General features: G+C 35.2%; 1 protein-coding gene across 3 annotated transcripts; it reads right to left on the bottom strand.

Moving 5' to 3' along the window:
* Nucleotides 1–52,235: 52,235 nt before the first annotated feature.
* On the bottom strand, nt 52,236–113,871 carry LOC122481729 (sperm-associated antigen 16 protein-like). 3 transcript variants are annotated; one of them, XR_006296929.1, is made up of 9 exons: nt 113,625–113,840; nt 103,964–104,010; nt 102,706–102,801; nt 99,433–99,551; nt 92,823–92,960; nt 72,910–73,018; nt 65,572–65,689; nt 58,151–58,220; nt 52,682–52,969 (listed from the first exon to the last, which is right to left on the bottom strand). XR_006296929.1 is itself a non-coding variant. In XM_043577729.1 (5 exons), exons 1-5 carry the CDS (start codon nt 113,749–113,751, stop codon nt 92,807–92,809), a joined length of 543 nt encoding a protein of 180 aa, XP_043433664.1. In that variant the 5' UTR covers nt 113,752–113,858; the 3' UTR covers nt 91,886–92,806. The 3 variants fall into 3 exon arrangements, 1 of the variants encoding a protein (XP_043433664.1); XR_006296930.1 differs by lacking the exon at nt 92,823–92,960 and having other exon boundaries at nt 52,236–52,969; nt 113,625–113,871; XM_043577729.1 differs by lacking the exons at nt 52,682–52,969; nt 58,151–58,220; nt 65,572–65,689; nt 72,910–73,018 and having other exon boundaries at nt 91,886–92,960; nt 113,625–113,858.
* Between the last annotated feature and the right edge of the window lie 30,308 nt (nt 113,872–144,179).

Below are 144,179 nucleotides of genomic sequence, written 5' to 3'. Positions count from 1 at the left end.
AACATGTTCAAAGTTAAAGATTGGCTATTAAACAAAAAATAGAGAGGTATACTTTAAAATAAGCTATAATATCTAAAAAAAAGATAACTCCTTCAGTAAATTAGCTATAAAGAGAAGACTGCTCATTTCATTAATTGAGGTTTTTTCAATAATGTATTTCAATATGACTCTGCTAATTCAAAGAACAGTTGTGTCCATCTTGTCATATTAAGTCATAAAGTCAGGTTTTAAAATGAGTATGATTAAATATAGATTGAAATTGTTGGGTCTATAATGGGTAAAATGACATATTCTTTCACAGAAACTATTTCATTTTTAAAAGACATTTCATCTTCTCTTGTGTCTGCTGATAATAATGACTTGGCCTAAAGTATCTTATGAAGCACCTAAGTGTTTTTGAGCCCTTCCTTTCCCATACTTCTTCCCACTTTTTGTTTTTTCCAATCTCTTTTCTCATGTTGCCCCTGCAAGGCTCAAAGCATTCACTATAATACTGAGTGGACTTACTTTCCTCTAAAATAACCCCTTGCTCCATCTCCTTTTCTCACTATCTCTAGAATAGGTATATAGGGAAATAAAGTTTTCCATGAGAAGTGCCCTTCAAGCTCCTTCTTCATATCTTAAAATTTAATAACCTTTAAGGCCAATTCTGAATACAGGAAATGTACACAGGTAAAATGCTCTGTAAACATAAGGTATCTTTGATAATACTAGTTTTCACTAAGGACCTTCATTATAATAAGGCAAATGTGGGAAAACTATAATGAGGAGAAAGCAAAGGCTTTCTTGAGGCAGTCTTGAATTTGAGCTTAGCTTTGCCCCATACTAATTGGATGATCTGGAAAAAATTAATAAAACTTCCTGGGCTTTAGTATCCTTATCTACAAAATGGAAATAACATCTCCTCTTTCAGGACTGTTGAAAGAACCAAAATTAAATAACATATTTAAAGTATCTGTATTGGCATTGCAATTTTAGTGATAACAGCTAACAACTGAGACAGAAACTGTTATAAAACAGTTTAAGCTTCACAACCACGATATGTGGTAGGTACAATTGTTAGCCCCTTTTTAGAGATGAAGATATGAAGTCACAGAGGATCTAGTTAATTGAACCAAGGCCACACAGCTATTATGTGAGCAAGCTAGCATCTGAGTACAAGTACTGTCACTCTCTCCAGAGTCTTTGATCTTCAAAGCACTGCTATACTGTCATTAATTTTACGGCAACCTTGCCTTGTATTGAAATATTTTAGTATAGTAAATACTAAATATTTTAGTATTTATTGGGCACGTCTAATATTGGGAGTTGAACATAAAAAGAGTAAAGCTAGGTTTGGTCTATGTATGGGAATTTCCTTCTGCATACTCATTTCTATCCTTGGAGAAATAGGAGCTAAGACATTCAAGTTTTAGGTAGCAAGAATGTATTAGCTCAAAATGAAGCACAAAATTAAAGTCAATTTTGTTCTGGTCAACCAAACCCAGAGAGAAGAATGATCTATTTCCACAAATAGATGCTAAACCAATGGTAACTAAACTGTGATTCTTCAGCCTGAGTCTTGTGAGGAAATAGGTCACTAAAAGACACACCTGTCATATTTGAAGCAACAGCCTGGAGAAAGAAGTACTAGTAAGAAGATATCCTTACTGTGATAGGTAAGAGCTGAGGCAGGGAGGAGAAGTACTTAGAAAGTGTGAGCTGTTATCATAGACTGAGGCTGCTATTGGTGATGTTATTTCCACTTCTGGAGGCTAAGGCTCTGAGATCAAATGCTAGCCCTCAGGTTTGCACCAAGATGAGAAAGATGGTACACAGAGGGCTAATCTTTGATCTAGAGAAAACATTAACTCCATGCCAGTCAAGGAGTAAAATACACAATCTACAGGAATCTTCTATATTGGGTCCGTAATTAGAAATGGCACACCAGGGTGTATGGGGGCAGTCATAGAAGAAAGTGGCACTGTGATATCTGGTACCATTTCATGTATTCCTATCCATGTACCAAATAAATAGCCAGGTGGTTCTCTGTGTATGTGAACACGTATGCTTAGGGCTATTATTTCCTTTTTTTTTTTTTCCTAAGTGCTTTTAGAAAAGCATGATTAAATTTTGAAAAAGAATTTTTAAAAATGAACCAAAAGTTACCAAAGTTAACCCAGAAGACATTCTATAGCAAATATTTAATGCTTCTAGAAGCTCTAAAAGGGTATTGGGTTATTTAAAGAACTATAAGAGCCTTATGTAACAGAATAATGCAATATATGGTTGCACAAAATAACCTTGGGAAACTTATTTAATTCTTTCAAGAGTATTAAGGCAACTCATATTCCTATATTCACTCCTTCATTGCTGCATAAATTCTAAAATCCCTTCTTGGCGTTTGTCTTTTAAAATAAAAATATGTATATATGTCTTCCAGTTTACAATAACAATCTTGTGAGTGATAATGCACTCGTTTTGCTTCATATAGCACACCATTTTCTTCTACTCTCTTTTTGTCATCTCAAAAATGGGCAATATCTGTCTCTGAAGAAAAATACAGCATATGAAGTATGAGCACACTCTCTAAGGATTATCTGACAATGTCTTGTGATAGATTATTCCAAACAATACATATAACTGCTCTTATCCTTCATCATCACATCAAATGCATCATTTATCTAGGGTTTATTTTTCCATGAAGAGTAAGTTCCAAAAGAAGGCAATAAACATCACTGCAATTTTGACATGCATTACAAATGTCAGCGGGAAATACGTCACGTGTTAGGCAACAATGGAACGAAGATATGGTGTAAATGAAAATTTTAACTAATATATATTGCTTTTACTATTGTTTCATATTTGATAAAGTGTATGTATAATTTAACTTTATCCTGTATCAACTGAGAAGGCAATAATATCCTTAGGGATTACTATAAATGCAATATCATTTGTTAATATGCTTTAGGAGCAGGAAGAAAACTACATATTAGTAGTTGCCCTACTCCATTCTTTTGAATGTGAAAATCTCACCTAGAGATCAAGTTACTGCAGTAGTTGAAATAAAATGTGTCCTTAATATGACTTGTTCACAGTGATCTCGTACATTATTAAATGATCATTTTGACGTTGAACATGTTTTAAATCACACTTTCAGTTCAAAACCTATAATCTAATGTACCAAACCACAAGGTAGTCCATATAACAATAAGCAGTAACAATTAGCATATACATAATGTAAATGGTTACTAGTGAACTAGGAATTTATCCAAAGGATACAGGAGTGCTGATTCAAAAGGGCACAAGTACCCCAATGATTATAGCAGTGCTTTCAACAATAGCCAAATCATGGAAAGAGCCTAAATGTCCATCAACTGATGAATGGATAGAGAAGACACAGTTTTATATACAATGGAATACTACTTGGCAATGAGAAAGAATGAAATCATGCCATTTGCAGCAACGTAGATGGAACTGGAAGGTATTGTGCTGAGTGAAATAAGTCAGAGAAAGACAGATATTCTGTTAAGTTTCTCAAGTTCCACATATATATTTTCACTCATATGTGGAACTTGAGAAACGTAACAGAAAACCATGGGTGAAGGAAAGGGGAAAAAATAGTTACAGAGAGGGAGGGAGGCAAACCATAAGAGACTTTTAAATACAGAGAACAAACTGAGGGTTAATTGGCAGGTGGGAAGAGGGGAAAATGGGTGATGGGCATTGAGGAGGGCACTTGCTGTGATGAGCACTGGATGTTGTATGTATGCAATGAACTATGGGAATCTACCCCCAAAACCAAAAGCACACTTTACACACTGTATGTTAGCCAATTGGACAATAAATTATATTAAAAAAAATAGCCATGAATGGCTTTAATGCACAATTATTTTAAAGGGAAAAACAATATTCATTCTAAAAAAATGTGCACCTTTTAAATGTTATAGGACCTCATTGTTTCTTGAAGACCCGCCAGGTCACAAGCGCCATACAAATATTATAAAATTCAGAATATGATCCTTTTTTATAAATACCTTCCTTCTTGCCCTTATTTTTATTTGACCTCAATTCATGCTACTAAAATAATCTTCTAAGTAAGAGCATATTAGGGAGAAAAATGGTGGTATAATGGGAAGGGCAGTGGATAAAATATTTAATATAAAGAAAAATAAAAGGTATAATTCCACAAAGATAAAGAAAACAAAATGGAGAATCGAGAACAAGAAAGACTGATTGAAAAATACTGAGACAGGAAGCAAAGAAAGGGAACTTCAGCCTAGAATTCTCACAGAGGGGGTACAGTTCAAAGAGAACTACCTTGATCTACATATCCACAGAGAGACTGGGACTAGGAAAAAAGCAAGCAATCTTTAGAATAGCAGTGAGAAAAGGGGCTAAAAATATAGAGCTCACTGCTCTACACAGAACAATTAGCTCCCCTTTACCCCCATTTCTCATCTCTATTCCTACCCCTACCATACTATTACTGCATCATAGAATGATCAGGAGCTAGGTAATTAGATCTTGAGGGGAAAAATGTTCTTTTCTAAAGAACTGATCAAAATGCTGGAAAAACTAAGAACTAAGTCAATCAATAATTAGTATAATTAATATAGATGTTGGTATCCCAAAGCAAAGCCCCCTGAATTCTGTCATTTAAAAGCCCTAGAGCAAATGATCAGCTGCTTACCCATGCATCCTATATCAAGTTTGCCAGTGGACAAACCCAACTAATCCACCAAGAGATCCGGCTGAGGTTTTATATTGAATCATTCTTAAAAGAAAACATACAATCAATAAACAGAAGCCACTTGAGAATCCTGCACCATTACAGAAGGCAAAACATATTTAAAAAATAATAGCAAGATTCCAGATAAAAGAGTAGTGCCAGGGTCAAAAGATATTACCAAAAAATCTAATTATTGCATTCATTAAGAATACATTGCATCCATTAAGATCAAGTAAGCAAGAATAAGAGGTCATGGAAAAAATTCCAAAATAAGAAAGAACTACCTGAAATAAAATGCCTCATTCTCAAAATAAAAATTTTCAGTAGAAACTAAGATGTGAAATACAAAAGAACATATAAGTGAAACAGAGGATTAATACACAGGAAGACTAAAAAACAACTAAGAGTTCCAACAAAAGACAACAGATAAAAATATAAAAAGTATTTGTCAGACAAATGAATCTACAAAGTCGAATTGCCCTCCTAAGTGATAAATAAGTTGACTTAAAAAGGGAAAACAAAAACCCCAGCATCTAGACTTATAGTAAAATTTCTGAAAACCACCAGTCACAGAAGAAAAGAGGATTAGACTGGTTTCAGACTCACTATTAGCATCATTGGATGGTAGAACACAGCAGATCCATTCATTCAAAATTCTTTGCCAAAATTTTTCAGTCTGGAATTTCATCTTTGGCCAAAATTTAGATTAGCAAAAATTGCATATTTTCTTACAAAGTTAAGAAAGTACATTAGCAAAATGCAAATGAACCCCAGTAAAAAGGAAACAAAATATCCACCCAAGAAAGCAGCAAATGGAAATACCAGGATGATATCTGAACAGTAGACCTAGGGAGTAACCACTCCTGACAGAACTGGAAGGAAGAAGATCTCCAGGAAAATGCTAAAGCCAGACAGTGTGAAGAGTAGATTTCATAAACAAATAATGATATGACTGAGAGTTTGCAAAAACTTTAGGACACAATAAAGGAACAGAATAAGAGGAAATACAAAGGCAAAGAGAAACTTTTAAAAAATGAAAATCTGCACTGGAAATTCAGCATCCAAATATAAATCAATCAATTGTTATTAGAACAGAAAATCAGTGGGCTTCAAAAGAAAAACGTAATATACTCCAGGTACTAGACATAAAAATTAGAAGTATGGAAAATAAGTATACATTTATTCTTTCCACAGGAAACTATAAAGGTAATTACAGCTTTAAGTTGAAAAATCTATACCAAAAAAAAAAGCATGCTACAAATATGAAGAAAACTAATATCTGGCTTAATTTTGAGTATTCACTGGGGTGTGAAAACAGGACACTATATACGTGGACATTCTATTTTGAGTATCCCCAAAGATCTAAAATGAAAGGAAAAAAATTTATTGTCAGAACTACTTGGCTCCATATATATATATATATATATATATATATATATATATATATAATGACAGCAATAGAAGAGGAGTTCGCTACTGTTCAATTTTTAGAAACAACCTAGAGACAGAGAACAAAAGATGTAAAAATTGGTTACAGATTAGAATGTAAATGTTATCAATCTTGAAAAAATAGAATATTGCTGCTAACAGATGTTAGGAAATGGAAGGGAGAATGAGAGGTAAAAGAATGGAGAGGAGCTGTAATAGTGTGATCTTACAAAGGAAAGACACAAGAAATACTATAGTTGCATGAATACAAAGATTTAAGTATGTCAGCTGTTATTAAGCATTTTATTCCATTTATAAGGAAAAATAGAGTGATATAACTATATCAAGAGAAGAACAAGAAGGTTAAAATAGTAAGTGATCTAAATTTTCAAACAACATAGTAGAAGTCAAGTAATTAATAATATCTGAAGTTGGTAAGTCAAAAAAAAACACTAAATTGGAAGGAAAGATCATTGATTTAAATAAGAATCAAGGATACACTTTTTCATATGAAAACACAATAAGTGAAAAAGGTGTTTCCAAATTAGGCATAATATGGTCCCATTTTTGCGAAACCAAAATAAGCAATGCATATGTTAACTGTGCATTAACAATCGTGTACTTTTAACACATATATTGCCACCTAAATAAAGAGTGAACTATTTGCTCAAATGATAATAATAACTACCTCAGAGTTTCATCACACAAAGATCTGCCCCTAATGCATTTTGAGAATCTGCGTAAATAGCAGTGTATGGCTCACAGACAATTCATGTGTGTGTGACAGAATCAGGCTATACTCAAAGTCTCCCCCTCTTCTACAGACTAGAATGTTGGAAATATAACTTATTTAGATTCCTTGGAGAACTTAAAATCTTTCCCATACTCCACCCCACCCCACCACCCTACTCCCCCACTGAGTAAGGGGCTTCTGGTGCTTCTGTTTTCTGGCAACTTCAGGCCAGTAAACTCACTACACATGGTGTCCTGCACATCCAGGTGACCATTTAAGATGTTTGACCCTTCTGGCTTTCTACTCTCTTGTCTCTTCATCTCATCTTCATGCTCTTACATGTTTGGTCAAACCTTTCCATTGCATGCTCAAGTCATTCATATTCTGTGGTTAACACACTCCTCTGTTCTCAACATGTTCACAAAGTACTATCTTTAGCTTAATGGGAACCAGTTTCCATCCCACAGGCCCTCGTCTCTCATTGCAGTGGAGGGTCTTCATTTACTCATACCACAAAAATTAAATTTCCAATGAGAGTAGATAAAATAATAAAGTAACTGCATGCAGTTTATAAACCTATTCTTCCGCTACAAAGTTTCCACTATCTGATTCATGAGAAGAAGTAAAAAAATAATTTTTGGAAGATAGAAAACTACTGAAAAATGTGAGAAAATGGCAGTAGGTAGGAACAGGGATACCAAGGAAGAGGAAGAATCTTGGTTTTGAGGATTTTACATGCTAGATCAAATGGTTTTTATACTCAGGAAGATAAATAATTTTATCTATTTGATTCTAAACTGCCAACTTTGGCATGTAAATACAAATATATATATACTAATATATACTAATATATATACTAATATATACTAGTATACAATATATACTAATACTACATTATATACAAAATAGACTAATCCACTATTCTTTTGCCATTAGTTGAAAGAAGTTGAACTTAAGGCAAGCTCCCTTTTGATGACCTATAATTTTATTTCACATTGTGCCTCTTCTTGTTATCTAAATCTAAAGTTCCTTTTTCATATTACTTCAACTCTTAGAGACTTTATACTAAGTAAATGTACTTCCCAAACTCATCTTTTTTTTTTCTCCACTTATCCTTTCTAGGATAACTCTAATTAAAAGCTAACATTATCCATGGGATATAAAATATTTTAGTTCCAAATAAAGCACTTAAATTTGTTATGATTTTCCTTCATAGATTAAAAATAGATAACCACTTACTTGTATTCTCTCAAAAGATATCAAATGGGAATCATAATTGCTAAATTAAATATTGGGCTTTTGACTGCAGCAATATATAACTAAATATTCTGAAGAATATTTCTACTAAAAAACTAAAAACTAAGTTAAAAAATACACACACACACACACAATACACACATGTTAAGATGGGTTGCTAGGATGACAAATACCAAAACCAGAACTGCAATCCTGAGACTAAGCTTGAGGTCCACCATACTATAGAGAATCAGAATCTTAGGGACATTTAAAGAAATAAAAGAAATACAAACAAGTACAAGCAACAACAAACTAGCAATAATTATCAAGAATAGTCTTTAAAAAACCAATGTAGCTTTTATAAGTAAAAGGCAAACTGTTTACATATAAAAACATAAGGATAGAATTTAAAAGAAATTCAACATATATAGAGAACTAGAAGAATGAAGAAATTTCTGAGAATGCAGCACAGGAAGACACAAATACAAAATGTGTAAAAAAGTAGTTAAGAAATATAGAAGATAGAGTGAGACAGTATAACCTATATCTAATTGTATCCCTAGATAGAATGAATTTTTTAAAATGGAGGAAAAGCAATATTTACTGCAATAATGAGTGGGATATTTAAGATATGACAAATGATATGTTACCCAAATACAGGAATCATAATATATTCCATGGAAAATGAAATAATATTATACCTATTATGAACAAAGAAGACAAAGATGAAATAAATATCTTAAATTTAAAGCAAAAATAAAATAAAATAAAAATACAGGTTTTTATCTCAAAGAGGTTGAGATCATACCATGCAAACTTTCTGACCATAATGCTATGAAACTTGAAGTCACACATGAAAAAAAAATTTGGAGAAACCACAAATATATGGAGGTTAAACAACAGGCTACTAAACAATGAATGGGTCAGCCAGGCAATCAATTAATTAAAAAAAAAATACATGGAAAGAAATTAAAATGAACGCACAATGGTCCAAAATCTTTGAAATACAGCAAAAGCAGTCCTAAGAGGGAAATTTATAGCAATACAGGCCTACCTTAAGAAACAAGAATAATCTCAAATAATCAACATAACCTCATACCTAAAAGAGCTAGAAAAAGAACAACAAACAAAGCCTAAAGCCAGCAGAAGAAGGGAGCTAATAAAGATTAAAGCAGAAATAAATGATACAGAAGCTAAAAAGATAAAATAAAATAAAACAGATGAATGAAGCCAGGAGCTGGTTCTTTTGAAAAATTAATAAAATTGATAAATCTTAGCCAGAATTATCAAAAAGAAAAGAGAAGGGGCCAAAACATATAAAGTCATAAAAGACAGAGGAGAAATATCAATTGACACCATAGAAATATAAACAATTATTGAGAATATTATGAAAAACTACCAACAAATTGGATAACTTGAAAGAAATGGATAAAGCCCTACAAACATAAAAACATACCAAAACTGAAACAAGAAGGAACAGAAAACTTGAACAGATAGATAACCAGCAATGAAATTGAATCAGTAATCAAAATTCTCCCAAGAAGTGAAAGTCCAGGGCCAGATGACTTCACAGAGAAATTCAAACATTTAAAGAAGAGTTAATACCTATTCTTTTCAAACTATTGCAAAAAATAATAATAATAATGGAAGGAAAACTTCCAAATTAATTATATAAGGCCAGCATTATCTCGATACCAAAACCAGATAAAGACCCCACTAAAAAAAAGGGAACAAGTCAATATTCCCAATAAACATAGACGCAAAAAAAATCCCAATAAAATACTAGCAAACCAAATCCAACAGCACATTAAAAGATTCATTCACCGGGACCAAGAGAGATTTATTCTTGAGCTATAGGGGTGGTTTAATATTCACAAATTAATGAACATGATACACCACATTAATAAATAAAGGATAAGAGCCATATGATCCTTTCAATATACACAGAAAAAGCATTTGACCAAGTACCACATCCATTCATGATAGAAACCCTCACAGAGTAGGTTTAGAAAGTACATACTTCAACATAATAAAGATCATATACGAAAAACTCACAGCTAATGTCTTCTTTAGTGGGGAAAAACTAAGAGCTTTTCCTCTATGGTCAGGAACAAGACAGGGATGTCCACTCTGACAGTTATTTAACATAGCTCTGTAAGTCCCAGCCACAAAAATCAGACAACAAAAAGAAATAAAATAGACATCCAAAAAAGCAAGGAAGAAGGAAAACTTTCACTATTTGCAGATGACATGATACTCTATATTAGAAAACCTGAAAGACTCCAGCAAAAACTGCTAGGACTGATAAACAAATTCAGTAAAGTCTCAGAATACAAAACCAACATACAGAAATCTGTTGCATTTCTATACACCATTAATGAAGAATCAGAAGGAGAAATCAAGGAATCAATTTCATTTACAATTGCACCAAAAAATATAAGATATCTAGGAATAAACCTAGCCAAAGAGGTAAAAGATCTGTACTCTGAAAACTATAAAACCCTGATGAAAGAAACTGAAGATGACTAAAGAAATGGAAAGATATTCCATCCTTACAGTTTGGAAGAACAAATATTGTTAAAGTATTTGTATTACACAAAGCAATCTACACATTTAATACAATTCTTATCAAAATACCAACTGCATTTTTCACAGAAGTATAACAGATAATCCTAAAATTTCATAGAACCACAAAAGGTCTCTAATAGCCAAAACAACCATGGAAAAGAAAAGCAAAGCTGGAGCTATCACAATTCTGGACTTCAAGTTATATTACAAAGCTATAGTGATCAAGACAGTATGGTACTGGCACAAAAATAGACATATAGATCAATGGAACAGAATAGAAAACCCAGAAATGAATCTCACAATTGTATTACTAGGTATTTACCCAAAGAATACAAAATATACAAGTTCAAAGGGATACACACACCCCAATGTATATAGCAGCGTTATCAACAACAGTCAAATTATAGAGAGTCCAAATGTCCGTTCACTGATGAATGGATAAGAAGATGTGGTATATTATATATATATATATATATATATATATATATATATATAATGGAATATTACTCATCCATAAAAAAGAATGAAATCTTGCCATTTGCAATGACATGGATGAAGCTAAAGAGTATTATCCTAAGCAAAGTAAGTCAGAGAAAGACAAATACTGTATGATTTCAGTCATATGTGAAATTTAAGAACAAATCAAATGATCATAGGGGAAAAAGAGACAGAGAGAAAAAAAACAAGAAACAGACTCTTAACTAATAGAGAACAAAATGATGGTTACCAGAGGGGAGGTGGCTGGGGAGATAGGTGAAATGAGTGATGGGGATTAAGGAATGCATTTGTGATGAGTACTGGGTGTTGTATAGAAGTGATGAATCACTAAATTCTACACCTGAAACTAATATTACACGAACTGGAATTTAAATTAAAAATAATAGTGATTAATTCTTTAATTAATAGAAAATATTCCCCAAATGATTTAATTATACTAAAATTATTATAAAAAACATTGAGTAAAAAGAGAAATTGAAGGCCAGTTTTATTCATAAAATAGAAGCATCTTTTAAAAGTAGTGAATTAAATCCAGTGATATATAAATCAGATAACAGATAATGAATAAATTTAGTTTTATCCCAAGAATGAAAGAGAATGTTAACATTAGAAAATCTATAATGTCACTTATCGCATTAAAGTATTAAGGGAGAAAATAATTTCAAAATCAGAAAATTCAATATTCATTCATGATAAAATTAAACACTTGAACATGATAAAAAAATTCACAATTCATTTATTTTTACCAAAATCAACACTAATGCATGTTAAAGCACAAATAAACAAGCTTAGCAAACATGAAAATAAAGGTAACTTTTTTATACTGACAAAGAATATCTACCAAAGACTTAAAATAACTATCATTGCTCACGTTAAAATATCAGATTTGTTCCCTTTAAAATCCAGAATAGAATAAGAATGCCCACTCCAACCACCTTTACTCAACAACTTTCTAGAGGTCCTAGAAAATGCACACAGATAATAAATGTAAATAAAATTTTCCAGGCTTGGAAAAGGAAAATCACAACTATCATTACTCATAGATGATATCATTATAAGCAATAATTTTTTTTAAAGAGAAACTTGAAAGGGAGAGTTTAGAAAGGTCACTATATTTAAGTTCAACTTAGAGTAATCAATTTTAGGTCTATAGCATGCCTAACAGCAACTAACATTGTTTTTCATTTTTACAAGTGAAATATTTACAGTATTTGTGAATGAAATGTTCATCATAATGAAATCAAATACAAATATTTATAGATATTATTGTCAATCATGATTTTATACTGGGAATATATCAGTAAATAAAACAGATAAATACCCCTGCTTGCATGGAGCTTACATTCTAGTGGGGAAGAGGTACAATTAACAAGTTAATAATAAGTAAAACACAGATATGTAAGAGAAAGATATGTAAGACATGTACAGGGAAGGGGGAAGCAGGAAAAGACCAAGAAAGGATAATGGAATGAGGAAGCGCAGCGTTAAAATTCAGATTGGTAACATTTAGATTGGGTGGGTATAGACAGTCTCTTTACAAGGATATATCTAATTAAAGCTCTAAAGGAAGTAAGAGGAAGAGCCACTTGGATTTCTGAAGGAAGACTGTGGGCAGAAGAAACCTCAAGTAAAAAGCTTAGAAACAGGGGCATGCCTAGAGTGTTCTCTAAATAGGTAGGTGGACAGTATGGCCACAATTGAGTAAAAAATAGGAAAGTAGCAGGAAATGAGGTCAGAGAGATAAAACAAGGCCACATCAAGTGACGCATCAAGTGCCATAACAACTTCACTTAAAATAGGAAGCCACTAGGGGCACTTGGGTGGCACAGTCGGTTATGTATCTGGCTCTTGGTTTCAGCTCAGGTCATGATCTCATGGTTTGTGAGTTGGAGCCCCACATCCGACTCTGTGCTGGCAGTGCAGAGCCTGCTTAAGATTCTCTCTTCCTCTTTCTCTGCCCCTCATTCATATTCTCTCTCTCTCAAAAATAAATAACTTAAAAAAATAGAAATTCACTAAAAAATTTTAAGCAGATAAATGTTATGGAAAGACTTATCTTCTGCTGTTGTTTCATTATTTTAAAAATATTTTATATGTATTAATTTTGAGAGAAACAGAGACAGAGTGCGAGCTGGGGAGGGGCAGAGAGAGAGGGAGACACAGAATCCGAAGCAGGCTCCAGGTTCTGAGCTGTCAGCACAGGGCCTGATGTGGGACTCGAACTCACTAATCGAGATCATGACCTGAGCGAAAGTTGAATACCCAACTGACTGAGCCACCCAGGTGCCCCAGAAAGACTTATGATTTAAGAAAATCACTTTGGCTTCTGTGTTCAAAGAAGACTGAAAGAAAACAAAGACAAAGCAGAGTGACCAGTTAGGACACTATTGTAATAGTTCAAACTAGAGGTGACGAAAACAAAAACAAAAACAAAATAACAGAGGGCAACAGTGTTAGTGGAAAGGAAAGATGGAACTTTCCTCCTAAGTAACTAGAAGAATGGAGTTCCTAGTAATTATGATGGAGGAAACTCCAAAAGATAGAGCTTGAGAGGGGAATTAATATCTAATTGCATGTGTCGAGTATGCAGTTGGACATATAAAACAAGAGTTCAGAAAGAGATCTCAGTGTAAGATGTGAATTAAGGAGTTGTTAACACATAGGTAATTTAAAACCATGAGACTGGATGAGATCACCTAGAGAGTCATGGCAATAAATGGAAGAGGCCCAGAACTGAAGTCTGGAACACCTCAACATGCAGGGATTGGGAAGATGAGGTGCAAACAGCAAAAGAAATTAAAAATTATGGCAGCTCTTGCCAATATCAAGGCCTAGGAAATAACCATAAAGTGAGTGACTGAGAACAGAATAGGATCCCTAAAGGAGAGGCTATCAAGGAACTGAAAGTCCAGAGTCATGAAGAATTCTAGCAGGTATCATTCTTAAGAAAGTAACAATGTCACAGGGATTTAATTTACAAAAAAAAAATACCTGAGAAGTGCCTTATTAAAAAGTTATAGTGAGCAGGACAATCTGATGATATGAGAGTTAAGACAGACTATTTTCATGAAGGAAGGAGAGGAAAGTGACTGAAAGCAGAAATGAGAAGCATAGAGGACACTTATCTTACCTCCAGGTCCAATGTTATAGTTGAGTGGAGAATAGAGAAAAGTTCCCCTTTAGAAGTGCTGCAGGCCAGGGTGAGCTGGAGCTGGCTCATATTAGCTCATGATTGTTGACTGTGGACATAACTTCCCAACTACACATTTGGTAAATTATGATGGTAGATGAATGGCTTTGATGTATTTATAGCACAGAAACTGGAAAACACTACAAATCAAGGTGTTTCTTCCAAAGAGCTGATTGTTATATTTACTAGTAACCACTGTCTGCAGGAAAATTATAACTAGGGAAAAGCTAAATTCCCATTAGCACAGAAGGGGAAAGTAACATTCACAGTAGAAGTTAAAAATACAGAGGATTTTGCTGACCAGTTATCTTGAGTTGCAAACAGTACAGAGAAAAAGTTTCAGAGTCAGGAAAAGTAAGGAGAGATTGGATCAGAGAAAGTGATATAAGGAACTTTAGGGAGAATTAGTATTCTGGAGTAAATGACCTGGGAGTCCTGAGCTCCTCATAAAGACTAAAAAGCACACCGTTACAGAAAGAGAGGATTAGATAAGAGCAGGACAGAAACATGTGTTGCTCAGAATCTCTCATTTGGCTCCTGCTGACAAAACCATGTCCTGTATATGTGTGGTCTTATTCTATGTGCTTGGGTACTCTGTTGTCTCCTGCCAATGGTGTCCAGCAGAGGTGTGGTCTTACTCCAAGTTTGAGTGTTCTCTCTCCACTCCCGCTGATGGAAGAGGTATGGAGTCTGACAGAGTGATGATCCTGCACTGAGCTCACAGGCTCCTTCTTGATTTCTGTTGAAGGAGGCCTCAAAGTCAACAAAGGGATAGGTTATTTATTTTAACTACTTGAAAATATTTATAATAGCATAAAATTATAAGGCATTAAGAATTACATTTAACAAAAACATGTACATGATCTGAATGAAGAAAGTCTAAAAATGTTATTGAAAGACATTAAAGAAAATATAAATATTTGGGCAGATAAACCACATTCATTCAGGCTTCAAAACACTCAGTATGGTAAAATTGGCAATTATCACTACGATGATCTATAAAACCTAAGCTATATCAATAAAAGTTCCTAGAAATTTTATTTCAGAAATTTAGGAAGATTATTTTAAAATGTATAGAGAATTATAGAATAAGTAAAACTCTTCTAAATAATATAAATAAGATTCAGAAAGCTTCCATAAGACATAACCAAACTTATTAAAAACTATAATAATTAATGGGGCACCTAGGTGACTCAGTCGGTTAAGTATCCAACTCTTGATTTTGGCTCAGGGCATGATCTCATGGTTTGTGAGACTGAGCCCTGTGTCAGGCTCTGTGCTGACAGCACAGAACCAGCTTGGGATTTTCTCTCTCTTGCTCTCTCTCTGCCCCTCACCCATGCATACTCTGTCTCTCAAAATAAATAAATTTCTATAATTATAATAATTAAAGTATGGTGCTGCCACAGGATAAACAAACTCACCAATGAAACATAATATAAAGCAAAGTCACATATTATCTAGAAATCCACAGAAACTAGTTAAATGGCAGAGCTGATACCACAACCCATTGTGGGGGAAAAAAAAATAATAAATTGTGCTAGAACAAACAAATATCTTAGTAAAACTAAGAAAAATTAGATTCCTATTACATTCCACATTTTTAAAAATCTGATTTCAAGGTAACTAAATATATTAAATTGGGAAGCAAAATTGTATGAAGAGATGTCCAGTCCAGATTAGACATGTAGATTCATCTCTTTTCTTGTTTTCCCTTGCTAAGTACAACTGTAAACCCTAAAATAATGCAAGACACAACCAAAGTAGCACTCTGAAGAGTGGAAATAAGAATATAAACTGCTTAGAGATGCCAGGATTGGAGAAATAGTGCAGCAGCAGAATATTTTACTATCTCCTGCACAAAGAAACAAGATGCCACAGATCTAACCCTAACCTATCGATAAAAGGTAATGTGTTCTCTGATCATAATCAAATCAAACTAGAAATCAATAGCAAAAAAATAAAAGGAAAATCTCTTAAACACATAGAAACTACAGAGCACACTTATAAATAATCCATGGGTCACAAAGGAAGTCTTAAAAGAAATAAAAAGAAAAATATATAGAATTGAATGAATATGAAAATAAAACATATCAAAATGCACGATGCAGCTAAGGCAGGCTGAGAGGGAAATTTATAGCACCATATGCTTACATTACAGAAAAAGAAATATCTTGACTCAATAATCTAAGTTTCTACCTCAAGAAAGTAGAAAAGGAAGAGCCTTAAGAAACTCAAAACTAGAAAAAGAATAAAGGAAATACTGAATATGATAGCAGAAATCAATGAAATTGACATAGGAAGATACTTCAGAAAATCATGAAATAAAAAGCTAGTTCCTTTTTTTAAAAATGGTAGTAAAACTGATAAAGCTCTATCGACCAAAATGACAAAAATAAAAAGGGAGAAGATACAAATAACAAATATCAAGAATGGAACAAAGAATATCACTACAGATCCTGCAGTCATTAAAAACAGAATAAGGGAATACTATAAACAACGTTATGCATAGTCATAAATTTAACAGTTTATAAAGGACCAACAATTAAATAAATGGAATAGCCCTAAACTATTAAAGAAATTGAATTTATAATTAAAAATCTCCCAAAAAAGAAATCCCCAGGCCCACAGTGTTTCACTAGAGAATTCTGCCAAATATTTTTGAAAGAATTAGCAACTACGCAGCAATAAAAGAAAGGGAAAACAATTGATCCATGCAACAGCTTGGATGAATCTCAAGGGAATTATGCTAAGTGTAAAAATCAACCCCCAAATGTTAAATGTCATAATACATTCAAATAACAACCTTGAAGTGACAAAGTTATAGTAATGGAGAACAAATTGTTGGTTGTCAAGAGTTGAGAACTGGGAGGGGGTAGGATGGAGGGAAATAGGAATGATTATAAAAGGGCAACACCAAGAAACTTTGTGGTGATGGAATTTTCCACACTTTGTTTGTATCAATGTGAATATCCAGATTGTGATATTGTACTTTGTTTTTTCAAGACGTTACCATTGGGAGAAAGCAGATAAAGAGTGAACAAGATCTCTTTATTATTTCTAACAAGTGTACACAAATCTATAACTATCTCAAAATAGAAAGGTTAGCCTAAAAAAATTACAGAGATATTAGTGGAACACAGTAAAATTTATTTTTTTAAAAAAATTTTTTTTTCAACGTTTATTTATTTTTGGGACAGAGAGAGACAGAGCATGAACGGGGGAGGGGCAGAGAGAGAGGGAGACACAGAATCAGAAACAGGCTCCAGGCTCTGAGCCATCAGCCCAGAGCCCGACGCGGGGCTCGAACTCACAGACCGCGAGATCGTGACCTGGCTGAAGTCGGACGCTTAACCGACTGCGCCACCCAGGCGCCCCAACACAGTAAAATTTAAACATATTCTGTAGATTAAATAATAGAATGGCATAAATTTTGATTTCTTGATTTAAATACTTATATCGCATTAATGTAAGAGAGTGTCTATGTCTAATGTCGTAGACTCTAAGCTAAAGTTCTCTTTTGGCCAGCAAAAGAGTGGATGCAGGATTAAAGCCAGAGCTGGCTAATATCCAGGAAAAGATAAGAGCCCAGAATAAGGGTCCTTGCCCCGTTTTTATTAGGATCAGAAGGCTTACAAACATGGCGATGGACGTGCACAAAAGGATAATGAATCTTTGAACATTAATTTGTGGACGTGAGGGAAAGGGAGTCTTGAAGATATTTGGGGTTAGGAGTTTGGGATAATACAAAACAAAATCCCGGCGCCGGCAGTCCCAAGGAAGGTTGTTTACAGCAGACAGGAGGCAGCACCTCCATTTACCTTAGCTAGCCTAGAGAATGAGACAGGGGAAATAACCTCACGGTTGACAAGGCACCTTTACTTTTGTTAATCTTCTCCATTCAGGCTGCATGGTCTGCAGCACAGAGGTCCATAGTCCAATTCACCAATTTACTTAACCTGGCCCTATTCTCCTATGAAAGCAGCTTTCTGCTATAGTATTAAATTTGGGTGCTTTCACCCTGAATATCTAATCTTGTTATTCCTATGTATTGGGCACCTTTGCGCCATTTCTATTCCAAGCCTTTGCCTCTCTCTATTTTGGGGGGCTCTGCACCCCCTCCCTATTTTGGGGTGCCTTTGCACCTCCCTACTCCTGCACCCCCTATTCTTGGTGTGCCAATGTGGTTTACCCAAACTCGGGTGTGAGCATTTTATGACTTTGTATTTCTTTACGCCTTGTCAACCCATCGGTATAAGCCCCGGGCGATTCCTAAGCTTATCCCCCACAGTCTAGAAATTATGCTATAAAATATTTGGTAAAGGGAAAAATAAATAATATACAAAAATATATAAGCAAAGCATTCTGACCTTGGAACAGGAAAGGATCAGCAACTGTCAATAAGTTTTCCATAAAAGAAAGTATTAATAAATTTGACTACATTAAAATAAAAAAACTTTTTGGCATCTTTTTAAAATAAAAATTGTACATATTTAAGGAATAAAGCATGACAAAACTGAAGAACTATTCACTAAAAGACACTATAAAGAAATAAATGTAAGTCATCATCTGGGACAAGATATCTTCATTGAGATGACTGATAAGGAATTATTATCTAAGACATATTGCAAATATACTTAAGATAAACAACCGAATTGAAGAGCAGACATAATTTATGAACTGACATTTCACAGAAGCTAGTGTATGGATCGCCCATAAACAAAAGAGAAGATATTCAATTTAATTATTAATTAGAATAATTAAGACCCAATAGGTAACATATTTTACTAATTAGATTGGGAAAAATTTAATAACATTGGCAATATCAAGTGCTGGAAAGAAAAGAGTAATAGAAACTCTGTGTTTGGGTTTGTAAACATATTCAAACTAATTTGAAAAAGAATATAACACTATCTAATAATATCCTCATGTCCAATGAAAAAAATCCCACTCCTATATTAGTATCTTACAGAAAATCTTTCACATGAGCACTTGGAAATATATAAGAATATTTGTGGAAACATTGATTATTAGACCAAGACTTTGGAAAAAATTGAATATGAGTTAATAATAGGACATAAAAGTAAATATTGTGAAATGAACTATTAGTCACATATGACAACAAACTCCAAAAGAAAAGTCCAGGTGCAGAAGACTAGTACATAGTGTGTAATTTGCATTTATGTTATTTATATATTTGAAGTATATATTTACATATTATATTCAAATATACACATAAAATATTTAAATATAGTAAATATTACTTGACAAGACTTATTTTTTTTTCAACGTTTATTTTATTTTTTTGGGGACAGAGAGAGACAGAGCATGAACGGGGGAGGGGCAGAGAGAGAGGGAGACACAGAATCAGAAACAGGCTACAGGCTCTGAGCCATCAGCCCAGAGCCTGACGCGGGGCTCGAACTCACGGACCGCGAGATCGTGACCTGGCTGAAGTCGGACGCTTAACCAACTGCGCCACCCAGGCGCCCCAGACAAGACTTATTTTTTAAATTGTGGTATGTTTAATCAACATATATGAATGGAAATTCACAATTTTTAATAAAATGTTTCTTTTAAATACAGATAATGTAGATATTGACTAAAGTTTTCAAAATGCTGTAAAATCCTGAGCATTTTTTCATTGCAATCTCATTTTTGTATTTTCTAAATGATCCATGCTTATGCATAATTCAAAATAAACAGTATAGTTTAAAACCCGAGAATAATTAGTATTTTTTAATTGCTTTTATTCTGATTCATATTTACTTTTTATATAAACAGCATATATTTAGTGTAATAAATGTACGTATATCCATTTATTTGATTTTCTACTCAGAACAGAATTATAAACAAGTTGTCTTAATCCTTATGTATTTAACATAGCACAATATTACGAATAAATATTTTGATTAATATGTTTCCTCGGGGATTTTTAATGAATTATTTCAACTGTTGAAGACATTCAACATTATTATCAAATTATAGGCATTAAAATTCCCATTTATTTGCACGTGGTTAATACCTTCCAATTTTCAAACTCTAAAGAAAATGCAAAACTAATTTTCTTTTTTAGCAACTTATGTCTGGTAAATAAACTGATTTAATATCCTAATGTAAGATTCACAATTACTGGCAAAACGTCAACCAGATCTTTGATTAATGCTAGAGTTATAATGATGCTTTAGGCAAAAAAATAATGACTATTGTGTAACAATATTCAAGAATACTATACAAAATGCAACTAAACTTGCTCCAATAAATTCAAAGTCTCCCTATGTAAGTACAACCAACTGCTCTTGAAATGCACCATTAGCATGCCCAGCGTGGCATAACACAAGATAATATACACTGTCATATCAGAGCTGAAGAAACCCTTTCTCTCCTTTTCACATTTTATCATTATATTTAAACTATAATCATTGGCAGATGTCATGACAAAGATATGAATTAAGATCATTTTTTGACTAAGTGAGTCAAAATATAGAATAGACCAGAAAGAAGTTGAAGTTGTGTAAAATTTTTATGGTCATACCAGCACTTTCAAATATGTAACAGGGAATATGCAAACAACAGAACATCAGAATTAGCCATCATTGTGCTCTAATTTCCATACCTCTGTTTGTATATAGTCTGAATTGGGGAAACCACACTGATAATCATAGAAAGTCACTGCAAAATTACTCAAGTTTTTATATGATGAAATAACAAAAAATGCTTAAAAGGAATGAATCTGGAAGCCTTTAACAGACTTCTATTCAGTGTTACCATTATCATATCTAACATAAGATAATAAAATAGTATTAATAATTATTATTTATCTCCTAGTAAATAACCTTTTCCAATGAAACACTATGTTTTTATAAATATCAATTCTGCAAAAGGTACAGTGCTAGATATATTACACATATTATTTAATTGAATCATCACAAAAACCCTTTGATGCACACATTATTCTTTCCAGTTTATAGAGTTGGAAGCATAGAAGTTAAGTAATTTGCCCAGGTTTGTACAAGTAATAAGGGGGAGACCTGAATTAGAAACACAGGTCAGGCTTTAAAATAATTCATACTCTGCCAAAGTACATTCTACAGTGTGTTAACAGATGCCATACTGAAGGAAAAAGGATTACAATAGTTAACTTATGCAAGTATAGTTATAAAAGTACTAAACTAAGGCTAAAAAATTAATTTTTTGCTCCCTTAACAAAAGATATATATATATAGATATATATATAGATATAGATATAGATATATCGATATCTATATCTGTATATATATATATAGATATATAATTTCTGAAGATGTAAAAGAAGTTAAGATAATTAGGAAAATATGAAAACTCAGCCATAGCTTATGAGAAAGTAGTTTAATAGCTATATTGGTAGTATAACCGAAGTTATGGAAAGCCATTCTTAGATAGCATATATTATTGGTTAATAAACTTATAAAATCAAACAATTAGCTAAACAAAACACATCAGAGAAAGACAATTACTATATGATTTAACTCATAAGTGGAATTTAAGAAACAAGCCAGATGAACATAAGGGAAAGGGGAAAAAAGAAAGAGGTAAACAAAACAAAGAGACTCTTTTTTTTTAATTTTGTTAATGTTTATTTATTTTTGAGACAATCTGAGAGACAGGAACAAGTTAGTAGTTTCTTACTTTCTTAATTTTCTCCCATTTTCTTGAAATACTTTCAATGGTATTGTTTTTGTTTTACTTTGTATTTCATTTTTCCTGCATGATCACTGAGTACATAGGTCAGGACACAAGATAAGTGATAGGTTTTTAATACATAGGAATTGTATATATAAAAACTTTAATTGCAAGCTTTAAATTTAACTCTTCAGGAAGTCATTAAAACAACAGATTTGAACTTTATTGGATGCCATATAATTCGTTTTCCCCTCCACAATGAAAAATAAATTCTACACATAAATATTACCTTTCAAAATTTTCAAATCTATATGGAATTGTTCCATTCTGCTTCTCTTTAATAAATATGTTGGCACACTGAAAGTTTCATATGTATAATGATCAAAGTTTCAATAAACCAGTAATTTTTTATCTTAAATGTGACTTATGTGTTTACAAAGTATCCAATTAATTGCAAAATGCCTCTTACTTCCTTTAGAGTAAAATATATTTCACAGATAGAAGGAAATTATGTTATAATGTATAGTTATCTTTACAAAAACTATCCCATGGACTATTTTAGTAACCCACTGATTACCTTAAAAACAGGAGAAAACTGTTTTTCCCAGTATTGACTCAATTTTTCCTTATTTCAAGAAAAATAGTTTAAACCATAAGAATTAGTTTCAAAATATAATCTCATATTAACTTTATAGAAGGGATTTTATAATGTTATAGAAATATATAATATAATTAATATGGCATATCAGGAAGTCACATACCTAACTAGTTTGAGAAGTAAACAAATACAATTGTCTAAGGAAGATCAGTATATAGTGGCTAGTTTCTGAAATACTTAATGCCACACAGAGTAGACTACTGGAAAACAATCTAGGAGGCTGCTAAGGTAGTCCACGAAGACCAGTTTTATAAGGGTGGGAATAAAAATTAAAAGGAAAAAGAAGCAATGAAATTTGTGGTTTGGGGGTGGTTTTAAAAGGAAGCGCCTCATAATCTCCACCAGATCCCCCAAATCCAACCAGCATTTAACTTAAGTAAATTTGTTCCACAAATGAAACTTCTAGATAAGTTCCTTAGGCCCTTTCCAACAAGATTTTAACCCCTACCTCTCTCACACCTCTCCCCACCATTTAGAAATTCAGCACTTGTAATGTAAAAAAGCCATAATGACAGCTTGAGAGACACCAGAAGGATCAAAGATGATGCCATAATTTTGAACTGAATGAATTGGTAGAATGGAGACGCTATTAAAAGCCATTTCAAAAATGAAGAAATTAGCCTATTTGGGAACTAAGCTGAGATTTGTAAATTGAGTCATGTTAATTTTGAGGTAATGGTAATAGTTCAAAATGGAAATTCCTGTAGATAGCTAAATTATTGCTGTAAAGCTACAATATGGTAATATGAGTGTTTGAAAATCATTGGCAAAGAAGTTATATTGAAAATAGATTATAAATTAGGAAAGTCATTTTAGGAAAACCAACTCTAATTATAAAACAGATTTTATGGAGAAAATTTATCCTGAGTTCCAAAAAGAGTTTCAGAATACGACCCAATTTCATTTGAAGCCATCTATAGTATTTGTGAAATAATTTTATTTTTTAAAGTTTTATTTTGATAGCAAAAGCACAATTTTGTTGAAAAGCGTGGGGAAAAACATTTATAATAGATAGACATACTATGGAGAAATCTGAGATTTGAAAATCTTGAGTCTTCGGATTTCCTTGAACTCTCTGGACCTGCAAACAAACAACAACAGCAACAAAACAAAAAACTGTTCCTCCCTGTTAAAGGCTAGCATGACTTCCTTGATCAAAGGCAATTCTATCCTCTACCTTGAAAGACAAGTCCTGCCCCTCTTACAATATATTCCCTACTTCTTCCCTGGCTAACTTAACAAATTCCATTTAAGTCACAATAAAACCTAGCCAGGGAAGTATTGACGTTGTTCCCAAAGGAACTGCAGGAACTAGCCAACATGTACCTGGGAGTGCCAGGAGAGTACATGTAGGCCTGTATCCTGAGGCTTTTGAAACAAGGAAGATAGAACATATAGATGGACAAGGGAGAGTTTATTAATATTTAAGCATTCTCCTATGAATTAGTATCCTGTCAAGGACCCCATGTTAATATGATGCTAGGATGGCTCTTACAAACTGAAAAAATGATGGCCTAAATGAAGAGACCTGCCGAAATTACCAAGACAAATAATGCAAGAAGGATCAAAAGAAAGAAGTGAGCATGCAGGAGTGGACATACCATGAAACCTGAAGAGCCCACAAGATAACCACCGAAGGAGCAGAGGACACACCAATTATGAAGGCCTTAAGGATTGTAACTGTAAGAGGAACAGCAACATCACTGAGTAGCTCAGTTGTGGCTCTCCTCTAGTGTGATGGTAGATATTATGAGAGAATGAGGCTCCTTAAAAGCAACTGGGATGATAGGAGCCCTGATAAAAGAGGAGCCAGTTGGGAGCACTTACATGTCAAAAGCATGGTAGCCACACTTATGGAAAAGAGCAGAGTAGCTGCCAGGAGAGCTGATCAACAAAGAGCTAGGGAGATATTTAATAGAACATAATACCATTCAAGGCCAGGAAGATGGGAAGCCAATTAAGGGTAATTCCAATCTTTACAACCAGATGAAATCAAGGATGAGAGGTCAGCCACTCCATAAAAAGTCACAATCTCTTTCCTGACCCAGTTTCCCAGACATTGAACCTACTGACTCAAGGAATGACCAGATCTCCAGTAAGAAGTACCCTGCAACACCATGGTGGCAGGTATATAATAATTTATTCAGGTAACTATATACTAAGACAGAAGGAACACCCAAACATTTGAGACCACTGACATAGGTTCTAGCATGGTATTGATACTCAGGGACTTTCAGTGTCATGATGCCCCCCATCAGTAGAATTGAGGAATATGGGCACCAAATAATAAGTGGAGTATTGGCCTAGGTCTGGCTCACAGTGAGATGGGATTCATTAATCCATCTGGTGGTCAAATAAGTAATTGAAACAGACATACTTGGTAGTTTGACAAACTCTCGCATTAGTTCTTGACCTGTGGGATAAGAGTTATTATAGTGGGAAATGCCTGGTAAAATCTTCTGAAACTGCTTCTTTCTCTAGTCAAGATAACCAAAAATAAGACTGCAAACTGGAAAGCAGGGAGGGGGCGTGTTATCAGAGATTAGCCAAAAGATGTAGATGTAGCAGTTTCTCATATTCCCATTTGATTCTCTAGTCTAGTCCCTATAAAAACAGTGATCATATATATTAGGTACCTAGATTGGCCAAATTCATAGAAACAGAAAGTAGAAAGGCGGGGTTTTCAGAAACTAGGAGGAGGGGATTATGGGGAGTTAGTGCTTAACGGGTACATAGTTTCAGTTTGGGAAGATGAAAAAGTTCAGGAGTTAAAAGATGTGATGGTTGCACAACAATGTGAATGTACTTAATGACACTAAACCGTACACTTAAATGTACACTTTTATGTTTTGTATATTTCATCACAATAAAAACAACAAGGTGCTGTTCCTAGTTAAACTTAAAAAAAAAACACAGAGATCTTAGAGGATGGCACTGAACAACTGCAAACTCAAGCAAATAGCAGCCTAAACTGCAAGTGCAGCTGTTTTGCCTTATGTGGTATTTTTGCAAAAGCAGATTAACATGTTCCCAGGCACACAGTGTATCCCTGTTTTGTACTATCAGAAAAGAAAGAAGGTTCAGAAAAGATCAGTAAAGATAAAAAACAAGTTGCCTTTACATGGCAAAGACAGCAGTACAACTTAACTCCTCTGCCTCAGGGTCATGAAAATTCTGCTTTCTATCAAAATATAGGAATACAGAAAATAATCCTAATCATCTTCACATTCCACTATACTACTGAAATCACCCTAAATGGGCCTGATAAGCAGAAAGTGGTAAGTATCCCAGATATCCTAATAAGACACATATGTGCCAGAGGAAAATAAACACTAAGAAAATTCTGATGTCTGGAGCATGTTAAGACAATAATTCTAAGTAAAAAGTTGCTACATATTATATCATCCATCATGAAGAAAGAACATTGTTTAAACAATGTTTGGATGAAGCTAAGTTTTGCAACAGGTCCAGAGCACAATGTAAGACATCATACCTGCCTTGGTCTTACAGCCTAACAGATCCAATAAGGATTCTGTAACCGATAATAAGCTACAATAGAAGAACTACAGTAGTGACCTCTACACTCCCACAGAATAGTCACGCCCATCTCTGTTGATAACTATTCCTAAATTCTCCTGTTAGGAGTCAGCTCTAGTATGCTCATGAGCTCTAGTAGAGAATAAGGACTTATAATACAAAGTGAATATATGACCTGTGCTGTTCACTATGAACCAGGAATGCTATCTGTCCTTAAAGCCATGATTCTGGACATGCAAAAAATATTTCATCTTTAAAAGAAATAATTATAGGGTGCCCTGGGTGGCTCAGTTGGTTAAGCATCCAACTCTTCATTTTGGCTCAGGTCATGATCTCAAAACTTGTGAGACTAGCCCTGTGTCAGACTCCATATGCTGACAGCATGGAGCCTGCTTGGGATTCTCTTTCTCCCTCTCTCTTTGCCTCTCCCCCACTCACACTGCTCACTTGCTCTCTCTCTCAAAATAAACTTTAAAAAATAAAATAATAGGAACGATTATAATTGAAACTGTGCTTGAATACATCAGTAAAACACAAGTAAATTGCATGAACAAGTAGCTTAGAATTCCAAACTTCTATTTATTATTAATTTTTTTAATTTCTAATTATTTTTATTTGAATGTATTTGACACACAATGTTACATTAGTTTCATGTACACAACACAGTGATCCAAACTCTTTTATGCTATGCTCACCACAAGTATAGCTAGTATCTGATACCATACAACACTATTACAGTACAATTGACTATATTCCTGTGCTGTACCTTTTATTTCCATGACTTACTCATTCTGTAAGTGGAAACTTGTATCTTCCACTCTTTTCACCCATTTTGTCCATCTACTTACCCCCTCCTTACATTTTAGAGTGGTTAGTGATTTGTTTTCACTGAACAAAATATATATTCATTATATCATGCAGGATTCACTCAGGAAAACCAAAACCTGACTGTAAATCTTTCTTCAAACCTTCCCCAAAAGGACAGCAAGAATATACAAAGGCAACTCTTTTACCTCAGACCTTTTAAAGATTAATTAAACATTAGCTGTGAATGTATGCCCTTTCCTTGGGATGCAAAAAACACATCCAACAGTTAAAATAGAGGCTAATGACAGCCTCATGATAAGTGATGTTTTCGTCCATGTCTGTTTCACAAGACCAGTGGGTTTATGGACCCATCCCCTGGTCATTTCCCTAGTCTCTACTGTATAATTGGACTAAAGGTACTAGTCAATTACTAAAATCTAGTCATTAGCTCCCTGATTTATAAAGACAATATTACTATGGTAGAAAGTATTGAGTGGTTGATCCTAGAAATTGACTGTTTAGCTATGAATATTTTTGTTACATATATATTAATTAACGATTTTTTGCTTATACTTCCCTAGGTATTATGTGATAGAAGTTCCTTCTCTCATACTCTATCTTCCTTCCCTTGTTTCAACTCCTAATAGGCAGCCTCCTACTTAATAGTCCTCCTATTAGATTCCGGATTCTAGTAACACTGTTCTCCCATGATGCCTCCAACATAAAAGATGGTGACACTGTCTTGTTGTTGACAATCTCTGAGTTGTCTCTCTGTCCCCTATTTGACATCTCAGTTCTTCTATCACCTATGTAACCAATTCCATGTATTAAAGTTATCTTGTTCAGAAGATCTAAAGTAGTTCTTTCCTACTTAAATCTAAATGTTTTCCTGACTTTTTCTGAATGAAGCAAAACATCAGAAAAATGCATTATATAACTGCTTTCAGAATTGCAAAGGTAAAGAAATCATTCTTCTGTCTATATTTCTTCCTCACTTTTATACAGAGGATACATGATAAGGCTTCTGCATGTAGACTAAAACCAAAGAACTGCTCCCAAAGTAGGCAAACAATCTTGGAAGATATATACATGTGTGTTAGAACTGAAGGGAAAATCAGGGGCGCCTGGGTGGCGCAGTCAGTTAAGCGTCCGACTTCAGCCAGGTCACGATCTCGCGGTCTGCGAGTTCGAGCCCCGCGTCAGGCTCTGGGCTGATGGCTCAGAGCCTGGAGCCTGTTTCCGATTTTGTGTCTCCCTCTCTCTCTGCCCCTCCCCCGTTCATGCTCTGTCTCTCTCTGTCCCAAAAATAAATAAACTTTGAAAAAAAAATTTAAAGAACTGAAGGGAAAATCAAAGCTTGGAATAACACTAGAATAACCTCCCCACCTCCTAACACATACACAAAGATCTGGCCACTTACCATGAAAAAGAGGGTGTTAGAATATGAGTGTAGGATGAGGGAGAGGAAATGCAGCCTCAGTAAAATATATTAATGTGTTTCAACCCCAACCCCCAAATTGCTCTATCAACTTTGGCCACTGTTGGTCCTGAACCCTGTCCAGCTTTCGTGCCTCCTCTACTCCAATGTCTCTGGCAGCTGACTCTGTCACCCATGTGCAGAGAGCCCACAATCAACCCTAACACTTCTATCAATCCAGAACAAACTCATGCAAGTTTGGAATTTTGATTACAACACAGAATTAAAATCTTTAATTACTGACCTGACCTGAGACAACTGTATAATTTAATCTAGTCCCTAATTAATAAGAATTTTAAACCAAGGATCCCTAGTCATTTGAATAAAAAATAGAAATAGTAAAATAAAACATAAGGAAGAAGACAGAATGTGGAAAAAATAAAGAAAAATATTCAAAGATCAGAAATCGTGTTTTAAAAAGTCTATTTTCTTTAAAGAGATGGAAATAAAATTATATCTATGGATGAATAATAGACTTCTATGAGAATGGACTAACTGTAGAATAAGAAATAATCCTGGAGGTGGAGAATAGAATTTTCAAAATAACAAATCCAGTGGATTGATGATGATAAATCAGATAAAGTCATTTCCTAAGCAGTTGAGAAGGCAAAGTTTAGAAGATGTGTCAGAATGCAAAACAGACAAAGAAATGGAAAATATGGATGGCAGAAAACTTAACATTTATGCAGTATTTAATAATAAGTCTAAACTTATCTATTAGGAATTTCAGAAAAGGCAAAAAGTAAACAATGGTTTAAACAAACAATAAAAAAGAAATTCCCATTCTGGAGAAGATAGTGGTGTAGGAGGACACTGGGCTCACCACGTCCTGATGATCACTTAGATTCCACCCACATCTGCCTAAATAAGCCAGAAAACCACCAGAAGACTAGAAGAATGGACTCTCTGGAGCTAAGCTAGGCTAAGAGGCCCACAGAAGAGTGTAGGAAGGGCAGAGAGGTGGTGTGTGCTACACAGACTAGCGGGAGAGAACCAGAGCAGTGGAGGGGCAGCCCGCCTGGCAAGGCAGAGCCCCCGAGTCTGGCTTGCAAAAGCGGAAGGGCCAGACTGTGTGAGTTCTGACAGCCAGAAGGACTAACATGTGGAATGTTATATGTCAACAGCTCTGCTCAGAGAGCTAGAGATTGAGAGGACACCTGAATGGAGAGTCTTGAGCCCTGGAAGACAGAGCTTAGCCCGGCGGGATACAAAGGCACTGTCCAGAGCCATCTCCTTCTCCCATCCCCCAGCTGAAACCCAAAGGGAACCATTTCCTGTCACCGAACTTGCTTGCACCGCACAAACACCCAACGCTGTGCTTCTGTGGATCCATCCCTCTGACGGGTCTGCCTGACTCCCTCCTGGTCCTGCAGGGCCCCTCCTGCAAGGGACCACAGAGGGCAAAGCGAGCTAAGCCTGCCCCTCCCACCCCTGTGCACCTTGCAGATTCACTCCAGCTAATACGCCAGATCCCATCAAAGCAGCACCACAAGCCTGGCACTGTGCAAGTAGCCCAGAAAGGGACCACACCACTGCACAGGAAGTCCTGCCCCTGGGAGAGGGGAAGATAAGGTATACACCAGTCTGACTGTGGCCCCAGCAGTGGGCTAGGGACAGACATCAGGTCTGACTGCAGCCCCGCCCACCAACACAAGTTACTCCAGATAGCACAGGAGAAGTGCCCTGCAGTTCCACACCATTCCAGGGACTATCGAAAATGACAAAACAGAAGAATTCTCCTCAAAAGAAACTCCAGGAAGTAGCGACAGCTAACGAATAGATAAAAAACAATTTAAGCAATATAATGGAACAAGAATTTAGAATAATAGTCATAAAATTAATCGCTGGGCTTGAAAAAAGTATAGAGGACAGCAGAGAATCTATTGCTACAGAGATCAAGGGACTAAGAAACGTCATGAGAAGCTAAAAAATGCTATAAATGAGGTGCAAAATAAAATGGAGGCGAAAACAGCTCGGATTGAAGAGGCAGAGGAGAGAATAGGTGAATTAGAAGATAAAATTATGGAAAATGAGGAAGCTGAGAAAAGCAGAGATTAAAAAAATCCAGGAGTATGAGTGGAGAATTAGAGAACTAAATGATGCAATGAAATGGAACAAAATCCATATAATAGGAATTCCAGAAGAGGAAGAGAGAAACAGGCTGAAGGTGTATTTGAACAAATCACAGCTGAGAACTTCCCTGATCTGCGGAAGGAAAAAGCCATTAAAATCCAAGAGGCACAGAGAACTCCCTTCAGCCATAACTTGAATCGATCTTCTCCATGACATATCATAGTCAGACTGACAAAATACAAGGATAAAGAGAAAATTCTGAAAGCAGCTAGGGATAAACACACTCTAACATATAAAGGGAGACCAATAAGACTAGTGGCAGACCTATCTACTGAAACTTGGCAGGCCAGAAAGGAATGGCAGGAAATCTTCAATGTGATGAACAGAAAAAATATGCACCCAAGAATCCTTTATCCAGCAAGTCTGTCATTCAGAATAGAAAGAGAGATAAAGGTATTCCCAAACAAACAAAAACAGAAGGAATTCATCACCACTAAACCAGCCCTACAACACATCCTAAGGGGGATTCTGTGAGTGAAATGTTGCAAGGACCACAAAGGACCAGAGACATCACTACAAGCAGGAAACCTACAGATATCACAATGTCTCTAAACCCATATCTTTCTATAATAACACTGAATGTAAATGGACTAAATGCTCCAACTGAAAGACATAGGGTATCATAATGGATAAAAAAACAAGACCCATCTATTTGCTGTCTATAAGAGACTCATTTTAGACCTGAGGACAACTTTAGATTGAAAGTGAGGGGATGGAGAACTATCTATCATGCTACTGGAAGTCAAAAGAAAGCTGGAGTAGCCATACTTATATCAGAAAAACTAGACTTTAAATTAAAGGCTGTAACAAGAGATGAAGAAGGGCATTATATAATAATTACGGAGTCTATCCATCAGGAAGAGCTAACAATTACAAATGTCTATGTGCCAAATACGGGAGCCCCCAAATATATAAAACAATTAATCACAAACATAAGCAACCTTATTGAAAAGAATGTGGTAATTGCAGGGAACTTTAATACTCCACTTACAACAATGGATAGATCATCTAGACACACGGTCAATAAAGAAACAAGGGCCCTGAATGATACATTGGATCAGATGTATTTGACAGATATATTTAGAACTCTGCATCCCAAAGCAGCAGAATATACATTCTTCTCCAGTGCACATGGAACATTCTCCAAGAGAGATCACAAAACAGCCCTTCATAAGTATAAAAGAACTGAGGTCATACCATGCATACTTTCAGACCACAATGCTATGAAGCTTGAAATCAACCACAGGAAAAAGCCTGGAAAACCTCCAAAAGCATGGAGGTTAGAGAACACCCTACTAAAGAATGAATGAGTCAACCAGGAAATTAGATAAGAAATTTAAAAAATATATGAAAACAAACGAAAATGAAAATACAACAATCCAAATGCTTTGGGATACAGTGAAGGCAGTCCTGAGAGGAAAATACATTGCAATCCAGGCCTATCTCAAGAAACAAGAAAAAGCCCAAATACAAAATCTAACAACACACCTAAAGGAAACAGAAGCAGAACAGCAAAGACACCCCAAACCCAGCAGAAGAAGAGAAATAATAAAGATCAGAGCAGAAATAAACAATATAGAATCTAAAAAACTGTAGAGCAGATCAATGAAACCAAGAGTTGGTTTTTTGAAAAAATAAACAAAATTGACAAACCTCTAGCCAGGCTTCTCAAAAAGAAAAGGTAGATGACCCAAGTAGATAAAAGCATGAATGAAAATGGAATTATTACAACCAATCCCTCAGAAATACAAGCAATTATCAGGGAATACTATGAAATATTATATACCAACAAACTGGACAACCTGGAGGAAATGGACAAATTCCTAAACACCCACACACTTCCAAAACTCAATCAGGAAGAAATAGAAAACTTGAACAGACCCATAACCAGTGAAGAAATTGAATCGTTTATCAAAAATCTCCCAACAAATAAGAGTCCAGGACCAGATGGCTTCCCAGGGGAATTCTACCAGACATTTAAAGTAGAGATAATACCCATCCTCTCAAGCTGTTCCAAAAGATGGAAAGGGAAGGAAAACTTGCAGACTCATTCTATGAAGCCAGCATTACTTTGATTCATAAACCAGACAGAGACCCAGCAAAAAAAGAGAACTACAGGCCAATATCTCTGATGAATATGGATGTAAAAATTCTCGATAAGATACTATCAAATCAAAATCAAAATCATATAGAAAGAATTATACACCATGATCAAGTGGGATTCATTCCTGGGATGCACGGCTGGTTCAAAATTCGCAAATTAATCAACGTGATACATCACATTAATAAAAGAAAAGATAAGAACCATATGATCCTGTCAATCGATGCAGAAAATGCATTTGACAAAATTCAGTATCCTTTCTTAATAAAAACCCTCAGGAAAGTCGGGATAGAAGGAACATACTTAAACATCATAAAAGCCATTTATGAAAAGCCCACAGCTAATATCATCCTCAATGGGGAAAAACAGCTTTCTCCCTGAGATCAGGAACACGACAGGGATGTCCACTCTCAATGCTGATGTTTAACGTAGTGTTGGAAGTGCTAGCATCAGCAATCAGACAACAAAAGGAAATCAAAGGCATCAAAATTGGCAGTTATGAAGTCAAGCTTTCACTTTTTGCAGATGACATGATATTATACATGGAAAACCCGACAGACTCCACCAAAAGTCTGCTAGAACTGATACATGAATTCAGCAAAGTTGCAGGATACAAAATCAATGTACAGAAATCAGTTGCATTCTTAAACACTAATAATGAAGCAACAAAAAGACAAATAAAGAAACTGATCCCATTCACAATTGCACAAAGAAGCATAAAATACCTAGGAATAAACCTAACCAAAGATATACAAGATCTGTATGCTGAAAACTATAGAAAGCTTATGAAGGAAATTGAAGAAGATATAAAGAAATGGAAAAACATTCCCTGCTCATGGATTGGAAGAATAAATATTGTTAAAATGTCAATACTACCCAAAGCTATCTACACATTCAATGCAATCCCAATCAAAATTGCACCAGCATTCCTCTCAAGGGTAGAACAAGCAATCCTAAAATTTGTATGGAACCGCAAAAGGCCCCGAATAGCCAAAGTAATATTGAAGGAGACGACCAAAGTGGGAGGCATCACAATCCCAGACTTTAGCCTCTACTACAAAGCTGTAATCATCAAGACAGCATGGTATTGGCACAAAAACAGACACATAGACCAATGGAATAGAATAGAATCCACAGAATTAAGACCCACAGAAGTATGGCAAATTAATCTTTGACAAGGCAGGAAAGAACATCCAGTGGAAAAAAGTCTCTTTAACAAATGGTGCTGGGAGAACTGGACAGCAACATGCAGAAGAATGAAACTAGACCACTTTCTCACACCATTCACAAAAATAAACTCAAAATGGATGAGAGACCTAAATGTGAGACAGGAAACCATCAAAACCCTAGAGGAGAAAGCAGGAAAAGACCTCTCTGACCTCAGCTGCAGTAATTTCTTACTTGACACATCCCCAAAGGCAAGGGAATTAAAAGCAAAAATGAACTATTGGGACCTCATGAAGATAAAAAGCTTCTTCACAGCAAAGGAAACAATCAACAAAACTAAAAGGCAACCAATGGAATGGGAAAAGATATTTGCAAATGACATATCAGACAAAGGGCTAGTATCCAAAATCTATAAAGAGCTCACCAAACTCCACACCCAAAAAAACAAATAATCCAGTGAAGAAGTGGGCAGAAAACATGAATAGACATTTCTCTAAAGAAGACATCCAGATGGCCAACAGGCACATGAAAAGATGCTCAACGTCACTCCTCATCAGGGAAATACAAATCAAAACCACACTCAGATATCACCTCATGCCAGTCAGAGTGGCTAAAATGAACAAATAAGGAGACTATAGGTGCTGGTGAGGTTGTGGAGAAACGGGAACCCTCTTGCACTGTTGGTGGGAATGCAAACTGGTGCAGCTGCTCTGGAAAACCCTGTGGAGTTTCCTCAAAAAATTAAAAATAGATCTACCCTATGACCCAGAAATAGTACTGCTAGGAATTGACCCAAGGGGTAAAGGAGTGCTGATGCATAGTGGCACTTTTACCTCAATGTTTATAGCAGCACTCTCAACAACAGCCAAATTATGGAAAGAGCCTAAATGTCCATCAACTGATGAATGGATAAAGAAATTGTGGTTTATATACACAACGTAATACTACATGGCAATGAGAAAGAATGAAATATGGCCTTTTGTAGCAACATGGATGGAAATGGAGAGTGTTGTGCTAAGTGTAATAAGTCATACAGAGAAAGACAGATGCCATATGGTTTCACTCTTATGTGGATCCTGAGAAACTTAACAGAAGACCATGGGGGGAGGGGAAGGAAAAAAAAGCAAAAGAGGTTAGAGAGGGAGGGAGCCAAACCATAAGAGACTCTTAAAACCTGACAACAAACTGAGGGTTGACAGGAGGGTGGGTGATGGGTATTGAGGAGGGCACCTGTTGGGATGAGCACTGGGTGTTGTATGGAAACCAATTTGACAATAAATTTCATATTAAAAAAAAAAGAAATTCCCTGAGCTAAAGGACAACACCACTCTTAGACTGAAAAATTCTTCTATGTTATATAAGATATGAAAAACAAACACAAATAAATAAAAGCTTCATCTATGTTCAGCTGAAATTTGACAACTCTTAAATAATAAAAATACTTAAAAGATTGTATGGAAAAGAATGATGAGATATTAAATTACAAGTTTCATAAAAGCACCATCATTCTATACTTTCTATCGTCTAATGGAAGTATTAGCCCATTTGCAAAAATTTTAAAAGATTTAACTAAAAACAGTTGACACTTTTCAACCTTTTACACACATTAAATATATAGGATGGTTAAAAGTATGGAGAGTATGTTTGAGGAGGATTTCCTTAGAGAAAGTCCTCATGTGTGTCCTACCTCTTCAAGAGGGATACAGGGCAGGAATATCATAGGGATCAGAATGTGATACTAGTAGAAATATTGACCTAAAATTGTTTTTTAAAATATCTAAAGGGCAGCCTGATAGGGAAAATAAACTCAAGTAGAAAGAAACTATAAAGTGTACCACTAGGGGGAATATGGAGGCTGGCCCAAGGAGAAGCACTGGCTCAAGAAAGGAAGTTCCTTAGAGGACTTGGGAGGGCAGCTGGAAGAATTCATGATAGTACCCATGAGAGCAACAGCTTTGCATAGATGCCAGATTCAAAGAACCTGAAGCCATCATAAAGTGGATTGAGTCAAATAATAACTTTTCTATTCCTCTACAGTTCCTCCCTTTTCCAACTTCAACCTTACAAGTTAACAAACTGGAAAATAAAAAGGAAAAGAAAATGGAAAGAAATAGGAAGGATCACATACAACTAATATCACATCTGTGCCCCTCTGAAAGTATCTAGACCAAAGCAGGGCCAGCTGGAAGATGATTTAACTTATATGTGGAGCTTTGATATTACACAAAGCTTTTAATGAGAGAGAGAGAAAGACAGAAAGAGAGAATCTTAAGCAGGTACCACGCTCAGTGCAGTGCCCGACCCAGGGCTTGATCACACAACCCTGGGATCATGACATGAGCTGAAATCAAGAGTTGGATGCCCAACCGAGGCACCCAGGTGCCCTGGAAAGCTGCATATCTTTAATTACTGATTTTAGGCTTATGTTTTGCAACCTAAAGTCAACACAGAATTAACTAATAATGCTAATGAAGACTACACTAAATTTTCATTCAGAGATAAGAGGAATTACCTCCACTAAGTAGTTTTAAAGGACTGCAGGTCACATAAATAAAGTTGCTTTTATGATTACACTCCAAAGGCCTCTTATTTTGAAATAATACAATAAAAAGTATCTTAACCTGAAGGCAGCTAGTAAAGACTGAAAGAGGTGATTGATACTTCAAATGTGAAAATAGCAATGCAAAACTTCAAGGAACATGAAGAATCAAGAAAACGTGACATCACCAAAAGAGCACTATACTCTTCAAGTAACAAAAACCAAAGATACTGAGATCTGCAATTCACCCTAAAGAATTCAAAATAGCTATTTTGAGAAAACTTAATGAGTTCACAAAACAAAGACAATTCAACAAAAATCAGAAAACCAATATATAAACATAAATGATAAATTTAACAAAGTGATAGAAACAAACAAACAATAGAAATTCTGGAGCTAAAGAATTAAATGAATGAATAAAATAAAAAAAAATCAACAGAGAACATCAACATCAGAATAAATCAAATAGAAGAAAAATAGACGAGTTAGAGAATAAGAATTTTTAAATAACCAAGTCAGAGAAGAACAAAGAGAAAAGAATGAGTAAGAGTGAAGAAAGTATACATGACTTATTGAATGCCATGAATAAAAGCACCAATATCATAATTATTGGAGTTCCAGAAGAAGAGAGGGAGAAGGGGACAGAAAGTTTATTTAAAGAAATAATAGCTGAGAACTTCCCAAACCTGGGGAAAAAAACATGCACATCAAAGTTCATGGAGCTAATAGACCCTCCCACTATTTCAATTCAAAATAGTCTTCTCTAAGTTACATTATAATGAAAATGTCAAAAATCAAAATCAGAGAATCCTAAAAGTAGCAAGAGAAAATAATATGACTACAAAGGCACCTCCATTAAGCTATATGTGGATTTCTCGGCAGAAATCTTACAGAACAATCAAAAGAGGAATTATTCAGTTAAAGTGCTACAAAAAAAAAACCTGCCAGCCAAAAACACTGTATCCAGCTATCTTTCAGAAAGGAAGAAGAAATACTTTTCCAAACAAGTAAAAGCTGAGAGAGTTCATCACCACATAACATGGTTCACAAGAAATCCTGAAAGGAGATCTTCAAGCTGAAGTAAAAAGACACTAATTAGTAACACAAAAACATCTCAAAAGAAACAACACACTGGTAAAGGCAAATATACAGTCAGATTTAGAATACTCTAATTCTGTAATATGATGATGTAGTAACCAGTTAACTGTATTAAAAAAGTTAAAGGAAAAGAGTATTAAAAGCAACTATGGCTACTATAATTTCTTAACAAATACACAACACAAAAAAGAAATAAACTGTGACATCAAAAACATAAAGGGGTGGGAGGTAAAAGGGTCAAGGTTTTGTATGCAACTGAAGTTAAGGTTCTATCAACATAAAATGGACTATTATACCTATATTACATTTTATGTCAGCCTCATGATAACCATAAAGCAAAAACTTATAGCAGATCCACAAGAGATAAAGACAAGGGAATCAGATAATACCCTCATAGGATAGCACCAATTCACAAACGTAGGTGGCAAGAAAAGGAAAAAAGGTATAAAACTACAAAACAGCCAAAAAGTAATTAATTAGGAGATATTAGTAAGTTCTTACATACCAATAATTACTCCAAATGTAAATGGAGTAAATGACTGAATTCTGCAATCAGAAAATACACAGTAGATTAATGATAAAGAAAAAAACTATACGCTGTCTATAAGAGGCTCACCTCAACTTTAAGTAAATACATAGGCTCAGAGTAAAAGGATGGGAAAAGATATCACATGCAAGTAGAAACCAAAAGAAAGCAAGAAGACACTTATATCAGACAAAATGGAATTTAAGCCAAAAATGGTAGAGATGGCCATTATATAGTGATAAAGATATCAGTTTATCAAGATTTAACAATTGCAAATATGTGCACAGCCATTATCAAATTACCTAAACATACTAAGTGAAAATCAACAGATGTGAAGAACAAACAGACCACATTAAAATAAGGGACTTCAATATCCTACTTTTAGCAATGGATAGATAATCCAGACAGAAAATAAAAAGGGAAACATTAGACTTGAATTATACTTTAGACCAAATGGACCTAAAACACATAAAGAGAACATTCCATCCAAAACACATTCTTCTCAAATGCACAAAGAACATTCTCCAGGATAGATCATAGAGTAAGACACAAAACAAGTCAGCAAATTTAAAAAGACTGAAATAATACCAACTATCTTTTCTGATCACAATATTATGAAATGGGAAATCAACAAAAGGAAAGCCAGAAAATTTAAAAACATGTAGAAACTAAACACACCCTTAAACAACCAATGGGTTGAAAAATAAATCAAAAGTGAAATAAAACAAAATCTTTAAACAAACAAAAATTGAAACACAATACACCCAAACCTAGAGGATGCTAATAAAAGCTGCTCTTAGGGGGAAGTTTATAGTGACAAATGCATTTATTAAGAAAAAAGAAATACCTCAAATTACCGAGCTAACTTTATACCTCAAAGAACTAGAAAAAGAAGAAAAATTAAGACCAAAATTAGGAGAAGGAAGAAAATAAAAGGATCAGAAAAGAAATAAATGAAACAGAAACCATAAAAACAATGGAAAAGATAAGAATTTACAGTGTTTTTTTCAAAATACAAACAAAATTGACCTTTAGTTAGACTAAGACAAAAAAAGAGATGATGAATATATAAAATCAGAATTAAAAGAAGAGATACAACTAAGCACAGAAATACATATAACCATAGAGACTGCAATGAACAATTACATGCAAAGTGTATACCCTAGAAGAAATAGATAAATTTCAAGAAACATACAATCTACCAAGATTAACTCATGAAATGAAAAATCTGAACAGACTAATAACAATTAAGGATACTGAATCAGTAACCAAAAACCTCCCAACACAGAAACGGCCAGGACCAAATGGCTTCATTGATGAATCCTACCAAATATTTAAAGAAAAATTAATGATAATCCTTCTCAAACTCTTCCAAAAAATTAAAGAGGATGGTGCACTTCTAAACTCATCTTTCAAGGCCAGCATTACCCTGCTACAAAAACCAGAATACAATACTACAAGAAAACTATAGATCAATATCCTTGATGAAGAAAGGTGCAAATATTTGCAACAAAACACTAGCAAACTGGCTTCGCAACAATGCATTAAAACAATCATACACCGTGATCAAGTGAAATTTATTCCTGAGATGCAAGGCTGGTTCAACATTAGCAAATCAACAAATACGATAACATTCAATTAAATAATGAAAGATAAGGGAGGGGGCAAGATGATGGAACAGCGTGGAAGATTTTTTTGCATCTCTCATCCCTGAAATACAGCCAGATCAACACTAAACCATCCAGTTGGCCCAGAAAACGGACTTGAGAATCAATACAACAATCTGCACAACCTGAACCAGCAACTCAGCAGGTACATGGCACAGAGAGGTGAACTGGGGGAGAAAGCCACAGAGGGCAAGGAGCTGTTTTTGCTGGCAGAGAAAGGACGGAGATTGGGGGAGAGTACAGAAAGCATCACCCTCGCCCAAAAGCAGCTAGAGAGAAAATAAAGAGCACATAAGGGACTGAACAAAAAAGGGAAAAAGGAGAAAGGAGAGGGTTTAAATTCCATCAAGACTCTATAAACAGGAGAAGCACAGAGTCCGAAACTCGACAGCTTGATACCTGGCGGTCTTCTGGTGGGAATGGTGAATCCCCAGGAGCAGAGAGTGAGGTCCTCGGGGTCCTCAGGCCACTTGGGAGAAGTGGTTCCCTTGCTGGGAGGACATTTTGTAGAAGCTGTGCAGCCCCCACAGGCAAAGGTCCCAGTAGACCCCAGAAAACAATCACATTCACTGGTGCTGGAACAAGGATGTTAAGGGAGAAGCTTGGCACCAGATTTGTGTTGTGATTTTCCACAATACCTGAAATGCTGCTGCTACACAGTTGCATGAACTTTTTCTGAGGTGGGCTGGCACCTAGCCACAGTCTCTGGACATCAGCAGCAGCATGGTCTTTTGAATGTTTCTGGGGGCGGGCCAGCACCTGGCAATTGCTCAGTGAGACCCTCCCCCAGAAGGTCTGAGTGAGTCAAAGTTGCAGTCGTTCAGAAGTGTGGGGTTGGGAAACACAGCTGCATATGAGATAAAACTCAGGAGGGAGGTACCACTTGGCAACCTGATGGGTTAGCCATGGATGATATAAAAGCAGGGAGTGTACAGAAGCTGGAGACAAAGGAGGGGTGCATGATTGCTGGTCAGGGAGAGCAAAGTTCTGATACTAGAGATGCGGTAGCTGGGTGATGCCATTTTCACCTCTCCTGTGCATGTGCAAAAACACCTACAGACACCACAATTCACCACAGTAAGCTAAACAGCACCATCTAGTGGAGAATGGAGCCATTACACTAAGCCCCATGCAAATGGGCCAACATTGCTCTTCAGGAACAACATAAGTCTCTCCACCTGCTTAGTTTACAGACTATAATGTGCTTCATAGTTCGACTTCTAGGGGAAACTGATATAATTTCAATCGTACTTCAGTCTGTTTGCTGGTTTTTTTTTTCTTTTCTTATTCTTGAATACAGAAAGAGAAAATGTTTATTTTTATTCCATTTCTATCAAAAATATTTTTATTTTTTTTCTACTCTATTTTTACCTTTTGGTAAATTTTTCAAATTCTGTTTTTTTACTTCCATCATTTAATTTTTTTCTATTTCATTGTAATCATTTTTTCAAATTTTCAAACATTTTCCTTTTTTTTTTTTTTTGCTTTTATCTTTCCCTTTTTTCTCTAATCTATCAAGCTCCTTTCAACAACCAGACCAGAACACACCTAGGATCTAGCATCCTTTATTTGATTTTTTGTGTTGTTTTTAGTTTTTTAATTTTTCTTTTACTGTATTAATTCCTTTTCTTCCTTTGAAGTGATGAAATGAAGGAATTCACCCCAAAAGAAAGAACAGGAAGAAATGACAGCCAGGGATTTAATCAACACAGATATAAGCAATACATCTGAACCAGAATTTAGAATCACGAGAATAAGAATACTAGCTGGGTTTGAAAACAGATTAGAATCCCTTTCTGTGGAGATAAAAGCTAGTCAGGATGAAATAAAAAATGCTATAACTGAGCTGCAATCTCGAACAGATACCACAGCGACAAGGATGGATGAGGCAGAGGAGTGAATCAGTGATATAGAAGACAAACTTATGGAGAACAATGAAGCAGAGAAAAAGAGGGAGATAGGGCAAAAGAGCACAATTTAAGAATTAGAGAAATCATTGACTTATTAAAAAGGAACAACATCAGAATCATAGGGATCCCAGAAGATGAAGAGACAGAAAAAGGGGTGGAAGAGTTATGTGAGCAAATCATAGCAGAAAACTTTCCTAACAGGGGAAAGACACGGACATCAAAATCCAGGAAGCACAGAGGACTCCTATTAGATTCAACAAAAACTGACAATCAACAAGGCATATCATAGTCAAATTCACAAAATACCCAAGAAAGGAAAGAATCATGAAAACAGCAAGGTAAAAAAAAGTCCTTAACCTACAAGGAAAGACAGATTAGGTCTGCAGCAGACCTATCCACAGAAACTTGGCAGGCCAGAAAGGAGTGTTCAGGATATATTCATTGTGCTGAATCAGAAAAATATGCAGCCAAGAATTCTTTATCCAGAGAGTCTGTCATTCAAAATAGAAGGAGAGATTAAAAGCTTCCCAGACAAACAAAAATTAAAGGAGTTCATGACCACTTTTAAGGGGGACTCTCTAAGGGGAGAAAAGATGGGGAAAAAAAAGACCAAAAGCAACAATAACTAGAAAGGACCAGAGAACACCACCAGAAACTTCAACTCTACAAGCAACATAATGGCGATAAATTCATATCCTTCACCACTCACTCTAAATGTCAATGGACTCAATGCTCCAATCAAAAGACACAGGGTAACAGAATGGATAAGAAAATAAGATCCATCTATATGCTATTTACAAGATACCCACTTTAGATCTAAAGACACCTTCAGATTGAAAGTAAGGGGATGGAGAACCATCTATCAAGCTTATGGTCACCAAAAGAAAGCCAGAGTAGCCACACTTCTATCAAACAATGTAGACTTTAAAAACTGTAACAAGAGATGGAGACTGGAATTATATCATAATTAAGGGGTCTATACACAAAGAAGATCTAACAATTGTAAACATTTATGCTCTAAATGTGAAAGCACACAAATGTATAAACAAATTAATCACAAACATAAAGAAACTCATTGATAATACCATATTAGTAGGGGACTTCAACACCCCACTTACAACAATGGACAGATCATCTAAACAGAAAATCAACAAGGAAACAATGGCTTAGAATGACACATTGGACCAGATGGACTTAAAAGATATATTCAGAACATTTCATCCTAAAGTAGTGGAATACACATTCTTCTCCAGTGCACATGAAATGCTCTCCAGAATAGATCACATACTGCGACAGAAATCAACCTTCAACAAGTACAAAAAGATTGAGATCATACCATGAATATTTTCAGACCACAATGCTATGAAACTTGAAATCAACCACAAGACAAAAATGTGGAAAGATAACAAATACTTGGAGACTAAACCATTCTACTAAAGAATGAAAAGGCTAACCAAAAAGTTAAGGAGGAAATTAAAAAGGACATAGAAGCTAATGAAAATAATAACACCACAACCCAAAACCTCTGGGATGGAGCAAAGGCGGTCATAAGAGGAAGTATATAGCAATCCAGGCCTTCCTTAAGAAGGAAGAAAGGTCACAGATATACAACCTGACTTTACACCTTAAATAGCTGGAAAAAGAACAGCAAATAAAACCCCAAACCAGCAGAAGATAGGAAATAATAAAGATTAGAGCAGAAATCAATGTTATCAAAACCAAAAAAAAAAAAAACCCACAAAACAACAACAACAACAACAACAACAACAACAACAACAAAAGTAGAATAGATCAATGAAACCAGAAGCTGGTTCTTTGAAAGAATTAGTAAAATTGATAAACCACTAGCCAGTTTGGTCAAAAACCAAAAGGAAAGGACTCAAACAAACAAATAAAATCAAGAATAAAAGAGGAGAGATCACAACCAACACAGAAAAAATACAAATAATAATAAGAGAATATTATGAACAATTAAACGCCAATAAAATGGGCAATCTGGAAGAAATGGACAAATTCCTAGAAACATATAAACTACCAAAACTGAAACAGGAAGAAATAGAAAATTTGAACAGATCCATAACCAGTAAAGAAATTGAGGTAGTAATCAAAAATCTCCCCAAAAACAAGAGTCCAGGACCAGATGGCTTTCCAGAGGAATTCTACCAAACATTTAAAGAAGATTTAACACCTATTCTCTTGAAGCTGTACCAAAACATAGAAATGGAAGGAAAACTTCCAAACTCTATGAAGCCAGCATTACCTTGATTCCAAAACCAGACAGAGATCCCACAAAAAGGAGAACTATAGACCAATTTCCCTGATGAACATGGACACAAAAATCCTCAACAAGATACTAGCCAACAAGATCCAGCAATACATTAAAAAAATTATTCACCATGACCAAGTGGGATTTATACTTGGGATACAGGTCTGGTTCAATATCTGCAAAATAATCAACGTGATACATTGCATCAATAAAAGAAAGGACAAGAACCACATGATCCTCTCAATAGATTCAGAGAAACTATTTTGACAAAATACAGCACTCTTTCTTGATAAATATCCCTCAAGAAAGTAGGGATAGAAGGATCATACTTCGAGATCATAAAAGCCATATATGAAAGACCCACTGCTAATATCATCCTCAATGGGGAAAAACTGAGAGATTTCCCCTTACGGTCAGGAACAAAACAGGGATGTCCACCCTCACCACTGTTATTCAACATAGTATTGGAAGTCTTAGCCTCAGCAATCAGACAACACAAAGAAATAAAAGGTATCCAAATCAGCCAAGAGGAGGTCAAACTTACACTCTTTGTAGATGACATGATACTCTATATGGAAAACCCAAAAGATTCCACCAAAAAACTGCTGGAACTGATCCATGAATTCAGCAAAGTTGCAGGATATAAAATCAATGCATAGAAATCGGTTGCATTCCTATACACAAGTAATGAAGCAACAGAAAGAGAAATCAAGAAATAGATCCCATTTATAATTGCACCAAAAACCATAAAATACCTAGGAATAAATCTAACCAAAGAGGTAAAAAACCTATACACTGAAAACTATAGAAAGCTTATGAAAGAAATTGAAGAAGACACAAAAAAATGGAAAAATTGTCCATGCTCCTGGATAGGAAGAAAAAATACTATTAAAATGTCAATACTACCCAAAGCAATCTACGTATACAATGCAATACCTACCAAAATAATACCAGCATTCTTCACAGAGCTAGAACAAATAATCCTAAAATTTGTATGAAACCAGAAAAGACCCTGAATAGCCATAGCAATCTTGCAAAAGAAAACCAAAGCTGGAAGCAACACAATCCCAGATTTCAAGATTTATTACAAAGCTGTAATCATCAAGACAATATGCCACAAAAACAGACACTCAGATCAATGGAGCAGAATAGAGAACCCAGAAATGGACCCACAAACATATGGCCAGCTAATCTTTGACAAAGCAGGAAAGATACCCAATGGAATAAAGAAAGTCTCTTCAGCAAATGGTGCTGGGAAAACTGGACAGCAACATGCAGAAGAATGAACCCTGGAAAACTTTCTTACACCATACACAAAAGTAAATTCACAATGGATGAAAGACCTAAATGTAAGACAGAAAACCATCAAAATCCTCAAGGAGAAACAGGCAAAAACCTCTTTGCCCTCAGTCAGAGCAACCTCTTACTCAACACATCTCCGGAGGCCAGGGAAACCAAAGCCAAAATGAACTATTAGGACCTCATCAAAATAATAAGCTTCTTCACAGCAAATGAAACAATCAGCAAAACTAAAAGGAAACCAAAGGAATGGGAGAAAATATTTGCAAGTGACATATCAGATAAAGGGTTAGTATCCAAAATCTATAGAGAACTTATCAAACTCCACACCCAAAAAAACAAATAATCCATTGAAGAAATGGGCAAAAGACATGAATAGACACTTTTCCAAAGAAGACATCCAGATGGCTAACAGACACATGAAAAAATGCTCAACATCACTCATCATCAGGGAAATACAAATCAAAACCACAATGAGATACCACCTCACGCCTGTCAGAATGACTAACATTAACAACTCAGGCAACAACAGATGTTGGCAAGGATGAGGAAAAAGAGTATCTCTTTTGCACTACTGGTGGGAATGCAAACTGGTGCAGCCCCTCAGAAAACAGTATGGAGCTTCCTCAAGAAATTAAAAGTAGAACTACCCTATGACCCAGCAATTGCACTACTAGGTATTTATCCAAGAGATACAGGTATGTTGTTTTGAAGGGACACATGCACCCCAATGTTTATAGCAGCACTATCAACAATAGCCAAAGTATGGAAAGAGCCAAATGTCCATCAATGGATGAATGGATAAAGAAGATGTGGTATATGTATATACAATGGGGTATTACTCAGCAATCAAAAAGAATGAAATCTTGCCATTTGCAACCACGTGGATGGAACTAGAGGGTATTATGCTGAGCAAAATTAGTCAGAGAAAGACAAAAATCATATGACTTCACTCATATGAGGACTTTAAGATATAAAACAGATGAACAAAAGGGAAGCAAAAATAATATAAAATCAGAGAGGGAGGCAAAACATAAGAGACTCTTAAATACAGAGAACAAACAGGGTTGTTGGAGGGTTCGTGGGACAGGGGATGAGCTAAATGGGTAAGAGGCTTAAGGAATCTCATCCTGAAATCATTGTTGCACCATGTGCTAACTAACTTGGATGTAAATTATAAAAAATAAATAAATTATAGAAAGAAAAGAAACATAAAAAAAGAATGAAGGATAAAAATCATATGATGATCTCAAAAGATGTAAGAAAAGCACTTAACAAGGCTCAACATCCTTTCATGAAAAAAAATCAATAAATTGGTTAGAGAAAAAATATACCTCCACATAATAAAAGCCATACACAAGAAACCCACAGCTAACATCAGACTAAATTGTGAAAGGTTGAAGGTTTTCTTCTAATATCAGGAACCAGGCAAGGCTGCATACTCTCATCACTCTTATTCAACATAGTACTGGTGGTCCTAGCTAGAGCAATCAGGCAAGATCAAGAAATAAAAAGCACCAAATGGATTCCTTCTTTCACTGATCAGAGAAAGGGGTCAAGAGTGGAAAGAGACTAGCCGTAGTCCCCAAGCTTCTAGAAAGTCCTTCCACATCCTGAACTTTTCTTACTCCCCCCAGAATACCAGCCCTGCTGTATATATATGTGGGGCGCCTGAGTGGCTCAGTTGGTTAAGCGTACAATTCTTGGTTTCAGCTCAGGTCATGATTTCACAGTTTCCTGAGTTCCAACTCTGCATCTCAACCCTACTTGAGATTTTCTGTCTCTTTCTCTCTCTGCCCCCCCACTTGTATTCTCTCTGTCTTTCTCAAAATAAATAAACCTTAAAAAAAAAGATGTGTACTGCCATCTAAATATTTGACTCATTTACTAAAGGTAAAGAGACAGAGACCCTCTGTCTCTTGGCAACATCTCATTTCTTCCTTTTGCTTTTGCCTCCCCCCCACAACCCGCCCTTGGTTTAATCCTATTCTGCAATTCAAATTTCTATTTTTGTGTTGAGCTTGCTCCTTTCTTTCATGTTGAAAAGATGACATTGCCCCCAAAGCCAAAAGTAAATGAGAATTGAAAAGCATCCAAATAGGAAAAAATAAAATAAAATTACTTTATTTGCAGGTGAAATGATCTTATTTAAACCCAAAAGACTCAATGAAAAACAGTTAGAACTAATCAACAAGTTCAGTAAAGATTCAGAATATAAAATCAAAATACAAAAAGTCAATTGTGTCTCTATACACAAACAATAAAATGAATAAAAAAGAAATAAAGAATGCAATCCCATTCACAATAGCATAACAAAAAATAAAATACTTAGGAATAAATTTAATCAAGGAAGTGAAAGATCTGTACAATGAAAACTACAAAACATTGATGAAAGAAACTAAGGAAGACACAGATATTCTGTTCCCAAGTACTGAGAAGAATTAATATTGTTAAAATGCCCATACTACCCAAAGCCATCTATAGATTCAATATAACCTCTATCAAAATTCTAACAGCATTTTTCACAGAAATAGAAAAAAAATCCTAAAATTTGTATAAAACTGCAATGACGCAAATAGCCACAGCAATCCCAAGAATAAAAGAACAAAGCTGAAGGTATCACACTTTTGATTTCAAAGCATACTACAAAGCTACAGTAATCAAAACAGTATAGTACTTACATAAAAATAGACACATAGACTAAAGGAACAGAATAGAGAGCCTAGAAATAAACTCCCATATATGCAATCAACTAGCATTTTACAAGGAACCCAAGAATATTCAATGGGGAAAAAAAAGTCTCTTTAATAAATGGTTTTAGGAAAACTGGATAACCACATACAGGAAATTAAACTGTATACTCATCTGACACTATTCATAAAAACTAACTCAAAATTGATTAAACTTCAGACCTGAAACCATGAAACTCCCAGAGAAAACATAAGAAAAAGCTTCTTAACATTGGTCTTGCCACTGATTTTTTGGATATGACATCAAAAGCACAAGAAACAAAAGCAAAATCAAGTGAGACTACATTAAAAAGCCTCTGAACAGCAAAATACAATCAACAAAATGAAAAGACAACCTGTGGAATGGAAGAAAACATTCATAAGCCACATATCTGATAAAGGATAAATATCTAAATATATGAAGAACTCATACAGCTCAGTTACAAAAATAAATAAATAACTCAATTAAAATGTGGGCAAATGTATAGAATATATATTTTTCTAAAGAACATATACAAATAGCCAACAGGTACATGAAAAGATTCTCAACATCATTAATCACCAGGAAAATGGAGATCAAAACCACAATGCAATACCATCTCCTACTTGTTACAATGGCTATCACCAAGAAGACAACAGACAATAATTGTTAGTAAGGATTTGGAGAAAAGGGAACACTTGTGCACTGTGGATGAGAATGTAAACTGGTGCAGCCACTATGAAAAATAGGATGAAAATTTCTTCAAAAAAATACAAATAGGGGCACCTGGGTGGCTCAGTCGGTTAAGTGACCAACCTTGGCCCAGGTCATGATCTCATGGTTTGTGAATTCGAGCCCCACATTGGGCTCAGAGCCTGGAACCTGCATCTGCTTCTGTGTCTTCCTCTCTCTCTGCCCTCCCCCACTCATGCTCTGTCTCTGTCTCAGAAATAAATAAACATAAAAATTTTAAAAATAAAATAAAAATAGAACTACCATATGAAGCAACAACTCTACTTCTGATATATACCAAAAGGAAATGAAAACAAGATCTTGAAAAGATATCTGCACTCCCTGTTCATTATAGCATTTTTCATAATAGGTAAGGTATGAAAACAACCTAGGCCTCTGTCAATAGATTAATGAATAAACAAGATGTGGTGTACACACACATCCACACACTCACACACACACGCAATGGATTAGCATTCAGATGTAAGAGAGGAGGACATTCTGCCATTTGTCACAACATAGATGGGTCTTGAGAAAATCATGCTAAGTGAAATAAATCAGACAGAAAAAAAATACTGTATGATATAATTTATATGTGTGAATCTAAAAAATAAAAAACTCATAGAAGCAAAGAGTAGAATGGTCTTTGGGGCTGGAGTAGGGATATTGGGGAGATGTTGATCAAAGAAAGGGTACAAACTTATAGGGAAAAAATTAAGAGAAATACCAGTAAAAAGGAATTCACTTTATTTTGCACTTTAGCATTTTTGTAAGACCCAAATTTTCTATCATGTTGTAGGTATTATGTTAAAAATTTTAATGCACTTAAAAAATATATACTATGCATAAATATTTAATGTATTTGTACTATATTTTAGTAGCTTTTTCTCATACAAAAAGTCAACCCTGCTAATGTAGTCTTACAAGCCATAAGCACTTAGTGAATGAATCAAAAAATCATTTTTAAGTATAACTACTACCTTAAAAAGAATGCCTATGCCATTAGAAGATGAAAATGTTGGGGCACTGGGTGGCTCAGTCAGTTGAGCGACTGACTTCGGCTCAGGTCATGACCTCATGGTTTGTGAGTTCGAGCCCCGTGTCGGGCTCTGTGCTGACAGCTCAGAGCCTGGAGCCTGCTTCCGATTCTCTGTCTCCCTCTCTCTCTGCCCCTCCCCACTCATGCTCTGTTTCTCTGTGTCTCAGAAATAAATAAACATTAAAAAAAATTTTTTTTAAAAGAAAATGTTCCCTTATCCATGAATTCAGCAAAGTCACAGGATATAAAATCAATGCACAGAAATCAGTTGCACTTCTATACACCAATAATGAAGCAACAGAAAGAGAAATCAAGGAATAGATCCCATTTACAATTGCACCAAAAACCATAAAATACCTAGGAATAAACCTAATTAAAGAGGTGACAAATCTATACACTGAAGACTAGAGAAAGCCTATGAAAGAAACTGAAGACACACACACAAAAAAGGAAAAATATTCCATTCTCATGAATTGGAAGAATAAATATTGTTAAAATGTCAATACTACCCAAAGCAATCGATATATTTAATCCAACCTCTATCAGAATATCACCAGCATTCTTCTTAGAGCTAGAATAAACAATCCTAAAATTTGTATGGAACCAGAAAATACCCCCAAATAGCCAAAGCTATCCTGAAAAAGAAAACCAAAGCTGGAGGCATCACAATCTTGGACTTCAAGCTGTATTACAAAGCTGTAATCATCAAGAAAATATGGTACTGGCATAGATACTTAGATCAATGGAACAGAATAGAAAATCTAGAAATGGACCCAGAAACGTAAGGCCAACTAATCTTTGACAAAGTAGGCAAGAATATCCAATGGAATAAAGACAGTCTCTTCAGCAAATGGTGCTGGGAAAACTGGACAGCAACATGCAGAAAAATGTACCTGGACCACTTTCTTACACCATACACAAAAATAAACTCAAAATGGATGAAAGATCTAAATGTAATACAGAAAGCCATCAAAATGCTAAAGAAAGCAGGCAAAAACCTCTTTGACCTCAGCCACAGCAACTTCTTACTCAACATTTCTCTGGAGGCAAGGGAAACAAAAGCAAAAATAAACTATTGGGACTTCATCAAGATAAAAAGCTTCTACACATCAAAGGAAACAATCAGCAAAACTAATCAGCAAAAAAAAAAAAAAAGGAAACCAAAGGAATGGGAGAAAATATTTGCAAGTGACATATCAGATAAAGGGTTAATATCCAAAATCTATAGAGAACTTATCAAACTCAACACTCAAAAAACAAATAATCCACTGAAGAAATGGGCAAGAGACATGAGTAGACACTTCTCCAAAGAAGACATCCACATGCTAACAGACACATGAAAAAATGCTCAACATCACTCATCATCAGGGAAATACAAATCAAAACCACAATGAGATACCACCTCACACCTGTCAGAATGACTAACATTAACAACAGATGTTGGCGAGGATGTGGAGAAAGAGGAACCCTTTGCACTGCGGGTGGGAATGCAAACAAGTGCAGTCACTCTGGAAAACAGTATGGAGGTTCCTCAAAAAACTAAAAATAGAACTACCCTATGACCCAGCAATTGCACTACTAAGTATTTATCCAAAGGATACAAGTGCACTGTTTTGAAAGGGCATATGCACCCCAATGTTTATAGCAGTACTCTCGACAATAGTCAAATTATGGAAGAGGCCAAATGTCCACTGATAGATGAATGGATAAAGATGTGCATATATATACAAGGGAGTATTACTTGGCAATCAAAAAGAATTAAATCTTGCCATTTACAACTACATGGATGGAACTAGAGTGTATTATGCTAAGAAAAATTAGTCAGAGAAAGGCAAATATCATATGACTTCACTCATATGTGGAATTTAAGATACAAAAGAGATGAACATAAGGTAAGGAAAACAATATAAAAACAGGAAAGGGGACAAAACCTAAGAGACTCTAAATATAGAGAACAAACTGAGGGTTGCAGGAGAGGTTGTGGGTTTGGGGATGGGCTAAATAGGCAAGGGCATTAAGGAGGACACTTGTTGGGATGAGCACTGGGTGTCTGTTATATGTAGGGGATGAATCACTGGATTGTACTGGAATCATTATTGCACTATATGCTAACTAACTCGGATGTAAATTTAAAAAAATAAATGAAAGGAAAAAAAAAGACATAAATGTTCCTGATGACAAGCACCACCATCATACTGAAAATCCTTAATCCTAATTTATTTTTCTTTATTCAGGTGCTTTATATGAACCCAGACCTAACAATCTCTGTAGAGATAAACAAAAGTCACCCAAATGAGAAGAATAACTACTTATCGACAGCAAGAGAGTCATCCACCACCACTGCTTGCATTTGGCAGAGATTCAAAGGCAGGTAGAGGAGTGGGAAAGCTTTATGGTGGCAAAAAGGGAAGGTCCATCCCAATGGGAAGTTGTCATATATTTTAGAACTCAAAGGTAACAATTATGTACTTTGTAAGAAAATTCATTACGTCAGCTAGAATTTCATGCAATTTTCATGACAAGAAATTAAACTCCTTACAGGTTTTATGTACTTTTCTCTCTTCCTCATTTTTGATCTCTTTGATCAGATACTTTTTTCCATTTATTTTTTTTTTTCATTTAAATACAGGTTAGTGAACATATAGCATACTAATGGTTTCAGGAATAGAATTTAGTGATTTACCACTTACCCATAACACCCAGTGCTCATCCTGACAAGTGCCATTTTCTTCAATCATTACAGAAGTTTTTCACTATCAGCCCAATTGCAAAGCAAAGGCACCCAGATCTAAGGAGATTCCTAAATGGGGCATAATTCTTTACATTCTACTTTTAAAGAAGACTAAGTAAAGTTTAAAGTTATACTATTAGGGAAGAAATAAGGGACTATGTGGGAGTTATTTCTTTGGACAGAGTAAGCAGAAAACTGGCTAGGTAAGCGCACATGCCTGTGATTATATTGGGGTGCGAGGCAGCATTCACTGAGTTGTCTCTGCCATCAGTAAGCATATGTCCCTCACATATTAGTAACATTTAAGAACTTTGGGGCTTGATATACATAACCTCTAAATTCCTCTTCCAGTAAAATAATGATACCATATGAGTTCATGGATCTGAAGATCTGAGAGTTAAGTATGATTTAATGGAAATAACAACAAAAAGCCATACCTTTGTATTATCTTTTATCTTTGTGTTACTTTTGTTTTTCTCCCTGGCTTCACGAAGACCTTTCTGAGTAGGACCTTCCAGTGCATTTTCTTTTTCACGGTTAGCAACAACTACAAGATAACACAATTTATTCTTAGTATCTATACTGTCTTGGAATGATAAATACAATTTTAATCAAAATATGAAAGCCAAAGTCATAATGATACATGTGTTTTTTAAAGTATTGTACTAGTAATATTGAAATAATACCAAAGTGTTCTTTTAATTTTTTTTAATGTTTCATTTATTCTTAGAGCACAAGTGGCGGAGGGGCAGAGTGAGAGAGGGACCCAGAATCAGAAGTAGGCTCCAGGCTCTGAGCTGTCAGCACAGAGCCCAACGTGGGGCTTGAACTCACAAGCCATGAGATCATGACCTAGGCCAAAGTCAGATGCTTTACCAACTGAGCCACCCAGGTGCCCCATTACCAAAATGTTTTAAGTCAAGTGTCAAATTCATTTCCCCAAAATTCAGGGTGTGATTACTACAAGGTCAGTTAAATGGCATGATAAGCCAGTTAGAGAGCATAGTAGCCAATCTCCAGTTACATTATTTCCAAATTCCTGTCATGAGATTTCATGTGTATATGAATAAAGTTGAAGAGGGTCAAAAGAGTGAATGGTAAACAATGACAAAATATCCTTTGTGGAATTGGGTAATAAATAACAGATTTTTAGAAGAATATTGTATTAACAAAATATTATTCTTCATGCTTCTCAAGCTGAAAAAAAAACAGAAAGGAAAATAATTGGGTAATTTTCCAATGTAGTTGTAACATTAGTCTCCAAACACTCCTGGACATAAAGAGAACAGTCCTAAAAAAACCACCTGGGGGAAAAATAAAAGTGACAGGGAAAGTCTCTTTCTTTTATACATCTTTCCATATACATATGCATATTTACATATACATAATTTCTCCCTATATTTTTAAACAGGAAAATGACTGCAAATAAATTAATACAGTTACAATCATTAACTCATAACTAAAAGAAATAACTAAGTGTTCTAAATTATAACACTAGATTTATAACAGAGAAAAGATGAACACAAAAATATCTGGATGAGTCAAGGCTCTCAAAGAATTCTTAAGGCAAGGAAGCACATAGCTGGCATTTAGATTCTTTCCTGATATAATTCTTTCTACTCAGTACCAGTTTCAGACAAAGGAGAAAATCTCCAAAGCAACTTGGACAATAACCTAAAAACAAAATATTGAATAACATAGTTCTACATGAAACCACTAAAAAAACTTCAAAACACTTGAGTATCCACACTGCCTGTTCTCCCTGATGGTGCTAAAAGTTAGAGCCCCATCTGGGAAGTGTAAGTGGGGGGTTGGGGGAGGGATGGGGGAGGGACAGGAGGGAAGGCAGCAATTATGGCTCACTGACATTAAGGAAAATTTTTCACTTCCAGTTCTCTTTTATTGTATTTTCCTTTTCAATACCCAAGAATGATATCCTGATCATGATAATAATTTAAAATAATAATAATTAGTATTTATGCCTCACTGATCTTCTACTATATGACAGCCACTGGTCTAAACAATTTGCATGTATTATTTCATAATACAAGTTGATCAGGCAATCAGAGAGGTGACAGAGTCTGCCATGACACTGCCAAATGCTAAGACCAGAAGCTTAGAGAAAGGTACTGAAAGCCCCATATCTAAAACTAGAATGCATGTTTATGAACAGTGTAAAATTATTCAGTACAGAATATAAGGAATTAACTTTATTCAGGTAGTTGGGATTATACAATTAAAATAAAGTATTTCATCATGTTGTGTTGAAATTTATTCCTTTTTTACCAAAAGCCACTTATCACGTATCAAAATATAAACAAACTTGGTCTTCAAAGTAACTTAGAAAAACATGCACCGTGTTCATTTATAAATTAGGTTAAATAGCAGAATATAATTTCATAAAGAAGTTATCAGTAAACCATGAGTTTATTTTAATAGAGATGCCAAGGATAAAGAACACAAACTGTTAGAGTAGAATGGAGTATTAGAGATTAATTGTTACAACTATCAACTCTGCACGAAATTCCTCAACCTTTAAGCCTTCTTATATATATTGGTCTTCACACATTTTAGTCATTTGGGAAGTTAAAGTTCCTGAGGCTGTGATAATCTGACACTATCCCTTCATATTTATAACTGACTGCATTCTTAAAAGTTATTTACAGATGGAAACAAGTAATTTTTTAAATTTTTTTAATGTTTTATTTGTTTTTGAGAGAGCAAGAGAAAGAGACAGAGCACAAGCAGGGAGGGGCAGAGAGAGGGAGACACAGAATCTGAAGCAGGTTCCAGGCTCTGAGTTGTCAGCACAGAGCCCCACATGGGTCTCAAATCCATAAACCATGACATCATACATGACCTGAGCTGAAGTCAGATGCTTAACTGACTGAGCCACCCAGACACCCTGGAAACAAGTAATTTTATCTTAACAAAAATATATATCCTTTGTAAAAAAAAATGCAATAAGGAAAAAATGTAGAAAAAAATCACATCATGCAAATTATGTATATATTTTGGTGTGCATCATTTTTATTTGCATATATTTAATAGCTATGACCTTTTACTATATAAATGTTCTTATTTTTTTAACATTTTATTAACTTTATGATGTGAGCATTTTCTTATGCATCATTTTTAAAGACTTTCTAGTTGCATGATCAGCCATATTTAAATATTCACCTGTGGTTAATAAGATTGTTTACACTGTTTTTTTAATATAGATATGACTACAATAAACATCTTTGTTCATAGTATCTTTAGGAATCATTGAGCATAGCTAGTATTTCTTTAACTTAAAATATTTGAAAGGAACTACTGAATCAAGGCTAAGAAAAAAAATTTCAAATATGAGAATGCTGACTTTCTTTCTCTTAAGCTTTAACCATTGAACACAATGAATAGTCATCTGTAAATAATAGGATGACATATTATTAAGAAAATTCACTGTTTTGCAGTCTTTCTATATTTCAGAGTTTCCATCATTTTTTAAAATCAAATTTACTGAGGTACAATTTACATATAATAAAATGAACACATTTTAAATATAGAATTGGGTAAGTTTTGACAAAGATAAACCAGCATATAACCACCACCAAAATAGAGATATAGAACATTTGCACCACTCCCAAAATTATTTTCTTATGTTAGCATTACCATTTATAAGGTATGTACAATAATTTTTGTTTTTACAAGGCATTTTTCTTTTAAGGAAATTAAAAATAAAAAATATATATTTTAACCAGAATTTAACATTCCTAAATCTCGGTATTCAATCCCAGAGATCTGAGTTTTCTTCTGACCAAGGAAAGTCCTTTAGTATTTCCCACACTTTAGAATGATTTGCAACAAAATCTTTTAGCTTTCATTTAAATTAAAATGTCCGTATGCCTTTCTTTCACCCTATTTTTTAAGGATATTTTACTGGACATAGAATTCTGAATTAAAAATTCTCCACATTTGAAAACTGTCATTTCTTTGTGTCTAGCCTCTAATATCTCTGACAAGAAATCAGCCTTTATTACATTACTGTTCTCTTGTATGTAATATGATTTTTTTCTCTTGCTGCTTTAGAGATTGTCTCACTTAAATTTTCAAGAGTTTGAATATGATGCATCCAGGATTGATTCTCTTTGGGTTTACAGTTAGCTGCTTTTGGGGGAGTTGATGTTATCAAATTTAGAAACATTTAGGTCATCTTTTGTTTAAATATTTTTATGTCCCATTCGTGTTCTTTTCTCCTTTGGGACTGCAATTTCACATCTGTTAAATAGGCGTATTTCCCTTTAATTTTTTTCTCTAGTCATCAGACTAAGTTTTAACTGATGTCTCTTAAATTCACTGACGTTTCTGTCATCTTCAATCTGTTGTGAACTATAAAATTTCCATTTAAATTATCATATTTCTCAATACTAGAATTTAATTTTTTTTTTGGTTTCCATGTAACTGCTAAGATTTCCTATCTCTTCACTTATTAATGTCATATTTTTCTTTAATTCCTTGATAATATTCAAAATAGTTGCTCTAGCATTTTTATCAGCCAAATTCAACATCTGGGCCATCTTGGTGTACGTTTCCACTTACTGATTTTTATCTTGATTGTGGGCCACCTTTTCCTGTCTCTATAATATACATAGAAAACTTAAATTACATACAGGGCAGTATAGATGACAGGTTATCAAGGCTCAGGACAACTGCCTTCCTTTAAAGGGTATTCATTTTTGTTCTAGCACGCAGTTTAGTTTTTTGATGATCACCTTGAAATTCTAGGCTTAATTTTCTACTTTGTTAACGTGGATCCATGGAAAGCCCTACATTTTCCCCAAGGCTCTCTAACTTACAAGATTCAAACTCAAACTCTATCTCCCTTAGAAATTCTATGTAAGCTTTGTTTGGGGTTTTATAATAAAGAGCAGTACAAGTGTTATGTTAATATGGTTAATACGTTAATATGATTATGTTAAACATTAATATGGTATTAACAAGGAGTTAAAGAGTAAAGAGGTCTCTTCATCCAGATATGACCAGAACTCCAATGTCACCATACCTGTTTGATTTCTAGAATCCTTTTTCCCCTCTTAGACCTTTAAAATCTCCTCACAGTCAAGTCTTGGGTATTCTTACATGTATAACCCGCTACCAACTAAAAAACTCAGTACTAAGTCCCTCATAAATTGGGTCACTGCTTATTGCAGCTCCCTTTTTATCTGGTGCACTTTCCTGGGACAGTGTGAACTATGTATAATCTTTGCCTTTTCAGTTCTTCAGGACTGGCATGATCTTCTTGACCTCTACCTGCATGGAATTTGGTTTGGAAACTGCCCCAGGCACAAAGCCATAGTCATAGCGGATCTCAACTTATAAATTTTTCTTCTATCACTTCTTATCTCCTTCTGTGACTTGTGCTGTTTCCCAAAGGCTAAAAGTAGCTGCCCTATAAATAGTCTAGTTGAAGAGTTTTTTCATTAAAAGAAGGTTAGTCTGGTACCAGCTACAGCATCATGGTCAGAAACACAAGCCCTCCCATTATAGTTTCCTCATATTTTTATCTGAAATTAGTTATACAGTACCATATCCATATTCCCTCTTGATCTTGTCATTAACATTTTAATTTGTGAAATAGTTACCATATCATTTATTCACTTTTAATTATCTCCAGAATTTTGAGCTCTGATAAGATTAAAAAATCACCAACTGATATTAAATTAGTTTTATTACATTTTATTTTTACCTCTAATTTCAGAAGCATGGTAATTATGCCCTATTTCCATATTCTTCAATGTTGCTTGAAGCCCAGAAATCTAAAAAATGAAATCCAAAGATATGGGGTTATACCTTTGTATATACACAAAATGACTCAAAAAGAGTTGAATAAAATACAGTGTTTAAATACTGCCTGAAAGATATAAAAATATTAATTTCTCTTGGATTAATTCCTATATATTTAAATAATTAAACATGAATTATAACAAAAGAAAAATATAATTTTAAATTCAATTCAGTGGGTAATTATTAGGTATCCATTATAAATAAACAACTGAAACATTTATTTCATAGCATAGTTTCCTGAATCAAGAATACTCATTCCACACTTTGAATGATAATTATTCAGTACTCTACTTTGAGAGAAATTTCTTCTCTGTTGAAATTGCTTCACAACAACTTAATTCATCTTTTTGTGTATAAAAGATGAGGTAAGTATTAGTTGAGAAGTAAAATATGAAGAGACTATTGTTTTTCTTGAAACTCTTAACTCATTTTCCGCCCACAGACATTCCTTGTTTTATTAAACATGTTTCATAATTAAGAAAATTTGTTAATTTGGAGGCATATAATCTACCTATATTTCCTGAACAACAGACTTGAATTAAAAATTCAACCTTAAAGAGCTTTCTTGTCCCTCATTGTATATGATTATATCAACACAAAATACCATCTATTTAATTATATGCAGATACACATATTTTCCTACTATTACTGAGTAATAATATTTCTTTAATAGAAAACAGCAGATAATCATAATCTATAGATTAGTGCTCATAAAATGCCTGGGAGAAATAAAAAAGTAAAAAAAAATTGTATCTATTCTTGAATGCCAAATGGATTATTAAGTTTTTAAATACACTTACTTGGAATAGTATAAGATTTACATAAAAGTTGCAATGTAATAGAGAGCTCTTATATACCCTGCACCCTATTTCCCATTAATATCATACATTACCATAGTATGTTTGTCACAAGTAATGAGACAATATTGATACATTATTATTAACAGAATTCCATATTGTGTTCTAATTTCATTATGGTTTTTCAAATACATGTTTTCTATTCCAAGAGCTTATACGGGACACTTTACATTTAGTCATCATGTCTTATTTGCTTCCTCTGGACTAGTACAGTTTCTCAGACTTTCCCTCACTTTGATGATCTTGACAATTTTGAGGAGTACTGATCAGGTAATATTTTGGAGAATATCCATTCTTTTGGAGTTGTCTAATGTTTTCTCATGGTTAGACAGGAGTTATGGGTTTTGAAGAGGAAGACTGCAGAGTAGAAGTGTCATTATTAGCTCATTATTTAGCAACATGGTTAAAGATTAACGATGTTATTCTTGATCACCTTCCTGATATAGTATTGTCTAGGTTTCTCCATTGTAAAATTACTTTTTCTTCCATTTCCACTGTACTTGTGGAAGCAAGTCATTGTGTATAGGCAACAACAGATGAGGTGTTAAGCTCTACCTCCTTGAGGAAAAGATTATTTACATATGTCATTTGGGATTCCTCTTTGAGAGAAATATTTTTCTTCTCCATTTACATACTCATCCATTTATTTATGTTACTATGAACTCACAGATAATTATTTTATACTCTGTGTTATAATCTATTTTGTTGCTCAAATTGTTCAAAATTTGACCGTTGGGAGATCTTTCAGGATGATTCATGTAATGACTATGACTCCATTTGTTGATGTTTGACTGCCAACAGTTTTTAATCCTTACTTCCTACTTCCCTTAGTGCCCTACATCTTAGAAAACTGATATCAAAGCCTGGATGCTTCCTCCTTTGGCACTGATGGGAGATTCAAACCATATAATCCCATTATCCCACATAAGGACCCTCATCCTATTTCCAAACCCTAACCACAACAAAAACCCTAAGCCAGTCTCCTTCCTTTTACTCTCTGAAGACATTTCAGACCTGCATGGTAAGGCATATGCTGCTTTCCCTAGAGAGCTCAATTATGTAAGTAATAAAAGTTTTCATACCCTCTGTGTGTGCTGTGTGTATAGCACAATCAGTTTCAACATCCAAACCAAATTTGGTTCTTGGTCCATTTACTTCCAGAGGTGCCCACAACAGTAACAGCTTCTTTGTCCCTTGACATACCCCATTGTTATGTTAAGTATTTTCTTTCTCTCTCTTCTTTCTTTCTCTCTTTTTTCCTTCTTTCTTTCCCTCCCTCCCTCTCTCTTTCTTTTCTTTTTTTCCTTGTTTCTTTTCTTTTCTTTTCTTTTCTTTTCTTTTCTTTTCTTTTCCTTTCTTCACCTTCTGATCATTTCCTAACATTCTAGCTCAACAACATGGGCCAAATGTTCCAGGTGCATTTCGTATTTTCCCTGCCCAGCCCTACTTCCATCTGTTGGAGGATGGTATCAAAACAGATATTTAGGGGTGCCTGGATGGTTCAGTCCATTAAGTGTCCAACGTCAGCTCTGGTCACGATCTCATGGTTCATAAGTTTGGGCCCCACGTCAGGCTCTGTGCTGACAGCTCAGAGCCTGGAGCCCACTTCAGAATCTGTGTGTGTGTGTGTGTGTGTGTGTGTGTGTGTGTGTGTCTGTCCCTCCCCACCTCATGCACACATGCGCTCTCTCTCTCTCTCAAAAGTAAATAAACATTAAAACATTTTTTAAAAAGAAATAGATATCAATGCACTGGGTATACTCATTTGCTATTGGAGTCTCATTACTTCTAGATCCTCTCAGCAAGCAGACCTAAAAACATATACATTTATTTTATATAGTATCTCCTGATATTATATTATATTACATTAATATTATAGTAAACATAAATATTAATACATTTACTTTTACTCTATTAAATGTTATTTATAATATATTTATATTGTTATATTATAATAAATATAAATAATAATATGTTATATATTATATTACAGCCCTATGAACCAAAAAAAGATAAAATGCAACTTATTTTACATATATACTAACAAATTATATTTTATATATTTTCAATCATGGGACTGTAATTCAGAATTTTGAACATTTTCAGGTAATTTTATAAAACAAAACAATTAAATTAGAAGTTTTTCCATAAGATTACAATAAATTTAAAACAGTTGCTATATTATAACCTGAAGAATTTGAGAACACATATTTATTAGATTTTTGTCATCTCACAGTATACTTTTACTCTTTTATATACAAACTGAATATCATTAAAAAATTCTAAATTCTAATCCTTCTTGCAAAGTATTACAGAGCTCTATATGTTTAAAGAGAAAGATAGTGAGCTAAATGTTCACTAAGATAAGGTTTTTAAGAAAGTGATGATTAGGAATCCAGATAAAAATTGTAACATACTTCTTACTGCTCTAAGCTCACATCCTAAGTTTTGGTTAGAAGTGACTTCTCAGAGCATCACTGAAATAAAGCAGACACTGAAAATAAAGACATAACCAAAAAGTAAGCATAAAAGTTGATGCATCTTCCATGTTAGATCATAGAGGAACTTTGTATACATTTTAATATATGTTTATTTTCAAATATTTTTAATAAATTCATTCTACAACCTCATGAGACACTAATAGATTCAAGATAAAAGGTTAATCCAATTGGGATGCCTGGGTGGCACAGTCAGCTGAGCGTCCGACTTCGGCTCAGGTTGTGATCTCACAGCTCGTGAGTCCGAGTCCAGCATCGGGCTCTGTGCTGACAGTTCAGAGCCTGGAGCCTGCTTCAGATTCTGTGTCTCCCTCTCTCTCTCTCTCTGCCCCTCCCCCACTCAAGCCATGTCTCTGTCTCTCAAAAATAAATAAACATTAAAAAAAATTTTTTTAAAAAGGTTAATCCAAGGCTCTATACCCCAAGGTATACCTGATAGGAATATTCCAACAGGAAAAAAAACAAAAACAAAAACAAAGACTTGTGGATAATAAATCATTTTCTTGAGGAAACATTCCCAAAAAGGCTCAGCTCATTAAATAGTAACCTTGGATCATTCTCCAAGGAGAAAGATGATAAAACTGAGACTATATTGTCTGTTCTAATTTGGAGAATGTGTTCATTGATCCTAGGACTAGACTGGTGTAAGAAATATCTGACAGTCATTTTGGTGACTCAGCACCTTGCATTCATAAATTGTGTGTCCATCTTTCTCTATAGATAGCAAATATTTATTCATCCTTTTTTATAACTAGGATACTAACAATACTGCATAGGCTCTATCAATCACGTCCCATTTTGGATCTTGAAAAAAATCTGAATATTAATGATACCTTATGATAACAGGTATAGATTGGACTGCTTAGGACAAATGAGGATACAGAGTAACCAATAAAGTAGAAGAGGACAGGATTCATCCCTACCACTCCCAATCCTTGCTCATCCAATAGAACAAGGAAGTATAAAAGTATCTATGCCTGAGAGGGAGAAGTAAGAATTCACATATGAGTGACCTATTTCACCTCTCAAGCTACAAATCCAAGTGTGGCTAATTGGAAGAAAAGGACACTGAAAGCCAGATAATTAAAAGATACTCCAATTACAGACTAAATTTGCTCCTTGCTTCTCAGAGAATAATCTAGGAAAATTGACAGTCCCTTAAAAAGACCTTCATATTTTGAATGGTGATGTAGAAACATAATATTCTTCAGGTAGTGTGTGAAAGTTGATTGAAGATGGTATGTCTATGTACGTGGACCTTAAGTGGTTTCCAGATTGCCCACAGTTTGAATTAGCAGAATAGGGAAATCAGAAGTCTCAACTTGTCTCAGTGAGATACATGAAAATGTTGCCATTTGAAGCATGTAACCAGAAAAAAGATGAGAGTCATGACAATGAGGCTATAGATGTTAAGGTTCTCACAGATGCTATGGCAGAGGTCATGGATTTAGCAGGGTATGTTAGGTTCACACTTTAAAGAACCACATAGAACCATGCACCTCAACACCAGCAGTATGACCAAAACCAGTAACACAACACTAGCAAGTGAAGGCCAAGCATGTAGTCTTCACGTCATATGGATACATAATGTCCCTTGTTGTAGGAGCCATCTTGCGAAGAATGAGGAGATGTGATTTGAAGACAAAAAAAATTAACACTGATAAGTTTCAGCTGAACAATTAATATACCATTCAGATACTGTGTGGTAAATCCAAAGAGACTATTTTAACCCAGAAAGATCTGGATAGTCTTTAATAGCAGGTTCTTTTTTCTTTGTCTATAGTAGGAGTAGGGGTTCAGAGACAAAATAAAGTAGCTTGCAGATAATACAGTTCTTGGCTAATATGAACAGTGTTGTAGAAAATTGAACCCTGCCTCATTAGGGATAGTGATTTAATTTTTTAAACAAGTTTTCACTTTAGATACATATCAAACATAAGGCAAGTAATTTGATCTCTGTTTAATAGGTAAGAAAAATAGGTAAGATATAGAAGTAAAATAACCTAAATGTTCACATGGCTACTGTGCAGCACAGATGGGACTCATCCCTACCACTCCCAATCCTTAATTCTTCTAACTAAACCAGTAAGAAACAATCTGAAATTTAAAGAGTATAAGTGGCCTGAATATGTCCTCAAAATGGCCTTTGATCTAAACTCAGAAATTCATCTCACATTTATTTTTTATAAAATTTGGGTTTTTCCTGCATGGAGCCAGACACTGGGCTCGATCTCATGACTATGAGATGATGACCTGAGCCAAAATCAAGAGTCAGATGAGCCACCCAGGTGCCCCCAAATTCATCTCATATTAAAGATAGGGGAATTGCTGGCCTCTTCAGGAGGATAACTTAGCCCTAATTACACGTAAGTGTAGATCCAGGGCTGGACAGGTTGCAGATGTAGAAATTAACAATCTAGAGAACAGTGTAGGCACTTGCCAGCATGGATGTCTGGAAGGCCCTGGTATCCTTGAATGATGAAATTCAGTATGAATGGTCTGTCAGAGGTGTCAAAGTATACATGGTCTCTTGGAAATATATGGCCAGATCACTGATGGATCCCCCACCCAGAGAAGGATAATAGTGAGATAAACATGAGAAGAGGGAATAAGGAGAGTCAGATGAGTAAATCTAATTTGAACCTGTGGCAGGATAAGAAGTAGAAGCAACCAAATCTAGCTTGAAGTACTCCAAGATGTAGACTTGTGCCTTTTATCGGGAGGCTGAGGAGAAAGGTTAAATGTAAAGGAGCAAGGAGATAAAATTCTGAAGATTTTACATATAATGCCATAAAAATGTAAATTATATGAAACTCCTTTTATGCAATATTACCAATAATACAATTCAGACATTCAAGAATACAAAATTAAATTTCAAGCACAAAGAAGCATGGAGACACAAGTAGTGTTTTGCATTTTAGTAGCTAAGAATTACATTCAAGAACAGAAAAAATACAACTCGATTAAATCATGTCTTAACAATAAAATCATTCAAGGAATAATATAACCATCATACAAGCTATTGTAGCTTCTGAAAGTTTGGCCAAAAATGAAAATCTCCAGAAAACAATAAAAGAATGTTAAGCATAGTTACACTTTTATATTTTCTAATGAACTGTTACATATTTTTTTAAGTGGCCCATAAACATTTTGTTTTATCTTTCTTGAATTCTATACCAGACATTCCTATCACTGTCCCAGGCCTATGTAAAAACCCCACCAGGAAGAATGAAAAAGGATGTCAATAGTAGAAATCACTAAAAATTGAGGCGGTAACCAGGTGTGTCACATATTCACTTGGGGGTAAATTCCAGGGAGTTTTTATTCATTATCTCATATAAGTTTAACAACAATATTTTTAAAAGGAAGATCATTGTGGCTATACTTTATATATAAGAAATCTGAGTTGAAAGCATCTAAGGTCCATATTCATAATGTCAAAGTTGGCATTTAAATCCAAGTTTGACTACATTGGCTGAGTTTCTTCCTCTAACCATACTTTAATAATCTCCTATAAATTTATTTTAATTCAGTAAAGTTTCGGGGCACCTAGGTGGCTCAGTCGGTTAAGCGTTCAACTTTGGCTCAGGTCATGATCTCACGGTTCTTGAGTTTGAGTACCACGTCAAGCTCTGTGCTGACAGCCTAGAACCTGAAGCCTGTTTCAGATTCTGTGTCTCCCTCTCTCTCTGCCCCTCCCCCACTCATACTGTCTCTCTCTGTCTCTCTCTCAAAAATAAAAAAATAAACATTAAATTAAAAAAAAATAATGTTTAGCTTAATAATAATCTTTATAGGTTTAAAACAAACAAAATAACTTTTATGAATATTGCCAAATGAATCTTTTTTACAACATAATTGTTGAAGAAAACCTTTTTAAATTTATCTCAGAAACCAATATTCCTACTTATATTATTGAAAACTAAATGGTTAAAATCATTTTGAGGTAGTTTTGATGGCTTCTTTACCTGCCCAACTGCTCTGTCTCTTTCCAGAGAGGTCAGCATTTTCTGCTTCAGTAAAGTGTGGTGCTTCTCATGTAACACCCTTATAGTTGGTTCATAAGATGCATAATGTAACTTCAACCTATGAAAAATAAAGGGCATTTAAAGGGTAATTGAGTAAATCAGTGATTTCCATCTAACATCTAAACCTTTCTCTCTCTCTCTCTCTGCTTTTACAGTAGGATAAAAAATGAATAACCATATAAAGGTCAACACAAGCCAAGAAGTGCCAGAAATATTACTTGGTATGCAGCCCTTAAACATGGTGGGAATAGGGAAGTCAGATTTCTTTTGCGTTAACTACTTTTCTATTTCCTACCAGAAGTTTTGCTATATCCAAGCATGTACTCAGAAGATTGCTGCTATTTGTTGAGATAAAAATCTGCAGTTTGCTTAATCAATTCAGAAACAGTTGTCAAAAAGACAAGGGCTGCAAACAATGGAAGATTAAACAGAAAGTATCATTCACATCAAAATAAACTAAAGGATGGTTCTGAAAACAAGTTTGAGTAATTCATATTAAGAAAATTAAGTATAAAATATTTTGAAAGCTCATAGGATAAATAGTTCAACTCAATATGATATAAATACCTTTAATAATATTTTTAATCTGAAAATGCCTTCAAAATACTATTTTTTACTTATTATTGAAGTGTAATTTACCTGGAGTAAAATATACAGATCTTAAATGTTATAGTTCAGAGTTTTCAGAAATATGCATGCCCAGGGAGTCCACAATGTTATCAAAATATAGAGCATTTCTAACATCTCAGGAGATTCTAGAACTTCATATATTTGGAATCATACAATATGAATGTAACAACCAACATCATAGGAATACAACCAATTATAAGAGATTTTAAAAAACTATATGCCAACAAATTGGGTAACCTGGAGGAAATAAATTACTGGAAACATATAACTACCAAAACTGAAACAAGAAGTAGAAAACTTGAACAGATAGATAGCCAGTAAAGAAACTGAGTCAGTAATAAAAAACTACCAACAACCAAAGTCCAGGACCAGATGGCTTCCCAGGTGAATTCTACCAAACATTTAAAGAAAAATTAAAACCTATTCTCTCAAACTATTCCAAAAAAACAGGAAAGGAAGGAAACCCTCCAAATTCATTCCATGATACCAGAAACTGGCTTCTTTCACTCAACACAATGTTTTTTAGATTCTTCCATGTTGTTGTATATATCACTAATTCATTTCTTTTTACTGTGAGTCACATTCCTTTGTATGTATATTCTACAATGTGTTTATTGAATATTTCACTGATGAAGAACTGATTTGTTTTTAGCTTGGGGCTATAATGAATAAGGTTGCTATGAGCAGACTGACACAAATCATATGAGATATTTTTTGGTTCTATCTCTTCATTTCTCTTAGGAAAAATACCTACGAGTTGAATTGCTGAGTTGTAATTTACATTTCCCACAGCAATATTTGACAGCCTTGGTTACTCTACCTCATTGCCAACATTTGGTGATTAGTCTATCTAGTTTTGTCAATTTTATTATAAATTTTATCACTTTTATTATATTCTCAAACAATCAACATAAGATTTTGTTGATTTTTTCTTATGTTTGTCCCTTTGCTAGTTTATTGGTTTCTGATCTTTTTATTTCTTTTTCTCTTTATTTTTTTTATCATCGAAGTATAAGATTAGATTATTGATATAAAATTTTCTTCTTTGCTCATATAAGCATTTAAAACTATCAATTTTACTTTAAGAACTGCTTTGGCTGCATCCCACAATTTTTAATATGCTGCCTTTCAATCAATCAGATTGAAATATTTTTTCATTTCCTTCATTGACTCAGGGACTACTTAGAACTATGCTACTTCATTTCCAGATATTTGGGAATATTCCAGAGAGCTTTTTGTCATTGATTTTAATTTAATTTTATTGTGGTCAGAGAACATATTTTGTATGACATCAGTTCTGTGAAATGTATAAAGACTTGTTTTATGGTTGAGCATATGACCTATTTTGTGCACATAAAAAGTCCAAAGTAGAATTCAAGAAATATCAATTACACTCAATTAGTTGATGTCTTATTCTATAGACTTAGAGAAATTGTGCCTATTTTTCTAATGATTGCCAAAAGAGGAGTGTTAAAATCTCCAATTATAACTGTGGATATATCTATTTTTCCTTTATGTTTTATCAGGTTTTGCTTCATATATCAGACTCTTATATCACAGTCATGCATAATATGTCATCCAGATAAAATGACATCTTGCTGAAATGACCTCTTTTTCCCAAATTCTCAGGATGACTGTAAGGATGTTGTTTGTGTATCCCTTTTCCTTAGGCCCTGTGGGCATGCAGGGGTGGTTCTCCTTCCCTAGAAAGAGCTGACACTTCAGATGTGCTGCAAGCTGCTGTACAGGCCTCTTCCCCACAAGGTAAAAGATACCCTCCTGGAGTTGGCCCTACTTCCTCCTCTCCTGACTGCCAAGCTAATGGTTTGGTAAGGGAGAAAAGAGACTATATATCCAAACTAGTATAAGAATTAACCAGCATATACTAACAGGAACCAAAAAAGCACCCCAGAGATTGGATTTTGAGATACTAACTTAAGAATGGATAAACAATAATTCACCTTTTTGAAACAGTGGATTTTACAAGTACTGAAACAAGCACTCCAATGGCTGCAGTAAAGTCACTGCTGAGGTGGCTCTTAGCAAGTTGGAAAAAGTAATGGTTAACACTCAAAAAGATGAAAATGCCTGAGCTGCCTCTCCTGGCAGACAGTAGAGGAGGAGCTCCATAACACCACAGCAATGATGAACTGTGATGACAACCTCAGTCTTTCCACAAAACCTGTAGGCGTGACTAAGTACTGGGAAAAATATTTTCAGGAGTTGTCATTAATATCCAGAAATCCAGAGTGACATCACAGCCCCTATATTACAAAGGGGATTTACAGAGGCCAGAGAATAAGTAGGGTCATGGCTAAAGTCTGGCTCAAAGTGGGCTTATTTGGTCTATGCACCCACCCCATGATTAATCCAAGATTCCCTGCATAAATAATTTTAACTGATTTACCAAATTGTTGGAGTAAGCTATCAGAGTTGAGAAGGCCACTCCAGTGTCTTCCTCTGACTTGTGACAGACAATCTGAAATTGCCTCACAGGCACAATTTGGTTTCTTTTTTTAGCCTTTTCTTGTGAGGCTCTGTTAATTCTTTTCAGCTTTTTCCCTTAGTAAATTTTTTTGAAAATACATTTTTCAGTTTGAGAACTTCCATTTGGTTCTTTGTTTATATTTCTCATTTCACTTCTGCAATTTCTCAACTGTTCACTCATTATATTTATTATTTTCTTTAAAATTCTGAACATTTCATAAGTGCTACTAATTCTGTTCTTTCATTTCTGAGTCTGTTTCTATTTGTTCCTGGCTATGGGACACATTTTCCTGCTTCTATATATGTTACATATTTTTTTGTATGTTGGACATACATTTATCTGAATTTTATTATCTTCCTTTAAAAGAGTTTTGTTCTGGCAGATAGTTAATTTAATGGTTGACAGTTTGAGCTTTCCAAAGTTTACTTTTAATCTTTTATTAGGGCAAGTCAAAGTAGTTCCTTCTCCAAGGCTAGAATAACTCTTCTCCTATGGCATGTCTTATCAAGGGTCTTAACTGAATGCTCAGAATTTTCAGTGAGGTTCCTCCATTGAGCTGGTCAGAATTTCTACATCTATAACCTCTGGAATCTCCATTTAGCTCAGTTTCCCATGAGCTGTTCTTTGGAGGCATCATTTTTTCACTTTTCCATAACTTAGTATTTGGTCAAAGACTAAAGGGAACTACTACAAATATTTCTTAAATTCCTTTCATGCACCTCCCTCCTTTTGTGATCCTATCCTGCAAATTCCAGTCCCCTCAGTAGCACTGCTCTCAGATCACTGCCTCATCAGTTAATCAAAGACTACTGCACCCCGCGCTCTACTTTGTAACACTATTGTCTGAATAGTACTTCTGTGCAAAAATCTGGGGTGATCATGCTGCTCACTTTGAATAGTTCCCTTTTCTTAGGCATCACAGTCCTACTCTGCCAATTTTCCAACATCTGAAAAAACAACTGCCAAAAGTTCTGTTCAGTTTTGTAGTTCATTGCAGTTGAAGAGCTAATCTATTTCCAGTTAGAGAACTAGTTCAGTTCTATTCAAACATGGCCCCAAGCATAAGAGCCCCAAAATAATTTTAAATGTTTTTCTATTAAAAAATAAAAGAGTAATCCTTGTTTTGTACATTTTGATGAAATTATTTATAAAAGTCATTGACTTGTAAGTCATGTTTCTCTTAACATAATTTATGATTATATTTCATTGCCAGCAGCAATAAAACATAAGCACTAGAGTTAAGTTACATATATATAATGTGTATCAAAATTCAACTATATTCAGCAAAGCAAGAGAGAGTAACAAAATAAAAATATAACAAATATGTACAATCCTATACCCCATTCCATTAATGTGCTTAGCATATATATATATATATATATATATATATATATATATACTTTGCTGTATATTGCACACTTCCCTAAAGTTATATATATTTATAAGCACATATTCAGGTACAGAGTTATATACACAAAAATGTGTGCTGTAATTTGTGGAAAATTGAAGGATTATTATTATTGATGGTACAGTTTTTCTTGTATTTACTGACTTTAGTACCTAACTCATTCATGGGATATGACTTGATAATCCTCTGCCCAAAGAATTACCATTATGTAGAATATAACAAGGAAACAACATTAAAAAAAAAAACCTGTTTAGTCAATCTGAAAGAGTATGTCTGTTTTGTAAATTCCATAAGTACCTCATAATTCATCTGCTTCTATGCTCTAACTTTGAGGGACCGCTAGGTGGCTCAGTCGGTTAAGTGTCTGAGTTCAGCTAAGGTCATGATCTCACTGTTTATGGGTTCAAGTCCCACGTCGGGCTCTGTGCTGACAGCTCAGAGCATGAAGCCTGCTTTCTACTTTGGATTCTGTGTCTCCCTCACTCTCTGCCCCTCCCCCGCTCATGCTCTGTCTCTCTCTCTCAAAAATAAATATCAAAAAAATTTAACTTCTAACTTTGATATTAATAATTCTAAAAATGAATAAATTCATAATAAGACACTCATATTAAATGAGAACTACTGTAAAGCTGATAGTAAAATCAACTAATTATCGACTTAAACAATTTACAGAAAAAAATTAAGAGTGACCTTTTGTAGTTTACAATGAGAAAAAACATAGATATATAACTGAAATATTTAGGTAAAATATTAACATAGAGAAGTTAGACTGTAATTTAGCCTGGCATCAAAAAACATTCTTCCTGGGTGCCTCGGTCAGTTAAGCGTCGGACTTCGGCTCAGGTCATGATCTCAGAGTCCGTGAGCTCGAGCCCCATGTCGGGCTCTATGCTGGCAGCTCAGAGCCTGGAGCCTGTTTCAGATTCTGTGTCTTCCTCTCTCTCTGACCCTTCCCCGTTCATGCTCTGTCTCTCCCTGTCTCAAAAATAAATAAACGTTAAAAAACAAAAACAAACACAAAAACATTCTTCCTTGGGGCGCCTGGGTGGCTCAGTCAGTTAAGCATCCGACTTCGGCTCAGGTCATGATCTCAGAGTCCATGAGCTCGAGCACTGCGTCAGGCTCTGTGCTGGCAGCTCAGAGCCTGGAGCCTGCTTCAATTCTGCGTCTCCCTCTCTCTGACCCTCCCCCATCCATGGTCTGTCTTTCTCTGTCTCAAAAAAAAATAAATATTAAAAAAATTACAAAAAAATTCTTCCTTATAGCTGATTTATTATGCATGTTTAGTTGCTGGTTGTTTTTTTTTTTTATTAATGACTCTGATGATATCACTGAATTTTTGTTTTACTTACTTAGAAAACACATATTATCGATTCATCCAAATGGTTAAATGGAGACAGTATCCTTAATAATTAAATGTGGGAATAAAGGCTAGCTGAAAACAAAAGTTGTAGTTATATTACAGTGTAATGTGAGTTTCTTCACCAGGGCATCTGAGGATTACAAAAAGTATAATCTGACATTGCTGAATTTTTATAAGAAATGAATTATAATAGTATTCCCTTTAAACATACTAGGAAATATAACAAGTATGATCTATTTTTGAACATAGGCTAGACACTCAATGAAAAAAAAAAGCAATTAAAAAGATTCAATTTACCGAAGAGTAGAATATCCAGGCAGTGACAGTGAACAACATATTTCAGCTGCCACAACTGGATACAAACATGCTCTTAGACTGTCACATATCCAAGTAACTGAAGTACTTAAGTACTGAAACCTGTTTGTATTAGCACAGAAAGTGAGAATAGAATCAAACCTGAGATCTTTCCCATGAAAGAATGTGCTGTGATTCAAACTCACTTAACCGTACATGTGGCTGTGTATGCACATTCACACACACACACACATACACATACACACAATTAAAATACCTTTCTGCTTTTCCTCTGGGTAAATGGGTGGCTCACCCTAATGAAGGCACAACAATTATTTATCTTTAGACAAGAAAAAGCTTAGCTACCTTTAAAGGATGTCCACATGACCAGTAGGAGCCACAGACCCCTATATGGTCCTGAGTATAGAACAATTCCCAAATTTAAAGAATGTACTTTGAAAACAAAATACAACCTACAGTTCTGAAAAAGACCTGTATAAAAATGCAAAAGGGAATATTTTTGGAAGGAAGAGAGGAAGAGAGGAGGGAAAAATCTGAATATATACTATTTCTAAAAACCTTAGCATAAATTCAAGGTCATTCAGTATATGCCCCCTCCACCTCACCCTTGTCAAGTAGGTTTTATACTTTGTTCTCTATGGGTACAATATGGTGAATATGCCATGTTCTTTCATGACTTGGTGCCTTTGCAGGGTATGTACCATCTGCCCAAAGCGCCCTGCTCCCTCACTCTGTTAACCTACACTCCAGAATTCCTCTGGAAATAGGTCCTTGAAACCCTCTCACACCCAGTCTGGTTGAGGTGACTACCCTTGGTTGGCATAGCAACAATGCAGAATATTTCAGTTTAACTCCTCCCCCATCACACATCCCATTAGTCTCTGAGAACCATTACAGCAAGGACCTTAACTTATTCATCTCTGTATTTCAAACACATAGTATAGTATCTGGCATACAGTAAATACCAATAAATGTTGAATGATTATTTTACATGAAACTTCTAACGAGGCCAAGTTACTTAACAGTAATTAAATAACTCCTTAATAAATATACCCACAAATATTAGCAGCTTACCCTTTGAGGTCATTAATTAACTTGTTTTTTTTCCTGGACTATTCGCTTGTGGTGCATTCGATGAAAATCACGTTCTTTTTGAGTTTTCAGCAGGTCTTCTCTAGCCTTGCTAAAAAATAATAATAATTTTAAAAATCACTAACTCCAAAAAAGTATCTGACAAAGTACAACATCCATTCATGGTAAAAAAAAAAAAACTCTCAACAAAGTAGGTTTAGAGGATACATAAGTCAATATAATAAAGGCCATATATGAAAATCCACAGTTAATATTATCCTCAATGGAGGAAAATTAAAAGCTTTTCCTCTATAGTCAGGAACAAGACAGGGATGTGCTCTGTCACCACTTTTATTCAACAAGTACTGAAAGTCCTAGCCATAGCAATCAGAAAATAAAAAGAAATAAAGGATATTGCAATTGGCAAGGAAGAAGTCAAACTTTCACTATTTGCAGGTGACATGATATATATGGAAAACTCAAAAGACAGCACCAAAAAAATATTAGAACTGATAAACAAATACAGTAAATTTGCAGGATCCAAAATCAACATACAGAAATCTGCTGCATATCCACACACCAATAATGAAGCAGCAGAAAGAGAAAATAAGGAATCAATCCCATTTACAAGAGCACCAAAAACATTAAGATGCCTAGGAATAAACCTAACCAAAGAGGTGAAAGACCTGTACTCTGAAAACTATAAAACACTAATGAAAGAAATTGAAGATGACACAAAGAAATGGAAAGACATTCCATGCATTCATGGATTAGAAGAACAAATATGCTAAAATGTGTATACTACCCAAAGCAATCTACACATTTAATGCAATCCCTACCAAAATACCACCATCATGTTCACAGAAAAAAAATTCTAAAATTTGTACAGAACCACAAAAGATCCCAAATAGCCAAAGCAACCTTGAAAAAGAAAAGCAAAGCTGGAGGCATCATAATTCTCGACTTCAAGTTATATTAAATCTTGTAGTGATCAAAACAGTATGGTACTTGGCACAAAAACAGACATATAGACCAATGGAATAGAATAGAAACCCCAGAACTAGACCCACAAAGGTATAGCCAACTAATCTTTGACAAAGCAGGAAAGAACATCCAATGGAAAAAAAAGACAGTCTCTTTAACAAATGGTGCTGGGAGAACTGGACAGCAACATGCAGAAGGTTGAAACTAGACCACTTTCTCACACCACTCACAAAAATAAACTCAAAATGGATAAAGGACCTAAATGTGAGACAGGAAACCATCAAAACCCTAGAGGAAAAAGCAGGAAAAGACCTCTCTGACCTCAGCCGTAGCAATCTCTTACTTGACACATCCCCAAAGGCAAGGGAATTAAAAGCAAAAATGAACTACTGGGACCTTATGAAGATAAAAAGCTTCTGCACAGCAAAGGAAACAACCAACAAAACTAAAAGGCAACCAACGGAATGGGAAAAGATATTTGCAAATGACATATCAGACAAAGGGCTAGTATCCAAAATCTATAAAGAGCTCACCAAACTCCACACCCAAAAAACAAATAACCCAGTGAAGAAATGGGCAGAAAACATGAATAGACACTTCTCTAAAGAAGAAATCCGGATGGCCAACAGGCACATGAAAAGATGCTCAACATCGCTCCTCATCAGGGAAATACAAATCAAAACCACACTCAGATATCACCGCATGCCAGTCAGAGTGGCCAAAATGAACAAATCAGGAGATTCTAGATGCTGGAGAGGATGTGGAGAAACGGGAACCCTCTTGCACTGTTGGTGGGAATGCAAATTGGTGCAGCCACTCTGGAAAACAGTGTGGAGGTTCCTCAAAAAATTAAAAATAGACCTACCCTATGACCCAGCAATAGCACTGCTAGGAATTGACCCAAGGGATACAGGAGTACTGACGCACAGGGGCACTTGTACCCCAATGTTTATAGCAGCACTCTCAACAATAGCCAAATTATGGAAAGAGCCTAAATGTCCATCAACTGAGGAATGGATAAAGAAATTGTGGTTTATATACACAATGGAGTACTACATGGCAATGAGAAAGAATGAAATATGGCCCTTTGTAGCAACGTGGATGGAACTTGAGAGTGTGATGCTAAGTGAAATAAGCCATACAGAGAAAGACAGATACCATATGGTTTCACTCTTATGTGGATCCTAAGAAACTTAACAGAAACTCATGGGGGAGGGGAAGGAAAAAAAAAAGAGGTTAGAGTGGAAGAGAGCCAAAGCATAAGAGACTCTTAAAAACTGAGAACAAACTGAGGGTTGATGGGGGGTGGGGGGGAGGGGAAGGTGGGTGATGGGTATTGAGGAGGACACCTTTTGGGATGAGCACTGGGTGTTGTATACAAACCAATTTGACAATAAACTTCATATATTGGAAAAAAAACAGTATGGTACTGGGTGGCTCGGTCATTTAAGTGTCCAACTCTTGATTTTGGCTTAGGTTGTAATCTCACACAAGTGAGATCAAGCCCCAAGTCAGACTCCATGCAGGGCATGCAGCCTGCTTAAGATTCTCTCTCCCTCTTCCCCCTACCCCTGCTCTCTGTATCTCTCTCAAAAATAATTAATTAATTAATTAATTAATTTTTAAATAAAAAGAATCACTTAAAAAACACTATGGTACTGGCACAAAAATAGACACATATATCAATAGAACAGAATAGAAAGCCCAGAAATGAACCCCCAATTTTATGGTCAATTAATCTCCAACACATCAGGAAAGAATATCCAATGGGAAAGAGACTGTCTCTTTGACAAATGGTGTTTGGAACAGGACAACTACATGCAAAAGAATAAAACTGGACCACTTTCTTATGCCATACACAAAAATAAATTTGAAATGGATTAAAGACCTAACTGTGAGGCCAGAAACCATAAAATTCCTATAGAGAACACAGGCAGTAACCTCCTTGACATTGGCTATAGCAACTTCTTTCAAGGTGTCTCCTGAGGAAAGGGAAACAAAAGCAAAAATAAACTATTGGGACTTCATCAAAGTAAAAACTTCTGCACAGCAAAGGAAACAGAAAAACTAAAAGGCAAACAACAGAAAGGGAGAAGATATTTGCAAATGACATATCTGAAAAAGGGCTAGTATTCAAAATGTATAAAAAAATTATAAAACTCAAAATCCAAAAATACATAATCAAGTTAAAAATGAGCAGGAGACATATTTTTCCAAAGAAGACATCCAGATGGCCAACAGACACATGAATAGATGCTCAATATCACTGATGATCAAGGAAATACAAATCAAAACTACAATGAGGGGGCACCTTAGCGGCTCGGTCAGTTAAGTGTCCAACTTCAGTTCATGTCATGATCTCACAGTACATGGCTCAAGCCTCACATGGGATTCTGCGTTGATGGCTCAGTCTGGAGACTGCTTCTGTGTCTCCTTCTCTCTGTCTCTCTGCTCCCCCCCCCCCTTGTGTTCTCTCTCAAAAATAAATAAACTTAAAAAAGAAACTATAATGAGATATCTCCTTACACCTGTCAGAATGGCTAAAATCAACAACACAAGAAAACAACAGATGTTGGTGAGGATATGGAGAAAGGGGAACCCTCTTGCACTATCAGTAGGAATGAAAACTGGTACAGCCTACTATGGAAAACAGTATGCAGGTTTCTCAAAAAGTTAAAAATAGAACTACCTTATGATCCAGCAATTGTACTACTAGTATTTACCTAAAGTATACAAAACTACTAATTCAAATAGATACATGCACCCTGATGTGTATAACAGCATTATCTACAATAGTCAAATTATGGAAACAGCCCAAGCACCCATTGATTAGTAAATACATAAAGAAGATGCAATATATGCATACAATGGAATATTACTCAGCCCTAAACACGAATGAAATCTTGCCATTCACAACAACACGAATGGAGCTAGGTGAAAGAAGTCAGAGAAAGACAAATACCATATGATTTCACTCATGTGAAATTTAAGAGATAAAACAAAGGAGCAAAGGGGAAAAAAGAGTCATGTAACTATAAAGATCAAACTGATGGTTACCAGAAAGGAAGTCGTTGGGGATGGGTTAAATAGTGATGGAGATTAAGGAGGGTAGTTGTAATAAATACTGGGTGTTATATGAAAGTGTTGAATCTCTATATTATACACCTAAAATTAATACCACACTATATATTAACTGGAATTTAAATTAAAACGTCTAAAAATATCACTGCTAATTCCTTACTGAAAAAAAAAATTATTTAGTAATCAGTTCAAATCCAGTATTGAGTAATTCTAAAGATAATTAAAGAAATAAAGATTCCATTATAATTCACATTGAAGGATTCTCACCAACATAGTATATATAGGGTTGGGAGATGAACCGGCCACTACCTATAGCTTCAAGAATAGTCATTCATATTTCATTTAAGTAAAAGAAAATTAAATGTATGCTGCCAAAATAATTTACAATTCATCTACTTACAAAAAGAATTGGTTTACAGAATTGAAATACATATTTAAAACAGGATAATTCAAAATAATTACAAATAAAATATTTTACCAAGTTTAATTCTAAATGTGCTTGAATATATGGTTAAAAGACAATGGTATTCGGCTACTTAGTTCTGATAATTGTGAAAAAGAAAGCATATATGTTCTGGAAAACCAAGATTTTATTCTGGCAGTTCATATGAGACATATATACCACCTGCAGATCATTTTAGTAAAATAATTGGTAACTTGATAAAAAAGGCTCTTTAGTATCAGTATTGTAATAAGAAACATTGTTCAACTGGATATACCTTCTGCAAACCTGTGATAGAAAGCAAGCAAGACTATTCTTTCTAAGCCTGGGCTGTAGGTAAAAAATTAATAGGAATATTTCACCTACCTCGATAATACATTAGTTTCACAATCTGATAATGTAAAATATAATTATAATGAAAAAGTAGCTATCTAACAGTCTTAGTTAACTGAAAAACTAACCTAGTTAACTACTGCACTGAGACTCCCATGTTCTGAAGAATGGGTGGACTGAATTAGAGTTCTTACAATGCACTAGAGGTCAGAATGTAATAAATCTACTTCTTTGTCTTACAGAATTTCCAAATTCAGATTCACATAAAATAAATGCAAAAAGATAGATTTCTGCATTAAGATCTATGTCAGAGCAATCACTGAGGAGAAGTTACTGGGATGCTGCCCAAGAAATGGGATGAGCTTAGGTTTTCAGGCTCCTGATAGGGCAAATTATGATCAGTGAGACCTTACTTAAAGATCAAGTCATATATGGCATATGGTGAAAGTGTCTCATGCATACTTTCAAGTTATTTCTTTTTCCTCAAACCCTCAAACCTCCCCCCTTTTGACATGACCTTTTCCTTGACATGTTCTTTATTTTACCACAAATGTTGTAGTTTTTATCACAAGTAGTGTGTCACAGTACTTATAGTCTATTCCCACCATCTAACCCTCCACTTCATTTCCATGTCAATAACCTTGAAGTTGATTTAAATATTCAGTCTCGAAAAAAATTCTGAGGAATATGTCAATTATCAGATGAAAAAAAAAACAATTTATTTTGTCCAGATTTTAACCCTCAGTGTGAATTAAGATGGACCAAAAATGAGAGAATCCCTCTGCCATCATATGCCTAATGAATAATGGATGAAGAGGAGAGAGAAAGAGTTTGAGTAGAGTGACTAAAAAAGGCTAAGTTGATTTTTTTGTTGTGAAAACACAAGAACATCACTGGAATTCTCATTCATTTAGAAGAAAACTATGTAAAGTGACTTATATACCATCTTGCACATAAAAATACTCAATAAATTGTACTGTTACCACAACTACCAGATACACTCAATTCCTCTAACAGCAAGATTTATTTACCTAAAATAGGGGGCATGCCAGTAGATAAATATCTTCTAATGGACAAAATATCAGGATACATGATTATTAGTAACACTATATATCTTTATAAAAGAATTTAAACTTTTATGAATCTCTATTTTGAGTCTAAGAAAGCTGTCTTACTTTCAACAACTTCATGAATTATATAAAAGAGCAAATGTTTTATCTTACCTGAAATGTAAACCCATAATAGGTTAAAAAATACTTAGAAAAATAATGCCAAGTTTCTTAAGCTGAACTATAAATGTGCAGCATTGCATCAACTCCCTTTTTAAATACACATTTGCAGGACTATTTGTACTTATCCCAGGAAAGAAAGCACAGGAATTGATTAAAGTATTAGACCTTAAAGTTTTTCTGACCATTAAATTGGTTTTCAGGGACTTGCTTTCTATTTGCACAAATGAAGTTTACTCAGTAAAACAATTTAAATTCATTTCATGGTGATGCTTCTGTTATGACCTTCCTACTGCCCATATGCTTAATAAAAAGAAAATAAAAGTTGTACTAAAAAATAAAATGTATAATATTTGTATAAACAATATTTTAAACTATATAATATTTTCTCATTACATTAATACAGCATCATTGTGGTTTTAAAACAAATCTTTTACTAAGACTCCAGATTCTATTTAAAGTACAGTAATAAAGAACACACATCTTATATGTTTTTTCTTTTTTTATATTCTATTTATTTATTCATTCAAACTTTTATTTAAATTCTAGCTAACATATAGTGTAATATTAGTTTCAGAAGTAGAATTTAGGGGTCCCTGGGTGGCTCAGTTGGTTAAGCATCCAACTTCTGCTCAGGTCATGATTTCACAGCTCGTGAGTTCAAGCCCTGCGTTGGGCTCTGTGCTGACAGCTCAGAGCCTGGAACTTGCTTCACATTCTGTGTCTCCTTCTCTCTCTGACCCTCCCCTGCTCATGCTCTGTCTCTCTCAAAAATAAATAAACATTTAAAAAAAGTAGAATTTAGTGATTCATCAGTTACATATAACACCCATTGCTCAACACAAGTGCCCTCCTTAATACCCATCACCCATTTAGCCCATCTCCCACTTACCATCAATCCTGTTTGTTCTCTATAGTTAAGAGTCTTTTATGGTTTGCTTCCCTCTTTCTTTTCCCCTTCCCCTATGTTCATTTGTTTTTTTTTTAAATCCCACATATGAGTGAAATCATATGGTATTTGTCTTTCTCTGACTTATTTCACTTAACATAATACACCCTAGCTCCATCCACATTGATCCAAATGGCAAGATTTCATTCTTTTTGATGGCTAAGTAATATTCTATTATATGTATATACCACATCTTTTTTATCCATTCATCAGTCTATGGACATTTGGGCTCTTTCCATAATTTTGCCATTATTGTAATGCTGATATATGAACATCGGGGATGTGTGTCCAATCAAACCAGTATCTTTGTATCCTTTAGGTAAATACCTAGCAGTGCAATCGCTGGGTATTAGGGTAGTTTTATTTTTAACCTTTTCAGAAACTCACCTCCTATTTTCTAGAGTGGTTGTACCAGTTTGCATTCCCACCAGTAGTGTAAGATGGTTTCCCTTTCTCCACATCTTCACGAACATCCATTGTTTCCTGTCTTATTAATTTTAGCCATTCTGACAAGTGTGAGGTGGTATCATGCTTTTGATTTGTATTTCCCTGATGATGTTACTGAACATCTTTTCATGTGTCTGTTGGCCATCTGGATGTCTTCCTTTAAAAAAATACTTATTGATTCCTATCTTCTGCCCATTTCTTAACTGGATTATTTGTTTTGGGGGTTTTGAGTTTGATAAGTTTATATATTTTAGATACTAATTCTTTATCAGATATGTCATTTGCATGCTTTTTCTTAATGAAATGGCAGAATGACTATCTAATTTCCCCATTTCAAGAAACCAGCATATCAAAACCTATAATTAAAATATAAGCTATTAAGATACTCATATTTGTATCATACTTAAAAGTACTGTCCCCAAATCTCCATGTTTCAAATTATAAATGTGATTTAATAGTGTGCTCTTAAAAATTATTTTTAAGTGAATGCCCCCAGTAAAATAATTTTATTAACTAGTTTTAATGAAGTATTTGGAACAACCATTTAATAATAGATTTATTGGGTTATTTTGTTATACAATTTGACAAAAGGAAGCATACATTTACTTGTTTATCTGCACCAAAGTAGGCCATCTTTGTCATGTATTTTTCTCATGCATAAACAAAAAGCAAATTAACTTGTGGTAACAGTATTACATTATTTCCAATTACAGTATTACCAATTATTTCATTATTTTCAACTGGTTGTAAGTTAATTTAACCCACTAATATTAATACTGGAATAATTTTTGGATAGCCAAAATGGGTTCAACCATATTAGAGGAAAACTTTCCTTATATTCTTAACCAAAAAAGAAAGGGGTATACCCATGTCCAGAAAAAATACCTTCTTAATTTAACAAGCAATTACCTAAACACTAAACCATAAAATTTTATGGGCCTCATTATTATCTTTATTTCCACAGTGTTTGTTTCTGAATGTCATTAAATTAAAATGGTTCTTCAGAAAAACTGGATACTCTCTGACCTTCTATAGAAGTGAATTTTGTAAGTGGAGTTAGGGCTGCTTACTAAAGCATCTAATTTTTCTTCAATATTAACTGCCATTTAACTTTAATTTTCTTTGTTTATATTTTCAGGCAGAAGGTTAAAAAAGGTATTTCATTATTTTTAAAATGATACATTTTAATCTTCTAATTTGCAATTCCTAGTCAGTTTTTCTTTTCTGTCAAACCTTTAGTACACTCAATAAAACTTTTCTGGTCTGCATTATATTTCTTTAATGTAAAGCCCAGCAAAGGACCACAGTACTCTAAATGGGGCAAGACTTAACTTTATAGTTCATTGTTAAAATTTCCATCATGAAGGGAAAATGATACCTACTCTAAGGGAATGGTATAAAAAAGGGGCAAAATCATCAATTAATTACTCTAAAAATTATTTTTGTTTGTTTGTTTACTTATTTATTTAGAGCACAAGCTGGGGAGGGGCAGAGAGAGAAGGGGACAGAGTATCCAAAGCAGGCTCTGTGTTGACAGCAGAGAGCTGGATGCACGGTGCAAACTCACAAACTGTGCGATCATGACTGGAGCCAAAGTTGGACGCTTAACCCACTGAGCCACCCAGGCGCTCTAAAAATTATTAAAAGCTTAACAAAGCTTAACAAAAGCTTAACAAAAAGTCAAAATGTTAACAGCACACATTCACTTAAGTCCCTCCTATTTGTCACACATAGGCCCTGGGGCTACACTCTCTATGATATGGAGTTCACAAAATAACAACAAAATATATACATTAGATAACTAGATGCAAAAGGCATAAATTTCAATCTCCCTCATAAATATACAGTATTAAGTTAAGGATAGTCTAAATAAATGAAGGGATATACCATGTAAATAGAAGACTAAAATTTATAAATACATCAATCCTTAAAACTATATATGAATATGTAAATATACGTGTATGTACATAGCAACACACACACTCACACACACACACTCATTCTTCCCAATTCATGTTATAAATTCAACTCAATATTAAACCCCCACCTTTCTACCGAAATTAACAAAGTGACTCTAAAATTTATATGGAAATACAAAGGACCTAGAATAGCCAAATTATCTTTAAATAAGAACAAAGCTATAGGACTAACACTACTTGACCTCAAGAACTTACCTAAAGCTACAGTAATCAGGAGTGTGGTAACAGAATAAAGACAAATAAGTAGATAAATGGAACAGAAAAGAATCTAGAAATAGACCCACAATTATAGGGTCAAGTAATTTTCAATAAATATGCCAAAGAAATTCAGGGATGGATGAAAATTTTTTAAGAATGGTGCTGGAACAATTGGATATTCTTATAAAAAAGAAAATTAACCTGTAGCTCCTGCCTTACACCATATACAAAATGAATGATAGATATAAGCTGAAATAAAAATTCTAAATCTTTAAAGGTTTTAGAAGCACAGAATAATATCTTTCAGACCTGGGAGTAGGCATTGGTATCGCAGACAAAATATTAAAAGCAATACTATAAAAAATTAATTAGACTTCATCAAAATTTAAAACTTCTGCTCACCCAAAGACACCATAAAGAAATTAAGTGAAGCCACAAACTGGGAGAAAATATTCACAATATTCTGATAAAAGATTTGTATGCATAATATGTAAAGAACATTTACAACTCAACAATAAGACAAACAATTCAACTAAAAATGGGCAGGACTTACCCAGAAAGCAGGAGAAATGAACAGCCAATAATCACACACACACACACACACACACACACACACACACACACATTCAACACCATTAGGTATTGGGAAGTACATATCAAAACCATAAAAAGCCGCTACTGTACAATTACAAAAATGGCTAAAATAAAAAACCTTAATGAAACTTAATGTTGGTGACAATGTGGAGCAACTAGAACTCTCATATATTGCTACTGAGAATTTAAAATGATCCAACTGAATGTTGGAACATGAACTGTCAATTTCTTATAAATATGCACTTATCCTAGACCAAGTCTAGAAATCCCACGCCTAAGTTTTTAACCAAAAGAAGAAGACACATTCCCATAAGAAGACATACACAAATCTTCATAGTAGTATTATTCACTAGGGACCACATTTGAAAACGATCCAGTAGAAAAAGAGTAAACAAAATGTGGTATACATCACACAAAAGAATACTACATAGCAACAAAAGGGGGAAAATTACTGATAAATTCAAAAATCATACATATATTTTACAGAGTTTATGCTGAGTATAAGACACCAAACACAAATAAATGCGCATTCTATGATTCCATTTATGAAATTCTCAAACAGGCAAACTGGTCAAATATCAGAATACTGATATATCAAAACACTGATTGCAGGGGCAGAGATGCAAGGGACATGCAGAAAGGACACAGAAATCTCTGGGTAGATAGGAATGTTCTATATTAAGATGGGTATGGAGGTCACAAAACTATCTGCCAAAATTCTGTAGCTATGACTTGTACATTTTGATTTATGTAAATTGTAACTCAAAAAAAGAATTGTAAAAAGGAAGATATTAAGTGGGTGCAGGGTGGGGTGTGGGGAGGGAGAGAGATAAAATAACAACAGCAGAAAGATGCTAAGTGTTGAAACTAAGAGGCCCATGAGGTTCATTATTCTATCTTGACTTTCTAAATGCTTGATATTTTTTCAGAATTAGAAGGTTATTATATGTAAATAAATAAATTGCTGTGTACCATCGTTCTGGAAGAAATCCCACTTTTGGTTGTTTATTCAGTGTTGCTGCTATTGCTAATAAGGTTGACAAATATAATGATGATGATGCTATTCTACCTACTTAATATATATCGTATACCAGGTACTATGTTCATTATCCTATAATGGGTAAGTCAGGTACAATTGTTGCCTTCATCAAGTTTACAGGAGTATTGAGAAAATTAACAAGGAAATACAATATAATATACAATACAAACTCAGATAGCCATAAACTGTAGTGAATGTTATGAAAGAAAGAAAGGGTGCTGTCATGCAGAATACTGGTTTAATCTTTATTGAGCACTGACCATGTAATAGGCATTGTGTGAAACACTTTAAAATTATTCCCCTCAGGGAAAGATAATATCAATCCATTTACCCAAGAGGAAAATTACTGATAATTATATTATTATATCTGATAAAGGGTAGAGCATCATATATTTGTGTTGCTCTATTCACAATACCTGATCTGATATCAATGTCTGTTCTAAACCAAAATCTGAGTGGGGTTAGTAATGCTGAGTTTGATAAGAGCAAATACGGTACTTTCAAGAACCTAAATGTACCATAAAATTTTGTTTGATTTCATTATTGTTCTGCTGTAGCCAGATAAGTCAACCTACAAGAAGGTTATGCAGGGTATAATGTATTCCCTATTTCCATCATGTCCCTCCATCCAGTCTATTTTCCAACAAAAACAAGATCACATGCTTTTCTTCAAAACTATCCATCAGCCTCACATCTCACTCAGAGGGGAAAAAGCAAAGTTCTAACAAAGGCCTCTACCAATTGCCCCTGGTTCTAGTCACTACGGTCTCCTTACTAGTCCCCTAACAAACCAAGCCGTGCTCACCATAGGTTCTCTGTACTTCCTCTTCTCTCTGCCTAAAATTCCCTTTTCCCAAGTTTAGACATGACCTTCTCCCTCAGTTTCTTCAGATATCAGACAGGACTTCCCTCACCACACTATATAAAACTGCACCCCATTTATCTCTACCAGATTTACCCATGTTACTTTTCTTCATGAAGTTTACCATCACATGTTATATGTGTTACAATACACATGTAGTTAGTGGCTATCTTATTAGACAGAACAGCCTTAGAGAGTATTAGTAGTGCAGAGATAGGAAATGGCGGCGGGGGGCAGCGGGGAGGAAGCCTCTCATTGAGTGAGTAGAAGAGGTAGAACATCATGCTGTCACAGAAAGTGAAGGAATAGAAGAATGAAATAGGATGCACAGTTGAGTAGGATAGGTGTGGTGGAAGTCAGACTACAGGATATTAAAGTACAAGTACAATGAGGCTTTAGGAGTAAACCATCCAACTGAGAATATTTTCAATGTCTATATTATGAGAAGGTGACATAAAGCACCAGTCAAGATACAAAACAAGATTAAGCAAACAGGTTCTTAATTAATAAAACTCGTAATAGCTTTTGTGGACCTCAGACTGAGGTGAATATTGTAGCATGTGAACTACCAGGTAAAACAAGGTTTATGAAATAGTGTCAACTGTAAATGATATGATAATTCCAAGTGATGCTTTCTAGTTTTCATTCAATGATCAACAACTCCTTAGATGTGTGGCAGGTTGCTTAAATTCTATCTCTGCATTTAAAATGACAATTGGAATTACAGCAAAATAAACTATTGAAACTACATCAAAATAAAAAGGTTTGCACAGTGAAAGAAACCATCAACAACAACAAAAAAAGCAATCAACTGAAATGGAGAAGATATTTGCAAATGATATATCCAATAGGAGGTTAATATCCAAAATATATGAAGACCTTATACAACTCAACACCAATTTTAAAATGAGCAGACAAGCTGACATTTTTCCGAAAAAGACATACAAATGTCCAACAGACATGTGAAAAGATGATCTACATCACTAATCATCTGGGAAATTCAAATCAAAATTACAATGAGATATCTATTACCTCACACCTGTCAGAATGGCTAGTATGAAAAACAAAAGAAACAAATGTTGGCAAGGATGTAGAAAAAAAGGAACCCTCATGCACTGTTGGTGTAAATGTAAATTGGTGCAGCCACTATGGAAAAGAGTATAGAGGGTTCTCAAAAACTAAAAATTGAAATACTATATGATCCACTAATTCCACTACTGAGTATTTACCCAAAGAAAATGAAAACACTAATTCAAAAAAATAAGGGGCGCCTGGGTGGCGCAGTCGGTTAAGCGTCCGACTTCAGCCAGGTCACGATCTCGCGGTCTGTGAGTTCGAGCCCCGCGTCAGGCTCTGGGCTGATGGCTCAGAGCCTGGAGCCTGTTTCTGATTCTGTGTCTCCCTCTCTCTCTGCCCCTCCCCCGTTCATGCTCTGTCTCGCTCTGTCCCAAAAATAAATAAAAAACGTTGAAAAAAAAAATTTTAAAAAAAAATAAAAATAAATAAATACACCCCTATGTTTACTGCAGCATTACAATAGCCAAGATATGGAAGCAACCTAAAGTGTCCATTGATAGACAAATGGATAAGGAAGATGTGATATTCTCTCTCTCTCTCTCTTTCTCTCTCTCTCTCTCTCTCTCTCTCTCTCTCACACACACACACACACATACACACACATGGACACACACACACACACACACACACACACATGCACACACACACACACAAATATTATGCAGCCATAAAAAGGATGAGATCTTGCTCTTTGCAGCAACATGAATGGATCTAGAGGGTATTCTGCGAAGTGAAATAAGTCAGAGAATGAAAAACACCATATGATTTCACTCATATGTGGAATCTAAAAAACAAGACAAATGAATAAACAAAAAGTATAATTAGACCTATAAATACAGAGAACAAATTGCTGGTTGCCAGAAGTTAAGGCAGGTGGAGGGGAGGGGAGGATGGACAAAATAGATGAAAGAAAGTGGTAGATACAGGCTCCCAGTTATGGGATGAATAAGTCACACAAATAAAAGGCACAGCATAGGGCATAAAGTCAATGATATAATGGCAACAGATGGAGGCTACATTTGTGGTGAACATAGCATAACATATAGAGGTTGAATCACTATGTTGGTTCAGGTGAATCACACCTGAAAATAACGTAACAGTGTGTGTCACAAATAAAAAAAAATATTTAAAAATTTAGCAATCTAGAGCCATGAATTAAAGCTCATTTGAGAAAATAAAAACTTTTCCCTATGTTCTTGTAGCTAAAAACACCTGCAGATTAAAAGTGAAGGGATGGAGAAACATTTATCCGTAAATAGATGTCCAAACAAAGCCAGAGTAGCAATGCTTAATATCAGACAAACTTGACTTATTTGTTCTTGTATTGTTTTTATCCTGCTTTGGTATCAGAGTAGTACTGGTCTCACGGAATGATTTGGAATGTGTTCCCTCTATTCTGTTATTGTAAGATTTTGATAAAGATTGTCATTAATTTTTTTTTAATGTTTGGTAGAATTCACCAATGAAACCAACCAAGTGGCTTTGCAGTTTTCTTTGCTGGGAAATCTTTGATTCCTAATTCAACTTTCATTCTTGTTTTTAGTCTAAGAAGATTTCCTACTTCTTGGATACAAGATTCATGATTGAATCATGGTAACTTGTTTGTTTTTAGGAACTATTTTTTTCCATAAGTTATTTAAATCGTTAGTATATAATTGTAGGAATCTTTATCACAGTGCATATTTCTGTGATTAGCTCTTGTATTGTTTTCTATTCCATTTCTCATTTTGGTTTTTGAGTCTTTTTTTTTTCTTAGTTAATACAGTTAAAGCATTGCCAATTTTGTTTTTGTTTTTTTTAGAAAAACTGCTCATTACTTTCAATGTTATATTATTATTTATTCTGGTCTCTTTTATTTATTTCTGATTTTTGTTATTTCCTTCTACTAAATTTCAGCTAAGTTTCTTCTTTTTCTAGTTCCTTGTGGTGTAATGTTGCTTATTTGAACTTTTTTCCTTAATACAAACATTTATAGCATAAATTTCACTCCAGCATCTGCCTTTGCTGCATCCCATAGATTTTGGAATATTGTGTTTTCTTTTTCTTTTGTTTTGAGAAATATTTTGATATGCCATTTGTTTTATTTGCCCCATTGTTTGTGCAGTACTGTGTTAATATTTACATATTAAATATTTAATATTTACATTGTAGATTTTCCAGCTTTGTTTTATTGTTGTACCATTGTAGTTGAAAAATATACTTGTGATGATTTCAGTCTTCTCAAATTTGTAATATTTATTATGTTTCTTTTTTATGTGATTTAACCAGGGGATTTTTCTGTGTGTATTTGAAGAAAATGCGTATTTCTATTTTTCTTGGAGGGAATGTTTTATATATATCCTATAGAACCACGTATTCTGAAGTATTCAAGTAAAAAAAATGCTCTTGTTGAAAAAAAGTAATCATTACTTTAACTGAGGGTACACATTGAAAATAAAGCATATCAGAGGGGAGGTGAGTGGGGGATGGGTGAAAGAGATGAAGCAGATTATGAGTACACTATCATGATTAGCACTGAGTAATGGTGTACAGAATTGTTGAGTGACTATATTGTATACCTGAAACCAACATAACACTGTATATTAACTACACTGGAATTAAAATTAAAAACTTAATTAACAAAAAATATTAGAGAGGTGCCTGGGTGGCTCAGTCTGTTAAGCGTCCGACTTCAGCTCAGGTCATGGTCTCACAGTTCATGAGTTCGAGCCCCACGTTGGGCTCTGTGCTGACAGTCAAAGTCTGGAGCCTCCTTCGGATTCTGTGTCTCCCTCTCTCTCTGCCCCTCTGCCGCTCATACTCTGTCTCTCTCAAAAATAAATAAAGCATTAAAAAGAAAATTTAAATAATAATAAGTTTCAAATAATGAGTTTCAAAATATGTTTAAGCAAGTGTAATAGTAGTAATTGTGTAAGAAATTGCATTTGGATATTTTGCCTATTCTTTAACGTGTTTGAAGTGGTCACAATAACCAAACACATGTAATTTAGAAAAAACTTTTTTTTTTAATTTGTTTTAAAGATTTTTTTTTTCAACGTTTATTTATTTTTGGGACAGAGAGAGACAGAGCATGAACGGGGGAGGGGCAGAGAGAGAGGGAGACACAGAATCGGAAACAGGCTCCAGGCTCTGAGCCATCAGCCCAGAGCCTGACGCGGGGCTTGAACTCCCGGACCGCGAGATCCTGACCTGGCTGAAGTCGGACGCTTAACCGACTGCGCCACCCAGGCGCCCCTAGAAAAAACTTTTAATGAAACTTAACTGATTGCAATATCTGTCAAAAGTTACAAAACAAAAGGATTTTTACGTTTATCTTATGTTTTTAATTTTTAAATTGAGTATTAAAATATATGTGTAATAAATATAAAAAATAAATGACAAGTGGTCCGTACTTTAAAAGTACAGTTATATTCTCCTTTTTCAAGAAAGATTGTCAAACTACTATTTATATTATTACCCTAGTGTAGCTAATATATACTTTTACCTTTAATGTAACTATAAATACTTTTTAATAGTACATTTTCCCTTTTAAAACATCTCTGTGTAAAGAAATTTTCCAGCTATTTCTCAAACTTTTTTTTATCAAGGTATAATTTGTATAGAACATTGTACCAGTTTCAGGTGTACAACACAATGATTCATATTTGTATATAGTGTAAAACAACCACAATAAGTATAGTTAACATTCATCACCATACATACATATATATACCATACATGAAACTATATTTTATATGACAATCTGCATTTGTAGCAAGATAGGGAAAACCTCAGTTCTAAAATTGGAATTGCTTACAACAGAGAAAAAGACCATTTTTTTTAGGTATAGCAATTCAAATGATATTTTAGAGTGAAATATTTCCCTTCTCGTGTCTTCCTTTATGCTTCATCATTACCGAATTTCAAAAATATTAATGATGTGATGATTAAAAAAATCCAAGGATGACAGCCTTTAGAGATATTGATAATAATAACTGACATTTTCAAAGTACTTTGTGATTTACACAGTTCTTTAATATAGATTGTCTCATTTAATTATCACATCACTCCCTAGGAGTTAATAATATTATGTATAATTACTCCCAGTTTAACATTAAGAAAACTGAGTTAATAAGTAGCAGAATAATGGAAGCCAGGTATTTGAACCTTAAGTTTGATACTCTTTCCATGGCAACTCTCTTCTCCAGATAAATATTAACCTTATAGCTACATGATTTCTCTAACTTTTCTAGATACATCATTAAATGCTACCAGTATTATCAGGACAATATATTAACATATCTGTAAGCCCAACTCTTTTTACATACTAAATATTCTTATTAGAAAAAAATATTTAACATCTACACTTACCTTCCCTCAAAAAATAGCCTTAAGGGGCGCCTGGTGGCTCAGTAGGTTGAGTGCCTGGCTCTTGACTTCAGCTTAGGTCATGATCTCATGGTTTGTGAGACTGAGTCCTGTGTTGTTGGGCTTTGCACTGTGAGCACAGAGTATGCTTGGTATTCTCCCTCTCCTTCTCCCCACCCCATCCCCTCGCCCCTCCTCTCTCTCAAAGTAAATAAAAACATTTTTAAAAAATCTTTAAAAAATAAGTTAAAAGAAAGAAGTAGCTTTAATCCTGAAAAGGAAAACTTTAGGGTAAATTCTATAAAGGGAATCCCACATTTATTACTAATTCCTATTGGAAAAATACCTTCAAAAGTCAAATTGAAAAACCTGTGTGATAAAACATTACAATTTGGGGCAAACTTGTAGTAAGACAGTAGTAGTTGGTAATATTTACAAAACATTTTCTAAGAATATATCCAAAAATTAGGTGCCATGAAAGTACAAAGTACTTAATATTCACTCAATGACATAAATATTAGGAATCTACTAAGGGTCAGGCATCTTTCCTTCAAATTTTTCATGTCAAGTAGATTAAAGCAAATAAATATTTTTCTTTTCTAATCTGTTAAAGTTTAATTATATCAAATAAGATAGATTTGAGAGAGAATCAGAAGCCATTGAAACTAAAATTACACTTTAATAAATATAGCAAATCTTATATACATTTAGCAATCTGATATTTTAGTAAACACAAACAAGAAACAGATTTCATTTGAGTGATATCTGTTTAGATTATGAGCTAATAATTTGCAAAGGTAATAGTTTATATGGTTTTGATTATAGCTATTAAATATGATATTCAATAATAAACCAGTGATCAACAATGGTTATTTAATGTCACTATGGCAAAACTCATTGAATAAAGAGATTCTATCTATTCAAAGGAACATTAGCAAACTCAAGCAATAATTCAAAGGAGATCAGGAACTGAAACAGTATGCCAAGCATCACTCTGAAAAATTTGCTGTGTCAAATTCCCAGTGCATCCATTAGGTGTCTATACAATAACACAGTGAGCAGCAGGGCCAATAGTGCAAACCACTTCTGAGAAATGAACTAAGAATAGAGAGAATGCTGGTTCCAGTGACTTATCATTCCATGGATCATCATACACTTCTCTCTAAAACATAAAATATCAAACAGTATATCCATAGATAGTATGAAATTTGTACAATGTGTAACAACTTTCTATGAGTGTAAATACTAAGTGAATAAATGATCATACAAATTATCTTTTATTCTTTTATTCACCACGACCTTTTTTTTATTTTATTTATTTATTTACTTTGAGAGAGAAAAAGAAAGAAAGAACATGACCAGGGAAGGGGCAGAGAGAGAGGGAGAGGGAGAGAATCCCAAGCTGGTCCACACACGACACAGGGCTCGAACTCACAAACCATGAGATCATGACCTAAGCCAAGAGTCATATGCTTAACCAACTGAGCAACGCAGGCACCCCTCACCACCACCTTTTTAAAAGTAGCTTATCTTAAAAATTTTCCTCACTTTGCAATACAAAGTTTTGTTTCTTTAAACTTTTTTACAAAGATTTTAAAATATTATGTTCCTGTATGGTAGTTCTACTTATCTAATGTATGGTTTTAGTATGATGCTTTAACAGAGAAAACTATGTTTAATTAAAAAATGAACAAAGCATGAACTTTCTCTACTTCATATCTAAGCATTTTCCATCTAATATCATCTTAGATGAGTAGATTCATCCCTAGTCAACACATTCACATATGTATCTTTGCCAGAATAACAGTGCTTATCTAAATTTGTTCGCCAAAACTGCATGTCTTCCTATAATTTTAGAAAGAAAGATTTGGCTTCTGTCAAGTTTCTTCTCTATGCATAAATTCATGCTAGGAGATTATAAAATAGCAGTTTCCTTTGGGGAATTTTCAAATACTAAAATTTCTCTAGCGAGAAATACACTATCTCCTTCCTTCCTCTCTGCCTTATATAAATTTACTATAATTTCAGAGATTAGCTTATCCTCATAGGGGAAGATTTCACAAACCATGAAAAGACTATGAAAAACATAAGAAAGTAAATGCCACATAATAAATTAACATCTCCTATACAACTCCCTGCATTCAACTCTTGCTAGTGGGTTGCAATTGTGAGAGTTCTGATCATCAGTTCAATTAACTTGCTAGTGAAGCCTGTCACATTCTTTCTAACTAGAATTTAAATAGAATTCAGTTCAGAATTAAAGCTCTGGTACATTAACCACGTGTTAGCTTCATTCAGCTCTTTACTTCTATTTGGTCCAAAAGAAAAAAAAAAGTCATTTAAAAATTAACATACTCAGCTGCCTGTTTGTAGTGTTTCAAGTCTTTCTTCAAATTTTTGTTCTCATTTTCTAAAAGCATATTCTGGGTGTAGACATCTGGAACATTCCCAAGATCTCTAAGTTCAGTTAGTCCCTTCTGTATTAACTCATACCTAGGATAAAATCAAACAAAAGGTTTTATGTTGTTGCTTTCTACTAAATTGGTTTAATTTATGTACAATTCAAAAAGTTCTCCTAGGGGATATTTATAGAATTGATTTGTGGCATTAATTTTATAAATTAAAATGTCCACATTTACAATATATATTTAAAATAACAAATAATTAGTTGCTAGGTACTCATATCATCATAGTACAAAAAATATAACCAAACATCTCATATGTTCCAGGCACTAATTCACTAATTCACTAACACTGGTGAAATTAACAAAATGGTCCAAGCCCCCATCTGTTCTAGTGTGCATAGTGATATGTTCCATGAAGTAAAATAAAGCAGGATAAGAGAGATAGAGAGACGAAGATAGAGACTGATGGGGGTGTTTGTGCTATTTTACATAGGATGAACACAGAAAGTATGATTGGTAAAGTGATATTTGAGCAGAGAACTAAAAGAAATAAAGGACTAAGTCATGTAGATATGAAGGGGAAGAGCATTATTGGCTGACAGAAGAGTAAATGTAAAGCCCTGAGAAAATGAGATGCTTGACATGTACCTTAAAAAGCAAAAAGCCAGAGCAAGGGAGAGAGTGGTGAAAAATGGGTCAGGAGGACAGCAGGGAGCCAGAGAGAAAAATATGATTTTACTTGAATCAGATTGAAGCCATTGGAAGGCTTTGAGAAACAAGTTACACCGATCAGATTTATGTTTAAAAGGATTAGTCTGGCATCTCTTTGAAGAAACTAACTCTACAGGAGCAAGACTAGAATCAGAGATGCTGGTTTGGAGCCTGTTGCAATAGTTCAAAAGAGCAACAACGGTGGCATGAACAAAGTTGGTAGCAGTAGAGATTATGAGAAACAGGTCCCTTCTGAACAGGGTGTAAAACCAGGGCCAACTTATTGGTGAAGCCAAAAAAAATTTTTCTTATGAATCAGCTGCCAAGCATTGGTTAAAAAAGTGGTCAAAGATGACTCCACGGTTACTGGTGGAACAACAAACATCCATTTATGAAGATGGGAATGAATGCAGTAGGAATTGGGTGATTGGAGAAATAAAAGAATTGCTTTTATTCATATTTTTTTCTTTTTTTTTTAATTTTTTTTTCAACGTTTATTTATTTTTGGGACAGAGAGAGACAGAGCATGAACGGGGGAGGGACAGAGGGAGAGGGAGACACAGAATCGGAAACAGGCTCCAGGCTCTGAGCCATCAGCCCAGAGCCTGATGCGGGGCTCGAACTCACGGACCGCGAGATCGTGACCTGGCTGAAGTCGGACGCTTAACCGACTGCGCCACCCAGGCGCCCCGCTTTTATTCATATTAAATGCAATATGAATATATTGCAAGTGAAGATAAATACTTGGAATAAATGTCAAGAGTTCAGGGAAAAAGTCAGGACATGGAATTCAAACGTGGGAATCATCAGTAAAGAGATACTATTTAAAGTTACAAGACTGTTGTTGAAAGTGCTGCTATAAACACTGGGGTACAAGTGCCCCTATGCATCAGTACTCCTGTATCCCTTGGGGCAATTCCTAACAGTGCTATTGCTGGGTCATAGGGGAGATCTATTTTTAATTTTTTGAGGACCTCCACACTGTTTTCCAGAGCGGCTGCACCAGTTTGCATTCCCACCAACAGTGCAAGAGGGTTCCTGTTTCTCCACATCCTCTCCAGCATCTATAGCCTCCTGATTTGTTCATTTTAGCCACTCTGAATGGCGTGAGGTGATATCTCAGTGTGGTTTTGATTTGCATTTCCCTAATGAGGAGTGACATTGAGAGGGAGGGAGCCAAACCATAAGAGACTCTTAAAAACTGAGAATAAACTGAGGGTTGATGGGGGCGAGAGGGAGGGGAAAGTGGGTGATGGGCATTGAGGAGGGCACCTGTTGGGATGATGAGCACTGGATGTTATATGGAAACCAGCTGCACAATAAATTTCATATAAAAAAATAATAAATAAATAAATAAATAAATAAATACAGAAGATTTAAAAAAATAAAGTCATAAGACTGGACAAGGCCAGCTAGGGCATGACTATAAACAGAGAAGTAAAGAAGTCCCTGGACTGTTTCAAGATTAGGAAGAGAAAGAAAGACTACCAACTAGAGACTAAGACAGACAAGGGCTAGTGAAGTAGTGGGTGAATATGAGAGCACTGTGGCTCTCAAACCAAGTGAATAAAGTGTTCCAAGAAGGAAGAAATGAACAACAGTGACAAATGCTGAAAACAGACTGAATAAAGAGGAGTACTAAGAATCAGTCACTGAATTTGGCAATGTGCAGCACTGAAAAAACTTTCAGCACAGTCATGGAGACAATAGTGCACCCAGAGTAGGTATAAGACTAGGACATGAGGAACTGGTAATAAACTCTTTCAAGGAGACATACTGTAAAGTGGAGCCTAGGAAATCAAGATTATCCTATAAAAAGGATGTGGAGTTCAGGGTGTTTTTTGTCTTCCACTTTTTTAAAAATATAAAAAATATTATTGGACATCTATATGCTTATGGGAATGATCCAGCAGAGAGGGAAAAAGTTTACAATACAGAAAACAGAGGGGACAATTGCTGAAGCAATGTCCTTGAGCAGCTAAGAGGATCTGGGCTCCAGTGGACAACTGGAGGGTTGGCCTTAGATGACAGTGTGCATGGCTCAGCTTCTGTGACAGGTGAGAAGAATGCCTGAGAACACAGGTGGCAAGCTAGTAAGTAGAGAGGGAGGCAGAGGTCATAGAATGTCTATTTTCTCAGTGACATAAGGAACATCAGAGAATCATTTACAGATTTTTAAATAATTATAATTTTAATTATATGTATACATGTAGCAATTAATAAAGCTAAATAAAAAAGTATAAACACAGAAAAACATTTCAGTAATAAAGTTATTAACAAAGAAATACCTACAAAGCTTGCTATATAGATGAGTTAAACATTTGTTTAAAAATGTTTAATTGTAAGCATTTTTATGTTATAAATCTTAATTTTATTAATATATTACAGATTAATAGAAGCCCTGAAGAATACCCAAAGGGTTAAGATAATAGAATCAATATTAAGTCGGTCAAGTGTCTGACTTCATCTCAGGTTATGATCTCACGACTTGTGAGTTCAAGCCCTGTATCAGGCTCTGTGCTGACAGCTGTCTCTCTCTCTCAAAAATAAATAAACATTAAAATTTTCTTTAAAAAAAAGCATCAATATTAAGTAGTATTTGCCACAATTTATAAAACAACAAAATAGATAACAATTTAATCATAAATTCACTACTTCATATGTATTTAGAATGTGATTTATACTTATCTCCAAAGAGAAGATATAAGGGTTGATTGAAGTATTAGCCCATGAAGTTTTTCTGACCATAAAATTGGTTTTCAGCAACTTGCTTTATTTAACGCAGAAAAAAATCTTACTAAAGAAATTATTTCAGTAAGAAAAAAAAGTGGTATATAGTCCTTTTCTACATTAAATGTTATGTAAATAAATTAATCTGTGGTAAAATAAATACAAATCAAGCATAATACGTCATAACACATACTATATCATATATATCTTAGGACATTCAAAAATAATTTATCATGACAAATTTCTGTAATCTATATAAAAATGTCAAAGATGATTTAAACTCACTAATACTATTCTAATACTATAAGATCACTAGGAATCTTAATCTACAAACTCTAGAAATATATTTCTCAGTAAAACAAGCATTTTTATATAAGATATTTTGTTTTTGTTTCAGATGTGTGTGTGTGCATGTGTGTGTGTGTGTGTGTGTGTGTGTGTGTGTGTATGTGTGTATGTGTTAAAGAAATATCCTGGCCTTTTTATTTCTTCCTCTTTATTCACTCACACTTAGAACAAGACTGAAAAGTGTTCAGATGGGGAAAAAAGATTGTTACATAACTATTAGGAACTGGAAATAAAATTGCCAACAGAACTGCCAAAAAAATTACTACCAGTAAACTTACATCAATGGTCTTCACATTTACCATTAAGTCCATAAACTACTTTGAATTATATACAAGTGGAGAATGTGCATGTATTTCAGGGAGAAAGTACATAGACTTTCATACAATTTGTCTATGGTATAAGGCCCACTGTCACAAATGAGAAATAGTATGACAGAATTTCAGTAAACACATCAATAGTGTCATAAGAGTAAAGTTAGTTTTCCTTCACGATGGCACCCAAGGCATAGGATATAAAAGACAGGAAAACAGTAACCTAGATAATAACAAGCATCAAATGAGAATTTTTCCTCCATGTTTTCAGGGACAGTTACAGAAAATACTTACCAACTAAGAAAAAATTCCATTAGCCACTGCTAACCCACAGTGCAAACATTTTTTGAGTTTCATATAAAAAAAATCACTACTACACACACATACATACACAATCTTTTTTTGTGTGTGAACAGCCAGAAAATAGTTTAGAATTTGCAAAAAAAAAAAAAAAAAAGCTTTCTGGGCCATGTGTTCTCCACTGTGCTGTGACTAACAAACTGTGCCATAGCATGAAAGCAGCCATACATAATACCTAAAAGAAAGGTCATGGCTATGTGCCAACAAAATTTTATTTACAAAACAGGGGCAGGCCAGATTTGTTTGCTGACCTTGGATTTAAAGAATTTACTGCAATTACTGTTTGAGGATTAAAAGGCCACAAGCCAAATTTTACTCCCAGGTTTTTTGGTGACTTTAAGGGTTTTTTGTGTTACAAACTAACAGTGAGGGAACCTTGTTTTGTCAACTTTTGTAAGATTAAATGAATTCAGAGCAACGAATACTACAAACATTTTTATCCATAATAAAAATGATAAAAAATATACTTAGTATTCTTATAGTCCTACTATTGCAGAATAGGTAAAAGTTTCTGATCAAATTAAAAAATGTTTCATGTGAAGAAAAAATATCCAAGACTGTAATCTTATCACAAACAGCTTGTAAACTCATTACAAACTGACATCTAGGAATAAGGATGCAATTATTTGAACCACAGTATCACTAAACAATATAATAAAGAGATATTTTATAAGAATCTTACTTTAAGATTGTAGTATTATACTAAATGGCACGCTTACACAGGGGTTCTATACGTCCTAATTATATTGTAGTTTCCTAAAATTTCATCTCAATTCAAATTGCTAAATCTAAAATGATAATATGACACAACAAGCACTTAACTGTTAAGAGTATACTTGGTTACAGATTTCTCAAAGGGAATCATTTCACACTTTGGCCTAGACAAACGTGCAAGTACTATGTCCTAACACATATTCTTAGGAGAAAAAAAGGAACTGAGCCACATTAATTTTTCATTTCATTAGTACTACAAATTAATCATCTACCTACTTTTACAAAAATGTATTTTCTAATACATTTGTAATTCTTTCATAGGGGCATTTTTATAAATATTACTCATGTAATTTCTAAATTTAACAGGAACACTATTTTTCTACCATCAAACTTGCTGTTTCTTTAACTGTATTAACAAAAAATGGTTCTTTTCATTAAATGTATTAACTTTAGATATGCAATTTAAAATAATAAAACTAATTTCTTCTATCTACCTGATCTCCATAGATCAGAACCAAAAAAAGCAGCAAATAAAAACTGTATCACAGTTGGATTAGTAGAAATTACAAATTGCCCCCTATATTTATTTAAAATTAGGATTTAGCCCCCAAACACTATAAACATCTTTATTTATCATAGTATTCCCTTTCCATGATATGCAATGGCTTTTAAAGTTCAAACATATTTTTATATCCAATTATTTAATAATATAATAATATTGCATTAAGGAATGTTAGGACTCTGAACACATGCCTGGTGACATTACTGCTGTAGCAAAGGAATAAAGACAGCATGCCTGATGATTTTCATACCCAATAAGTTATTAAAATTGTCAATTATAACAAGAAAATCTGCATTTAGACATCATGTGAAAATATAATTCTGCTTATTTCCAAATGAAGAAATATTTATATAAAAAGAATCAATCAGTTGTGTGAGTAGAGAAAGGCAGGCCATCATACTATAAGGAAAACAAGCAAAGTAGTACTCTTGGTAGGATATCTTAATGCAGAAAATAATACCCTTAATAATTATACAGAACATACTAGAAAACTATTTAATAAAAGACCTTGTTTTATACAACCCCAGGAAATACTCCATTTTCTTGATTTTTGAAAATCACCCAAATATAAGAAAGATGTTTAATAAAAATCTCTTTTAAATTAATACCCTAATTATGTGAATGTGTGTGAATGTGTGTATGTGTGTGTGTGTGTGTGTGTGTGTGTGTGTGTGTAAGTCTAATGGTTTCGTTGGTGAGGCTGGGAAAAGTTTCCATCCATTTCAACCATTTTGCATAAGCTGAGCAACTTCAAGTCCTTTAAGACACTTAAAAGTGGATGTGTTAGCATTTCTAGAGAACTATTTATCCACATAATTGTTTACCATTCAGACTGAAAACAATCAAGAGTTCTGGTCATTCCCATTTTGATTAGGAAATTGCAGAGAAAGTCTTCTATTACTTCAGGTACTGGTTGCTTTGAAGGAAGAACTGTTTTCTGCTCCTGAAATTTAAATGTACAATTATTTATTTTGAAAATATAAAATCATCACTAAGCTTTTGTTAAGTTTATTTATTTTCTTTTTTTAAATGTTTATTTACTTTTGAGAGAAAGAGAGAGAGAGAGAGAGAAACAGAGCATGAGTGGGGAAGGGGCAGAGAGAGAGGGAGACAGAATCCAAAGTAGACTCCAGGTTCAGGGCTGTCAGCACAGAGCCCAACACGAGGCTGAAACCTACACACCATGAGACCATGACCTGAGCCAAAGTCAGACAATTAACTGACTGAGCCACCCAAGCACCCCTGTTTATTTTGAGAGAGAGAGAGAGTGAGAGAGGACGTGCCCACAGGTGCTAGCAGGAGAGGGGCAGAGAGGGAGGGAGAGAGAAAATCCCAACCAGGCTCTACATTCAACAGGGAGCCTGACATGGGGCTGGATCCTACAACCCTGGGATTGTGACCAGAGCAAAAATCAAGAGTCAGATGCTCAACTGACTGAGCCACCTAGGCACCCCTTTCAATAAGCTTTGATTACTGGTACTGAAAGGCTGTTAATTTATTCATTCACTTGTTCATTTTTTCATCTAATTTTTTTTTAAGTGTTATGCTCCAGGGACTATTTTAATCACTAAGAATAAAGCAGTAATGAAACTAGATAAGACTCAGTGTTCATACCTAATGGTCAAGTAGATGAAGACAGAAAATGAAAAACTAAATTAAAAATATATAATATGGCAGATGGCACTAAGTGCCTGGGAGAAAAAAAGCAGGGGACTGAAGGGCGGGAGAGCCAAATGTATTAGAACACAGCCATGCTCATTTTTTACATATTGTCTATGGATGCTTTCATACACATGACAGAGGTGAATTGCAACAGAGATCTTACGGCCCTCAAAATCTAAAATATTTACTATATGATCCCAGAGAACATGTTTGCAGACCCCTAAACTAGAAAAGTGGAGATATTTCAGCAAGTGAGATATGAAATTAGAACAGCCATAAAAACTATTATGTCACATAAGCCCATGTATAAAATAAGACAAATAATGGGTAAATTCTTAAAAATATCAACAGTATGGTTGCCCCCAGAGTGCATTCATTTTCTTTTCATTGGCAAGAACTTATTAATCTAACTGCCAATCATTTAGACAGACAGATCTATTTTCATATATAGAAACCCAGAAGTAGACTTTCCTTATTCATTGTCCTTCTTAACCTGGTCTTGATTACATACCAGGTAAATGTTACATACCTAGTAATAGTTACATAGAAATGCAGTGAGGAAAGAATCTCTGTTTCCCTAAAAATTTCTTTTCTTTTTTTAAATTGTTTTAAGTTTATTTATTTATTTTGAGAGAGAAAGAGAAAGAGAGTGCGTGCAAGCAGGGGAGGGACAGAGACAGAGGGAGAGAGAGAGAATCCCAGGCAGGCTCATCATTGTCAGCACAGAGCCCGATGTAGGGCTCAATCCCATGACCCGCAAGATCATGACCTGAGCTGAAGTCAAGAGTCAGGCACTTAACCAACTGAGCCACCCAGGTGCCCCTAAAAAGTGCTTTTCAAAAGAGCTATACATAACTTACTGCTGATCTTAATTACTAGTTGCTACAACCTTCAAACAGTGATCAGTTGAAGCAAATTTGGCGGGCTACAGAAATTTCCTGACAAATGAATAGGGTTTTAAAATGAATTTTTTTAAAGCTCAAGCAGAATAATTTGTAATATCTTTCCTAAGGTCATTTTAAAAGATATTATATAACAGTGTTGATTATATGCAGGACCCTACATCACACATGGAAGATGTCAAAGCAGCAGAATACAGCATCCCTGTCTTCAAGTCTTTGCATTACGGTGGAAATTTATATATAACTACTGGGTAAGGGTATAACACTGTTGGAAGTAGACATTCATTTTACAATAATAAATGCCACCTTGGCATTTTTGGTCAATAAATTTGAAAATGATATTTAGAATGAGATGGAGGATAGCTGAAGGAACTGGGAACATAGGAGGAAAAGGACAGAGAGACTGTACCTAATCTAGTTTCTAAAGATGTCTGTGAGCTCATGTTTGTATGTACATTTGTATGTATGGTCTAGTAGACTCCTGCCCTTCTCGAATAGTATTTTCTTTCTATTTCTTCCTGAATACATCTGATACATATACTTTGAAACAGCCAAAGCAGAAATCCAACCACCTTAAAATGCCATGTTTCTTATACATGGAGACTTACAATCCTATCAACATATTATACACACATGCATACACACACATGTTCTAAGCTATAATGTGATCATAAATGTTTCTTTTAACTTTACATATAATATTCAGTCAATATATATTTGCTGAATGTCTCCCACATGCCAGGCACCATGAGAGGTGCTAGGTATTAAATTTGAATGAGATACTTCCCTATCTCAAGGAATGAAAGACTAGTTGAATAAAAACAACATATCCCCAGAGCACCTGGGTGGCTCAGTTGGTTAAGTGTTTGACTCTTTACTTTGGCTCAGGTCATGATCTCACAGTTTGTGAGATGCAGCTCCACAACAGTCTCCCTCTCTCTCTGCCCCTCCCCCCATTCACATCTCTCTCTCTCTCTCTCTCTCTCTCTCTCTCCCTCCCTCCCTCCCTCTCTCTCCCCCCACTCTCTCTCAAAATAAATAACTTAAAAAAATTCCCCTACCACATTCTTTAGTAAAATAGCTCATAAGAAAAAAAGTTGTAACATATTAAGCATCCCTATCAGATAAATATTTCCATGAAAAAAACCCACAGAATTTTGCAAAAATACATTTTAGTATCTGTATCCAATACCAAATTCTGTACATTAGAATTTAAAATCCTTGTTTTACTATCTGGTGAGATTAAACAGGCAAAGTTCTGAGGGAAGGTGTCATTTGTCATCAAGTTATGTAAGAGTAACCATGATGCGGAAAATGACAATCCAAAAAAGAAGAAATATGACTACTTACTTAAAGTTACGGTGTGATGATAAAATCACAAGAGAAAAAGGCACAGCAAGGGATAGGACTGTATTTACTAAGTAAAGTACTTAAAGTTTAAATGACTTTCCAAATTTCACATAAAAGTCTCACTGCTAAGCTACAGGCTGTGTTCAAACTACACAAACTATAGGTTGTGTTCAAAATTCTCACCAAAATCTGAGTATCTGTAGCCTGTTCTTGGACCATCTGAATTGCTTTTGCCAGATCTTCTTCACCTTCTGGAATGCTAAAATTGTCATCTGGTATCTAAATCAGAGAAAGAGTATAGAAAGAGTAAGCAGGAATATAAAAGTAACTTACTTCATTTCAGAAATAATTTTTCCTCATAAAATAAAGGATCACAAAAATAGACACCTTATGTAAGATGCCATGTAATTCTGAAGTTCTGTGACAAATGGATAACCAAGCAGGAAGCTTTCTGACTTCCTTGTAAACATCATCAATGTCACTTCTGATAAACTCGAGATCAGTTTATGGGCATCTGCTCTTATCTATAATGACAAATATAGTCTAACAACTCTGCTGAGAAAAAATGTAAGACCATTTCTTTTTCATAACTACAAGTAACTGCAAATCTCTAGTTTATTAAAAAAAACAAAACAAAATAAAATGAAGCTCACTGCCTGAATGTTATGCTCTTGGAAAAATGCAACAGACTCTAACTATGATAATAATGATGGTTAACATTCACTGTGTGCTTCTTACATGCTGATGAGTTTTATGTATCTTACATTAACTCCTTCAGTAATTTCATATGGCACATATTCATTTTATCTCTATTTTACTAGTATAATAAAAAGTTATCTACTGTTTGTCCTTTTACTTGCTCAGGCCACAAATTGCCAGGCTTGCTTTCACAGTTTCACTTGCAGTGCCTATCCTTTAGGAATGACTCTAGGTGCCACATCTCAGAAGGAACGATAGGTCCTATCCAAACAGTGAATGAAAGGAAAAATTTGAGGCAGGAACTACATTACACACAGAATTAGAGTAAGCTGAAAGGAAGCAGGGGATCTGACCTACAGCCAGTAGTGGGAATCTGGAAAACCCATCCAAGAGCAGAATGGATGTTTGGGAAGGAATGCCTGCTGGACAGGCAAACTGTAGTAAGGATCCACAAGGCAGGGGATAAGGAGTTAACTTTGAAGCACAATTAACAGGAAACCAAAAGAGCCAGATGGATTAACCAATCTAAACTTTTAAACAGAACTTTCACACTTCACTCTTAACTAGCTCCTATTAGCTAAATTCAGTTGAAAAACTAACATCTCTTAAGGAAAACAAAAAATAAAATAAAATAAAATAAAATAAAATAAAATAAAATAAAATAAAATAAAATAAAATAAAATGAATATTTCATAAGAATGACAATGAATTTACAAGTAAATACTTAAAATGAAAAAATTACCTCTTCATATTCATAATCATCTTCAGATGCCTCAGTTACGGTGACCTCTGAAATCATGTCAAGTTTCAATCTCAAGATATATGGGATAAAATGATTCGTTTAAAATTGATTTGACATTAAAATTCAGTATTAGATCCATTTATCTCACCGAGTTGGTAAATGTAATATAAACTCTTTAAAATTTCTCTTCCCCATATAACCTACAAATATAGATATCTTAAAACAAAATATTTTTATTATTATTTTAAAGCATTGCTCTATAGAACCCAAACCTATAAAAAACTACATTCCCATACATCTATTTACTATCTAATGAGTTCCAACTTGATTGTAAGGCTTACAAAAATGTACATGGTATATATAATAAGATAGTATAGATTAGAAAGAGAAAAGAAAACTTATGGACATGAAAACTATGACAGTCAATTTTTTAATTTATCTCAAACTAATTTAAACTCTCAGAGCTCCAGAGTCATTCACAGTGCATTGTGACTTCTTAAAGTATTACGAATTTCCGAAAAGCACACCAATATCCATATATAAGTAAAAAACAGATTTCAATGTTTTCATAATAAAAATTACTTAAATATCTTCTTATTTATTATATATTTCAATTTTAAAATTAAATTTCATTCACAGGAAAGGCAGCCTAATTAAAGCAAAGTATACAGTAATCATAATTCAATGGTCCATAAAGTATCAAGAAATAAGCATTAAAATATCAATGGAAATGACTAGTAAAAAATTCTAACAGCATTGCTGTAAGACTTTCAAAAATCATAAGTTACTTTAATTATAAATGAAAACTTCAAGATAATGCTTAATTTTGAAAGAAATCAAAACATATACCATTAACATTTTGTTGGTTGGTGGGTTTACATTTCTCTCCACATGTACAGATGGGATTATGCCAAGTTCATTCAAAATGTATGAAATTAAACACTTTAACGTATAGTAATGGTTACAAAAATCAAAGACGAGATTAGCCAAGCTTTTGTTTTGCTGCTGGTTATGAGAAATTATCTTCCAAGAGTTAGCTAAAAATGTATATAACAACTCATGCTGTTTGTAATAAGAACTGATATCACTTATATAGTATTTAAGAGAAGCAGACACTGTCCCTCATTCTCATCCTACCTGCAAGCTATAATCATCTCCACTTTACAGATTAGGACTCACAAGCACAAGGTTACACAGGTAGGACCTAACACAGTTGGTGATCAGCCCCGGAAGTACAGGTTTCACTATGCTATACTTAAACCTCTCTTGTTATTCCATATTCATCTTCTGTGCTATGTAAACACTTGGAAGTGTTTGCCAATTATCTTCCACGCAATTCTAAACCTCTAAAAGATGGGTTATGCAGCTTTGTTACTCAGTTCCATCATAAGCAGTAACTTCACTGTTTATCCAACTGGAAAGACACTTAAGCCTATTTCAGTTACAAACAATTCTTAGGAACCAGATACCATCAAAAGGCCAGTAGTTCATTGTCAAACAAGTTTATCTCCCAATAATATGGTTAAAAGTAATTTTGGCTCAAAAATAACTACTTAATTTAACTAATTAAATAAGTAAGTAAAATAACTAATAACTAATTAAAAACTAACATGGTAGATTAAACTACTACAGAAAAAAAAAAGATGCAACCCTGCAGCTTATCCTATAATACCCATACTGGGTAATTTACCCATATGAACTTCATATGGCAAATTTACCCATACTGGGCACCAGGAGTGAAGGACCTACCTATGTTAGTTAATCTACTACCATGGAACAGTTTCCAATAGCACTTGCCTCACTCTCTAGTCCCTTGCCAGCAGCCTTCTTAAGAGACCACCAGGCTTCCACTAACAGTCTGATCAAAGTATTTAGTTTTCACTAACATCCTACTTAAAGAAATTCTAACATCTGTCCTATTTCAGTTCCAGAGCCACTCTAATACTTTAAAGGATTTCTTATGTTAGAATCCCACTTTCAGGTGCCAAAATCTGTACTTTTTATTATTATTGCTTAACAAACTCCCCAAACCTTAGGCTTAACAATAAGCATCCATTACCTCATAGTTTCTGTGTTCAAGAATTCAGTAGTGGCTTAGCTTATGGATTTTGATTTGGGGTCTCTCATGAGACCTCAGTGAAGATAGCAGCTAGGGCTGCAGTCCTCTGAAGGCTCGGTGGAGGCAACAGGATCCATTTCAAAGATGGCTCTAACATTGTTGGCTAAAGGTTTCAATTCCTCCCCATGTGGGTCTCTCCACAGGCATCTTTAGCATTCTCAAGACATAGCGGCTAGCTACCCCCAGAATGAGCAATATAAGAAAACAAAGTGGAAGCCACAATGTCTTTTATGACCAAGCCTCAGAAGTCACATCATTGGTTACATAGGTCAACCCTATTCAGTGCCTAAGGGAGCTAAATAAGAGCATGAGTATCAGGATGTGGGAATCACTATGGAAGCTGGCTACCACAGATGAATTGAGGAGTTTCAAGAGTATTAAGAGTTAATGCATGTAAATCACTTAGAATGGTGCCTAGCTTATAGTATATGCTATGCAAGTATTTGTTATTATTTTCCTTGTTCTAGAAAGAGAAGAGTACCTATGGAGAAGTCTCATAAGTCTCTCATGGCCTAGTTCCCCCAGGCTTTAAAATGAATGGATTAATAAAATTTATTCTAAATCTTCTTCCTTTCTAAGTTTAGATTTTTCTGATACATTTTCACTTGTTTCAATAAAATTTCCAGAAGTTCAGCTACAGGAAATCAATCTCCTTTCTATGGAAAAGTATACTAAAACTTGATTTTGTAAGAAGTCACTTGTCTTTAGGTCTCTAGAAAAGCTATTCGTCACTGCTCATACCATAATAAATTTCACAAAGAAGTAAATATTCTAAAATCATTTAGATAGACTTTAAAATTGTAAATTAGCCAACTGGTAAGATTAATGTAAGGAAGAAACATCAAAGCATAGGTTGTTAAACATAGCAATACACAGAGAGAAAAAAAAGATTTGTCCTCAAAGCTTTGGAAATATCAAACAACACCTGCCATACTGCTACCCAGAAAATATATGAGGCAACAGCTTTTGAACCCTAATAATATAGTTTCCCCAAAATCAAAACAGTAAGTGGAAAAATAACTACCATTTCATAAAGCTTAAAAGTTTTGTCATATGGATCATTATCATATTTATTCTCACAACAATCCTCTGACATTGAATAACACATATATAATCATTTCTACATAAAAAAATAAAAGAAACTTAATCAAGGAGATTAAGAAATCTTCCAAAAATCATATACCTATAAGTGACAAAAACAAATTTCTTGAATAAAAATATCAGGAATTTTCTACATTATCATATTGTGTCTACAGTGACACAACAAGAATGTGCAATTTTTACCAAAATCCTAGGTACTTACTTTCCAAACTTTCTAGTGTTATATCATCAACAGCTAAATCAAACCATTTAAATAGCTCAATTTGAAGACCCTAAAGGAAAGAGAAGTATAAAAGAGGGCAAACATACCAACCCAAAGATTAAATTAGCCAAGGGCAAGAGATTAATGAGACAAAAGGTCAGGAAGAGGATAAACATCCAAAATAGGAACCACTATTTTCCTTGACTGGTATTTTCAGTATCCACAAAAATGATCCGTACATAAAATCTTCCCAAGAGCAACTGAGTTGAAATGTGATGTTGAGGTGCTACCGAAGAAATAAATGTACTTTGGCATGTGCGTTGGTATGCATCTGTCTGGCTGAGCTGGCTAGCAACACATGGACAAATGCACAAATGAATTCCCAAATGATTGTGTGGCAGTTTACAAATATGCATATAGTACAAAATATAAAAATAAAGTAAGTATGGAAATTCAAAGAGAAAGAACAGAAATAAGATAAAGGTAAGGATACAGTACATGCCATAAAGTCTCATGAACTCTGTCAAACATAAGCCACAGATTTGACCCAAAGCTTCCCAGCAGTCTGGGTAAAGAGGGGAATGTAATCAGATACGAATTCCGTAACCATCCAACAAAAACAGATGAGTTTCTCAGCAGATGTACAGCAATTTCTGGTTGTGAAGCCCGAGAGAAATTACTCTCTCCCATTCTCATAAAGAGAACACTGTGGATTGTACCGATATTGATTCCCTTGGCCATCGGGACAGCCAGAAAGACTGAGTGAAGCAGGATCTGATGGAATACCATGTGTAAAAAAAGGTTGGAAAGACTGCTTTAGAAGCAATGTTGCCAGAATAGGAATAAGCAATTGACCAAGAATTGCCTGAATGATAAAAACCCTCTACTCTCATTCTACTTTTACTGGACAACTTTCTCATGTGTAATTTAATCTCTAAGGTGACCCTATTCTGCAGGAAATGTCCATACAATTAAGCTGGTCACAGTTCTCAGGCAAAGTGATTTTTTTTCCATTGCAGAATAAACCAGAATTCTGGCTCAAAATCAGTTTCTTAATGCCAAGAAAAACCCTCTTCTTATTATCTGTCTAGTATTCCTTCAAAGAACATTGTTGAACTCCATTTTTCGAAATTCATTTTTCCCTCCTGTCTATTCTTTTTAGGTCTAGCTATTGCCTTTCTGCCTGCTTAATGCTAAGTTGACATCTAATATTGTGCCTAGTGTTCTAGTTTCCTCTTGCCCAGGGTAAAGTCAGTGATTCCACTTCCTCTCTGACCTGCAGCCACAGCCTTAGCACCACCCGTTTCTAGGCCACATTCCGTATCCCAGAATCAGAGCCTACACCCAGACTAAGGGTCCCACTCCACATCTCCCCTTGCTCTGAAATTTAGTAATACTTGTGATTTGCATATAATTTGCATATTATGTATCAGTTCCCTGATGGTACTTGGTCACCATGGGTGAACTGACTGGCAGTTTCTGCACTGGCGGAATCTGTACCAGATCTCGGCCTTGTAGATCCTATCAGAAAATAGGACAATATACGCAGAAACTGTCAGGAAACCCTAAATCCATCACAGTACTACAGAAGACACAACCGCAAGAAGCCTCAGAGAAGCATTTCAGCTGGCATAATGGAGTCGAGCTTGAGGTGACAGTTGATATGATGGGGTCACAAACAAGGCTCTACAAATGAACCACAGCCAGAAAACTATAAATGATTTTTAGATGTGAACACCATACAAAGTGCTCCTCACACGCTCGTCTCTTCCCAGTGCTGCACTGGAGGTGCGTCACTGCCAGCAGCAGCATCTTTACAAGGAACTGGAATGAAACACACAGTTAATTATATTTTACATGATTTCCCAAAGCTACTATAGACAGAAACTGCTTTGTAATCTTTGCCGTCACTGCAGAGCCAATGTACATAAAGGCAATCTAAAATCTAGCCTGGATCCTTCATGACCAACATTTTACTTACCAAATTGAAATAAAAGTACTGTAAATGGTAAACATCACAGCCATGGTTCCCTTTCTTAGGAATGCCAGTTTGAATAATATAACTTAACTGAATAATAGACACCGAAGATGGCAGATAACTGGCTACCACTGGCTACCACTTTCTCCACTGTTATTTGTTTTCTGCAGTCTTTCCCACCAAGTCTTCAGGAGGTCTCAGAATCTTATTAACACCACATAGCAGGGAGCCACTACCAATTCAACAGACACGGCAAGAGTGGAAATGTATTGGCTACCCCTGCCCCAGACACCATTGCACATCTTCTGCCTCAGAAGGTGGAAAATAACTTTCTTTTCAAAATATAAGGCTCACTGTTCTCATAGCGGGTGGTGGTTTAAGTTTTTCCAACTTTATGCCAGGAGATCCAAAGATACGGGCTCTATAACTAAAAATATAGATATACCTCTATCTGAAAATATGATGGCTAGGAGTTAAGAAATTTGTTTACAGCCTTATTATTCCAATTATATTCTTTAGACCAGCAGCACCAGCAACACCTGGGAGCTTATTAGCAATGCAGAATTTCAGCCCTCACTAGAACTTACTGAATTAGTCTTCATTTAAAGATCCGTATCTTTGATTCATATGCACATTAAAGTTTGCCCAGACTAGAGGACACACAACAAATTCTTTCTTTCTTTCCAAATGGCCTATGACTTTCATGCTTGTAAAATTCAGCACTCCAGGTTTAGTAACATGCCTTTTGGTCTAGATTCTACATTCAGACTGTCTATCCTTGTATTTGAATATATGTAGGGTGCAACTAAGATGCCATGGACAAATTAATTTTCCCAATAAGAAATAGATGACTTGAGTACCTAACGATTATTAAGGATTTTACAAATATCTGCTCACTCAATACTACAAAGATTCCAGAGAAGTAACATAAGAGATGGGAAAAATCACTAAATGTTAAAAATAATGAATAAAAAGACTGTTAAATGATAAAAATGCAATTTTAATTAAAGTTATCAGTGAACATTACTATTACAATGAACGATTGTCTAGGGATATAATTTAAGAAAACAAGCATGCATCTTAGATGAGGTGTCTAAGTGTGTTCGCCATATTTCAGTTGACTAGTTTAATGGAATCTTTAATTTTGCACCTTCAGAAATAGTTGACTTTGGGACTGAATCCAGAGTTGATCAGCTTCAAAAGACTGGTTTAAACTCATTCAACTCTCAGAAATTGCTGGTGGGGCCAGAGCAAACCTCTTCAGTGGTCAGCAAACTTATCTCCATGATCTAAGAAGCCAAATTCTTAGCATTGGAATGCGTTGAAAGATAAAATAATCAAAATCCAGCTAGAGGAGCAGAGAATCAGTGCAAAAGGAGGGAGATATCAAAGACAATACCTTGGGGGCTCCACTTTCCTAGAGTCCATGTATTCCATTATTCTTCCTTGAACATTTCTTTTGACATGTAGCAACAAAATCAATTAAACACTAGCTTTCTTAGTACAATTCATTCCAGCTTGCATCTCCCAACTGGACTGGGCATTCCCATATGTCCCTAGCCATACATTAAATGTAGTTCCTACTCCATATGGAAAACCTTACCCAAGCTGTCCTGATTTCTAATAGAGAATTCATTCATAAGAGAACAATCAGCTTTCTTTACATACACTCGACCCTTTACAAAGCACATAGTTAAAATCTGGTCTTATGTTTTACAGTGTTGCAAGTATCTTTCTAATGAGGACTTCTCCAGAGGATTCATGTGCTTTCATAAACAGATTTCTTCAAAGCTCTGGATATAGCTAAGAAAGGAACAATGACATGTATGTTTGTATCTTGTGCAGAAGTTTAAAACATAAAAGCAATGATATTGTGAATTGCTTCAGAAGAGAAACAGATAACACCTACCTTTACAGGTAGTAGGTTACAAAGAAGAGGTGTTGCAGGGGTAAGAATTATTTTTCCTGCATACATTCTCTAAACTTACAAAGAAAACAGGGACTTTACTTAATGAAGCCATTCCCCTCATGGTGGATCCTGGCTGTTTTCGGTTTGGGCCCTAATAATTTGTACATGTTCTTTATGTTTGAATGTTTAACAGCAAAGAAAAGGGTGACTTCCTGAAGAATTACAGTCAACCTCTTTTAAAGATTTAATATTGATATCTTGTTGTCTAGTATTCTAAGGAGCATCTGTTCAGTCATAAATAAGTGAAGCCCAAGACCAAATGCAGAAGTGATTAAGTATATGTGCAAAGTAGAGAACATCAGATTTCTGATTCATTTGTGCATATTATAACTTTTATTTACCCACTGCAATAGCTCAATTAAATTACCTGAGAGCTAAAGACTTTAAACCCAAGAAAGTCTCACTTCAGCAACTATCATAATTGCCTTAAGAAACAATGTCAAATAACATTATACAGTCAACTCTTAATTATGCATGTTAAGAGAGCCCAGGGATACAAGGATAATTGGCATTCAAAAGTAATCCTCAAACTTCATTTTAACTAAGAGTTAAAGCCTCACTTATGACTGAACTTCCCACCTAAACAATGAATGTAGGAAAACTAGCTATCTGTGTAGTTCTGCTATCCCTGGACTACCCTTTGGTTGAAATCCAAAATAGTAGTCAACTAAAGGGAGATGGAAGAAAAGCAAAAAGGCAAGATAATTTATAAACCGGATAATAAAATCCTAAAAAGTTAGAGTTGCTTATATTTACAAATGTGATTATTTGGAGAAATCTTTGTCAGGCAGGTTTTTTTTGCAAACTGCTATACGTTTGCAGTTGTAACCCAGTGATCGCCTGGAAAATTAAGTAAACCGAAAAGCTGTACTATATGGGAGTCCACCATTTATTCCACAGGGATATCTACAAAAAAGTTAACCCATCGTGATTGCCTCATGTTCACAAACCATGTGTTACAGAAATCATCTTAATGTAAACAAAAATAAGATGCTGGTTACCATTCACTACCAGAGACACTGAAAAACTTTATACTTGATGCAGTTAAGTTCTGTAAGAATTGTTGGCTCATTTTCGAATTTAAAAAGGAATTTTACTGGGAAAAGTAGCTATTTAGAGCTCTGAAAATAGTACAATGCCTCATTTAAGACACTAGGGCACCTACATATTTCCTTTAAATTGATTTTGAACTATTGAAGCATATATTCCTATAATGATCATGTTTGCATTGAAGAAAATACCACATATTCTCTTTGATCTTTTCAACGAAGTTCTTCAAAGCTCCCTGAAGCACCGGTGTGTACAGAGCCTGAGTCAGGACAGGTGAACCAGTTTGCCAAAGCCCACAAAACCAATCATTGCCAAATCTCTGAAGTCTTGAATTAAAGCCGGGGGATTCAAAGTTGGACAAAGAAATAATAAAGCAGATTTTGGAGTTTCCTTGATATCTTTAAGAATAAAACAGACAACCCTCTCTCTCCTACCTGCCTTAAAAAAGGCACCTTTTTCTCACGAACTCTCCTTCTCTCTCCAGTACAATTACTCTACATACCCAGCGGAGGTGAGCTCAAAGGCCTTACCAAGAAATAGTGAACCTAATTATTCACATATGGCTATTCCATTTTTCTAGTATTTCCATTGATAATTGCTCATCACTGCCTGGTTTCTTCCTAACACCTCTGAGCCTTTTCAGCTCACCGGGTCATCATTTAGTTGCTTTAAAAAAAAAAATGTAATAATTATTATTAAGTAGCCAAAATTGCAACTACCAAGGAAGTTGACGCTACCACAACAAATCATTTAAGCTTTGGTCAACTGAACCATCTACAGAATCACAGGTTGAATATTCTGAGCTTCAGTTCCTTAAAACGCAAAGGCCGAAGTCTTTCCCAGTCTCCTAACTTTCCCTACTGAATTGGTTCCCACGGTATTCCGCAGGTTTAGGGCTTATTTAGGAAAATCACTAAGCGAAAGGGGGGTTAGATCAATCTGTTGTACCACCTTAACATAAAACTTCCATCCAAAGTTTGCAAAGTGGTGACTAAGTACCAGATTCCTGAAGGTTCTTCCAACAGGAATGCAGCAGCCTAACACTCGGAAAAGGGGAAAAATTTAGTGGGTAGCTATCAGGGGAACACGGTGCGGGAGACGCCACCATGAGGTCCAAATGGCGTCTCGGCCGGCTTGGTAGCCACAAGCCTCAGAGGGCGCCCCCAGTGGGAAGCCCGCGCCCTCGTCCCCAACCCGTTACCAAGGGCAGCGCCTGGAGGCCGCGCCTACACTTAAGGATACGCTCCAGGTAGTAGGCGCCCTCGGCGGCCACCGCCTCCGCGGTGTCCCGAGCAGCCGTCAAGCCCATGCCCAACGCTTCTTCCAGGACCCGCAGGGCCAAGGTGGGCAGTCCTTGCTTAGCAGCCATCTGAGGCGGAACGGCCCGCTGCCTCCCTAAGAGCAACTGCGAAGACGCCTGCCCGAGACTGCACGCAGCTCTCGCGAGACTCTGACACCCTCACAGCTTCCACCCAGCCAGTTCCGCGCACCTAAGGGTTGCTGCAGCCCAAAGCTATAGGGCCCTCTGAGCTTCACTGGTTACCATGGCAATGTCGTTGCCTAGTTACCCTAGGACGCAGCTCCTGGAGTGGATGAGATAAAATGCAAGAAACAGTCGGCTTGGATTATATACATTTTGTTGCCGAGCCAGCTTGGGGTTTGCTTTGGTTTGGTTTTCATTTTAACCCTAGCATTTCTTTCTCACTTGGTTGGCTTCCCTAAGTTGTCCTTCTCCCGGTTGTTGCATGCCCATCATCAGCTACCTAATTTTAGATGTGTGGAAAGCCCCCATTATCCACAGGGAAAACTCCTGGAAAAGAGGAAGAACCTCAGTGCCAAGAGGGAAAAAAAATTTTTGTAGAAAGCATAATTGAGAGATTGACTCAGGGGAATTACCAGCCTCAGACGCTGAGCAACAAAAAACTAGGATAGGGGCGCCTGGGTGGCTCAGTCGGTTAAGCGTCCAACTTCACCTCAGGTCATGATCTCACAGTTTGTGGGTTCGAGCCCCGCCTGGGGCTCTGTGCTGATAGCTCGGAGCCTGGAGTCTGCTTTGGTTTGTGTCTCCCCCCACCCCCTGCCCCTCTCTCTGCCTCTCTCATGCAGAGGCCTCAGACAGAGGTCTCTGTCTCTCAAAAAAAAAAAAAAAAAAAAAAAACTAGGATAGTCACCTTAGTCAATTTCCTTCTTGGGTTCCTTTAAAACGTTTATCTGAATATCTGTTTTGACTTAGGTTTCATGCACTGGGACTTGGAAGAACATTTGTAGCGTTGACCCTTGCCAAGAGAAAGCCACTTTCATAAGAACTATGAGGTACAAATAGTCCTAACATAATGTATTATAAATGATATTTGTCCAATCATGTGCACTCCTTTTGCAATGACAGAATCTTCCTCAGGTTGTATTGTGTATATATCAGAAGCACATACTGAGCCTTTTTCTTTGCAGATTCTTTTTCAGTCTATGTTTTTTGATGAAAACTGAATGCCAAACAGCAATTCATTATAAAAGCTCCCATTTACTACCAAAACAAAACAAACAAAAAAGCGATAGTAGTAAGCATCCTAATGAGGTGATTGAGGGCCGAGAGGCTGCATTCAGATCCTGGCTCCACCACTTACCAGCTCTGAAACCTTGGGCAAGCCACTTAATCCAGGCCTCAGTTTCCTCATTTGTAAAATGACCATAATAATATTACCTACCTACAACAAAGCATTGTTGCAAGGGGTAAAACATAAAGAATTAAGAACTTACCAGACAAAAGTAGACACTAAGAAATAGTTGTTATTTCTATTGAAGTTAATTGCTTAGTTTTGTTTTGTTTTCAGAATAATCAAAACTCACAATTAGAAATAATACTCTTTCATTTCTCATACCTATTCTTTTAAAAACTTACTCTTTGGGGGCGCCTGGGCGGCCCAGTCAGTTAAGCAACTAACTCTTGATTTTGGTTCATGCCATGATCTCACAGTTCGTGAGATTGAGCCCCACATCAGGCTCTGTGATATTCTCTCTCCCTCTCTCTGCCCCTCGTTCTCTCAATAAATGAATAAATAAGCATCTAAAAAAAACTTACTCTTTGTCCTTGATGTTTACCATCAAGCACATCCTCAGTGCTTATTAAATTCAAGGAACAATTACTAAGAGGCTGAAAATGAAAATAAAGGAGAGGAACTCTGAAATTGGGGGATCCACTCCTTTTATAGAAAGTCTGCTGTTTGTTCCAAAGGGAGGCATTACCTTATCCCTCAAGTTTGTTTTCTGTAAACACATGTCTGAGAAATGGCCCAGGTAAGGAGTGGTCAGAGCTTTGCACCCCCAGCAAAGCATGATGGAGCATGAGAAAGCCATGAAGGAGAGTCTCTCTAAATAATTAATGTTTACATTGATCTTTTTTTTTTTTTTTGTCTGTTACATCAGCTGTTCTCTTCCTTAGATTTTAGATGTAGTATGTCATGTTCTACACATAGGTTTGAATTCTAGCTCTTCTGTATGATCTTAATTAATTTAAGCTCTTTGAGCCTTAGTTTCCTCTTATCTAAAAGAGATAGTTTAATACCTATATTACCAAAATACAGTGAATGAAATGTCTTCTTTGGGAAAATGTTTATTCATGTCTTCTCCCCATTTCTTAACTGGATTTGTTTTTTGGATATTGAGTTTGCTAAGTTCCTTATAGATATTGGATACTAACCTATTATCAGATATGTTATTTGCAAATATCTTCTCCCATTCCTTACACTGCCTTTTAGTTTTGTTGATTGTTTCCTTTGCTGTCCAGAAGCTTTTATTTTGATGATGCCCCAATAGTTTATTTTTATTTTTGTTTCCTTGCCTCAGGAGACATATCTAGAAAGAAGTTGCTATGGCTGATGTCAAAGAAATTACTACCTGTATTCTCCTCTAGGATTTTTTGTGGTTTTTGGTCTCACATTTAGGTTTTTAATCCACTTTGAATTTATTTTTGTGTTTAGTATAAGACAGTGGTCCAGTCTCATTCTTTTGCATGTTGCTGTCCAGTTTTCCCAATACCATTTATTACAGAGACACTCTTTTTCCTATTGGATATTCTTTCCTGCATTGTGGAAGATTAGTTGACCATATAGTTGTGGGTTCATTTCTGGGTTTTCTATCCTGATTTATTCAAAAAAGTTAAAGTTTCTCAAGAAATCTAACAACAGAACTACCCTATGATCCAGCAATTGCACTACTAGGTATTTACCCCAAGAATACCAAAATACCAATTCAAAGGGATACATGTACCCTAATGTTTATAGCAGCATTATTTATAAGAGCCAAATTATGGAAACAGCCCAAGCATCCATTGAGTAATGAATGGATAAAGAAGATGTGGTATATATATACAATGGAATATTACTCAGCCATAAAAAAAGAATGAAATCTTGCCATTTGCAATAACATGGATGGAGCTAGAGAGTATTATGCTAGACAAAATAAGTCAGTCAGAGGAAGACAATCATCATATGATCTCACTCATATGTGGAGTTTAAGAAACAAAACAAACAAGCAAATGGAAAAAAATAAAGAAAGAGTCAAACCAAGAAACAGATTCTTAACTATAGAGAATAAACTGATGGTTACCAGGGGGGAGATGGGTGAGGAGATGGGTGAAATAGGTGATGGGAGTTAAGGAGTACACTTACCATGATAAGCCTGAGTAATATATAGAATCGTTGAATCACTATTTTGTACACCCAAAACTAATATTACACTGTATGTGAACTAACTGAAATTTAAATAAAAATGTTAGAAAATAGTAAATGAAATGGAATATATAAAAAGCACTTATCACCATGTCTAGTATATCAAATCTTTCCAATAAATAGTTGTTAATAAAATTGACTTGAAATATTGAATGATGTGTTGATCCCACATTGGATGTTATATTTCTAACAAATTTACAAATATAGGAACATTTTTAAGAAAAAAACTTAAATGTTTTTACTCTTTTTAATGTTTATTTATTATTTTGAGAGATGCAGAGACAGAGCGCAAGGGGGGAGGGGCAGAGAGAGAGGGAGACACAGAATCCGAAGCAGGCTCCAGGCTCTGAGCTGTCAGCACAGAGCCCAATGCCAGGCTCGAACCCACGAACCATGAGATCGTGACCTGAGCCGAAGTCAGACACTCCACGACTGAGCTACCCAGGTGCCCCTAAATGTTTTTAGAAACATGCAGCCCTCAAAAAGAGGAAGATCTTAATAGAATCAGAAGAAAATAAATTACAACCAATATCCACTACTTCAGGTAGAGGAGAACGGGGAAAAATACTTGTCACAAAGCTTTTTTTTAAAAGTCCTGTAATTCAAAGAAGTGTAATTACCAAACTCTTCATAAAACAAATTATTTTTTTTATTTAAAAAAATTTTAATATTTATTTTTGAGGGAGGGAGAGAGAGAGAGAGAGGGACAGAGTGCAAGTGGGGGAGGAGCAGAGAGAGAGGGAGACACACAAAGCAAGCTTCAGGCTCTGAGCTGTCAGCACGGGGCTCAAACTCACAGACTTTGAGACCATGACCTGAGTGGAAGTTGGATGCTTAACTGACTGAGCCACCGAGGTGCCCCTAAAAAAAAAAAAAAAAACAAGTTATTTTTTAACCTAGAAGTCTAATTCTTTAAAAATTCCAAATAACCAAAGTTTTGCTTCAGAGTTCCCAATTTGCTTATGCCAATTCCATGGATTTTAAATTTAGAAATCACCTAAGATATTTTTGATTCAACTATAATTTGAACACATTTCACTGTGACTTAAACTACAGTACATTTAAAAGTTCAACTTAGAGCCATCTTTAATATTTTATTAACCTTTGGATCTCTACAATAATTGTGTAATTTGTTAGAGCAATAAAATAAAAGCAAAAATAATCTTAACAAATATAGACATGGGGCACCTGGGTGGCTCAGTCGGCTGCGCGTCTGACTTCAGCTCAGGTCATGATCTCACAGCTCGTGAGTTCGAGCCCCGCGTCGGGCTCTGTGCCAACAACTCAGAGCCTGGAGCCTGCTTCAGATTCTGTGTCTCCCTCTCTCTCTGCCCATCCCCTGCTCATGCTCTGTCTCTCTGTGTCTCAAAAATAAATAAAAACATCAAAAAAAAAACAAAAACAAATATAGACAGAACCAAAAATTGCCTTCAGATAAAAAACAAGATGCAAACTTTTGTGGTGACTGCTAATATCTTAAAACGAGTATGTCTTTGCAAGGGATGACTTTTAAAATAATATATTTACATTGGAATTCTTATTCTGTTAGTTACTGGTTTAACTTAAAAGGGGTGTACTAGTTACAAACAGAGAGAGAGGGAGGCAACCCACAAGAGACTCTTAATTACAGAGAGCAAACTAAGGGTGGATAGAGGGGTGGGGGAGAGAGGAAAATTGGTGATGGGCATTGAGGAGGGCACTTGCTGGGATGAGCATTGGGTGTTGTATGCGAGCCAATTTGACAATAAATTATATTTAAAATAAAAGAAAATAAAATGAAAGGGGTGTAGAAGCCCTACTAAGAAAAACAAAAACTTCAGATCATAGTAGTGGTTTCAGTTATAATGCTATCCTATAGTCCTGCTATCATGCAGTCCTTCTATTCTATTGTCTTTCCTTTTTAAAAAATGTTTTACAAGCTTCATTAAAGTGGAAAAAAAAAGAAAGTAGCTGAATATTTTGATGAATGAATGGCAAGCTCTCTAGTTTCCTCTTGAATATGTTTCTGAAAGAGGTAAATAAAGAAAACCAATGGAGACAGTCACTATGAAGCAACAACTACAAAGGACAACAGATTTTATTTGATCCCAGCCTAAATGCTCCATTTTTGTAAAAGTGAAATTATTTTTAAAAGCAAACCAGAAAGAAATTTGACAATGGATATACTCTCCCCATTTGTAGTTTCAAAGCAGAAAATATTCATATGCAAAAATATAGTGAAGTACTATTCAATATTCACAAGTTATAAGTGTTAATTTTCTTCCAACAGAGCCCAAGTCATTTACTGATACATCTTCCTATAAAAGTATCTTATTTTGGGGGGCGCCTGGGTGGCACAGTCGGTTAAGCGTCCGACTTCAGCCAGGTCACGATCTCGCGGTCCGGCAGTTCGAGCCCCGCGTCAGGCTCTGGGCTGATGGCTCAGAGCCTGGAGCCTGTTTCCGATTCTGTGTCTCCCTCTCTCTCTGCCCCTCCCCCGTTCATGCTCTGTCTCTCTCTGTCCCAAAAATAAATAAACGTTGAAAAAAAAAAATTAAAAAAAAAAAGTATCTTATTTTCTTTCAAAACTTTAAAGTAAGCAGTAGCCAGTTTTAGAATTTTGGAATTCATAGAAGTAGTGCAATTGTGGTGAAATTATTTTTCAACCATACAGCTGTATTTTCCCTTTTTATACCATCAACCATTTGAAAATCCATGTCTCCTGTACTCACGGTTCATGTAAGGTCAAACAGAATCAATCCTCTGACTCTGAGGATCACATGACCCTAGCTTAAACTGATAAAAATAGTTCATTCTGGGTCGCCTGGGTGGCTCAGTTGGTTGAGCATCCAACTTCAGCTCTGGTCATAACCTCACACCTCATGGGTTCCAGCCCTGCGTCGGGTTCTGTGCTAACAGCTTGGAGCCCGGAGCCTGCTTCGGATTCTGTGTCTCCCTCTCTCTCTCTCTCTCTACCCCTTCCCAGCTCATGCTCTGTCTCTCTCTGTCTCAGAAATAAATAAACATTAAAAAATAGTTTAAAAAAACAGTTCATTCCACTTGGTTACAGTGATCAGTTCCTGAATTGGCATGCAGCCTAAAAGGATCCAATGAGACATGGTGGGAATTTGGGGGGAATTCTAATAAAGAGACTCTTACTCTGTTCTTTTGGGCCTTAAGTTCCAGAGTTGCCATAGCTACCTTGCAAGTATGAAGAAAACTTCTGTCCAGGAATCGAGTCGGTATGTAGACCTGGTTGAAAAAGACAGAAAACCCAAGTCCAGATAAAATCACTTGAACCTCTAGTATACACATTTACATTTCCTTGTTCTGTCTGCTGAGGACCTAGAAGCAACAATACCCCTATTGCCTTGAGAACACCTAGCATAATATCTTGGCTTCTAATACCATTTTCAAATAAGACAGATAGCCATTGGATAAATGGCCAAAGCTAGGGCTGAGCTGAATGTACAAGATGAGCCTGGAGAATCTTACAGTGCCAGAAAATAAAAAAAGTATCCCCCATCACTAAAAAGTTACAATAATGGGGTATATTAAAGAGATGCATAAGCCAATTGAAAGAGTTCTCTAAAATATGCAAAGCTAGGACAATTTGAGCACAAAATTAATAAAGTATTAAAATATAACCCAAAGTATAAAATAAATATTATGAGTCTATTTGATATAAATAAATGATTACATACATAAATAAACAGAGGAGAATGGACACATGTCCTGTCAAGAAGAATTCCAAATAATATATGTAGATATGCCATATTATAGGAGTGGACCACAATTCCTCACCCTTTAAGTGGGTACTGCACATCATGACTTTCTTCCAAAGAATATAATATGGAAAGGGGGGAGGGTGGAAAGAGTAAGTTTACAGTGGGGAAACCTGGTAAATACTACCTCAAAACCCATGACCCCAGACTAATTATGAGAAACACATAAGACAAATTTCAATTGAGGGACATTCTACATAATACCTTACCAGTACTCCCTAAAACAGTCAATACCATCAAAAGCAAGGAAAATGTGTAAAAGCATCACAGGCATGATGATTAACTGTAATGTAGGATCCTGGAACAAAAAAAAAAAAAATGGACCTTAGGTAAATACTAAAGACATCTGAATAAAGTATGGAATTCAGCTAACAATAATGTATCAATATTGGTTCATTATACTTGGTAATTGTACATATTCATGTAGGATGGTAATAACAGAGAAAACTAGGTATGGTATATGGGGACTTTCTATATTCACAACTTCCTGGTAAACCTAAAACTATTCTTAAAGTTTATTTAAAAAAAAATTACTTGAATCTTGATTCTAGCAATGCCCTAAACAAAACTCACCCTTTGGCCTTTCTCTTACTTGAAACAATAAATAGTTTGTGCTTACGCAAGTTTCTGTTCCTCTTCTGCCACTTGCCATTCAACAAGACCCAGCTGATACATTGACTCTATAGAGAATCTTAGTTATTTTCATACTATTTAAAGGTATACTGTATTGCTATGACTTTTTTTTTCTTAAAGCGTCTGATATACCTATATGCATTTAGACACACAGATGGAGGAAATAGTTTCCTCTCACACATGATTGAAAACTAAGTGAGCTATTTTACAAGTCCGGGGCACCCTCTTCTGTCTTGTCTACTGGTCAGGCACTTTCTCATATACAGACTGAAAAAAGAAGATGAAAAGAAGTGGCAAAGTTAAAGGCAGCAACAATGGCAGTGATTGGAAGGAGCAAGAAATTGTGCAGAGGAAAGGAGGGAAAGGAAAGGAAAAGAAGGAAAGGAAAGGAAAGGAAAGGAAAGGAAAGGAAAGGAAAGGAAAGGAAAGGAAAGGAAAAGTATGGTAAAAAGTGGGAAGAAAACAAAAGCTTTCCTTAGACATGTATGTGCAATACTCAATTCCTTGGGGAAGGAGGGAAACAGAGTTTGAATTTTTTCTTCTTTTAAAGGTAACACTTTTGTTGTTGTTGTTCCTCCAGTGGGAGAGTAGGGCTGGCAGTGGATAAGCCAGTTAGCACATTGTATTCAGAATGATCAGTTTCTGGGAATGTTGGGATAGAGAGTTATGTCTCAAAGGATTTATCAAAGTTACATGTCTGAGTATAAACTGAGTGTTCAGGGACAAAGCATAGAAGCAAGCAAATCACAGATTCCAGCAAAATGAGAGCAACGGATCAAGTGGTAGGTAATATACAAAAATCCAGGATACATATGTCAATTCTAAAAGAGTCAGGTTTTAATTATTGTAATGAAAAAATGTTGTATATATTATGGTACATGAATTCTTCAGTTCAATATTTATACTTGCTTTCAACCCTACTTTTTCCCCCCTCGTTCTGTCATTTATTGCTGTTTTGGTAAATATTGCAACTATCATTGCAAACAAGAATATTTATTTCTACAATTATTATAAGAATTTAGAGAAGATTAATAAGTATAAAGCATTTAGCACAATGCCTGGCATGCTGTAAATATACAGTGAAAGATCACAAACACTAACTGATTAATTGCATTTTACTCATTGAACATACTTACATTAGAGAACTATTTTGTGCCAGGCACAGCACTAAGCTTAAGAGAAAACACAAAAATGTAATATTTATTCTATCCAACAGAAATATTAGCATTCAACAGATCTATTTTTTTTTAATCTAGATTTTTTTGTGTGTTAGGAAATTGACCTAGTTTCCAGGCATAACTTCCTCCAACCTCACACAGATACACGGTGATTTTGAGCACTTACATATTTTATTTTTATCAATAATTTTATAAATTAATTGGACACAGGAGGAGCTTCTAAAGCTTTAGTAAAATCTGCAGGAGAAAAATAATCTGTTTTACAAAAATATCAGAAGGATGTGAGTAACAACAGTTGTTGATGACAAAATAAAGCAGGAGAAAGGGAATCTAAGTGAGGAGAACAACAACTAAGCTGACAGTTATGAAAGCTTTACTTTTCCCTAATTTAAGCAGAAATCTATGGAAACTGACATCCTGCCAATATTCCCTAACTTTTCTGTTGCATTTACAGAATATTATTTTTTAATTCTTTAATAACTCCAATATCCAGGGAAAGCTTACTTATGTAAATCTACCCATTCATTACCATTTTTTTCATATTTATACACTGTAAACAGTCAGTGGCTTGGCATATTTTTTTTTACATAGAAACATTTGAAATATTAAAACAAATAGAATATAAAATATTCACACAGCTGAACTTAGCAGCAAGAGAACATTGAGTAGGGACCATTGTTCCCAGATGGGAATTATTACTAGATGAACAAAAATTTTTAGTAAACATAGCAAAGTGTCCAGTGACTACTGGACTGTATACTTGAATTTAGGAGGAAGTAAATAATTCATTTCCTGAGAAATCTTCTGTCATGAAAAAACATATTTTTTCAATAAGATCATTCACAATTTTGGCTTCTGAGAGCAGAAAGTCATCTAGAAAATATTCCTGAAAATCCCTTTCTATATGGTTTTATGACTGTGAAGACCATTGAGGTAACCACCGCCCAAAACACTCTCAACCATTAATTTTCATTCCCTGGCAACCATAGTGTTTGTTTGTTTGTTTGTTTGTTATTTCAACTTGTGATATTACAAAATGTCTTTTATCATTTTCCTCTTTTCTATATTTTTTGTCAACCTGTGAGAGCCATTTATATATTATTGATATTAGGTATTAATCTATAAATTCTATTATAAATATTTGTCCACATTTATCATCTTGTTATGACTTTAAAATATATTTTGAAATGAAAAACTTTCAATTTTCCTTTAATTAATTATGGTTATATTTTCTTTTATGTCTTCTAGGTTTACAGTCACAATTAAGAATATCTAGTCAGGGTGCCTGGATGGTTCAGTCAGTTGAGCGTCTGACTTGATTTCAGCTCATGTCATAAACTCATGGTTTGTGAATGGAGCCCCGTGTCAAGCTCCTTGCTGACAGCATGAAGCCTGCTTGGGATTCTCTCTCTGCCTCTCTTTCTCTCTGCCCCTACCCTGCTTGCACTCTCTCTCTCCTTCAAAATAAAATAAACTTAAAAAAAAAAAAAAGAATGTGCCAAATCTTAGGTATTATAAACACTCTCCTAATACTAAAAATTCTCCACATTCTTATTTTTTAATTTCCATATTTGTCTTTAATTCATCTGTAGTTTATATTTTTGTGTAAGAGATAAAATAGATTCCTACCCAGTAGATAGCCAATAATACCAGAACTTTTTAAAATAATTTCTCCCTTCCCATTGAATATGTCATCATTTTATATACTAAATTCTCATTTATACTGATATTTATTTATGAAATATTTATTCTATTCTTGTAACTAGGTTGTTTCTATACCAATGCCATACTGATTTCTGTTTAGTGTTCTTTTTTTTTTTCTTCAGATACAATGTTCAGATATCTGGAACATCAAGACCCCTTTCCTATACTTTTTTTCGTAGCTAATTTTGGGCAACAGTCGTTAATATTATTTTATACATGTCTCCTCCTTCCCAAAAAAGCCACCTTGTAATTTTAACAAGCACTGCATTGAATATACATATTAATTTTGGAAGGACTGACTTCCTAATAATATCTTCCTGTCCAAGGACATAGTGGGCTTTTCCATTTGTTCAATTTTGTTTTATGTCCTTCAATAAGATTTTACATTTTTATATCATGAAATATTCCCAAGATACATAAAAGTATGGTAAATTATTTACTATGTACATTTTACAGAGATTAAATGATTATTTCACATAAGAAAATATTTTATATTTTATGAAATTATATTTTGTTATGCCCAGAATTCGTGATCCCCAAAGACCATTAGGGAGCCGAGTCTGATGCAAAAGCAAAAGAGCCTTTATTAGAGCTAGCTCGAGCTCAGTCCCCTACCTGCACTGACACAGCGGTGAGATACCGGGAGAGAAAGCAGTTTCAAAAGGACAAAGGTTTTATTGGGTCCTAGGGGCAGTTGGTGAGGTAATGGCTGTGGCCTCAGCCGATTGGCTGGGGAAGGGTTGGAGTCCTGTTAGGCAGGTGAGCGGGAGGTTACTCAAGGGGAGGAGGCATGGTCAAGGTGAAGGACACAGAACAAGATGGAGTCGGCCGGCGTAGGCCCGCCCTTTCATATTTTATGAGAAATTTTTATGAAAATAAAATTATATTTTTTAGAAACATTTTTATAACAATTCTGAGTTATGAGGGGTTCCTTGATTTTAAACACTTCATTTTGTCTTGTGAAACATTCTCTGTGACTTCATTTTATTTGATTTATCTAATAGTTATTGAATTTAATCAATGTTCTCTAGGAACTATTTTAAGATAAAGTATTTTGTTCTGTTTTAACTCATTTTAAAAAATTTTTTAATGTTTATTTATTTATTTTTTTGAGAGAGAGAGAAACCAAGCGGGGAGGGTCACCGACAGAGGGAGAGAGAAATCCCAAGCAGGCTCTGCACAGTCAGCGCAGAGCCTAACTCAGGGCTACAACTCACAAACGGTGAGATCATGACCTGAGCCAAAACCAAGACTGGGACACCTAATTGACTGAGCCACCTTGGTACCCCTCAACTCATTTTTATTAGTATACCTGTATTGATAGCTTCATCCTGATACATTGCACCATAAAACATCAAAAAAAAAAAAGAAAGAAACATTCAAATAAGAATTTAATAAGTTAACATCCAAATTGATCCAGATTTGCTTATTGCATACTACCTTTTCTTCCTACAGACTCCTATTTGCCTTCAATTCTTTCCTTGCTCCTTTCTTTGCCTTCTTAATATTCAAATTTCATATTATTTAAAACTCTATATGTAACTCTTTTGGTCTTCAGAAGAAAAAAGTAGAGTAAAAAAGGTAAAATTCATACTTATTAATTTCTTCCATGCACAATGATTAATACTAGGCATCAGTGATAGGAGGGGAGTAGAGATTCAAAACTAAATAGCACACGATTCCTTATTCCAAGAAGTTTAAAATCTAATAGTTAATTCTAGTTTGAAAAGTTATTCAAGAAAAATGACTATTCCAGAAATATATAATAGCATAAAATTGGAAAATGTTATCAAAATAAGGAGGGAAAAACACACCTTAGGTTAAGAATAAAACAAAGACTAACAAAAAAAATCCAGATAATTAAAAGATGAAAAGTGGATCCTATAATACACAATGGTGTGTGACCACATGAATACCTTTTGAAAATAAATTTTAAAAATTTATGGTATCATAGTTGACTTTCTATTTAAAACTATGAAGTGATCATTTAATTTCAAGGTATAAAACCATCATCTTTCTTGCAAGTGGTTCTGAGTGTAGTGCTCAAACCAGCAGCAGTGACACTTGGGAACTTGTTAGAAATGCAAATGCTAGGGCCCTACAGACTTACTGAATCGGAATCTCTGAGGTGAGGTCAATAATCTGTGTTTTAACAAGCTTTCCAGCTGATTTGGATGCACACTGAAGTTTAAGAACCATTGCTCTGCCACATTTTTCAGCTAGTTTTCCAATAGGTGTCTTCAATGCCTCTGGATGTAAGGGATGCAAAAAAAAAAAAAAAAATCAGTGGTTGTAAACCGGTGTTTGGTATAGTGCTTTCCATTGTCTCTGGCCATTCATTAAGTAGTTGATGAAATCAGAGCACGTTCAGGATTGCTCCTTCACAGATTTTGATCTCTGGATAATCTACCTCATCTCTTACTTGAGTTTTTCCTGAAAACCACAAAAGTTTTTCCTGAAAACTATGCCCATTGTTACTTTAATTACACCCGAAAAGAGTCAGATGACGTTGCCTACAAAGTGAGACAAGGACATTTTTTCCACCTTCCAAATGGTCATTGTTTATAGTGCCCTGGGGCGTATTTGTCAGAGACACAAATGGCAATGGGTAGTCTACACACACACACACACACACACACACACACACACACACACACTGCATTTTAACAGCCTTGGATTACACTTCCTAAAGAGCTGGGAACCTAACGAACACAAATAAGAGAACTAATGAGACCCAAACCATGCTTTTTCTACTGAAAGGATACTCATAAGTGCATAGGTAATATTTGAATTTATTTCATCCATGTGAAATTTCAGGAGTGTAAAGTAAAATAATACAACCTTTAAGGCTAAAAAGCTATATATATATATACACATATATATATGTATATATTATGTATACACACATATATATGTGTGTGCATTATTTTTACTGATTTTTAAATAAAAATATAGGCATATATGTCTCTTAACAAAACCATAACTTTTATCATCTATGTTAGAGCTTCATTATCATCACTTGGCAGAGGAAGTGGGACAAAGGCAGATGAAGATATAGAAATAAATTTTTGAACTGGCATTTGATGCCTGTCAGCCTCAGAATGCACAAGAAATTGAGGGAAACCCCAAGAGCAAGCAGAGAATATTAGTGACGATAGTTAATACAGCATAGTCATGAATCGTGCAAGCACTGGAGCAACCACTTACCAGCAAGGTGACACTGGAAAAGTAGCTTAACCCTTGTGAGTCTCAATTACTCATCCATAAAACAGGATTATAAAATAATTTATATAAAGTTACAGCAAAGTTTCTGGAACATTGTAAGAGCTCAGTAAACCTTATATATTATTGACCATTTTTATAGACTAATCTAAGAAAGGTATGCCTTCTGGGGCTTAGCAAATCTGCCAAATTTCTACTACCAGGCGCAATGATAAAGCTGAGCGAATTACGACCGAAGCACTCCCATAGGCCTCCCACTAGATTTCTGTTGCCCTAGAGTTTCTCTTTCAACTTCTTGGGGAATTGAGCAAGCAAGAACAGGGAGCCTGAGGGCATTGATTCTCAAGGTGTGTTCCAGCCAAAGTAAATTTCACTAACATGATTCCTTTCCTTCTATTCTAAAATAGAAGATAATTCTCCCCAGTAGAGCTAAAACTTCAGTAAGGAGTTATTCTAACAGGTGATCGAGGCAAGTGCAAATCCCACAACTTTTCAAATAAACATCTCCAAATTTAGTGAAATTAAATGACAGCGAATTAGCAAATATACTGAATTTAACCTGGGCTTCATCACTCTGAAAATATGTGAAAACACTTGATTATCCAATCACAAAATTAGAAATGTGAAAATATTGTAGTTAATCAACTCATAGTCTTGGATCCCTGAGACCATAGGAAGTATCCATTTTTCTTTCTGATAATCAGATTCTGAAAACAGAATTATTCTATTTAATTTCATTTTGATATTTAAATAAATGTGTACATGCAGACAACATTTGTTATAAAAAGGACAAAATATGAAAGGAAAAAGGTCTAGTATGACACCATCCAAAAATGGGCATTAGTGATTAATTTTGTAGAAGTTAGTGTGTTGTTTCATTTATTTTAAAGTATATTTACTCTCAAACTCATTCAACAGCATACCTATAGAGCTACTGAACTGGGCTTATAGGGTTATTATTCAGCCTGTCAGAAAATATTTAATAACTATAGAAAATTCAAAAAATAAATCAATTGCCCAAACCATTGTTAATTGAAATAGGCAAGTCAAAAAATAAATCAGCATTATGTCAAAATATATCAACACTATTTTTGATTGATAAATTTTTCCTTTTGACATAGCCATCATTATTGTGTTAGAAAATTTCCATTTGTAAACTTGAAAATATCACTCTTCCCTTTCTCATTCATATCATCTATCATCTGTTTGAAAGTAAAAATTTTTTATTTACCTAGTCTTTCATCCATTTTCACGTTCATCTTCATAGGCTAAAGTTAAGCATAAAAGAGTTGAGCACTTACTATTTAAAAGCTTCCAGGGGTGCCTGGGTGGCTCAGCCTGCTAAGCTACCTACTCTTGATTTTGAGGTCATGATCTCATGATCTGAGAGATCAAGCCCCACATCAGGCTCTGTGCTGACAGCCTGGAGCCTGCTTGGGATTCTCTCTCTCCTTCCCCAACTCACACTCTCTCTCTGTCAAAATAAATACATAAACTTAAAAAAATAAAAATAAAAGATTTAATAAGTTGTATAAACATTATTTCACTATAAGATACTGCAGGCAAGCTGCCAAAAATATTGAAAGCCAGCAAAACCTGACTTGAATGTTACCTTCTAATGTGACATCCCTCCAAAGAAACTAGGCTGTTTTCTGCTAAGAATACGGAGTCATTACAACTGAAGCGCAAAGTGTAATCAATCCATATCTTATTGATAAGAAATAAAAGTTTTTGACTTGGAAGGAAAAAAATTTCTCTCAATTTAAGTTATTTCTGCACTAAAACAGATTAAATCAAAAGTGGAACACTTTCCTATTTAGAGTTGACTTTTTCTCAGTGAATCACATATAAGATCCTCCTGATATATTTGAAATAATGAGTTTTGAAAGGAAAAGAGGAAGGTATAGAAATAACACTGGTGATGGAACTAAAAGACAAAGCTTAATTCTTACCAGCATGAAAATATTAATTTTTTACAAAATAGTAAAAGAATGTTGTTATAAATCAAATCTCAGATCAATGAAATTTGGTATAAAGCTAAGAGAAAGCAAACCAGAAAACATTAGAGAACATTTCAAAAAGCTAAGTATTATAAAACCCCAGTACCTGGAACTCTTTGAATGATTTACAATTTTGGATGCTCACATTTTACAGGCATATAAGGCTTTGCCTCTGAAAGTTAAAAAAAAACAAAATTTTGGCACATAACTGTTTAAAAGGTATTGTACATTTCTCTGAATCCTTAAATAAAGAATTTTGCTGAAACTCTAAGTCAGCTTCCAGATGATGGAGCATCATTATTATGAACATCTGCTATTTCACTATCTGTAAATCAAAGGCATGTAAGACTGACCTTTTTTAAATGTCTCTAGACTTTGTAGTCCTACAACTGCTTTCAGTAATACTGTGGTTTTCTCCTTTGAGGATAAACTTCTCTCTCTTGCTCCTACGTGCTATTAGCATGTCTACATAAAGCATCACCCTAGAGTTTATTTTGTTTTTTTTCTAATCTGTAGAGGACCTGTCAGAATTGCGTGAAAAATAATAATAAGCATCTTTTGAAAGACCAGTGAAACAAGGTGGCAGTAAGTGAGGTGCTATTTCTTTAGCAGGAGGCCCTCTTTTATTTACCTTGGTAATATTGCTAACCAGTGAATTCTAAAAAGGTGTTGTCATTTTAGGAAAATACAACTAGCATCAGAAAAATAATACATTCAGATTCAGACTCTTAATGTAAACTAATTTATATACAAAAAGAACCTTTAATTTAAAGGATAAATTATACCAGTGTTTTTAAAGTCACTTATAGACAAAAAAATAATAAAATAACAATAATCACATTTAAATTATGTTACAATTTATGCACTTCTTATTAAGAGAGATCAAGAACAAACAAATAAAAAATTGTTCCAGTATTTTTTTTTATGTTTGATCTCAGAATCTTAAAATTACAGTTTTAGACACGGAAACTTCAAAGATGATTCTCTTCCATCCTTTCTTTCATAGATGTCAGCCTGATGCATTGATCAAAGTATGAGTTAATGGTGGAACAAAGAGAACTGGAAGCCAATAAACTTATACCTACATTTTTGCTCTTCTTATTAATGTATATATTAACTAATGCTCAATAGAATAATTCTAATTATGTCAACTGTCAATTCTTACATGAAGACCACCAAAAAATAAATAAATAAACCTGTTGACTAACCAAGCTAAATGCATTAATCTTACTTCAGCAAGGGATATTATCATCTTTATAGTCTTTTTTTAAATTTTTTTTTTCAATGTTTTATTTTTATTTTTTGGGACAGAGAGAGACAGAGCATGAATGGGGGAGGGGCAGAGAGAGAGGGAGACACAGAATCGGAAACAGGCTCCAGGCTCTGAGCCATCAGCCCAGAGCCCGACGCGGGGCTCGAACTCCTGGACCGCGAGATCGTGACCTGGCTGAAGTCGGACGCTTAACGACTGCGCCACCCAGGCGCCCCTTTATAGTCTTAATAGTATTTCAAAGATAGATTTTAGGGAAGAATATTTACAGAGTTTTGGAGTCTTCTCTCAAGTTACTTATGGAGAGTCTTTCGGGGGGGGGGGGGGTAGCGGGAAATCTAGTTGAATTGGACAAATTTAGTGCCTTAATAGCCTAGAATCTGAGATGAAAGTCCTAAAGTAAGCCTTAAACTAATTGATGTCCTAAGAGGTGAGGTCTTTATTCAGGTAAGTAAACTGGTATTCTGATGAATTATTTTCCCAGATGAGAAAACTGTCCAGGAAAGTTGCTTTGCAAGTATCTTTTAAAGTAAACAGCCAAGATGTTTATTGGTTTGGAGTCCAATTTAAAATTTCCTGGCTCAAAGTAACGTTGACATAGGTAGTCTCAGATTACTTTCTGAGATTTGGTCTGACCTCAGGAAAATTACTTAATCAGTTAGTACCTCATTTTTCTCATTAGCAAAATTAAGCCCAAACTCTTACTGGGATGTCAGAACATCTTGAACTCTTTATCTGTCAGCTCTCATCACAAAATTGAGGCCTTAGAAGCCACTCCAAAATTCAGGAGCAAACAACAAGACTTTCTCGCTTATGTGTTTGTAAGTCAACTGAGGTTCAGCTGATCTATGCAAGGATCACTTAGACTTGACTCCAAAGTTTGCATTCAATCCAAGTATTTTCTGGATGTCTTTCATCCTCCTTGACAAGATTCTACACAAAGCATGTTCTTCTCTTGGTAAAAAGAAAGAGCATAAGAGGGCAAATTCAACCACTCAAGCACATTTCAGGTCTTTGCACATGTTTGTAGTGTAAACCCTGATGGTTCGGTTTTCTCTTTTTTGTAATGAAGTGCCTGACTTAGGTTTTGAGTGCCCAGGTATCCACTTCAAAGATGGCTGCCTCCAGGGGCACCTGAATGGCTCAGTCAGATAAGTGTCCAACTCTTGGTTTCAGCTCAGGTCATGATCTCATGGTTTGTGAGATTGAGCCTTGTGTCAGACATTGCACTGTCAGTGTGAAGCCTGCTTGGGATTCTCTCTCCCTCTCTCTCTGTTCCTGTTAATGTTTGCTCTCTCTCTCTCAAAGTAAATAAATAAACTAAAAAATTTTAAAAAAGAACAACAAAGATGGCTGTCTCCCATAAACACATTGCCAGCCATATGACTAGATCTTTATCTAGTCAGCCAGACTGCCTACCTGCTCCCTGTTTTAAAGATCTTGATTGGTTTCAATAACTGACCATTTGGCCACTTGTTTATTCTCTTCCTGTGCTTTAAATGCTCACTATTATGTTTTGAATTTACCAATACAGAGTGAGCCCAAAAATCCTAGTCCCATTCCTTAACTTCAATAAAAGCAGAATTCCAGACCCCCTTCCTCTTTTTTTCTCTCTCTCTCCCCATTCCCTCATTGTGAGGCAGCAGGAGTGCCATGTAATTCCCAGGACTTGTGAACTTTTTTTTTTTCAAGATTTCCCAATGGTTATTGCTGAGGGTGCCTTAAAGACCAGCCAAACCCAGTATTGGTTATCCATATGCACTGGCATATAACAATATCACGTCTATTAAAATCCCCATTGACCTAAATAATACTCAAAAATCCAAACCAAAAATCTATCCAAACTGAAGCCCAAAAATCAAATGAAGAAAGTACAGCTCATGAGGCTATATAAAGGACTGAAGAATTGGGACCCAATAATTCAATCTACCAAATCTTTGGAAAGAAATTCTCTTAAATTTAGCCTTCAACCAGCCTCAGTCAGAGATGGTTTGGCATATTAGAAAGTCTCTGTGAAGGCACAGGGAAGCACTCAAATGTGATTAACATGGATAGGTTCTCCCCCACATCATTCTTTGTATCATTTCCACAAATCACTTTCTAGCTTGTTAGAATTAGAATCTGATGAAATTTTTTGTCATTGGGCCAATCAAGGAAAATAAAAAATACTGAAATACTGATTTCACATGAGACTGTTTCTATGTTAAATCACCTAAATGTATCCAATAAATCTATCCTCTTAAAATGAATATGTAAGAGTCTTACAGAGTTTATGTAAGTCTATGAGATAAAACAGCTTCAGTGCCCCTTGATTATTCAAGTAGCCCCCAAAGAGCTATCACTATTCAAGTTATATTCTTCTTTCTTCCCAAGCTCTCAATTGCTATTTCTAAAACTACAATGTCCCTTTGCTTCCATGAGAATGCACTCAGAGCCTGGAGCCTGCTTCAGATTCTGTGTCTCCCTCTCTCTCTTCCCCTCCCCCACTCATTCTCTCTCTCTCTCTCTCTCTCTCTCTCTCTCTCTCTCTTTCTCTCTGTCTCTTTCAAAACTGAATAAACATTAAAATTTTTTTAAAAAAGAAAATAACTTCTGAAGTTAAATATTAATACTAAAATGTTCAACAGAAGCCATTAACTATAGAAAACAATAAAATCAATATTCTCACATTTTACCAACATCTTCTACACTCACAAATTACTCGTATTAAATGTGAAAACACAGAAATATGGCAAGTCACTACTACTTTTACCCTGTCCATATTAACTGTTATTTTGAAACCTTATACAATATTTCCATTACATTATAATAATACTTATATCTGGTTTATCTATTTAAAATTATTCTGAGCACTTCTAGATGCCTGGTGGTATGCTAAGCACCAGAGATACAAAGTTGAAGAAAACCAGTTTAGGAACAATTGGAGTTTTACTGGAAAAGTAAATAGCTATGCTGCTTTTACTCAACCATAGTGTGAGCACGGCCCTTGAAACCAAGACTCTCTACTAGGCACACAAATCATCCATGATAAGTATCCATGCTTGCTGCCCTCTAGCAATTAATTGAGAGGATAGCAATTAGAATACATAGCAGAAAACAGATGCATAAAGAAGTAAAAACCAAATACTATGGGGACTTCAGAGGATGGACTCATCAGGCTTCATGAAAGATCTACTCCCCCCCCCTTATGTTTTATTATTTATTTTTGAGAGTGAGACAGAGCACGAGCGGGGGAGGGAGACACAGAATCAGAAGCAGGTTCCAGTCTCTGAGCTATCAGCACAAAGCCCAATGTGGGGCTCGAACCCACAAACTGTTAGATCATGACCTGAGCTGAAGTGGGACACTTAACCAACTGAGCCACCCAGGTGCCCCTTGAAAGATCTACTTTTGAACTTGCCTTGAGGAATGTAAACTTTATGACAAACATGGGGAAGGAAAGAAACCATTGCTGGTAGAGAAAACCATTTGTTTGAAACATTGAATAAATGGACAGTGTCCTAGTCCATTCAGACTGCTGTCATAAAATACCACAGAGTGGGTGGTTTATAAACAACAGAAATTTATTTCCCACAGTTCTGGAAGCGGGAGTTCTAAGATCAAGGCTCCAGCACAGCATGGTTGTGTTCTGATAGGGGTCCTCCTCCTGGGTCATAGCCAGTGCCTTCTCACTGTGTCCTCACATGGTGGAAAAGGTTAAGGATCTTTCTGGAGCCTCTTGCATAAGACACTAATCCCATGTATGAGGGTTCTGCCTTCATGATTTAAGCATTTCCCAAATGTATACTTACTAATATCATCACCTTTGAAGGTTAAGATTTCAACATGTGAATTGGGAGGAGGGGCAGATAAACATTTAGACCATAGCAGAGAAGAAGAATTAAAATGTAGTTATAGAGATGCCTGGGTGGCTCAGTCAGTTAAGCTTCCAACTTCGGCTCAGGTCATGATCTCATGGTCCATGGGTTTGAGCCCCACATAGGGCTCTGCGTTGATGGCTCAGAGACTGGAGCTTGCTTCAGATTCTGTGTCTCCCTTTTTCTCTGCCCCTCCACCACTCATGCTCTCTCTCTCTCTCTCTCTCTCTCTCTCTCTTTCTCTCAAAAACAAATAAACATTAAAAATTTTTTAATGTAGTTATAATAATTGTTTTAAATACACAAGGTAGTTTTTGTCATCCACTTTCCATTCCCACAAACTAACCCCTTTTCTACCTGACCCCTCATTGTTCCCCATACACTCCAAGTTAGAGAGTTGTTTCTTTGGTGGTTTTGGGTTGTGTTGGGGGAGGTGTCCATTCAATCCAGCTACAATGACCTTCCTCCTATTCTGTGGACAAACCCACCTCATTCTTGCCTGAATTTTTTGTACTGCTATGGCCTCTTCCTGGAAGTCTATAGGCTTTAAGGAGGAAAGGTAAAATTTCTACATTGATTATTGCTGGGAAATATTTCTTCTATTTTTTTGTTTTTTTAGAAAATATGAGCTCTTTACTGTTTGCTTGTTTCCTGTGACACAATATCAATCTGTGTCCATCTTCTCTCCCTTCCCCCATCTCCCCCACCACCTTTCCTTAAGGCAGTAACAATAGTTATAATGTATTTGCTTTAAACTAATGAAGTATATGTTTCAGGGCCTCCCATTTGTATGTCACTTCTAAGGCCTTTGGAGAGACCATAGGAATTATTTTCATTGGAGTAAATTTTTGTAAAATTTGTGAAAAATAAGATGTTTTAACAACCATCAATGAACACATCCATCTGTTTCCACTCTAACATCCTTTCTGTTTTGTTTAAGATGTATTAGAGTGGCCACTGGTATTTGAAGAGATTCTACTAAGGGCAAAATGAGTTGGGAATATATTTAGTTTGGGTAAAGTGGACTATGTTGATATGGTTCACAGTCATTTCTGTGTATAATTAAGTTTTTGCTAGCCCTCCTCGTGTACTGTGCTCACTGGGTAGCCTTGTCTACTTACCCAGGACTCCAACAGTAAAGTGAAAAGGTAGAGGTCTTATTTCCATATGAACGTGCCCTATGGCTCCAAGAATTGAACGAATGTGTGGAATAAAAGAAGAAAAAAGTTTGAAATGTGTGGATCTAGAAGCAAGTCTGTGGAAAATCCTTCTAATAATCAAACCTGTAAAATTATGAGCAAAAGATTCAGTTCTCATGGTTGACTAGTCAAAACAAAACTGTCCTCCTGTCAAGAAGAAATTCAATAATGCAACATTTACTATTATTAATTACTATTAAACACTCTTTGTATTTTACCTCTTTTTTTTTTGGTGGCAATCAGGTGAAATAGAATTCATCAGAATTCCTCTATAAAACGTCAACCTGTAGCAATACTGAAAGGAGAAATGCCTATTGTAAAATCATGTTTTATGCATTGCAATATTATCATGAGCATGACAAGTTGCAAGGCTGAAATAAACTTTTCTGAAATATCAATAATAACAAACAGATGTCAATTTAACCATGGTAGAGAAAACCTAAATTATCTATTCCCTCTATAAAAAATAATGTCAAAAATTCATCATATGAGGACATTATCAAAGAATCAGTACCCAAAAATATAGGCCAAAAAAGAGTGTTATAAGCAGCTAATTAATAAATATTTTTCCTAGATTTTGGGATATTTTTGGTATTTTTCAGCTTTTAAAACTTTGTGGTTTATTGTAATTTCTTTTTTTCATTCAAAATAATTATGAACTTTTATGCTTCGCTTTATTCATAATTCTGTATTTCTTTTCTTTTTTTAAAAAAATTTTTTTAACGTTTATTTTTGAGACAGAGAGAGACAGAGCATGAACGGGGGAGGGTCAGAGAGAGGGAGACGCAGAATCTGAAACAGGCTCCAGGCTCTGAGCTGTCAGCACAGAGCCCGACGTGGGGCTCGAACTCACAGACCATGAGATCATGACCCGAGCTGAAGTTGGCCGCTTAACCGACTAAGCCACCCAGGCGCCCCTGTATTTCTTTTCTTAAGGAGGGACTCCAAAATGATATAATCTTCAAACCCTAAAAAACTGAAATCTGCCTTGAATATACTATTATAAGCATTTATACAGTTTTGGGGTCTTGGGTAAAGAACTGAAATAATACTGGAACAGTCAAGTATAGTATTGCAGATCACAGTAGAATTACAGATAAAAACAACCTATATAGTAGTTCTTAATGGGGTATGGGCAATTTTGCCTCTCAGGGGACATTTGGCAATGTCTGGAGACATAGTTGATTGTCATAACTGGAAGGAGTGCTACTGGCATCTGGAAGGTAAAGGTCAAGCATGCTGCTTACAATACACAAGACAGTCCTCCACAGCTCTCCAAATTATCTGAATTTGTTCAAGAATTATCTGGTCCAAAATGTCAGCAGTGGCAAGGTTGAGAAACCCTGACCTATACTAAGAATGCCAGACAGACGATGAACTTGCACTTATTAGATCAGCACTAAGACAAGGAAATAGCCATTCTGACCTGGACCAGCATGAATCAAAATGAGCTGTGGACCCTCCCAGATTGTCAAAGCAGATGATGTAGATCCAGAGTGATGGCAGGAGACAACTAGGCCAGAATTATGAAATCTATTTCCCTGGCATTCGTGGCTAAAATTTTCACTGATAACACACTGCCATCATGCCTCTCCATAATTTATTGTTACAACATCCTTACTCATTCTAAATCTCAAGCTTCTCATCTGTAACAAGGAAATAATGATCCTTTAGAGACCTACAATAAGGATTTTAAGGGCAGAGTGCTCCTTCTTTCTAGAGTTCATTATGTTTTGTTAGAACAGGAGTTGTATGTGAAGCATGAGCGTGACGTGTCCTTCCCGTCTCACACTCCCACACACACTTTCAACCCCAAAGGCCAACATAGCCAGATGACGTCAGTTGGAAAGTCAGAAAACCTAGAGCAAAGTGTTAACTTTTCAATTTTAAAAAGCCAGCCCAGGTGTAAAATATTTAGAAGAATACCTACTGAGGGAAGAGTTTGTTTTGCTTTGCTTTGCTTTTTGCCTACCTTGATCAGAGAAGAACTTCCAAGCTGGACAGAAGAAGAGAGACCAAAGGAGTCTAAGTGACAAACTGGTATGAGAAGTCCTGGGTCTTGTTCTCCTTCAGGTCAGGTGTGGGCGGTGATGGAGCAGGGGAATGTAGAGAGAAGAGAAGACCTTGAAATGAGGTTGATACTCCAAGATTAAAGAAGAATGACTTACTGTCTTTCTGAAACTCCTAGAAGCTATACCTTCTCACACATGCCACCATGCCATGGAGCAGGGGAACCAAGATGGCCACAGGGCACAGCTAGGCAATCTGGGGCAGCCCCAGTAACTTTTCCACAGCCCTAGAGGAGTACCTGAGGGAAGCCGCCCCTTTCAAGGGTCCGTGAGGAAAGCACGACAGTTACCAAAGAGAGAGAAAGAGAGTGCATGTTAGGGGGTGTCACCCAGATGTGAGGAAGAGATGCCAAACCGAAAGAGGCTTGAGTCCTCTCCCTCAGCAGAAAGCAAGGTCTACGCTGTTTCAGCACATGCCATTGTGAAAGAAGTGGCCACCTGAGAACTGCATAGAGCTGTTGCACATCTCAACAGAGGCCTGAAGAGAATTGATTAACAGCTATCCCCTGGTAGCCTGTGTAATCTCCATGATTTGAAAATCAAATTCAGGCAGAAAGGAGAGAGGGAGGTAAAAGCCTGAGTTTAACTGAGTTCAAACCTCAAATGCCTGAGAGAAATCTCAAAAATGATTAAAATTGCCTGGACATAACCAGAGCATAGTTTCTAAGTTGAGTTTTATGATTGCACTTACGGGTTTATGGCTTGTGAAAAATCACACACTGTATACATAGATGGTTTCTGTACTTCTCAGCTAATCTTCAGTATTGCCTTGATAAAGCATCGATTAAAACATAAGTGCAACCCAACAACAAAAATCTCCAGGTGTTTTTTAAAGAAAGGCATGTAAATCAGGAGAACAGAATACTGTGTTTAGGGAGCTTTTTGGTCCCTAAAGAGGGAAGAAGAGAGAATCAATACCCTGCTCAAAAGACAGACTGATGTGGGTAGCTCCTGTACTGAGAGATTAAACCTTAAAGAGCAAAATGTGAGGCATATCTGAGAACCAGCTGTCCTGTTTAAAGCTTGAATAAATATTTGCTGAGTAGCACACTAACCTGTACAGCTATCATAGTAATCATGGAACACAAAGAAAAATAAGAATATTCCTTGACTTCGAGGAGCACATGAGAACTTTTCCTTCTTTATTTGTAGTATAGTATCTAAAGAGATAAAAGCCATGTCTTATGGATTCTGATGAAAAGAGGTCAAAGACTTGAACCTGATTGAGTTGAATCAAATTGAGATCGAAATTAGAGATGATTTTGTCTCAAATAGCTCCAGTTATATAGAATAGTATAATTGAATGATGCTAGGCTTCTAAACAAAACGCAATGTCCAATCTCTGCATATTCCTAGAAAACACGTTTCACTTTTGTTTATACAATTTCTGTTTAAATATGAGATTAACAAATCTGGTATTTAAAAGTTAGCTACTTTTCGGCTCTCGTAATAGATATAATAAATGGAGGACAATAGGGCGCACTCTTTGCTGGAATAAAATACATCTTTTGCAGATGAAAGACATCTCAAGTATGTTGAAGTAAACTATATATACATATACACAGGCCCAAATATAATAGTCATCCATCAATTTTCTGAGTTAGCGAGAAGTACAACAGCAAATGAAACAAACACAGATGATCTCCCTATAGTTGTCTACAAATTATTCTTTTATCGATGCATTATTTCACACCATCAATCAACCATGAGCATCCTGGGGAAGCAAACTAGATCTCCACGATTAAAGTAAAATGAAAATCCTAGGATGGCTAACCCTATCTTTTGTATTGGGGCAAAACCAAAACATTGCAAGAAAGAATTCTCATGCTTAACGGCTCCTGTGAAAGGAACATTAGCGAGGAGTTTTAGAGAAATGCTTAGAAATCCATTTGTGCCTGTCAATAACATCCCCCTTTTCAAGCTACTAGTCCATTAGTGACTACTGGCTGACTTGGTATTAAACTGAACTATAGAAGTAGCATTCCATTGTAGGTAAAGTAGTGAACTAAGTTTCTGTTGTTGTTGTTGTTGCTATTGTTTTATTTGCTTTAGGATAAAAAAGTAGCAGTAAATGGATTTGAGATTGACAAATGATCTGGCAATTTCAGCAATCTGTAATAAAATGCTAATACAGAGTATCTTCCCAGTGAAAACTGTGTTGACTAACTTTTATGAGCACTGCCATGTTCTACATTCAACGTTCTTGAAAAGGGATAATAAGTATCAAAGAGAAATAAAGCGTACTGTTACCCTTATCATAAGGAGATAGAATTTCCTTGGCGTGATTTCTGTAAGACTTTGTTCTGTTTTGCTGGCACAAGCGCTGAAATCATTAAGAAAAAAAAAAATCATTACACATAAAAGAATTTTAGGCTACCCCAATGGAGCCGTTAATAGCAAAGATATGAAGGAAATTTTGGTCTTTTAAAACAGAGAGTAGCCAAAGAATGAAACTTTGATGTCATTTCAAATTAATAGTGACTTTCAAGATGGATTCTTGGATGGAAGTCCTTCTCTCCCCTTAAATGAAACCCTACCTGTCCCTGGTGTGAGCCTCCAAATGCGCCAAAGCAGCACATTGTTAGAAAAGGACAAGAGTGCCACCTACTGTCGAAGTGTGGTACCACTCATATCAGAATGAGGCAGATTTTTCCAAGTACTGTGTTAAAAATCTTTAAATTATGTGATATTAAGTGTAAATTCTCTGAACTATTAACGAATATGCAGACACCCTAATATTATTTTATTTTTTTACCCCCTAATATTATTTTAAACAAGTACATTCTATGCTTTTTTTCCACCAGTTATTTTTGTATGCTTTTATATATTATTTAAAGCCCCGTTTTAGAAACCCTATAAAAAGTAAATTGAAAATAGACCTTATAGGATAGCTGTAGAAGATTTCATGGATAATTTTGGACTAATTACCCCCTCCTCTTAAATTTATTTTTCCCATTAGTTTCCAGACTATTTTCTAAATCTAATTAGCAATGAAATTTTCCTTGTTACATTTGGAGGAATTTGTTAGGGAGACAACTGCCCAAAGCAAAATAGTCTTAAAAGAAGCACATAGTTGTGTTTATAACTTTACTGTATTGCTAAAAATCGTTACCAATAATGAGTTTTAAATGGTAATTGTAAATCCCCTAATGTACTTTTTATATTAACTATCCTATAGAAGAGAGAAAGTTTGAAGTCCCTGAATAAATAGACCATATATATGGAATTTTAATTAAAAGGTATACAGGCTAATTGTTTTTGTTATATAAATCATGAAGGGCTCATAGACCTAGATGACAGCAAAAATTAACCAGGCCTGGAAGAAAACAATAGGCTTTAATCAACACTTTTTTTTTTACTTTTTTTTAGAGAGCTAGAGAGAGTGTGAGCAGGGTAGGGGCAGAGAGAGAGAGGGAGACAGAGAATCCCAAGCAAACTCCTCACTGTCAGCACAGAGCCCAACACGGGGCTGGATCCCACAAACTGTGAAATCATGACCTGAGCAGAAATCAAGAGCTGGACCCTTAACCAACTGAGCCACCCAGGTGTCCCTAACAAACAGTTATTTTTTTAAATATAAATTGTGACCTGAAGCAGCATACTATACTCGATATCATAGTTGCTACAATCAGGTAAGTAGTAAGAAAATTAGTTGGTTGTCTTTAAGTTTGCTTTAAAAATTTGGAATGAAGAATACTCTGCCACATTTTTAAAAATGTAGTATTTCTAAGGTATATACTGGGCTGTGACAAAGGATGAGGAGATTCTCATATGTCCCTGCTGACAAGAATTTGACCATTGTCATAATCTTCTCTGCCAATGAAAGAGCGCATCAATGTTCCTTCCTCATTCCAGTCCTTTTTGTCAGTCATGGGACAATATAAACACCATAAGAAGTCACTAATATGAAAGTTCAGAAATTAACTTATGGTATAGAAGATCTAGAGATGAATGGGAGGCATAAGTCATAAGCATGTGGGGATATTGCTGATTCCAGCAAGAAATCCTGCTTTGCTACCTAAAGATACATTTGACTTGTATTCTAGAAGTTATAAAATCCCTCCATCTATTTCCGTAACTTTAGGCCAGTTTTTACCTTACTTAAAGGTTCCTAAAGTCTATTTTCTCCCTTTATTTCACTTTGGCTTCTCTAAGCCCAAGCCAAAGCATCACTCAGGAATCCTGGGGTGTTGAAGACTAAAATTCATTCTCTGTGGGCTCTCTTAAGACTCCCCCAGCCCTGGTGCTCCTGGGTGGCTCAGTCAGTTAAGCATCTGACTCTTGGTATCAGCTCTGGTCTTGATCTCGGAGTTGTGGGTTTCGGTCCCTGCATTGGGCTCCACACTGGGCATGAAGCACATTTTAAAAAAGAAAAAAAAAAAGACTCTCCTGGCCCAAGAATCACGGAAGTCAACTGGAATTTGTGTGCAGGGTTAACAGTGTCGTTTCTTTTATCAATTTCATATTTCTGTTCACATTTCTGCTCCTTCAAATCACCTTCTGTGGTCACATATCTGTCCTGAACTATAATAGAAGCTAATTAGAAAGCCCTCCTATTCTTTTGTTTCCTATCTAGTCAGTTTTTACCCACTATAAATTTAAGTGTAGCTTCCTCTTGGTGCATTTGCTGATTATGAGTATCTGCATAGCTATCAGTTAGTTTAAAACAAATCTCATTTCAATAAAATCAAATGCAGGCAGCAGGCTTAATTCAAACAATGAGTCCTAACGAACTCTTATTAAAGTTCGTAACTTGCTCCCAGGATTGAGGCTAAGGTAAGCCTATCAGCTCCAGAAAGCAGTGAAGGAAAAAGCTGTGTCAAAACTGGGAAACAAAGGAATAGCCAGATATGAAGAGAAAGGAAACTTCCAGATGTTGGGACAGAGGAAAATTATGTGTTTAGAGGCATAATAAGATACTGGTGAACCAAAGCTTTTGGAGTTGGAAATAGTGTGTGAAAGCTAAGTTTTCAACAGATGATGAAATTAAAAGAAGAAATGTTGGCATCTGAGCACAGTAGGAGAATGACCACTTGGCATTTGTGGCATAGGAAAGCCTGGCCTGACAAAGGTGGAAAAGCCCCATTGCAAGCCAAGGAGCAACCAGTTAGCTAGGTAAGTATCAGCATCATGTAGGCACTGGAGAAGCCATATAAATTCGAGATTGGGTAATCAAGGAATGACCTGGGGAGTTTCTGCATCCAATGAATAATTCAAGTCAAAAAACTTAAGCAAATATAAGTAGCCATAGGATCCAACAAGATGACAAAACAGATTAATGAAGTCAAAACATAGACTTGAAGACTCAATAGTAAGGGGAAAGGTATCTAGGCAAATCATCAAATAATATCACCTAACAGCAAGCTGGTAAGTGAGACGGAGTAGTAAAAATCCTAAGCCCAAGCTGAGAGTGCCAGACAACAGTGACCAAAATGCATGTAGCTATGTCTCAATAGTCATGGAATCTCAGCAGTAAGAAAATCCTAATTTAAATGACAATGATTATAACGATATTTGGCCTCATCTCTGAAGACTTTTAACTATTATTAACTTTCTGAAGCATAGACCAACCTCAGAGTAAATGTAAGTCTATATCCTTCTGAATAGAATTGTACATAAATTTGCACGTAATGAAAAATGGGAAAGTATGGAGAGGAGATAAATGTTGCCATAAGGGGAATATGCTATGGAGGGCTCCGAAATGTCCAAAAGAAGGTCTTTGGAGGGCTTCAGCAGAGAAGCAGTTCAACACACTTGGGAGGAACTCAGTCTGAGCATGCTGGACCACTGGAGGGCAGGGCCGCTAGGAAGTTATTCCAGAGCAAGCAGATTGTTTCTGGAATACTAAAAATATGTTTTCATGGTTTAGCTCAAAGGCTCTTCTCTGCTTTACTCGTAGCTATATTTTATAAAAGAGTCAAATATCTTCTGTTTGGAAAGCGTAACTCACGCTTACCTTACAAGCTCCCATGCAGCATGGAAATTCCATTCGAAAGGAGAATGCTTTGAGTCTTTCCATACGGGAAGCTGTTTAATCCTGAGGCATAATAAAATAGTCCTGGAGGAAGGGATAAAGGAGAGAGGGAATCACAAATTTCTTAATCTCCACTATAGTAATACTTTCAAATTCACTAAACTGCACAGTTCTCAAGAGTAGGGAACTTGTCTCCTTTATTC

This window comes from Prionailurus bengalensis, chromosome C1, assembly GCF_016509475.1.
Source record: "Prionailurus bengalensis isolate Pbe53 chromosome C1, Fcat_Pben_1.1_paternal_pri, whole genome shotgun sequence".
In the NCBI taxonomy this organism is placed as follows: Eukaryota; Metazoa; Chordata; class Mammalia; order Carnivora; family Felidae; genus Prionailurus; species Prionailurus bengalensis.
The sequence above is the reverse complement of the archived record's forward strand: the minus strand, read 5'-3'. Positions and strand labels throughout refer to the sequence as shown.

What these genes read in the sequence shown, in the direction of transcription:
- LOC122481729 (XM_043577729.1), bottom strand. Translation starts at nt 113,751, where the DNA reads ATGGCTGCTAAGCAAGGACTGCCCACCTTGGCCCTGCGGGTCCTGGAA. An exon ending in CTACAGATACTCAGATTTTG is followed by an intron (nt 99,552 to 102,705) that starts GTGAGAATTTTG and finishes TTTAAATTTCAG; the next exon opens with GAGCAGAAAACAGTTCTTCC. An exon ending in GATTGTTTTCAGTCTGAATG is followed by an intron (nt 92,961 to 99,432) that starts GTAAACAATTAT and finishes ATTTTATCCTAG; the next exon opens with GTATGAGTTAATACAGAAGG.